Source organism: Spermophilus citellus (genome assembly GCF_964194105.1).
Source record: "Spermophilus citellus genome assembly, chromosome: 17".
NCBI classification, from domain to species: domain Eukaryota; kingdom Metazoa; phylum Chordata; class Mammalia; order Rodentia; family Sciuridae; genus Spermophilus; species Spermophilus citellus.
The window spans coordinates 13,363,317-13,480,269 of NC_138199.1; the positions used below are offsets into that span (position 1 = coordinate 13,363,317).

The 116,953-nt window shown below is 45.5% G+C and overlaps 6 protein-coding genes across 16 annotated transcripts in view; all 6 read left to right on the top strand.

The window, feature by feature from the left end:
- The window catches only part of CTC1 (CST telomere replication complex component 1), a 19,554-nt gene extending 700 nt beyond the window's left edge, over window positions 1–18,854 (top strand). Inside the window, exons 2-23 of one of the 5 annotated variants that reach the window (XR_014019386.1) lie at window positions 730–893; window positions 2,979–3,210; window positions 3,345–3,556; window positions 3,889–4,045; window positions 8,113–8,391; window positions 8,495–8,623; window positions 9,183–9,415; window positions 9,528–9,705; window positions 9,801–10,001; window positions 11,490–11,616; window positions 12,369–12,483; window positions 12,840–13,158; window positions 13,239–13,328; window positions 13,568–13,752; window positions 15,531–15,583; window positions 15,712–15,886; window positions 16,199–16,276; window positions 17,084–17,228; window positions 17,320–17,384; window positions 17,689–17,750; window positions 17,855–17,981; window positions 18,121–18,142. Coding sequence is in view for 4 of the 5 variants with exons in the window: in XM_081271677.1 (XP_081127803.1) it covers window positions 730–893; window positions 2,979–3,210; window positions 3,345–3,556; window positions 3,889–4,045; window positions 8,113–8,391; window positions 8,495–8,623; window positions 9,183–9,415; window positions 9,528–9,705; window positions 9,801–10,001; window positions 11,490–11,616; window positions 12,369–12,483; window positions 12,840–13,158; window positions 13,239–13,328; window positions 13,568–13,752; window positions 15,531–15,583; window positions 15,712–15,886; window positions 16,199–16,276; window positions 17,084–17,228; window positions 17,320–17,384; window positions 17,585–17,750; window positions 17,855–17,981; window positions 18,121–18,257 (3,567 nt within the window). In the remaining variant the exon portion in view is untranslated. Of the gene's footprint in view, window positions 1–729; window positions 894–2,978; window positions 3,211–3,344; window positions 3,557–3,888; window positions 4,046–8,112; window positions 8,392–8,494; window positions 8,624–9,182; window positions 9,416–9,527; window positions 9,706–9,800; window positions 10,002–11,489; window positions 11,617–12,368; window positions 12,484–12,839; window positions 13,159–13,238; window positions 13,329–13,567; window positions 13,753–15,530; window positions 15,584–15,711; window positions 15,887–16,198; window positions 16,277–17,083; window positions 17,229–17,319; window positions 17,385–17,584; window positions 17,751–17,854; window positions 17,982–18,120 lie in introns of all 5 variants that reach the window. The other 4 variants (XM_081271677.1, XM_081271679.1, XM_081271678.1 and 1 more) reach the window with 4 other exon arrangements.
- A 16,356-nt stretch (window positions 18,855–35,210) lies between these two features.
- AURKB (aurora kinase B) lies at window positions 35,211–41,437 on the top strand. Of its 2 annotated transcripts, none has more exons than XM_081272787.1 (9): window positions 35,211–35,279; window positions 35,590–35,658; window positions 37,824–37,926; window positions 38,032–38,083; window positions 38,271–38,462; window positions 38,663–38,801; window positions 38,903–39,051; window positions 39,804–39,978; window positions 40,136–41,437. In XM_081272787.1, exons 2-9 carry the CDS (start codon window positions 35,611–35,613, stop codon window positions 40,307–40,309), a joined length of 1,032 nt encoding a protein of 343 aa, XP_081128913.1. In that variant the 5' UTR covers window positions 35,211–35,279; window positions 35,590–35,610; the 3' UTR covers window positions 40,310–41,437. The 2 variants fall into 2 exon arrangements, with proteins under 2 accessions (XP_081128913.1, XP_081128912.1); XM_081272786.1 differs by having other exon boundaries at window positions 35,254–35,279; window positions 35,566–35,658.
- Window positions 41,438–55,246: 13,809 nt separating this feature from the next.
- BORCS6 (BLOC-1 related complex subunit 6) lies at window positions 55,247–57,498 on the top strand. Its single transcript, XM_081270384.1, has one exon. The coding sequence runs from the start codon at window positions 55,716–55,718 to the stop codon at window positions 56,790–56,792; it is 1,077 nt and encodes a 358-aa protein (XP_081126510.1). The 5' UTR covers window positions 55,247–55,715; the 3' UTR covers window positions 56,793–57,498.
- Window positions 57,499–68,964: 11,466 nt separating this feature from the next.
- TMEM107 (transmembrane protein 107) lies at window positions 68,965–76,235 on the top strand. Its single transcript, XM_081271072.1, has 5 exons — window positions 68,965–69,185; window positions 69,349–69,416; window positions 69,516–69,616; window positions 70,385–70,481; window positions 70,706–76,235. Exons 1-5 carry the CDS (start codon window positions 69,099–69,101, stop codon window positions 70,773–70,775), a joined length of 423 nt encoding a protein of 140 aa, XP_081127198.1. The 5' UTR covers window positions 68,965–69,098; the 3' UTR covers window positions 70,776–76,235.
- A 10,083-nt stretch (window positions 76,236–86,318) lies between these two features.
- On the top strand, window positions 86,319–88,881 carry VAMP2 (vesicle associated membrane protein 2). The gene is made up of 5 exons (XM_081269978.1): window positions 86,319–86,676; window positions 87,192–87,312; window positions 87,781–87,939; window positions 88,019–88,070; window positions 88,690–88,881. Coding segments are annotated over exons 1-5 (351 nt in total). The 5' UTR covers window positions 86,319–86,674; the 3' UTR covers window positions 88,707–88,881.
- A 5,180-nt stretch (window positions 88,882–94,061) lies between these two features.
- Window positions 94,062–109,179, top strand: PER1 (period circadian regulator 1). 6 transcript variants are annotated; one of them, XM_081270385.1, is made up of 24 exons: window positions 96,473–96,646; window positions 97,843–98,141; window positions 99,581–99,994; window positions 100,117–100,215; window positions 100,310–100,464; window positions 100,559–100,680; window positions 100,769–100,970; window positions 101,122–101,173; window positions 101,303–101,445; window positions 101,831–101,909; window positions 101,986–102,092; window positions 102,267–102,420; window positions 102,529–102,637; window positions 102,725–102,856; window positions 103,091–103,196; window positions 103,295–103,466; window positions 103,555–103,685; window positions 103,921–104,100; window positions 104,737–104,979; window positions 105,870–106,480; window positions 106,902–107,088; window positions 107,277–107,466; window positions 107,779–107,929; window positions 108,300–109,179. In XM_081270385.1, exons 3-24 carry the CDS (start codon window positions 99,720–99,722, stop codon window positions 108,588–108,590), a joined length of 3,891 nt encoding a protein of 1,296 aa, XP_081126511.1. In that variant the 5' UTR covers window positions 96,473–96,646; window positions 97,843–98,141; window positions 99,581–99,719; the 3' UTR covers window positions 108,591–109,179. The 6 variants fall into 6 exon arrangements, with proteins under 6 accessions (XP_081126512.1, XP_081126515.1, XP_081126513.1 ...); XM_081270386.1 differs by lacking the exons at window positions 96,473–96,646; window positions 97,843–98,141 and adding an exon at window positions 94,062–94,184; XM_081270389.1 differs by lacking the exons at window positions 96,473–96,646; window positions 97,843–98,141 and adding an exon at window positions 94,214–94,481.
- Window positions 109,180–116,953: the final 7,774 nt, after the last annotated feature.

A 116,953-nucleotide genomic window follows, 5' to 3' on the forward strand; every position in this document is an offset into this window, starting at 1 on the left:
AGAGAGTTGGAAAGCTGTGGTTGAAATGCACTGAAAGAGGATGGTGGCCCCAAGGATGGCAGCAGTGTTGAAGGTTCCAGAGGTGAAGACAGGATAAAAAAGATAATAAAGAGAATCTAAAGGACTGATCTTGTTTAGGGAAAGGAAAGACTTAAGGAGTGCATTCTGGTTTCGGATAAAACAATATTTTTTGTTTGTTCTGTATGCTAAGTTAGTGAACAGAGCATTAAAGAGTGCTAGAGGAGCTAGGCTAAGTGATGCATGTCTGTAATCCCAAGGACTGGGAAGACTGAGGCAGGAGGATCCCAAGTTTGAGGCCAGTATATTTTTGTGTGTATTTAGCTTTTAGTAACTCAAATCCACACAACAGGAAAAAGAAATGATTAAAAATTATATTCTGCTTATGTCTTTTTTTGTTTATTGTCCACTATCAGGAGGCATATTTTTATGTATTATAGGATAGTATGTCCTTTCCTTTTGTTTTTGTTTTTTTCTTCAGTGCTAGGGATAGAATATCTAGGGCCTTGCACAGACTAGACAAGTGCTCTACCAGGGAACTACATTCCTGCCCTGAACTAAGACTTAAGGCTTCAAGTTCTAAATAACTATACTTTTGATCTTCATTTCTTATGCCCTCTGGATTTTTTCCCCCTATTCCTTTATTCCCAAAAGATTCCTTGGGGCCAGAATAGTCATTAAAATGTTATAATCAGATTTACTTTTCCTCAGGAGCAAGCCTGGCTTGAAGCTGCCCAGACCTTCATCCAAGAGAGCCTTTGTCCAACTGGCAAGGGACCTAATGTCCAGTTCACTCAGTCAGTGATTGACTGTGTGAAGACTGTTTGGTTGTCCCAGGGGAAGAACCAAGGTTTTACACTGCCCCTCAGCTACAGGTATGAAAGTGGAGGTTGGCAGGAAGAATGAATTTGGGATTAAAAAAGAATTACCTATAGTTATAAAGAGGGGACGTGAGAAGAGTGAGTGGAGAACACAGTGGTCTAAATACAACCTCTTCTGTAGAAGTTTCCTATTCTCCATCTAACATTCCTTTTCCTAAAATTCTCCTAAATTGGCTTAAGTCAAGTTTACGGAAAAGGAGAGGAAGAAAGAAGTGGGAAAAATAGAAAATTTGGAAAAAGAGCTCTCAAAGTGGGGAGAGAAGCTGGTATTCTTTTCATTTTGTGTATTTGGAAACTTAGATACAAAGAGATGTTGACTTTATGAAATATTATTGTTTTTAAGACCTGAAGTTAGGTCTTCTGAGCTTTTTTAAAAATTAATTTGGGTTTTCTACTACACTACCATTTCATAAACTGTACGAGACAATGTTAATAAAATACCACAAGAAAAGAATTTCATGGCCAAATAAATTAAGAGGTTCTGAATATAATAACATTCTCTGGGAGAGTCACAGGGCTTATTAATATATCCAGGGCTCTGAAAAATTCTGCAGAAAGAAACTTTTTTACCTCCTCATAGAAATGACCATTATCTTGGAGACAGGTTCTGTTATCCACATCTATAATCCTAGCTATTTGTGAGGCTGAGTCAGGAGGATCACATGTTTGAGGTCAGCCTTGACAACTTAGCAAGGATATCTTGACAACAAGCAATTATATCTCAAAACAAATACAACAACAAAAACAAACCCCTTGGGGCTAGGATTGTGGCTCAGCGATAGATGGCTTGGCTAGCACATTCAAGGCCCTAGGTCTGATCCTCAGCACCACACAAAAATAAATAAATAAAATAAAGGTATTATGTCCAACCACAACTGAAAAATAAATATTAAAAAAAAAACTGTCTTAAACATGAGGTATATTAGTCCCATGAATATGTTTACATTTTTACTACACATACATCTATCCCTAAGTAGTCTATTTTTTTTTTTAATTTTAACATTTATTTTTTAGTTTTCGGCGGACACAACATCTTTGTATGTGGTACTGAGGATCGAACCCGGGTCGCGTGCATGCCAGGCAAGCGCACTACCGCTTGAGCCACATCCCCAGCCCTTTTTTTTTTTTTTTTTTTTAGGTACTGGGGATTGAACTCAGGGGCTCTTGACCCCGAGCCACATCCCCAGACCTGTTTTGTATTTTATTTAGAGACAGGGTCTCACTGAGATGCTTAGTGCCTCACCATTGCTGAGGTGATCTTCCTGTATCAGCCTTCCAAGCTGCTGGGATTACAGGTGTGCACCACTGCATCTGGCCATCTCCAGCCCTTTATATTTTTTATTTTGAGATTTTTGAGACAGGATCTCACTAAGTTGCTTAGGTCCTTGCTAAGTTGCTAAGACTGACCTTGAACTTGTGATCATGTACCTCAACCTTCCAAGTTGCTGGGATTACAGGTATATGTGTACCATTGCACCCAGCTTTTTTTTTTTTTTTTTTTTTGGTGCTAGGGATTGACCCCCAGGCTTTATACTTGCTAAATACATGCTGTACCACTGAGCTATACCCCCATTGATAATTTAACTATTATTTGTATCATATCCAGTACCCACCATCTCAGACTCAGCTTCCCAGCTGGTCTCTAGTACTGTGATATTCCATACTATGCAGGAAACTTGGCTGGGGCCATTGGAGTTCTCTATGGAGCTAAGAGCTGAGATGCTTTCAGGGGAGCTATTTGTGATATCTGTAAAGTATTCTCCACACACACTCATTTCTTCAGGGCCCCCTCCCCCACTTTCCTACTTCATGTTCTCCCTGGCACCATATTGTTCAAAATATTCAGTGCAGACTTTCTTCTTGCATTCCCTGGATCTTTTCCAGTCACTGGACCCAGACCTCATCCTCATTTTTTCTTAGACCTTCCCCCTCCCAATGTTTCCTTTTCACTCAAGCAAATAAACTCATGTCTAGTCATATTCCCTTTCAGTCCTTCCTTTCTCTTGGGGATAAGTCAGGGTTGAGGGTATCCTAGACTTAAACTCGTTTTGCAAAACCTCTGCTTTCTTCACTCTCCAGCTTTGTCTCAGTACAGAACCTCAGGACCTATCAGCATCTCCCATGCTGCAGCCATCTGTCCTGGAGCAGCATTGCATACCAGACATGGGCCCCAGAGGCTAGGCCAAATGGGGTCCCTCTTCCTCGGGAGCGACTGTTACTTGTAGGAACATTAACAGACCTATCAGAGGAACAAGGATGCAGGAATGGAAGCCTCTACGTGAGAGATAACACTGGTAGCCTGGGCTGTGAGGTAAGCAGAAAGGGAAGGTCAGATACTTCAGATCCAAATTGGAATGGTGCCTAGGCAGCAAGGTAGCTAATATATAGAAGAGGTGGATTGGATACTAGGGTCCGGGTTAACCTGTGCTCTTGGTTTTTTCCTAGCTCATTGACCTGGACCTTTCTTGGTTGGGCCATCTCTTCCTGTTCCCCAGTTGGAGTTACCTCCCTCCTGCCAGGTGGAATTCCTCAAAGGAAGGGCACTTGGAGCTCTGGGAAGCTCCTGTACCAGTATTTCCTTTGACTATCAGTCCTGGCCCTCTCACACCCATCCCTGTCTTGTACCCACAGATTGCATCCTGTCTGCTCAGGCATAGGTAAGTCTTCCCCTGTAGAGAAAGAAAAAATATTGTAAAGCTTGGAGGATGATGGTGATTCATTGAAGAGAGGGAAATAATAGTTTTGATAATCATATAAATGGAATGTTCCTAATCAAGGGAACAATGGAGGCTTAAAATATTAAGACTGTTAGTAGGAGGATTCTTCAAAGGCAAGCAGAATTTGAAGGATTTTAGAATAATACTTTGGGCTTTGGACGTTTTACCTTTTACCAGATTGTTCCTTACAATGAAGGAAGACATTTGTATAAAGGGAAAAAGAAAAGTTGGGGAGGGCGGACCTTCATTCTTTCCTTTCTCTTCCTTCTTAGAAGCAAGCTCAGAGGTGAGAAGCAAAATCTGGCCGGGAAGCTGATTCGATTGAGTGCTCTGGTGAAAAGTAAAAAGAAAGCATACTTTATCCTCTCTCTTGGTGAATTATCCCCAACTGTTAGCCAAGCCATCAGCCATGTGTCCATTATCGTCCAGGTGAGGATTAGGATCCATTCAGGGGCCTTTCAGTATGGAAGGTGTTCTAATAGAAATAACATTGTAGCAGGAACCAGAAAGGAAAGGAGGACAGCGGGGGAGACTTGTTTTCTGGAACAGTACCATAGAAGGAAGATTCTAGATAGTGTTGTTGTCTGTAAGCAGGTAGGGAATAGATTTTGCTGCTGTGCAGTTCATTTGAGTGGGTAGCCTTTTCATTGTATTTGACATTTTTAAAAATTGCCAGGGGCTGTTATTATATTTCCACAGTAGAGTATAGGTAACTATACTCTAACATACCTAGCATGTGTAAGGCCCTGGGTCCATTCCCATACTAAGAAAAAAAAAATTCCCATGAAAAACCCAAAAAATTACCCAAATCACTTATTTTTCTCCTGCTTTAGGATGACCAAACAAAATTCAGCGCTGGGAATCAAACCCAGGGGTTGGTGCATATGAGGCAAACACTTTATCACTGAGCTATACCCCTTAGCTCCTGAAGCAATAAGTTTTGGGGGAGGGTTGGAGGGGTACTGGAGATTGAACTCAAGGATTTTACCACTGAGCTACATCCCCAGCCCTTTATATTTTGAGACAGGGTCTCACTAAGTTGCTTAGGACCTTGCTGAGTTGCTGAGGCTGGCCTTGAACTTGTGACCCTCCTATCTCAGCCTCCTGAGGTGCCGGGATGACAGATGTGTGCCATCATGCCCAGCAAGCAATAAGTTTTAAGTAAGTCTAGCAGTATTTCAAGATGAGATGTGATGTCCAGGGTCTGATTGGTGAGATTCAGCTGGGTTTTAGTTTTTTTGTTTTGTTTTGTTTTGTTTTTGGTACAAGGGATTGAACTCAGGGGTACTCTACTACTGAGCCACATCCCCAGCCCTATTTTGTATTTTATTTAGAGACAGGGTATGTACCACTGAGGTACATCCCCAGTCCTTTATTTTGATTTGTTTTGAGACAGGGTCTCACTAAGTTGCCAGGCTGGCCTTGAACTTGCTTAGTGTCTTGCCATTGCTGAGGCTGGCTTTGAACTCATGATCCTCCTGCCTCAGCCTCCCAAACCGCTAGGATTACTTACAGGCCGGTGTCACCCTGCCACCCTGCCCAGCTTTTTTTTTTTTTTTTTTTAAATATATGTATTTTTTTTAGTTGTAGATGGACACAATACTTTTTTTAATTTATTTGTCTTTATGTGGTGCTGAAGAACAAACCCAGTGCCTCACACATGTGAGATAAGCGCTCTAGCACTAAGCCACAACCCCAACCCCTCAGCTGGGTTTTGAGTAGAATGGAGTTCTGTGAAGTTGAGCAAGATGATTGTGAAGTTCAAGTGTCGTGAGTGTGTTTTGAAGCCTCTGAGAATGGCAGCAGTGCTTTTCTGTCTGTGGGAGGAGCATGCCCTAGAAGATCATTATATTCATGAGCAGTTTTATCCATAAAACGCCCTGAGGAAAAAGTTTTTTCAATTTCTTTAGCAGTTGCCTTTCTCTAGTTCATATTATGCCCTGCATGGCATTTCTGGACTTTTTTCATTGTGGCGCTCCTGTTTTTTTCCTCTTATAACCCCAAGAACATTCCCTTTTCTCACTTCACCTGTGTTTTCACTGCCCCCAAATTGTGCCTTGTACATTCAGAATTGTGAGCATTTTTTGTTGTTGCCTCCTCGTTCAAGTGCTAGTCTCTTCCTTTTACACTTATAAAAACCATGGGTAGACCATTCCATGTCTGAAATCCAAACTACTCCAACATCAGATTATAAGTGGAATATTCCATACCTGACCTTATGTGATGGGTTGAAGTTAGAACACAGGTGCACTAAAACTATCAGATAAAATTACCTTTATTCTATATGTATGAGGTATATGTACAACATAAGTGAATTTAAAGTTTAGACTTGGGTTCCATCCCCAAGACATTTTGTATATGAATATGCAGATATTCCAGAATCTTAAAAAAAAAATCCAAAATTTGAAACACTTATGGTCACAGGTATTTCAGATAAGGGTTACTCAGCTATATTATTCTTCAGGGCCCAGTTTAATTCATCTTCGTTCAATAGGCTTCCCTGGTCATTCAGTCCATCCTGATAATCTATCCCCCACCCCTCACCCGGACTTTTTCTCCCCTTATGGTGTTAGGGGTTGAACCCAGAGTTACTTTACCATGGAGGTACATCCCCAGTCCTTTTTTTTTTTTTTTTTTTTTTTTTTAAGAGAATTATTTATTTATTTAAGAGAGAGTGAGAGAGGAGAGAGAGAGAATTTTTAATATTTATTTCTTAGTTCTCGGCGGACACAACATCTTTGTTGGTATGTGGTGTTGAGGATCGAACCCGGGCCGCACGCATGCCAGACGAGCGCGCTACCGCTTGAGCCACATTCCCAGCCCCATCCCCAGTCCTTTATTTTGATTTGTTTTGACTAAGGGTCTCACTAAGTTCTGCCAGGTTGGCCTTGAACTTGCTTTCCTCCTGTCTCAGACTCCTGAGTAGCTGGGATTATAGGCAGTGCCACCGTGCCTGGCTTTTCCAAATGCATATTGAAACCCTATCAAGGGCTGGGGATGTGGCTCAAGCGGTGGCGTGCTCGCCTGGCATGCGTGTGGCCCGGGTTCGATCCTCAGCACCACATACAAAGATGTTGTGTCCTCCAAAAAATAAAAAATAAATATTAAAAAAAAGAAACCCTATCAAATGTGTTATTTTCAATACTTGGTAATATACAGCTTTATTATTACTTTATTATTACTCTGTCTGTGTTTACCAGAGGTTTGAAATATGGTTGATAAAAGGGAATTGTTTATTGTACTTTCCTAGACCTCTATCCCAATACTAGATACGTATATACCTAACACATATTGTTAACATAAATGAAATATTATGAGGTGGAAGAGGGGAAATGCTAAGAAGGGTGTATGTTTATCATTAGAGTATTTATGTAACCCACTTTCATATATAATGCAGACATTAATGTATTGCTAAAAATTAACATGTTGATCTAATGGTTAAAAAAGGAATAGTTATTTCTAATTAAATTATGTGTATTCATTCTGAAGCAAATGTGAGGTGGAAACTATATTGAAAACAAAATGTGTTTCCACATAGAGAAACACTGGAGGGCTGGGGTTATGGCTCAGTGGTAGAGCACTTGCCTAGCATGTGTAAGGTACTGGGTTTGATTCTCAGCACTGCATATAAATAAGTGAATAAAATAAAAGTTGATCAACATCTAAAAAAATTAAAAAAAAAAACACTGTGGATATGATTAAAACAAATACTAGTATATTATATTTATGACTAAAATATTATGATAGGCATTGGCATAAATGATGTGCTTTTCTTGAAAATGTTTTCTTTTATTCTTAATAAAGTACTGATAAGGGTTGGGGATGTGGCTCAAGCGGTAGCGCGCTCGCCTGGCATGCATGTGGCCTGGGTTTGATCCTTAGCACCACATACAAACAAAGATGTTGTGTCCACTGAAAACTGAAAAATAAATATTGAAATTCTCAAAAAAATAAATAAATAAAGTACTGATAAAAACAAAGTATAATATATTATCAACTATGTGGTATTTACATTTCTGGAAAACTCAGTATGTAATAAAAATTAAAAACTTCCTTATAAATAAACAAAAAAACAAACAAATAAATAAAAGGGGCTGGGGATGCAGCTCAGTGTTAGGGTACCCCTGGGTTCAATTATTAGTACCTAAAACAAACAAAAGGCATTATATGTTAATGTCAGCACACATATATTTAGGAAACCTGTTTTTGAAAAAAAAATTTTTTTTAAATAGAGTATTTATGTATTCTAAAGGAAGTTTTAGGGATGATTTGTATCTTGTGGAAGGAATTAGGAAATATTTGGCCTCTCCTATGAGACAGGAGAGATCCTAAAAGTTCTGTGGCTTAAGATTTAATTGGTAAACAGGGAAAATTAAGAGAGAAGTCTCAAGAGAAACAGGTCTTTGAGGTTAAATTATAATAGGAAGGGACTGACAAAAGGATGGTGCTGTAGGGAGCATCTCATGTGCCATGTTACCTACCTCTCTGTAAGCCAGATCCCTGCCCAGCTGGTGTGGCACCGTGCTCTTTGGCCTGGTAAGGCCTATGTACTGACACAACTGCGAGTATCCAGGATCCCTGGTTACCATTACTGTGTTTGGATGACCAGTTCCTCCTCCCACCTGATGCTGCTGGAACCAGGACGTGTACAAGAGCTGGAGCTGGAAGGACCCTTCTTGGAGGCTGATTCCAAATCACATCCCACATCCAGCAACTTCCAGGACAAGAAGGGACCAAAAGGTCTTATGCGGGATTCTAGACTCTTAAACTATATGGTAAGCCTGAGGAAGAGATAGATCCTACAGCTTGTGGGACAGGAAATGTGGTTATACAAGAGTAAGCAGATGGTGACCAACTGGACTTCTGGACTCTTTGCAGGGAACAGTCACTGGTGTGTTGAATGAGCCTGCTGGCCTCTATGAACTGGATGGGCAGCTAGGGCTCTGCCTTGCATATCAGCAGTTCCATGCCCTCAGGCGGGTGATGCGACCAGGGGTCCGCCTGGAGGTAAGTGAGAGATCAGGGCTGATTGCAAAGAGACCCTCCCAGTAACTTTTCTTACCTTGATAAGCTAGTTTTTGCAGCTGGATGAGAAATTCCGTTGCAAGAACATACAAATAACAAGTATTCGAGGGAATGCTTTTCTTAAAAAATGATTTGGACAAGAGCTTAGAAAGAAAAGGAGTAATCTTAAGTTCTGGGAGGAGGGGTTGGGGTCAAAGCAGCTTCTTCACAGAAGGCCTTCTGATTAGGGGAAGAGATGGCTAAAGCACAGGTCTAGGACCAGGTGCCTAGGAAGAAGACAGAGCCACACCTATCCAGCCAGGGGTTACCTGGTCCTCAGACAGAGCAAAGGCTTACTAAAGCATATGGGAGATGATGCCGACTTAGGGAAATGGGTTGTGATGGTAGGAGAGGTGTGAAGTCTGAAAGGAAATAGTAGCCAACATAGGGGAAGTCGTGTTCCTTTCTCCTGAAACCTAGGTAGCAGAGACTAGTTACCTTGCCTGGGGTCACTGAATTCAGTCTTCACTTTTTGCTTTTTCACTTTTTCATTTTCTTGCAGCTCCAGGATGTTCACCTCCTCCAGTCGGTGGGTGGAGGGACAACAAGACCAGTGCTAGCATCCTGCCTCCGTGGAGCTATCCTGCTTCGGGGTTTTTCCTGTCAGAAGCCTGGAAGACAGTCATCCCGCCAAGCTCATGGGGCTTCCCTGTATGAGCAGTTGGTGTGGGAATGGCAGTTAGGTCTTCCCCTCTACCTGTGGGCTGTCAAGGCCCTGGAGGAGCTGGCCTGCAAGTGAGAAGGATGAGGGTATGGGTTCGGGAGTAGGACACTTTCTCTGGAAGGGAAACAGGAACCTGGAACAGGGTCTTTGAGGGAAGTGACTGTGCTTCTTTCCCTGGTCAAGGCTATGTCCGCACTTGTTGAGACACAAGCAGTTCCTGCAGCATTCCTCTCCTGGAAATCCCAGTCTGGGATTACAACTCCTGGCTCCCACCCTGGATGCTCTAGCTCCATCCAGCAGATTCATTCGGAATGCACATACAGAGATCCTTGAAGAGCCACATCACTGTCCCCTCCAGAAAGTATGAGGATGCAGGGAAAGGTGGGCGGCAGAACCAATGCACTGAAGGACCCCAGGGCATAGAGGACACAATTTGATTTCTCTTCTCCTTGACAGTATGCTCGGCTGCAGATTCCCTACTCTTTCCCAGCTCTGGACACTCTGGAAAAGGAAGGACGGTGTAGGGCTTGGGCCTCCTTTGACCCAAAGGTACTTCTGCCTCTCCCAGAGGCTGCCCACCTGTCCACATGCCAACTCAATAACCGCCTGGCCTGGTCCTGGCTCTGTCTGCTGCCTTCTGCCTTCCACCCAGCCAAGGTAAGAGGCTCTAAAGGCTTAAGGAACTTCCTCTTTTTGCCATCCTTATTGCCCCGCCCTAGTCCAGGTCACTGTCACTTTTTGTAGACTATAGTCTTCTAGCTGCCCCATCTGTTCTTGGCCCCCACCAACTTATCTTCCCTGTGACAATTCAAAAGAGTGAGGTAAGCCAGGCACAGTGGCACACACCTGTAATCCAAGCAGCTCAGGAGGCTGAGGCAGGAGGATCAAGACTTCAAAGCCAGCCCCAGCAACTTAGCAAGGCCTTAAGCAACTCAGTGATATCCTGTCTCAAAATAAAATATAAAAAAAGTGCTGGGGGTCTGGGGTTGTACTTAGTGGTATAGCGCTTGCCCCGCATGTGTGAGGCACTGGGTTCGATTCTCAGCACCATGTATGAACAAATAAATAAAGGTCCATCAATAACTAATAAAATATCTTTAAAAAAAATGCTGGGGGGCTGGGGGTGTGGCTCAAGCGGTAGCGCGCTCACCTGGCATGCGTGCGGCCCGGGTTCGATCCTCAGCACCACATACCAACAAAGATGTTGTGTCCGCCGAGAACTAAAAAATAAATATTAAAAATTCTCTCTCTCTCTCTCTCTCTCTCTCTCTCTCTCTCTCCTCTCTCTCTCACTCTCTCTTTAAAAAAAAAATGCTGGGGATGTGGCTTCGTAGTTAAGTGCCCCTGGGTTTAATCCCTATGACCAAAAAAATATAAATAAATAGGGCTAGGGATATGGCTTAGTGGTTGAGTGCCCCTACTTTCAACCCCTGGTACAAAAAAAAAGGGAAGAGTGAGGTAAAAATGTAACTTAGAGCTGGTATGATGACACATGGCTGAACAGTTGGGAGGTTCAGCAGGAGTATCACAGGTTTGAGGCCAGCTTGGTCAACATAATGAGATCCTGTCTCAAAATAAAAAGGAGCTATGGATAAAGCTCAGTGATGGGGCACTTGCCTAGCATGCATGAGGCTCTGGGTTCACTCCCTAGTACTAAAAAAGAAGAAGAAATTTAACATGGACTATGGGATTATCTTGCTTAAATCCTTTTCTGGTTCTCCTAGTATTCATAAAGTAAAACCAAACTTGTCGGGCTGGGGATGTGGCTCAAGCGGTAGCGCACTTGCCTGGCATGCGTGCGGCCCGGGTTCGATCCTCAGCACCACATACAAACAAAGATGTTGTGTCCGCCGAAAACTAAAAAATAAATATTAAAATTAAAAAAAAAAAAAAAAACTTGTCCCAAGAGGTCCTGCATGGTCTCTTAACTCTAACCCCTATTTATTCCTACTAAATGTGTGACTGCGGTATATTGTGGTATTTTTTCATGTCTGTCTTCTTTGAGTATAGATGCTTCGTGGTCAGAGACCATGTGCTTTTTGTTCAATTTATAGTGCTACCATTTAACACAGTGCCTGGCACATAGTGAATGTTCAATATTGGTTTAATTAAGTTTTTAATATGTTGGCCTTCCTCTTCCTGCAGGCTTTAGTCGGGGTTCTGGTGGCTTCATCTCATAAAGGTTGTCTGCAACTTCGGGACCAAAGTGGTTCCCTCTCCTGCCTGCTCCTGGCCAAGCACTCACAACCCCTCACTGACCCACAGCTTGTAGGTATGAAGCTCAGAGTTAAAAAGATGGTGGTATAGGGTAGAGGTTCTCATAATCAAGGGTGCCAGGAGGAAGCTTTTGCAGGAGTTTGCTAGAGATCTGAAGTAACATGACAATTAACAACTTTGGTTAGAGGCCAGGCACAGTGGTACATGACTGTAATCCCAGCCACTTGGGAGTCTGAGGTAAGAGGATTACAAGTTTGAAGACAGTCTGGGCAACTTGGTGAGAGCCTGTTTTGAAATAAAAAGGACTGTGAATGTAGCTCAGTGGTAGAATGCCCCTGGGTTCCATCCCTACCACCACAAAAACAAAACAAAAAAATAATAGTTTTGGGGTGAAGTTTGGGAGACTGATATGGCAAGTAGAAAAAAAGGAGCCAGGGAACCCCTAGCCAGAACTACAATTCCCAACATTTATTTCTGCCTCCATGGCTCCTAGCACACACCAGAATTACAATTCTTTTTTATAATATTCTTAATTTGGAAAAATAATGGTTTTATTTGGCTTACTGGAAATACATACAGGGAAACCCTAGAGAAGAAAATTTGTTTGGCATTTTCAAGATTTGTGTAAAAGTACAATCAAAGCCTTTTCAACTGGAAGGCCAGGGACAGGATTGTACATGCAGATGGGATGGTTTCTCCCTGGAGGTATCACCCCTCTAGGGAGTTGAGGGCTGGTGGTCACTTGTGGACCTTCACAAGTTAGGGGAGCAGTTCTCTTTTCTTGCAAAAATAGAGACTTTCTTCTAGGCTGCCTAATACGGACAGAGAAGTTCCAGTTGGTGGTAGAAAGGGACGTCAGAAGCAACTTCCCTTCCTGGAAGGAGCTAGGCATGACTGGTTTCATCCAGAAACAACAGTCCAGGTGGGCTTCTTGGGTTAGTGACTGTCCTCTTAAGTCTGAGAGGAAGGAAGGGTCTGGTGCAGGTTGGGGAATATTGAGGCCGAAAACACCCAATGGCTGGGCATAATGGCACAGACCTGTAATTCCAAGACTTGGGAGGCAGAGGCAGGAAGATTGCAAGTTTCAGAACAGCCTCAGCAACTTAGCGAGGTCCTAAGCAACTTAGCAAAACTCTGACTCAAATTTTAAAAAAGGGTTGGGGGACAGTGGGAATATAGCTCAGTGGTAAAGCACTCCTAGGGTCAATTCTCAGTACCATTTAAAAAAAAAAGAAAAACATCCAATGCATACATCACTATTTCTCTCTGTCCCAACAGAGTCTACGTCCAGTTCTTTCTGGAGGATGCCCTGATCCTTCCTGTGCCCAGATCCTTTCATCACTCCTCAGCACCTCCTCAGACAGAGTCTACCGGCGTAGAGGGACCCCACATAGGACAGAGCCGACTATTCTTGCTGTCCCACAAAGAGGCCCTCATGAAGCGGAATTTTTGTGCCTCCTCAGGAGCCACCTCAGCGTTGCCCAAGCCCACCCTCAGTTTCCATGTATCAGGTTGTTGGCTTGGGGGCACCCAGAGGAAGGAGGGGACTGGTTGGGGCCCGCCTGAGCCCCTGACAGATGAGAGCAAGGATCAGAAGGTAAACTGGCCTTTAGGACTTAACTTTCCCTACCCTGAGCTCTAGGCTGGGACTCAGCACCCTGCTGTCCTTCCTCACAGGTTCTTCTCATCTTCCTTGGCTCTTCGGTCCGCTGGTTTGAGTTTTTGCACCCAGGGCAGGTTTACCGATTTGTGGCTCCTGGCCCTGCTGTGAGTGCCCTATTTCATCTTACCCTTCCCTAGAAAGTTGTGTTTGGGTTGGAGTTAAAAGGGTATACTAGTCCTTCCAGCTCTCCTAGAAGAAGGCTGGGTTTAGATGACCTAGAAGGCATCTCTACGTTGAGATCCTTTCCTTCACCAGGCTCTAGAAAGAAAGCAACATTGGAAGCTTTTGTGAACCATCTCTTGCCCAGCACATACTCAGAGGCAGTCTTCCCATTTCCTGGCAGACACCAAAGTTGTTCGAGGTGGAAGGGTCATCCTGCACATCTCGGCGTCCTCTGGAATTGGCTGGCTGTGTGTCCTGCCTCACCGTCCAGGATGAGTGGACCCTGGAGCTTGAGAGCTCTCCAGATGTTCTGGGAATACCCAAAGCATTGCCTGAATCCTCGCTGACCAACTTGCTTAGTGCCAAGTAAATGTCCACCAGCCCCTTCAGTTAATTTGACCATGCTCCATGTTTATTGGGTTTGGTAAATAGTGTGTTCTCTTTTTCAACCTAGAATTCCTGAGCTTAAGTGGTCCTCCTGCCTGATCCTCCTAAGTATCTGGGATTGCAGGTGTACCATCACACCCAACTAACATGTTTTATTTCTTTTCTTTTTTGGTATCAGAAATTGAACTCAGCAGCACTTAACTACTTTTTATTTATTTATTTTGAGATAGGATCTTGCTAAGTTTCTTAGGGCCTTGCTAAATTGCTAAGGCTGGCTTTGAACTTGTGATCCTTTTGCCTCCCTAGCTGCTGGATTACAGGCATGTATCACCATGTGGGGCAACATGTTTCTTTAATGTGATTTATGTGGTAGAGGGGTAATGTCAGTGCAACAGGGAAATTGTGTTTCATACTGAGTTTTTCCCCAAGTGCATCAGATTTGGAATTGATCATAAGCCAGGTATTCTTACACTTAAGGAAAAGCTTTAGCAATATGAAAAACCTCCAAAAGTATAAGGAAAAGTGCTGAAAATACAGAGAAGGACCTTCATTTAGTGCAAGAAGTGGCCAGCTGATGGCTGCAGGAAAAACAGTAATCCTGGTATAAGCTTTGTGGGGCAATTGCAAGTACAAATGAAAAAGCTGTGGAGAAATTTCTCCCTGTATTAAAAAAATCCCATTGTGTTGTCTGTAATTTTTGTGAATTAATCTATTAGAAGTGAATGTTTAAAGACAGTAGAATGAACCAGATGTAACTTTCCTATGTTCGTATACCACCTGTGAAACTCCACATCATGGAGATCCATAATTAGAATGGGGTCCTGATTAGAATAAATTATACTCCATATATGTATAATGTCATATATGTCTAAAAACAACAACCACAAAACACCCCCAAAAACAAAAATAAGAAGTGAATGTTTTGAGCTGGGCATAGTGGCACATACCTGTAACCTCCAATGGCTCAGGAGACTAAGGCAGGAGGCCCTAAGCAACTTGGCGAGACCCTGTCTCAAAAAATAAAAAGGACTGGGGATGTGGCTCAATGGTTAAGTGCCCTTGTGTTCAGTCTTGTTCTATATGTTCTATACCTCCCGCCCCCAAAAAAGAAGTGAATTTTTTGAGATGAGGATGAAGCTCAGTAGTAGAACATTTGCCTAACAAGCTCTGGGATCAATCCCTGGTACCACACCAAAAAAAGAATGTTTCCAAGGACCTATATTTTTAGGGAGGGGGCCTGAACCCCAAGGCTCAAATGACAGACTGAGATTCTAGATGGAAATACAAGTGGTGATAGAAGGAAAAGTCTTTGGTAAAGCCTGTGCTTCCAAAGTTATGTCAGTTTCTTTCTTTTAATTAAAAAAAATTTTTTTTTCCCATTACTGGGATTTGAACCCACGGGTCCTCTACTATTGAACTATGTCCCCAGTCTTTTTAAATTTTCATACAGGGTCTTGCTGAATTTCCTAGGCTGGCTTGGAACTTGTGATCCTCTTGCCTCAACTTCCTAAGTAACTTGGATTACAGGGGTGCGGTCATCACAGAGTTGTACAGGATTTGAATGCACTGCCACAACCCTGTTTTTCCCACACATCTTGTTTTAGTGAAGAGTTTGGCAGAGCTCAAGATATTCTAGGGATCTTATTTGTAATATTTCAGCTGATACTGTCGCTCCTTTTTCTGTTCTTTGGACTGACCCTTTTATGTCCTATATGGTCTTGTACCTCTGTTCCTAGCGTATTTCTTTTACCTTCCAGCCTCACTGATTCCTTGGTGTCTTTCTCAGCTGCGATTTTGTCACGGATAATGTGTGAGTCACTTCAGCCCCTTTGCATGCAAAGCCTGGTAATGACTGGTCCTTCAGGAGCAAAGTATGATAAAATGATGGGACCTTGTGCCCTGACAGATCCCACTAGCCACCCTCCCCTTCTTCTGTAGGGAACACTGAGGATGTAAGAAGGTGTGTGAAGCTAACTGTATCTATAGAGACTGTTGACTCTGAATTCCCCCCTCGCCTGGACATATATATTGAAGACCCACACTTGCCTCCCCCACTAGGACTTCTTCCAGGAGCTCGAGTATACTTTTATCAACTGGAGAAAAGGGTTTCCAGGTGAAAATCTGTGTTGTGTGGTCACATCTCCTCTCCTACTTAGGTGCTTCTCTTGAACACTTAACCTCCACAAACTATGCATAAGGACAGCTTCTCTTTGCCATTTCTTTCAGTGTTAGTCTGTTGTAAATGCCCTCCACCTTCTTGAGATATTGCAGACCAGTCCTTCTCTTATTCCTCTTGCTTTGATAGAGCTGGATCCAGGGTACATCCCTGGGAGTTGGGGAGTAGCCAACTTATAAGTTGTGATGCATGAATCCCAGCTCCCATCCTATTCTGATTACTTTCTCCTCACCCTCTCTATTCTTGCAGATCCCACAATGTTTATTGTTGCTTCCGGTCATCCACTTATGTGCAGGTCCTGAGTTTTCCCCCGGAGACCATAGTCAGGTCAGTATCTAGGTCCTGACTCTTAAACTTCATGACCTCACACCCACATCCCACTCATGTCTCTGGCTCTGGAACTTCTGCCATTATCACAGTCTTCTCTCATTATAGTATGACTGTTGAGTCAGAAGGATTCCTTATATCCCAAATAAAGAATGTCCAATACCTGTCATTTTACCTAGAAAGATTTAACATTCTAGACTTTGGAAGGATTTTCAGTCTAAAATGTAAATATCTCTTTCTTGGCTAACATCTTATGTTCAAGACTGATAAATAATTGGTGACTGTTGGAGATGAGGAATCAAAATTGGGATGGGGGGGGGCATAAGGTTTCCAGGAGAACATGGAACCCACAACTATCTCCATCCCCATGGCTGCTAATTTCTGCCTGTTTTTTTTTTTTCTTTTTATCTCTCTTTTTTTCCCCCCTGGATTGAACTCAGGGTGCTATACAACTGAGCTATATCTCTTTTTATGTTTTATTATTTGACAGGGTCTTGCTTTAAGTTGCTCAAGTTTATCTTGAACTTTTGATCTTTCTGCCTCAGCCTCTATCTTGCTGGGATTAAAGGCACATTCTACCATGTCTAGTTCCTTCTGCCTGTTTCTTTCTTTTTTTTTTTTTTTTGAGAGAGAGAGAGAGAGAATTTTATTATTTATTTTTTAGTTCTCGGCGGACACAACATCTTTGTATGTGGTGCTGAGGATCGAACCCGGGCCGCACGCATGCCAGGCGAGCGCGCTACAGCTTGAGCCACATCCCCAGCCCTCTGCCTGTTTCTTGATCCATCTCTTTCTCTGTTTCCATAGTGCTCCATTGCCTCACATCTACCTGGCTGAACTTCGGCAGAGTAGCTGGGGCCCATTCCAGGCCACTGCCTCTTGCCATGTTGTTTCTGTTGTCAGCCTCCAGCTCCGGTGGGTGTGTGCTCATTGTACCAGTGTCTGCCCCCAGGTATGGAGGGGAACAGGTTGAGCTGGGTGTGCAATGTCAGAGGGATGTGATGGGACAAAGAGGACTTTTCTAACCACTTTTTTCATCCCAGGGAAAGTGCCTTCGTCAGGGTCCCACTTGCTTCACTCAGACATCTATAAGCCAAGCCAGCATCAGGTGAGCACCTATCACACTGTTTTACTCCCTTGTTAAACAGCTTCATCTGAGTTAGCATAATTTCTAGCTCATGGGAATTGTTTAATAAATATTTTTAGAATGAATGAGGGTACACCTAGCTAAAGATTGGGAATGATGGGGAGGGAGGTGTGTTGGATCCAGGAGATTGACCACTTGGGAGTTTTTTATTTCTCCTCCAGGCTTCTGGTAGAGGATGGGACTGCTGAAGCTATGGTGACCTGTACAGATTATCATGTGGCAGCAGCACTAGGGTTGTGTGCTAATGAGTGGTCCTCCCTCCTAGAATTTGTCCGAAAGCCAGGGAGAGTAGTCTTGCAATTTATGGAACCTGGAGCCCAACTAGAGGTGAGATGTGACTGGAAGGTAGGGGCTCAGATACCCAGCTTCCTGGGACTTTGGTAAAAGGTTGGGAGCTTGAGTTCTGACTAACCCGGAGTTTCCTTTTCTAGTCTTCAGCTAAGACTGAGGATCCTTTGACACTCTACCTCCACACACTTTGTACCAGCCCCTCTGTCCTCCGCCCCATTGTGCTTTCTTTTGAGCTTGAGAGGAAACCCTCTAATATTACTCCATTAGGTAAGGGTGGTGCAGATAAATGGGTCCCAGGGAGGAGGCATAAAGAGTCAATAGGGAGTTTTTGGAGTTGGGGAGAAGAGTGGTGAGTGGATACTAAACCACATGTGTGGTGTTTGTTTTTCTTCTCTTCCAATCTCAGAACCTCCTCGGCTACAGCGGTTCCAATGTGGAGAGCCTCTCCTGACTCGGGTGAATCCTAGGCTCCGACTGGCCTGTCTTTCTATCCAGGAGTCAGAGTACCCCATCTCTTTGGGGACTTTTGCTTCCTCTTGTTAACCTGAACAACAAGGATCATCAGAAAATTCTTCCTTAGGGAAGGATTCAGGTCTTTTTCCCCCTGGAGTGGTTGTGGCCACTCCCCACATCCTTGGATTCACCAGCTGCTACCCCACTGTAATTTCTTTTATTCTGGTGCCAGCCTGTCTCAGGAACATTGTGGGAACAGCAAATCCTGCACTGTTGATATTTCCTTTGCTTGGGAGTCAAGGCATCTGCACTCACAGGTGGACCTAAGCATTTTGATCTTCCTTTGTGGCAGGAACTAGAGGAACAGAAAAGGCTTGCTCCTTGTGAGGATGTTGTGACAGGTTCTTTGACCTGCAATAAAGCACTCTGGGGACATTTCTCATTTAGGTTCATCTCTAAAGTCTCAATCTCTCTGACTCCCTGGTGGCTAGCACCTTTGTTCATCATTTCAACCCCTTGTTTACACTATTGTGGAAAGCGATTTGTAGAAGAGCTTCTGGTCCAGCAGACTGATACCAAAGTCAGATCCCACAGGGAGTAAATTGAGGAGTGGAGGGCAGTTGGGAGAATATGGCTATGGTGCTCTCAGCAAGGCTGGGCCTGGGGAAAAGTGAAGTATGAGAGCCTAGAGACACTGGGAAGTACAACATGGGTGTGGGGGAGGGAAGCAACAAGCACTAGGAGGAGCATGTGAAGTCTCTGGATTCCTCCACTGTCAAGACTCCACACAAAGGGTCAGCACGGTGGGTTTCCCCAGGGCCTCGGTATATCTTTTGACCCAAGAGGAGATCAGGAACATCCAAACCAACGGATAGAATTATGATCCGCACGTGTTTTGTTGTTCTCTCATTTCGGCTGAGAGCTGCTTGCTTCTAGGTGGAGAGGTAGGGCAAAGCCCCTTTACAGCACTTAAAGAGCATTTCTTCTTGGCTGTTAGATAGGCTTCAGTCGGCATTGGGGTATCTTAATTTGACTCGCCAAAGTTGTAGTTTCCATGATTTGACTGGGTTCGCTCCTTCCCTATCAGAATACCAGAAGTGGAGAAGCGGGGAGCAAACAGGGCATGTCTGGCCGGTTAGCTCAGTTGGTTAGAGCGTGGTGCTAATAACGCCAAGGTCGCGGGTTCGATCCCCGTACGGGCCATAGTTTTCTGGTTTTCTTCAATCTTCGGCCCTGAAATACTCCTGCCCCACCTTGGAGCTTTTTGATCACCGAACGTTACACCTACTGTTTCTCAAAACAACTTCCTACAGCTCTCCAGGAACTGGAAAGAAACCCACACAGGCATCTTCGCGTCCTCTTCCGGGAGGCACAGTCATCGGAGGCTGTTGGGAGAATGAAGAAGATCTCCAAAAAGGCGGGGCCGGAAGGCAAAGGCTGACTCCAATTCTGTTTGATTCTGTCGTTTTCGCGGTCCTGTCTCAGGCCTAATAGGCTTGGAACAAAAACAGTAACAGAGCATAGTGCTTGTGACGTGGGGGAACTAAGAAAGGCACAGAAAGAACTTTACATACGTGTGTAGTCGTGGCCGAGTGGTTAAGGCGATGGACTAGAAATCCATTGGGGTCTCCCCGCGCAGGTTCGAATCCTGCCGACTACGTGTAGTTTTTGTTCTTGATCCAGAGACCCTGACCCTCTAATCCAATCGGCACTCTCCAAATACCATTATCTCAGAATTCTAGAATATGAGAAGCGCCCCAACTGCTCACTTCTTGCTATGTTTGAAAGTATTTCCCTGCCCTTTCCGGAATCAGGTGGAAGTAATCTGTCCCCAAAGTCCAGTTGATTTCCATTGAGTTTGCATAAGGTGTATAGACGCGAATGCTATATTCCTGTAGTGCCTGTTAGGGAAAAGCAACAGTATCCCTGGCGCCGTGGCTTAGTTGGTTAAAGCGCCTGTCTAGTAAACAGGAGATCCTGGGTTCGAATCCCAGCGGTGCCTTTATTCAGTTGGGTGGGAGGGTTTCAGGTTTTGTCTGTTTTGTGACTTCATGAGGAGACCTTAAAGGACTATTTTTCTATCAGAGAACTCAAGGGTTTCAGAGCATCCCGGTGCCTGGTGGGCCGCTGCTCCCATGCTGGCCCTCTCACCTGTTGGCAATCCGGCGCAGCCCGCCAGTCTTTTGCCTCGCGGGTGCTACAGCCCAGTGGCGGGGTGGGCTAGCCCGGCAGCTCCCCTACCATCCAAATTGCTTCTACTATAGGAGGTCTCCTAGAATTTGAGCCACTTGGTTTTGTTTGGTACTAAATTATATTTCCTTTGTCTTGAGGCCTCATTATTTTATATGTATTTTATGTATTGTAAAATATACATATTTAAAATACATATATTTAAAATGTGGTGCGACTTGTAGGTAACTGGGCCTTTCACGTGTAGTTACCTCTATCGCTAGCTCTCCACAAGCAGAAAGTCTGGGTCCACTAGCAAGATTTCCTTTGGCCCGGAGCTATCTGGTTTCCTAAAAGAAGTCCTCCAAGAACTGGAACTATGAGGAGTGACAGAGGCCCACTTTACCTTTTGACTTGTTTTTTTCTTTTCCTCTTTTCCTCTCCCACTCCCTAACTTAGAATCCATCTCAAGGGAATAGATTACCTTGAGTTATCAGTTCTCCACAGGAAGGAGATGTCACCAGAAGAACTAGGAAGTGACTATCTCCCAAATTAACTAGTGTATCCTAACACAAACACACCATCAGGGTGACCCAGGACCCCAACAGTTCTGGAATGTAGCCTTTGAAGAGCTTTTTAAAAGGCTGTCTGTTTTCTTTCCCTGATGGGCAGAATCATTGCCTCAGGGACTGGATGGAGTCCCCTGTGTTTCTCTGTTGCTAGCAAAGCAATAAAATTTCTTTTTCTTTTTTCTCAAAACTGTGTGTTCATTATTAAATTGGCATGAATTGGCCTTGTAACAAGGAAAGGAAGTAGAAAAGAGTGCCTTGCCAGTGCAGTTTCCAGGGAACCTGGTATGGACAGCAGGACACACTCCTGGAGCCCTGAGGCAGGGCTGGTGAAGGTAGGAGTGAAGGGTGGCAGGACCCAGAGAAGGCAGACCTGTGGTGAGTCCGAAGGCCCAGCACATTTCCTTGGCCCAGGATCTGTTGTGAGATACTGAGTAAAAATGTTGACCTGGAAGAATTGCTGTCTCCACCTCAAGCAAGATATCCAGACCACATTTGTATGCAACACTGGCAAACACTGTGTAAACACATGCATAAAGCAGACCCTTTTCTCAGAGCTCTTGAGAAGACAGCAATCACAACATAAAGTGCTAAGGGCAGGGACAGTGAAGCCAGATTTGAGGATAGATAGTTAGTGTAGTTAGGTAAATCGGGTCTAATATTGAGTAAGATAAAGAAAATGGAGCACATTATTGAGAATGGAGTCCAGGAAACCAGAGCAGCACTTGCTGGAAATTGAAATGTTAATGTCCCCAAGGCCAGGAATCCATCCTAAGGAACTGTTAATAAAGCAGCTCACAGCAAAGAAAAAGTGATAATCAAAAACCACCCCAGGCCCTTCCTGCCCAGATTACTCCTTCAGCCCACCTATTTCCCACCTTTTGACCTTCCCACCTGCATTCTATCACTGCAAGATAAAGGGAAACAAAAGACATGAATGTGGGAAAGCCAAAAGAAGACCTTAGCTATAAAAAAGGGAAGACCTCCCGCTTCCCTGGATTCCACCTCTCGGTCCTCTTCTTCTTCCGGGAGAAGTCTTTTCTGCTGTCCTTTAATAAAGCTTCTACTTTCCACTCTTCACTTGCCTTCGGGGAAACAAGGACTCCTCACCCGTAAACAGCGGAAATAACAGGGTGTTCTCAGAATAGGGGAGAAAAGTGGCATCTCCTCCAGTCTGAGGGTAGAGGATAGTCAGGGGAGGTTTTCTGGAGGAAGTGAGCCAAGTCTTATGACCAAGTAGAAACTTTCCATTACATAGTTACAGCAAAACAGGCAGTGTTGTGAGACTTGGGAATACAGCAGGAAGCAAAGAGAGGAGACCTGCCCTGCTGGAGTTTATGGGACTGGGATGACACAAAAAAACAATATATTTCACTAAATTATATAATATGCTACATAAATGTTACAATCAGAGCATGTGGGGTGGTGGGGGGGGCAGGTGTTGCTTACAGAAATGTCCAAAGCTTGCAAGGGCAGTTGTAGAGATGACTTCAAGACATTTAGGATTTTGAATAATAGGCTTTAGTAACTGACAGGATGTGGAATCTGAAAAGGAAAAACTTCAGGAGGATACCGGCATCCTCCTGGGAAGCACTGGGGTCAGGAGCTTTGAGCTCCTCAAATATCTTCTCTTTCAAAAAAACTGTGACTGCCTGAAGTTAAATCTTAGAATTGGATCTTAATTGGATCTTTCAGTGTAAATTTCTGACTTCTGTTAAAATGTGAAATATAAAAAGAAAAAAGTAAACTGCTTCCAATTGAAACAATGACCAGTTGTTTACGCCTTACTCTTTGGATTCTGAAAGTGGAGTCCTTTCCACTATTGAAACTGAAGTTTTGAGATGAGATTAGATTCATGGCTTTGCCAATTTCCTCTGGGTTCTTGTCTCACAAATTTTGAAGAATAAAATTCACAGACAGGGCTGGGATTATAGCTCAGTGGTAGAGACCATGCCTAGCACCTGTGAGGCACTAGGTTTGATCCTCGGCACCACATAAAAATAAATAAATCAAATAAAGGAATTGTGTCTATATACAACTAAAAAACAAACAAACAAAAAATTCACGGACAATCACTAAGGGCCTAGTAAACACAGTTGGATATATTTGAAGAGAGAAGAGATAGAACCCCTGCCATATGGTAGGGGGCTTGAGAGCAGTAAAGCCCATTTTGGTGTGCCAGCTTAGGAGTTTAAATATGGTTCAGGGTAGAGCATGGAGCAAAATGTATGTAAAATAGGCATTGAAAAAAAATCAAGGCTATATCATTTTTCTTTCTATCCAGATTCACCCCCATCTTCCTTCCTATAACTTCCACCTGAGTTCACTCCCAACTCCGGTTTTTCTAGCTCTGAGACAAAAGAGTTGGCTGGAGGTGTACCCACAGTGGAGCCTCAGAGTCTTTTACATTTGAAATAGGCATTGATGGTGCTCATTAAGGTGTTTACTCATTAGCCTGGGAGTGTGGTTCCTGTGTATGAATAAAACTGACCTTCGACATTCTTATTCACTATGGTATGCATTTTTCTAGGAGGAGTGAATCACAACTTTTACTATTGGTCTTGAAGGATTTTGGTCTCTTCCTTGCGGAGATTCAGTGCCTGAGGTCAGGAGAGGGAAGGAAGACTGGAGAATTTAGGTAGGAAGCCCGGGAGCCCAGCGAAGAAAGACCAGAATGGGAAAGTGATTGGGGAAAGGAGGCACCAAGATCACTGGGAGAACCTCGAGAACCATCTTAAAGATTTGCAACTCTAATGGGAAAGATTAAGCTGCCTGAGAAAAAAAAAAAAAAAAAAAAAACAAACCAAGACCTGAACCCTTCTTTGAAGTCCTCCCCACCAAAGGGTCTGTGGGTTGTTATTAAGGGCGTGGCCCCACAAATCACAGGACTGGCTATGGAACAGGCAATGGATGCTATCAGGTTGGTGCAGGGCCGCTGAAGGTCAAAGTCAGGCCTAGGGGATTCCCTGGGACAGGCACTGAGCTGAAGGAAGGCCCAAGAAGCTGGACTGTAACTGACCCCGGTTGATCTGGTTGAAACTCGGAAGGAGCAGTGGTAAGTGCACCAAGAAATTAGAGGCTCACTGGGCAGCCCAAGGGACACTTCCAGGCCTCAAAGCTGGGCTTCCTGGCCTTGGGCTACACTTGTGGGGTACTTGTCTTAGAGCTCTTTACCTTCTAGAAGTCTTAGGTGACAGACAGAGCCATTGCTAGATCAGAGGTTAAGGGGTAACCTGATCCTACAGGCTGAAAGCCCTAGGATTAGTATTGGCAAGGGTGTCCAGGGAAGTTTTGGTTTGGTTACAAGACCTGGTATCTCAACCCACTCTGGAGGTTGGAAAGCCAGACCCGCCAACCACACCAGCTCTTATGAAACCTCTAACGTCAGTCTTCTTGGCCCCAGGAATCATTGTCTTTGTCACCTGGGCCCTGTCACCCGTGTAGGGACACAGTGGGCTATTGACGAGTCTAGGCCGGGGCATGTCCTGCCGACCACCCCAGTAAGTTACACCAAACGCAGGAAAGACGAGAGGGGCTGGCTGGTGTTCACTTAGGTACTTTAGTACTCAATAACTGCCCCAAACCCATCCCGAAACCAGGCTTGTCCCCCAAAGTTCTACAATGGGGAGGTGGGCCCGAGGACTGCGGCTGCGGGAGGAGGCGGGAAGGATGGGGGATGGTCCTCAAATATCTTCTCTTTCAAAAAAAACTGTTGGTGACCACCAGGAGCTGGAACCGATGTTCCAGGCAGAACTTGAAAGCAACTTCAGGTCGATGCCGAGCCCACTCCCTCCCACTTCCTCGACGCTATTTCCTGGGAGGAGTCGGAGCTCTTGGGCCAGCAGTCAAGAGATTTCTTAAACCCTTGTCCTAGAGTACTGCTTTGGGGAGAATGATTCCTAGCAGCACGCCTGCGTGTCTCAGCCATGGATGATGTCCTCGGGGCCGCAGCAAGTGTGATACGACCTCTAAGGGCGGTCGCGGGCAGCGTAGTACGTCGGCTCGTTGGTCTAGGGGTATGATTCTCGCTTCGGGTGCGAGAGGTCCCGGGTTCAAATCCCGGACGAGCCCTGTCTTTGGCTTTTTGCTTGACCCTTAGTGGCTCGGTAAACTGAACTGGAAAATGATCCGTGTCGACTGCTCTGTGCAGTGAGTTCTTTTGTTCTGAGTGGACATCCGGTGGCTGGCTTCCCGTTTCTCATCTTGTTGCCTTACCTCGTCCACTAGAGCCATCTTTCAATTTGAATGATGCTTATTAACCTCCAGTTGTGAATGACAGATTGAAGGAAATGGGAGCAATTCAGGGTGTGCTTGGACAGTCAGGTTCTCTTTTTCGGTAACTCCTGCTTGTTTCCGCCTTTATAAAGACTCGAAAGACTCGTGTTCAATTGAGGTCTAAACTGAAAAGGCAAACCTCCAAAACCCTTCCATGAACATGCTAAGCGCCTTCGAGATCCCACATCAAGGATACGGAAAGGGTTTTGCGTAGCTCACTCCTCGTTAGTATAGTGGTGAGTATCCCCGCCTGTCACGCGGGAGACCGGGGTTCGATTCCCCGACGGGGAGAAGCTGTCCATTTTTGTGTTCTACTTTTCTATCCATGAAATCCCACTCATTTGGTAAAAATACGTCTGTGCCCTGAGAATAAGTCCCAAAGAAAAAGAGGAAGATCATTCTGACTCCGGAGCGAACGTTTTAAGTGCCAACTTGCATTTTACTTAAGTAACTTGCAATTTAAACGTATAGCTACATTTGCCATTATTCTCCCTACTCAATATGTGCATTAGGTGAATTCATTGATGAGAACTTAGCAAACACAGATGGGCAAACAGCATAAAACAGCTCACGTAATACTAGGTCAGACAGGAACCCCGGAACTTGCTTCCTACTTATCCAAATGGGCATCTCCAGTCATAGCTTGTAGCTGAGCTGAGCAGCTTAGTTTCCCAGCCTCGGCGAGCCGCGCCGCAGTGTCCCAGATGCCGAGGCTAGGTTTGGTTCCCTTTGACCTCCCTGCGTCTGTATCTGTGGGTTCTTATCGCGATCCGCAGTCTCCAGTCCCTAGCCGCACGGTAAGTAGGGTCTTCGAACGAGCAGGGAATTGCGGCCAGAGTCCCAGGCCGAGGAGAGTGTGCCTCAAGGCCAACCCTAAACACCAGGGTGATACCCTGGGGAGCAAGGGGGTGAAATACTAATAAATAAATTAAAAAAAAAAGTTGCGTTAGCCGGGAATCGAACCCGGGTCAACTGCTTGGAAGGCAGCTATGCTCACCACTATACCACCAACGCAGATGCTAGCATCGTGTTTTAGGGGTTCTTTAAGGTCTAATCGAGCCACCTAAAAGCCTCATTCAGAGCTAGAAACGGTAGTTTGCGCAGCATTTGTGTGCTGGGCGCGCACCTAAGGGACACTCGATTCTGGTCACTGCTGATGAGCGCCTTTACCCGCGTGACAATGTGGAATTATGCCCAATCTGAATTACAGATAAGGAAACCAAAGCCCAGAGAAGCTAATTAAAGCGGCTCTGTGAGTCAGCGGCAGAGCCAGGATTAAGTGTAAGATTTCTTCAGGAGGCGAGGACTGCCCTGATACTGTAATGACATGATTTCAGAAAAAAAAATTCCCAAACACATTGATATCGCTTCTCTATTGAGTGAATTCAATGTGTCCCAAGGTTAAAGAATTGGACCTTAAGCCAAACTCACTTGAACACAATTTGTCTCTTTTCATCAGAATGAGTTTGATTGCCTTGCGCGTGCGCGCTCATTTTGACCCTTCCCCTCTCCCGGAGGCTGAAAGAACAGCACAGATTAAAATCTCAGAGGCGGAGTTTAAGGATGAAGTTCCGCCTTTCGTTGCTGACGATAAATCTGTTCACGATACCGGTCCGGCGCCGGGTTCTGGGAGGCCTCGTGGCGCAACGGTAGCGCGTCTGACTCCAGATCAGAAGGTTGCGTGTTCAAATCACGTCGGGGTCAGTCAGTACTTTTCCAAATTAAGGAACATTATCCCTAATCTTTATATTAAATGAAAAAATAAAAACATAGTCTTTTCTGTAATACTGTTTCCTAAAATGCATGAATGTCTCCTAAAAACAAATTTGGGCACTATAATTTCATTTTTACTGTTCTCATCAAATCGGCCAACTAAAATAGTCATAATTTCATAGACATTTTAGGTATCCTAACAGAAATTGTTCACTAACAGTTTCCACTCCTTGTTCAGAAAATGTATTTGTGGCAATAAATGCTCTTTTTTGGAAAGAGTGTAGAAATAACCAAATCGTTTTTAAAGTAATGATAGTGATTTGTGGTCACTATGCTACCCCATTATTTTCATTTGTGGCAAGTTAACTTTTATTTGCCAGTGATGTCCCTGATCCTGTACTCCATTGTTGTCGCTCATCATCGTAGTAGAAATATGACTCTACAGACTTTATCATTTTAATGAGTATCTAAAATTTGATGACAATTCTGTAAATTATTAAGCAATTCTTCTAAATTTGGATACTTGAGTTATTATTTATTTGCAGTTTTTGTTTCTTCATTTTTTAAATATGTTGCCAGGAACATCATTGTGCTTTGTTTTTATTTTGTCTCTACTGAATTAGTTCTGTGACACCAATTCCTGGAAACTCCAGCTGAAGGTTCTCCTTCGCTACACTTCTAACTGTCCTGCCGGCTGACTGTCATGTACGACCGACCTTTCTTTTTCTCTTTTTCACTAACTTAAAATGTTTTCCATCGTCTCTGGTTTACTTGAGGATAGAACACAAAAATGTTAAACACAAATATTGCTTTTCTCCAGACTTAGCAGTCACTAGAAACCGGGAAACACGTGCATTTTTGCTGCTTTTGGTGTATTGAAAATAATACACAGAAATCCAAGCCTGCCACCTCCCCTCCTCACCTTCCCGCGGAGACTTTTTATTTGCCACTGGGAAATAACTTGACATATTTTTCCTCGAATAAATATTCCTTTCTTAATGTGACAGATTTGAGTTGCTGGTGATGTATCTGGGCCATCTCACCACTGTCCACAAGGCTGTCGCCACCTAGTAGAACCTGTGCTGTGCTCTTCTCTCTCTGGCCCCTGCTTTCTGTCACTGTGTCACTCCGGAGAACAGGGAAACTGTTGACCACCCCTTGTTGCAGAACTGAAGACTTGCTTGATGACTTAGCAGGGCCACGCCCTGCAGAGGAACTCTGGTGACTTAAGGTTTGAAGCTAGCCGCAGCACAGTTGTGCTCCCCTCTCTGGATGCCCAAACCTAGGTGCTCACCTGTAATCCCAGAAACTCAAGAGGCTGAAGCAGGAGGATCACGAGTTCAAAGCCAGCCTCAGCAAAGGCGAGGCATTAAGCAACTCAGTGAGACCCTGACTCTAAATAAAATACAAAAAAAGGGATGGGGATGTACCTCAATGGTTAAGTGCTCCTGCGTTCAATCCCTGGTATCAACAAATGAATAAATACGCAAGATTTATTAGTCCTTGTTGCTGTAACTGGTCACCTGGAGGTAATCAATATTTGTAACCACTGTTCTTTTCCCACTATCTTTTCCCTTTGCCTCCAGCAAACACTAAAGTTAGTTGTAGGGTTTTGTTTGTTTGTAGGGACAGGGTCTCCCAGTATTGCCCAGGCTGGCCTCAAATAAGATCGTCCTGCCTTAGTTGCTGGGATTACAAACTTGGGCCAATGTGTCAGGCTGGTGGGACACAATTCCACCCCATAGCAAGTGTAGTGGAAAATGCAGGAGAAATATACATAGGCCTAATTCTTGACATTTTAAACTGGGGCGCCACCTGTAGTTCTTTTATCTCATTTAAAAACAAACAAACAAAAACAAATCAGCCCTTGTGGTCCGGTGGCACACTCCTGCAATCCCATCTGCTTGGAAGACCAAGGCAGGAGTATTGCAAGTTCAAAGCCAGCCTCAGAAACTTAGCAGGATCTAAGCAACTCTTGTCTACACAGACAGACCCTGTCTCTTAAAAAAAAAAAACAAACAAAATAGGGCTGGGGATGTGGCTCAGTGGTTGAGTTCCTCTGAGTTCAATCCCTGGTATCACCACCCCCTTGCAAAATCAAAGACTACTTTCAGGGATTATATCTATAATTAATTACTAGCAAAGTTTATCTGAAGTATAGAGCAACAAAAACCACGAGGAGAGATGCAGGTTCCTTACTGACAATGAAGTGGGCTCTTGAAAAGACCACATTTTGCCATGGATGAGGATTCTTTTTTCCCCTTCAGGAGAATGAGAAGAGAATGCAGTCTAGGGAGTGGGGCAGAATACAGCAAAACCTTAAGATTTGACTAATCCAGTAGTAGTTACATAGGTGCTTTTAGAGTTTTATTTTACCAGGTGGGGCAGGGCATACCTGTAACCCCAGTGGCTTTGGGGGCTAAGACAGGGGAATCTTCGCAAGTTCAAAGCCAGCCTCAGCAATTTAGTAAGGCCCTAAGCAACTCAGTGAGACCCTGTCTCTACATAAAATAGAAACAAGGGCTGGGGATGTGGTTCAGTGTTTATGCACTCCTGGGTTCAATACCTGGTATCCCCAAAAGAGAGTTTTTAGTTTTGTTTTGCTTTTGAACTCAATGGCGTTTAACCACTCAGTGACAACCCCAGCCCTTTTTATGCCTTAGCTTGAGCCAGGGTCTCACTAACTTGCTTAAGGCCTCACTAAATTGGTGAGACTGGCTTTGAACTCACAGTCCTCCTGCCTCAGACTCCCAAGTTGCTGGAATTACAGGCATGCACCACCATCCCTGGTTTAAAGAGTATTCTTGATAGTTTAAGTTTCCTGGAATTTAATACCTAAATGACCTAGGCATGTAATACATTTTGTGTGTTCTTTTCTCCTATTTTTTTAAGATAGTTCATAATTTAATACCAAAATATATTTAACATAAAATTTATCATTTTAATCAAGACTAAAACAATAATGTTGAATGAAAGAAGACACAGAATATATGTCTGATTCATTTGCATAAAGTACAAAGCAAACAAAACTGGCATATGGATTTAGAAGTCAGGTTATGATTGTTGCAGTAATTCACTTGCAGGTCAGCATGGGAAAAGAAAGAAAAAGAAGAAGCAGAGCAAGCGAAGCAGCAGCAGAAAAAAAGTCCTTTATTGTGTACAAGCAATCTTTTTATAGTATTGTGAACAAAGAAGGCAGCCTTCCAACATCAATAAATCAGGTCTTTCAGCCAATTAAACATAGCACACAGAAGTTTTACTTTCTAATCAGAAGTGACCCGCTTCTCATGGCTAATCTACTCTCGGCCTGGAGTATGCTGAGCTCTGCTCTTTGTTTAGAACAGATAAAAAAATTTTCTCAGCGCCCTCCAAGCCCACTTGGCAGAACATCCCATTTGTAGGCAAGTTCTCCCAAGGTCAGCAGATACCTCGTTTTCAAGCATGTCTGTTGTTACCTATCTAAACCTTGAAGGAGCCTCTCGTTTGCGAGCAGACTCTCCCAGGGACAGCAAACATCTCATTTTCAAGCATGTCCGCTGTTGCCTTTCTATATCTCGACAGAATATCCTGTTTGCAGGCAAACTCCATCAAGGACAGTAATAATAACGCAGTCACATCTGATTCTCTACATATGATTACTTTTTTTTTCAGTACTTGATATTGATTCAGGGGTTTTCTACCACAGAGCTACATCCCCAGCCCTTTTTATTTTATTTTGAGACAGGGTCTCCCTAATTTGCTGAGGCTGGCCAATTAGGATCGTCTGTCCTGCCTTAGCCTCCAGAATTGCTAGGATTCCAGGTGTGCACCACTACACCCAGATAGAATATGGTTGTTTTTGGGAAAAGTGGGTGGTGGGAAGGAAAGGAGAATGAGTGGGCCTTCTGGGGCTTTCATTTGTTTATTTGGGTGTTGATTACATAGGTTTGTTCAGTTTGTGAAAATAAATCCAGCTCTCCATTTCCTGTATGAAGGATACAGTAAAAAGTTAAAAAGTTTCGGGTGTAGTATAGAGGCTTGCTGTTCAGTCACCTGGGAAGGGATACCTTCTGGCTGATTGGTTCATCCTGGGATGATGCATAAATGTCCTATGGTCTGGACCTGGACATGGTCTCAGTTCTCAGTCGTGGTGGCTAGAACTTGTTTGTTCAGGCCTATGGTTTTCACCAAAGACAAACACCTGGGCTATGATAGCCAAGAGCAAACTAAGATAGTGATGCCCTTTGATGTAGGGATGCTCAAGTGAATCTGGATAGGACAAGGATACCCACTTAATTCCACAGCTTTGCCTCAGCTTTATCTTGAAAAGGAAAACTTAGTGGAAAGACCTAAGAGCATCGACAGACTTCCTCAGCAAGAACCTTCCAAAACCTTCTGAGCCTATCTTTAATCTCTGGCAGGGGTTTGTTGGTTGATGATGAAAATTCATATCTTCACATTTTTATTGGAATATTATCAGAAATAAAAGAAACTTGCCAGGCACAGTGGTGCATGCCTGTAATATCAGAGGTTTGGGAGGCTGAGGAAGGAGGATTGTAAGTTCAAAGCCAGTCTCAGCAATTTAGGGAAGCCAGCAATTTAGTGAGACACTGTCTCAAAATAAAAAGAGCTATGATGTGGGGATGTGGTTCAGTGGTTAAACGCCCCTGGGTTCAATCCCTGGAAAAGGAAGGAAGGAAGGGAGGGAGGGAGGGAGGGAGGAAGGGGAACTGAACTGCCAGATCACATGAGCCTGGCCAACATAGAGAGATCCTGTTTCTTAATAAATAAATGAAAGAAACTGACATCCTGGCTTTCCAAACATTGTAGTAATCTAGACATCCTGCCCTGTCCTTTGGAACATAAAACAGTGCTGACCCTTCCTAGTCATGTGAAAGATCAGCCCCTGACAGAAGAACAATGACATCCCCCCTCATCACAACCTTTCATTGCGTCTTGGACAGTAGAATCCACCCCACATCTAACATGATCCAAGAGATGAAAAATCAAGAGAAAAAACAAAAGTTACACCAAGAGGAAATTGCTACTTTATATCATCAGAAACTGGTGAAGTTTTTTGTTTGTTTTGTTTTGTTTTTGTTTTTGTTTTTAAGAACAAAATGGTAACATATTTGCAGGAGAATGGATTTCAAGTGTTCCTGACCAAGGAGAACAGAACACAATTTTAAACAGAATTGTATTTATTGCTGTGGTGATAGATAGGTATATATTCCAAGTGTGGTCCACAGACTGGTGCTACTTTTTTCTTTTTTTCCTCATCCAGGACAAGTGTAGAATTTAAAGTAAGCATTTAGAAACTCTTATAGCATCTGTCAGAGCACTTTTTTATACGTCCTTTTTTTATATGGGCTTGTGAATTTTTTGGGGGGGGGGTGTGCAAGGATTGAGCCCAGGGCCTTATGCATGTAAGACAAGCAGTCTACCAACTGAGCCATATCCCCAGAGTGGGCTTGTAATTTTTATGTTGACTTGTGAGAAATTGAAAATAATCAAGACTGGTCCTTCTCCACAAATCATTTGAGAAGCACTGAGGTAGATAACAGGTTTTATTCATTAATTTGGGCAGACAGGTGGGAAATTGATTTATGAAAAGACGCAAATCTCAATCCTATGCTGGCCCACAAACATTCCTGAAAGGCCCCAAATTGTTCTAATATAATGTGCAGGTAGAAATTTAAAGATTCCAGGGGATAGAGATACTGTATTGGATCTATCAGGCATAATCCACTTCTGTAATCTGTCCCCTGACAGGTTTAAGAAATGTCTTCCTAAAGTAGGTCATGAGGAATACAGTATACTCCAAGTAATAGAACTTTTGTAAAAAATGCTTCCTTAGCTGGTCTCTTTATGCCTAATGAGTTGGTAAAAGAGTTGCAATAAAAATAGAGTCCCTGATCTTGGGAAGTGAGGTTGAGATGACCCTAAGTAAAAAGAGTGTGTACCTTCAGTATCGAAATGGTGTTTCACAAATGGAGTATGATGGCCTTGATTATCAACTCTTTGGAAATGTCTCATCATACACAGATCTCTGACTTTTCAAATTAATCTTGGGCTCCCTAGAACAAACCTGTAGGCCATTGAGGCATACACTTATTTCTACCAGCTTCCTCTTGCTTTTGTAACCGAAAGCTTGATCCTTGTCCTCAGTGCCAATTCCTGCCAATTTAATAATGAGGACAGAGAAAAGGGAAAAGAAGTTTTATTGCTTTGCAAGCAAAAGAGAAACACAGGGGATTCTTGTCCCTGAGGCTGTGATTCTGCCCATCAGGGAAACAGAGGGCTTTTAAAGAAGCTCTTCAAAGGCTGCATTCCAAGTGTGCCCTGACAGGGGGTCCCAGGTGCACTCTGAAGGTGTGTTGAAATTCACTTCTTAGATCCTCTGGCAGATATCTTATTCCTGTGGTGGATGAGTTCAAGGACAATTAATTAGGGGAAGAAAAGAAAACACTTTCTCCCTAATCTTGTTAGGGATAGGGAGAAGAACACGTCTTTTTAAAAAGAAACCTCAGAGCAAAGAGGGCTATATTCAAATGGTAAAGTGGACCACTGTTACACTTTCACCCTAGCAGCTGGGAGAGATGCTGACTTTACCAGCCTCCTTCGCAGCAGTCTTGTGACACAATTCTCACCAACAAGGAACCTATTGAGTGCTTCTCAAAATCTGCTTTTCATAATAAAAGGAACAACCAGGCATGGTGGCACAGGCCAGGCAGGAGGTTGGCAAGTTCAAGGCCAACCTCAGCAATTCAGCTACACCCTAAGCAATTTCGTGAAACATTGTCCCAAAATAAGAAATAGAAGGGCTGGGGTTGTGGCTCAGTGGTAGAGAGCTTGCCTAGCATGTGCGAGGCACTGGGTTCAAGTCTCAGCACTATATATATAAATAAAGGTCTATCAATAATTAATAAAAAATATCTCTAAGAAATAGAGCTGGAGATGTAGATCTGTGATAAAGTGCCCCTGGGTTCAATTTCCAGTACCTAAATAAATAAATAAAAATAAGGAAAAGACCCTATCTTGCAAATAAGGGAAGTGTTAAGAGAATTCTTGAGTACAAAAAAGGCCAATCCAGGTCTCTAACCTTGTTCAGATTACAGACACACAGTACAACTACACTACACAGAATGGGGAGGCAGGTGGTTCCTCCAGGAGAGGAAAAAAAAGGGAAGGCTGCTAGATAGGGCATACACTATAACACTAGGTATTGTTTCATAGAAGGCCCTGTTTTGTTTTTTTTCTTTTTGTAGCCGAGATTGAACCCAAGGGCCTGTACCACTGAACCATATCCTCAGCCCTTTTTATTTTGAGACAGGATCTCAATAAATTGCTTAGGGCCTCACTAAATGCTGAGACTGGCCTTGAGCTTGCAATCCTCCTACCTCACCCTCCAAAGTCACTGGGATTACAGTTATGCACCACCCAGCCAGAGCTAATATGTTTTAATTTAACCCATGAATGAAATTTGAGGGTGAGAAAAGGGTAGGGAGCTGAGGGGAAGAAAAAAAAAAAGCGAGGCAAGAAGCAATGAAAATGAAAATAAACCCAAGCAACGTGCCAGGTATCTGAGGACCAACAGAGAAAGATCCACTGGTGGAAAATTCCTCCTAGGAACATAAAGGACTTATTAGATCAAAATAGTAAATCCATAAGAATAAATAACACACAAAGGGACAGTGTAACAGAGAGCCCAGAAATAGTCAAGAACAATTGATACTCAAACAACCATAGGTTCTGCACCCAAAACTCAACCAATTGTGGATCCAAAAGAAAAAAAAAATCTATACTGAATATGTACAGACTTTTTGCATCATTATTCCCTAACCAATATAGTATTACAACTGTTGACACAGCATTTATATCGTATTAGGTATTTTAAGTAATCTAGAGATGATTTAACCTAGACTTCAGAATGTGTAGGTTCTATGAAAATAAGACGCCATTTGTGTGTGTGTGTGTGTGTGTGTGTGTGTAGGGTGTCCAGGAACCAATCACCCACAAATAACTAGAGACGACTGAATACACGATGATTTTTATTATTAAGGGCAGCATTTCAAACTGTTGGGAACAGGGTAGTTTGTTTTAACCAATGGCGTTGGCATAATTGGCTCTCTCCATCTGATAGAAAACAAAGACTCTAGTTCCTACAGAAAGGTAAATCCCGGTATTTAAAATTTTTTAAATGAAAGAAAACGTCTGGGGAAACTTTGCTAAGCTCTAACCCAGCGCGCGGTAGCTCGCTCATTGGCTGCTCACGCCTACGTCACAGGACGGATGTAGCCAATGGGGCCGGAGCGGGAGATTTGAAAGTGCCTCGGCAAAGCTGCGACCAGGCAGATTCAGTAGTTTTTGCGGACGACGGGGACAGTAGCTGTGCCACGGGCTCCGGGTGAGCTGCTTTCCTTTCGCGGGCCCTGAGCTGGGAGAGGGCAGGTGATGAGGCAGATCAGGCGGTCCGTTGGTGGGCCCGCGCGCACTCCGCCAGGCTGCTGAGCGTTCAAGGATAGAGAGAGGGTCCGGAAAGTGGGTGGGACAGAGAGCAGGGCGGGGGCGCTGAGAGCGGAGCCCAGAAGCCTAAAGGCAGACCTCCCTTCCCCCAGCCCAGGCTAGCATTTCCGGTTAGATGGTCCGACCTCTCTCTTTTCCTCTCTCACTCTTTTCTCTGCTTTTCACAGCTCTGTTTTCCCTTCTCCACCCAGCTCTCCTCCTACTTTCTAAGGATGGCCCAGAAGGAGAATGCCTACCCCTGGCCTTACGGCCGGCAGACGGTAAGGCCCTTTCCACCTTTCCAGCCACTTCCCCACCCCCCATTCACACTCCGGGCTAGGAGAGTTCCTACTTGGAGAGTTCAAGTCCTGCAGAGGGCGATCCTCTAAGCCCTTTTCTTCCCTGTTGAGCTCCTACCTATGAGCCCCAAGAGTTTGCTGCATGCAGGAACTGATCTGGTCATTTGCAGCCAAATGTTGTCAACTTCAATAGTGACTCTCTCACCCCTTGAGGATTTTTGTAGAGCCGAGCCTACTTGTCACAGGAAAATTATATCTGGGCCTGAACAGGCAAGGTTTGGTCTGCGGGCCATGATTCCCCGTCCTCATCCAGAAAAAATAAACTGGGCAGAGAATTGACTCTGGAGGAACAGATATAATTATTGTTTAAAATGTCCAGTCTAAAAATAATACTTTGGAATTTATTTTCAATAATTGGGATTGAACCCATGGCCTCAGTGTATGCTAGGAAAGCACTCTATCACTGAACTACTTCCCCAGCCCTTGAATTTGCTTTAATGACAGGTATGAAGTAAGGATCCAAATAGATTTATTTTCCAGTTATCCAAATATCTTTCATTGAAGAGTCTGCCCTCTGATTTTATTTTTTTGTTTGTTTGTTTTTTGATACCAAAAATGAAACATAAGAGGACTTTATACCACTGAGCTACTTCCCCAGCCCTTTTTATTTTTTGTTATATATGACAGCAGAATGCATTTCAATTTATAGTACACAATTTTTCATGTCTTTGGTTGTACGCAAAGTAGAGTCACATCATTTGTGACTCCATACATGTACTTAGGGTAATTCCCCCTGTCCCTTTAATTTTGAGATAAACGGAGTCTTACTAACTTGCTGGGGTTGGCCTTGAACTTGTGATCCTATAGGTATAGCCTTCTAAGTCACTGGGATTAGAGGTGTGCGTACAGCCAAATCCTGCTTACCCTTTGATTTGAAATGTCATATATTATTTCCATGTAGATGTGAAAATAGTCTATTTCTGGACTATATTGTGTATAGTATAGATTGACAAATAACCAACTATCAGCTTTGTTATTTGTCAATCTATACTAATATCACTGGGAACAGACTTTTAGAGGCACTGGGGGCTTTCTTCTCTTGGCTGAAGAAGGAAAGAGTCCTGCACAGGCTTTGCTCCCTGGTGTTGGAACTTGGCATCCTAGAGAGTCCGTGTGTTCCCTTGCCACCTGCTTATTCCCTCATGGAATACAAAGTCAGGCTCACAAGAGTGGAGTCTGAAAGAGAAACCATTGTCACTTTTGCCTTGGTCATTCCCAAAATAAAGTGTGTCTCTGACAAGTTAAAAGTGAAGAAGTGGTCCAAGGCCATCGGAATAGACCATGGTGTCTCTAAAGCCTATTGTAGAGAATTACATACTGATGTTTGCTGCAACATTCAAGTCTTCAAGGATCTTATTCAAGCCTTAATGGTCTGAGCTTTTTAAAGGACTTTGAGAAAGCCTCTGTGTTAAATTCATTGAATTGTGGATGTTCATTGACCCAGCCCTCTGCTGGATTGGAGGCTGGGTGAATGCGTGTGTTGATACAGACAGGACTATACAGGTTGGACAGTTTTGTGCTTCAGAAAGTAATGTGGACCAAAACCAAAAAGGTGAAATGTTTGATGTTAATCTTAGATTGTTTATTAGTAATTATTTATTTTTAGTTAGTTTTCAATCAATATTTATATGTGGTGCTGAGAATCAAACCCAGTGCCTTACACATGCTAGGCAAGTGCTCTACCACTGTGCTATGAGTCCAGTGCTTTAGTAACCCATTTTTTTTTTTTTTTAAAGAGAGAGTGAGAGAGGAGAGAGAGAGAATTTTTAATATTTATTTTTTAGTTCTCGGCAGACACAACATCTTTGTTGGTATGTGGTGCTGAGGCTCGAACCCGGGCCGCACGCATGCCAGGCGAGTGCGCTACTGCTTGAGCCACATCCCCAGCCCAGTAACCCATTTTAATGTGCAGCAATAAATAGAATCTTGAAACTACGGAGCCAGATTGTAGTTATCAGTCTTTTTCTTTGAACTAGGGTGGAAGGGTGGGTGGCTCTTTAGCAAGTAGATGAAATGCTGCTTGCAGCACATTCCAGCCTGGTCTCCAGGACAAAGGCACCCTCAGAGCTACCCCTGCTCCTTCTCAGTCTCAATCGGGCCTGAACACCCTACCCCAGAGGGTCCTCCGGAAGGAGCCTGCCACCCCATCTGCACTTGTCCTCATGAGTCGCCCCAACGGCCTGCCCACAGGTAACTGGGAAAAGGGGAAGAAGAGTGACCCCAGGGGTTAGATCTGGGAGGGTTTAGGGATGAGAATATGAAAAGAGGGCCTCAACTTACCTGCTCTCTCCTTAGCTGCCCATGGCCAGAAGGTCGGAGAAAATAGCATTGGCGTACACAACTCCAGGTAAGTTCTCAAGCCTGGGGGTGGAGGGTGGGATGAGATAGTGAAGAGGCAGGAAATGGGGGAAGTAAAACCTAAAGGCTGGAGGTGTAGTGATGAAGAGAATGGGGTTGAGGGAGGGAGGGAAAGCATACACCTTAGAGGGTAGACAAGTGAGCACTGAGCTGCCTGCCCCCCCACTTTCTAATAGACAGCCCCTCACAATCAACGACTTTGAGATTGGGCGTCCTCTGGGCAAAGGCAAATTTGGAAATGTGTACTTGGCTCGAGAGAAGAAAAGTCATTTCATTGTGGCACTCAAGGTCCTCTTCAAGTCCCAGATCGAGAAGGAAGGTGTGGAACACCAGCTGCGCAGGGAGATCGAGATCCAGGCCCATCTGCAGTATGTTCCCACCTCGGAACCTAACCCCATTTGTGCCCTTACCCCAGATTGCTGTCTCTTAGCTGTGACCAGTGAGCCCCCTTTAGTTCTCAGTGTGGGCCAGCTATCCCAGCTCCCCCTATCTACTCCTATCCCTGGACCATGTGTGACCCTAGTTCAACCCATTGGGTCCTGCCTTCTTACCGGTTCTCTTCTTGCAGGCATCCCAACATCTTGCGGCTCTACAACTATTTTTATGATCGGAGGAGGATCTACTTGATTCTGGAGTATGCCCCCCGGGGAGAGCTCTACAAGGAGCTACAGAAGTGCCGCACTTTTGATGAGCAACGAACAGCCACGGTCGGGGCGGGTGGGCACCTGGGACTTCAGCCAGGGGTTTGGAGGCTGGGGATATGTGGCTTATAGCTGGAGGCCTAACTGCCTGTTGTTGACCCTCTCAGATCATGGAGGAGTTGGCGGATGCTCTGATATACTGCCATGGGAAAAAGGTGATTCACAGAGATATAAAGCCAGAAAATCTGCTTTTAGGGCTCCAAGGTGAGCTGAAGATTGCGGACTTTGGCTGGTCGGTGCACGCTCCCTCTCTGAGGTATGATGGCTGGGGCAAGGGTTGGGGGAGCCCTGCATAAGGCTGCAGCATTCTACATAAAACCCCTTCAAATCTTATTACCCAGATGTTGGGATTTGTCCTCACATAACAGACTCAGACAGTTTGGTTGTCCCTGTGACAAAGGTTTTCTACTTGATATATTGGGACCCTTTTGCCATATCACTGAGAAAACTCTCAAACATGTTTTAGGGCCTTACAAATACTATGAGCTACATTTCCAGTCCTTTTTATTTTTTATTTTGAGGTAGAATCTCACTCAATTGCTCAGGACCTTGCTAAATTGTCAAGTCTGGCCTTGAATTTCCCATCCTCCTACCTTAGCCTCCTGAGTCAGTGGGATTGCAGTCCTGCGCCACCATGCCTGACTATCCATTGTCATTGTTCCTGGTTTCATGGTATTGCATAGTAGAGATGTAACCTCAGTTATTTAAGCAGAACATTCTTGGTGGGCATTAGAGATGTCTCCAATTTTTCTTTAATTGCAAGATAAGTATTGCTTTTATGTCCAATTATTTTATTAGGATACATCTCTTAGTGTGGCAATGAGGGGCAGTGGGTAGGCCAACCTATGGTGCTTTGGTTTATTTCATCACCCAGCTCTACCCAGTGTTGCTATCTGGTTTGACTGGAACACTCTCCTGGTGCATCTGGGTGACAGTTGGTACCCAGCCATCAGGGAGAGGAAAGTCTGTCTGACCTGAGACTCATGCCCGCTTTCTTCATCCCCCCAGGAGGAAGACAATGTGTGGTACCCTGGACTACCTGCCCCCAGAGATGATTGAGGGGCGCACACACAATGAGAAGGTAGATCTCTGGTGCATCGGGATACTCTGCTATGAGCTGCTGGTGGGGAACCCACCCTTCGAGAGTGCCTCACACAATGAGACCTATCGGAGGATCGTCAAGGTAAGAGGGCTGCCTGGGGCTCTGTCAGCTTCAGAGGCTGGGACTGACAGTAGACAGAATGGATGTGCTCGGCCCTGCGCAAGTCTCTGAATAGAGTAGGTAATCAAGGAAAGTAACCATGGTGACAAATGCCATCTTTCTTTCTCCACACTTGCAGGTGGACCTGAAGTTCCCTCCTTCTATGCCCGCAGGGGCCCAGGACCTCATCTGCAAGCTGCTCAAACATAACCCCTCTGAAAGGCTGCCCCTGGCCCAGGTCTCAGCTCACCCTTGGGTCCGGGCCCATTCGCGGAGGGTGCTGCCTCCCTCTGCCCCTCGTTCTGTCCCCTGATCATCTCTGTCATTTACTTGGTTGTATCTGTTTGTATGTCTGTGTATGTTCAGGGGGAGGAAGGAGTCCTAGCCTGTACCCTTATCTGTCTTCTACCTCCTTTTTATTTAATAAAGGCTGGAGCTTTTTTGTACTGATGAATGTAGAGGTTCTGGGTGGAGGCTTTGCTGTGGAGGAAGCTGTCCCTTAGGGCAAGGAGGGAGCACCTATCCTGGGTGGTAGGGAGTGACACTGCATCATTATCTCTGGTAACTTCCCTCCCTCCCAGCTCCCAGCCACCCCCACACACCCACTTCTTGGCCCTACTTTGATTCGAAGAACATGGGGGTAATTAGGGGACCTTAGCTCCCCACTGCTACACTTGATCTCTACCTGCCTTTTCCTGACTTGTAGTGTTTTCCTCTCCTGGCTCATTCATTGCCAACTTAGGAGTGAACTGAGTATGTCTGTAACCTATTATTTGTCAGTTTTTGTTTGTTTTACTGTGCTGGCTATGTCTCGTATAGGAATGAATAGAAGCAATATACGTTTTTTGTTTGTTGACAGTGCTGGGGATGAAAACCAGGGACTTGAGCCTCCTAGGCAAGTCCTCTACCACTGAGCTAGTCCTTGCCATAGGGTTTTGTTTGTTTTGTTTTTGTTTTTTTTGAGACAAGGTCTGGCTCTGCTGTCCAAGCTGGCCTTAAACTCCTGGGCTCAGGCAATCCTCTGCTCCAGCCTCCTAAGTAGCTGGGACTTATAGGGCTTAACTCTGCCCAGTTATTTTTTTAGGTTTTTAATAGACAATCCTTCATCAGGAAGGAAGGTCTAGTCTACTCTAGTTCACTAGTGATCTTTTCTTTAAAGCAGATTTTCTATATCATGAGTCAGAGTTGACTTTTTCCCTCTTTTTATTGATGCATTATAATTATATATAACAGAGGGATTTGTTATAATATATAAATACGTACACACAATAAAACAGTATAATTTTAATCAATTTTATTCCCCAATATCGCCTCTTTCCCACCTCTCCCTCCCCCTGATCCCCTTATTCTTTTCTCCTAATCTCCCTTCCATTTTTTTTTAAATTTGTTCTAATTAGTTCTATATAACAGTAGAATGCATTTTGACACATTGTACACAAATGGAGCACGGCTTCTCATTCCTCGGGCTATACAGGGTGCAGAGTCACACCAGTAGTGTAATACCTGTATATAGGGTATAATGTCTGTCTTATTCTGCCATCCTTTCCATCCCCACGGCCCTACCCCTCCCCACACTTACCTCTGCACAATCCAAAATTCTTTCTTTCTTCCTTATCCCGCCCCTAGAGTTGAGTTTCATCAAATGCTTTCTCTGCATATATTGATTATTTGCTTTTTTTGACCCATGTGATGAATGCCTCAATAAATTTTCTTATTTTTATTTTATCCTAATTATGCATGCTATCTTGGATGATTCCTAGGGCTGCTATTATAAATGACTTAAACTTGATGGTTTAAAGCAATAAAAATTTATTCTCTCACAGTTCTGGAAGCCCTTGGCCTGAAATCAAGATGTCAGGGGTATCCTGCTCTCTCTGAAGGCTCTAGAGAGAATCTTTCTTTGCCACTTTCAGCATCAGATGATTCCAGCATTTCTTTATAACTCTGGTCTCTGTCTCCATCTTCACATGGCCTTCCCTCTCCTCTTCTCTCTCTCTCCTCTGTGCCTTTTTTAAAAATTGTATTTAGGGCTGGGGATGTGGCTCAAGCGGTAGCGCGCTCGCCTGGCATCCGTGCGGCCCGGGTTCGATCCTCAGCACCACATACAAAACAAAGATGTTGTGTCTGCTGATAACTAAAAAAATAAATATTAAAATTCTCCAAAAAAATAAATAAATAAATATTATATTTAGTTGTAAATGGACACAGTGCTTTTATTTATTCTTTATGTAATGCTGAGGATTGAACCCAGTGCCTCCCATGTGCTAGGCAACAGCTCTGCCACTGAACCACAATGCCAGCCCCTCTTCTGTGCCTTTTAAGAAGACAAGTCATTTGACTTAGGGCTTTCCCAGATAATCCAAGGTGATTTCACCTTAAGACCTTTAATTATATCTCCTGAGACCCGTTTTCCCCTCAAAATGTCACATTTATAAATTCTTGGGATTAGGATGTAGACATGTGTTTATGGGAACACTATGTAATCCATTATACATGCTAATAGATTAGAACAAATGAATGATATGCCAAAGATTCTCTTATTTTTAAGAAATTTTCCCGGGCTGGGGTTGTGGCTCAGTCGTAGAGCGCTCACCTAGCACGCGTAAGGCCCTGGGTTCAATCTTCAGCACCACATATAAATTAAAAAAAAAAGATCCATTTACAACTAAAAATACTAATAAATAAATAAATAAACAAAATAAAGGTATTGTCTCAACTACAACTAAAAAAAAATATGAAAAGAAATCTTCCTATTTCCATCTCAGAGACTGGTAATTTCAAGTCTTTTCACTATTTTGCTTTGCTTTTGGCATTTACTATAAGCAGATGCTTCTCAATTTACTGGGGTTAGTTACATCCTGATAGACTCATCAGAAGTCAAAAAAAATTGTAAGCTGAAAAATGCCTTTAATTGTAACCTATATGAAACATCAATAGTGTGCCCAGCCACTTTAACTGAGAAAACTTACTTTAGCCTACAGTTCAGCAAAATCCTCTGACACAGACCTATTTTATAACAAAGTGTTAAATAATCCATAATTTGCTGAATACTGAAAGTGAAAAATATTTATATTGGAACACTTTGGCACCATCAAAAAATTGGAAGTCAGGCCATTGTGAGACATCTGTATTTCTAAATCACATGCTTCTGTTGTTTCTTAAGTTTTCACTTTTAGACATTACCTATTATTTTCTCATTATAAAATTTTGGGGTTGGAGGAAGAGCTCAGTGGTAAGCTAAGCACAGGCCTTGGGCTGAATCCCCATCGTTGGGAAATAAAAAAAGATTTTATTCTTTCATCCCACTACCACCATCCATGTGTACATTTTCTGTCACAACAGCCTTCTGATGTAGTTACATCGTAATTTTGGTTAGATTTATTCATTTGACAATAGTTACTGAGTACATTCTATGTTCTAGGCACTATTCTAGAGGCTAAGAGTGAAACAATGGATAAAAGAAGAAATTGGGGACAGAGCTCAGTGGTAGAGTGCTGGTCTAGCATGCTCCAGACCCTGGGTTCAATCCTCAGAAATGCAAAAACTAATAATAATCCTTTGCTCACAAAGCTTACATATTTAAAGGGCAAATGCCCAGTGTTTATATCATCACTAAGAAGTTAACAGGCTGACACAAGCAGCATTATATTGTTGACCATCCCTGAAAGTCAGTTATCTGGTTATCATTTGGTCAGTAAATATATTACTAATCTATCTACAAAAATCTCCCCCAGTCTAAGCACCTAAAGCTATACATATTCATCAAAATATTCCCTAGAGGTGGGCACCTGTAATCCCAGGAGTTTGGGAACCTGAGGCAGGAGGATCGCCAGTTCAAAGCCATCAGCAATTTAACAAGGCCCTCAGCAACTCAGTGAGAACCTTCTTGTCTCTATATTAAATACAAAATAGGGCTGGGGGTCTGGCTCAGTAGTCAAGTGCTCCTGGGTTCAACTCCTGGTACCCCAAAAAAGCAAAATATTTCACTGTACCACACAGGCCTAAAATATAGTGTATTTTGTTATTATTCAGTTCTCAATATTCTTTGCTGACTATTGCCAGTTCCACTGATTCTGGAATGTTTGAAAGGTGTTTTAAATATTCTAGACACAGGAGACTAACCCACCCCCCACCCCCCCTGCTTTGTGCTCTATTCCCATTTTCCTTTACCCTCTCTACCAAGTCCCTTTAGCAGATGCCCTGTTCTTGCTACTCCTCATCTCCATGTACCCTGGGACCTCCTTCTCCAAAGCTTGGATTTCAGCCCAGGATTGTCTCATTATTATTTTTTTTAATTTACATAAATTAAACAAGTGGATTCTCTTATGGGTGCTATGAATAAGATAAAATTCCACTTTTCCAAATATCCTAATATCAGAAACATAATATCAATCGGTTTGGTAACATCTTTCTAGCCCTCTTTCTTTGTATTTATATTCATACCTATATACTTCCAGAAGACAGCATATTTTTAAAGGTTTTATTCATTTTATCATATCACCCAAAAACTTTCATACAGAGATGACTGCAAATTAAGACAGCATATTTTTAGCACATGGGGACTTCTTTTATGTAAGTTGCATTGCACTGTATGTAATTTTTGTCACTTGCTTTTTGCCAATTTTATCTTAGAAGGTCTTGACAGTTTGGGTACATGTACTTTTTTTTTTTAACATTTACTTTTTAGTTTTCAGGGGATACAATATCTTTGTTTGTATATGGTGCTGAGGATCAAAACTGCGTCGCAGGCATGCCAGGCAAGCGTGCTACTGCTTGAGCCACCTCCCCAGCCCTGTACTTTGTTTTTAAAAATTGCTACACTACAGTACTTAATGTGGATATTCCTAGGTTTTTAAGTTGTAAACTTGGAGTCCCTCCCCAAACTCCCAAGGTCTGGGGAACCTAGGGTCACTCTATCAATGAAGTAACTACATCCCTAATCCTTTTTTAAATTTTGAGACAGACTATCTCTAAATTGCCCTGGCTGGCTTTGGTGATCCTCCCACCTCAGGCTCCCAAATAGCTAGGATTACAAATAAGCACCACCTCACCCAAGCTATTCTAGGTTTTCTTTTTTTAAAGAAGCTACTCTATTGATGACATGTAGATTTTTTTCTTGTTTTTTTTTTTTTTTTTTGGTGGGGGGGGTTTTACTGAACTCAGGGGCACTTGACCACTGAGCCACATCCCAAGCCCTATTTTGTATTTTATTTAGAGACAGGGTCTCACTGAGTTGCTTAGTGCACTTTTGCTGAGGCTGGCTTTGAACTCATGATCTTCCTGCCTCAGCCTCCTGAGCTGCTGGAATTACAGGTCTGTGCTATCATGCCTAGCTATATAGATTATTTTCAAAGCTTTGCCCTCTGGCCAGTGTCTGTTGCTTGTACCTATGTAAGGACTTCTTTAGGGCACAACTAGAGAAAGGCATGGCAATTCTAGGTTGTAGGCTACCCGCAGAGCTAAGTACTCAGTAGATATTGCCAAATTGCCATCTAAAGTGGGACAGCTTGCACTCCCATCAGCAGTAATGGAGGGTACCCATTTTCCTACACCGGTAGCACTAATACTCCTACAAACTTCCCCATTTCGGGAGGGTGGCTTTTCACTCCTCAAGATCCCAGAGCTCCTCGCAGGCCCCGTTCTTATGAGTACCCTTTACACTCCAGAAACAGCAGGAACAGACAGGGTTTTTTCCTATTCTAATCACCAGCTCTCAAGAGTGTTATTGCCTCCTAATTCTCACCTTTGTCAGGAAACCCCTACAGGTGTGCTCTGAACCCAGACCTCACTATTTGATAGTTTCATTCCAGCAATTGTCCCCTTTCTCTTTTCAACCATTAATCTATCCTTCCTTCCTTCCTTCCTTCCTTCCTTCCTTCCTTCCTTCCTTCCTTCTTTCTTTCTTTCTTTCTTTCTTTCTTTCTTTCTTTCTTTCTTTCTTGATGATTCTTATCACCATATAAACATCTGGTATCAAAAGAATAGGGACAGGGCTGGGGATGTGGCTCAAGCGGTAGCGCGCTCGCCTGGCATGCGTGCGGCCCGGGTTCGATCCTCAGCACCACATACAAACAAAGATGTTGTGCAGAGAACTAAAAAATAAATATTAAAAAAATTATTTCTCTCTCTCTCTCCTCTCTCTCTTTAAAAAAAAAAAAAAAAAAAAGAATAGGGACAGGGGATGTAGCTCAGTGGTAGGAGCACTTACCTAGTTAGCATGTGTGAAAACCAGGGTTCAATCCCCAACAGAGCAGGAGAAAGTTTGTTTGACCTTCACATCCTCCAATATCTTTGATTTTCTGGGCTCTGCTCACAGCATAATGGTCTACATTGACTTCTTTACCACTCATTCACCATGGCCTATGTCCATCCCCTCATTCCCAAACCTCTACCCATCAGTAACCAACATTGCTCCAGCCAAATCTGATGGGCCCTTTCAGACTCCACCTCCCAGCCATATTCAACATGAATGACGTTCTCTTCTAGAAATACCCTGTTCCTCACCCTCTGCTTCCAGGGTATTGCTCTAAATCCCTTGAGCTGGGTCCTCTTCTGAGCCCTGATGTTCCACTGGGTTGTTTTTTGTTCCCCAGCTATACTTATTAATCTCATTTCATGGCATGGCTTTCAGTACAACTTCCACATTTTTATATCTCACCTTGACCTCCCTACCCTGCTGGATATTGACATTTTGGCATCTCCACTTAATGTGTCTGATGGGCTTCACAAAGATGGCATGTATGTGGGGCTGGGGTAGTAGCTCAGTGGTAGAGTGCTTGCCTAGCACGTGTGAGGCACTGGGTTCAATCCTCAGCACCACATACAAATAAATAGATAAAATAAAGGCATTGTGTCCATCTACAACTAAAAAAAAAAAAAAAAAAAAAAAAGTTGGCGTGTATAAAATAGTACTCTTAACAGTTTCTGTGGTACACAAAAATCCCAGCAACTCAGGAGGCTGAGACAGGAGGATCACAAGTTGGAGACCAGCCTCAGCAACTTAGTGGGACATTGTCTCAAAAAAAAGTGGGGCTGGGCATGGTGGCTCATGCTTGTCATCCCAGTGGCTCGGGAGGCTGGGGAGGCTGAAGCAACTCAGTGAGACCCTGTCTCTAAATGAAATACAAAATAGGGCTGGGGGTGTGGCTTATTGGTTGAGTCAGTGTCCCTGAGCTCGATTTCCGGCACCCTCCCCAAAAGGGGGGTTTGTAGTTTTGATTCATCATTCCCTTCCTCCAAAATATCACATCTTTCCCCTAGTAGTCAATAGCACCATTACTCATCCAGTTGCTCAGATCAAAAACCTTGGATTCATCCCTAATTTCTCTTTTTCTTTTTGCGGTGCTGGGGATCAAATCCACAGCCTCATATATGAAAGTCAAATGCTGTTCTACTGAGCCATGTTCCCCAGCGCCATCTTGTTTCTCTTTTGTGTTTCCCTACTCCACCTTCCAGATCTTTCCACTGCTAGTCAAATCTACCAAGTCTTGGCTCCACTTTCTTTGGATCAAACCCAGATATACTCTACCACTGAACTATATCCCCAGCTCTTTTTATTCTGTTTTTTTGTTTTGTTTTGTTTTGGTACTGGGGTTTGGGAATTGAACCCAGAGGCACTTAACCACTGAGCCCCATCCCCAGTCCTTTTTATTTTTATTTTGAGACAGGGTCTCACTAAGTTGCTGGGGGGCCTTGCTAAGGTGCTGAGGCTAGTCTCAAACTTTCCCTCCTCCTGCCTCAGCCTTCCAAGTTGCTGGGATTACAGGCATGGACCACCATGCCCACCTTTTTATTCTTTGAGATGGTCTTACATTATCACCCAGGCTGGTCTTGAACTAGCAATTCCCTGGCTTCCTCTTCCCAAGTATCCGGGAAAACAGGTATGTGCCACATCACCTGCTCCAGCCCCACTTTAATTATGCACAAACCCCATCGTTCTCATGCTGGTTCAAGTCACTGTCCTTTCTCTCTTGAGGATGGCAACAGTCTCCTAACTGTTCTCCCTCCTTCTGTTCCTGTCACTTCAAGTTTGTTAATTGCAAAGTCCAAGTCAGAGCATGCCATTCCCCTAATTATAATCCTCCTTGGGGACTGGGGATGTAGCTGAGTGGTAGTGCACCTGCTTAGCATGCACAAGGTCCAGCATCCCTCCAGCATCCTTCCCCCTCCTCTCCAAAAATAAATAAGCTCTCCTTTGGTTTTTCAGTGTACTTAGAATAAAACTCACACTCCACATAGTTGGCAAGGTCTCCTAAGAGGGGTTTTCAACCCTGGCTGCACATTAGAACTCCCAGACCTCACCCAAAGAAATTCAGATTTAATTGTCTGGGTTGAGGCTGGGGCACCTTCTCACGTGATTTCAAGTAAGCCCTTCTTCTATAAGACACCTACCTCGCCCTTCTCTACCATTCCAAGCTGGCTTTGAACTACTCTTCTTTTTCTAACTGCTGAAACCCTGACTTCCTTCCTGCTTTTTGAACATACCCAACTCATTTCCACTCAGGGTTTTTCTATACATTCTTCCCACTATCTAGAATATTGCTTTCTGTCTTAGAATAATGGGAAGAATGGATGATCTGAGCCAAGACCTTTATCAGAGACCTGTGCTTGTTCCCTTGGAGACTTTCCTAAGAGCCTTCACCTCCTCACCCACAAGAATTCCAAGTATCTAGAGCAGGAGCCACCCACTAATGTGATGCAGAAACATGAAATAATTCCACAGCCCACACACTCCCTTGCATTCCACCCCACATCCCACTCAACTACATTCCATCTCAAACAACACAACAGAGTTTGTTGGGGTGTGGGGAAAAAACTGTCCTCATTGACATTTTTTCTGAGAAAGGATATCAAAATGCTGAGTCCAGCTGACTGGGGCATTCATTTATTCACCTTGGTTTGTTTTGCCCTGCTGGGGATTGAACCCAGGGCCTCACACATGCTGGGCAAGTACTCTACCACTGAATGTTACCATCAGCTCCTTTTTAAATTTCTCATTTTGAGGCAGGGTCTGGCTAAATTGCCCAGGCTAGTCTCAAGCAAAGTGCATCTGTGGGGTAGATAGGGACTCTGGCTTTTGATGTATTCCTGCCTTAGCCTCCAGATCCTCGGAGATTACAGGTGTGCACAACCACACTTGGCTTTGTTACAGTCTGTTAAGAAAGAGATCTGACAATGTAAAACATAATACTCTCTGACCTAGCAATCCTACTTGTAGAATTTACCCTGAAAAAATAAAAGCACAGATTCATAAATATAAACCACTTTGTTGTAATTTTGTTGGCAGTAATGAAGACTGGAAATCATCTGATTGTCTATGAAGTGAGGATAGTTGAACAAACTGGGAAATAACACCCTATGAAATATAAATTTGAGGGCAGCCTGAGCAATTTAGCAAGACAGTCTCTCAAAATTTAAAAATTAAGTTTTAAATTAAATTTAATTGTTCTTAATCCAAATCTCTATCTACTGACTTGAAGATATATCCATGATGTATTTGGCAAGAAATGCTAGTTGTAGAGTAGAGAGCACTATTTTTATTTATTTATTTATTGGTACTAGGGATTTAACCCAGAGCTGCTTTACACTGAGCTATATCCTCAGTCCTTTTATTTTATTTTATTTTATTTATTTTGAGACAGGTTCTCACTAAGTTGCTAAAGATCTCACTAATTTGCTGAGGCTGGCCTTGAACTTGGTCCACAATGTGGACCTGAGCTATGTGAACTTGCAATCCTCCTGTCTCAGCCTCAGGTACTGGGATTATAGGTGTGAGCCACGGTGCCTAGCTACAGTACCATTTTTAGAACAAACAAGGGAATTTTATATTTGTGCGTAAATGGGAGGGGGTGTCCATGGAAGAATATACATCAGACTGTTAACTCACTCAGGCACAGACAGGCAGTAGTTCATCCATCCAGTTATTCTCTGTTTCTTTTGGTCTGGTGTCCACCTCTCCTCCCATCCTGGCAGCTGAGCTCAGTGACTTATTTTTGTATTTTATTTAGAGACAGGGTCTTAGTGAGTTTGTTTAGTGCCTTCCTTTTTGCGGAAGCTGGCTTTGAACTCGCGATTCTCCTGTGTCAGCCTCCTGAGCTGCTGGGATTACAGGCTGTCAAAGTGTGGCAGTTCTTGGCCTTCACCTGTTGCCTGGTGATGATGAACAGTGCCAGGAGTAGACCATCTTCCCAGCCCCTGTTGTCACCTCTGTTAACAAACCTAACACCGTTAAGGAAGCTTGGGTTTTTGGACCCAGAGTTGTAGAAATGAACACCAGAACCTGAAAGAATTTAAGCATAGGCAAGGATTTATTAGGGACTTTTGGTTGAGTCAGAAGGAAGGCAGCACACGAGGGACAGGAATCCCAGGCTGACTCAAGCAAAGTGCATCTGTGGGGTAGATAGGGACTCTGGCTTTTGCTATATTCCATATAGATGGGTCCTTGGTTAAGCCTACACTCTTCATCCTTTTTTATGGGTCCCATGTCACATTACCATTTTAAGTCTCCACTTTAGGAGTATACTAATAAAGGTAACTGTGGGTTACTTTAGTAGCTATTCTCTGCATGAATTTGTTTCTCACCTCATTGTCTTTATCATCTGAGAAATTCTCATATTATTTTCTACTTTGTCTAGATTTAGCTGACATTTCTGATGTTCAAATAAGCTCATCTCGAACCCAAGGTTGCTTAACCACTGAGCCACATCCCCAGCCTTTCTTTCTTTCTTTTTTTTAAATCAAACAACAACTCTTTTTTAAAATATTTTATTTCTATGTGGTGCTGAGGATCGAACCCAGTATCTCATGCATGCTAGGTGAGCACTCTATCACTGAGCCACAACCCCAGCCCAAATATATATATATATATATATATATATATATATTTTTTTTTTTTTGTACTGGAGATTGAACCCAGGGCCTTGTGCATGCAAGGCAAGCACTCTACCATCTGAGCTATGTCCCCAGCCCCCTTCCTTTTTTTTTTTTTTTTTTTAAGACAGGGTCTCATTGAGTCTGTGTCAGCCTCCCAAGATGCTGGGATTACAGGCGAGTGCCACCACACCTGGCTTATTTTTTACTTTGAGACCGTGTCTAAATTGCTTAGGGCTTCACTAGTTGGCTGGCCTCAAACTAGTGATCTTCCTGATTCAACCTCCTGAGCCACTGGGATTACAGGAACGTGCCACTACATCCAGCTTGATTTTTTTTTTAGTAGTTTTTTTATAATTATTTTTTTTTTTTTTGTATATCTCAACTGATTATGTAAAAGAACAAATCTAATAGAAGAGCTGTGCTGATTTTACAGATTGTTTTTTAATGGTATGGCATGAAACAAAATTGGGTGGTCTTAAATTAACTGATGCACCTACTGACCTCTAATACCCCTGCTAAATTGTTCAGGCTGGCCTCAAATTTATGATCCCCCTGCCTCAGCTTCCCAAGTAATTGGGATTATAAGAATGAGCCACCTCACCTGGTGTGACTACAGTTTTAAATAGGTGGCCAGAGGAGGCCTCATTGAAAAGTTACATCTGAAAAAGGGCCTGAAGGAGCCAGGCACAGGGCACAGGCCTGTTATCCCAGCAGCTGGGTAGGCTGAAGCAGGAGGATCGTGAGTTCAAAGCCACACTCAGCAATGGCCAGGCACTAAGCCACACTCAGCAATGGCCAGGCACTAAGCAACTCAGTGAGACTCTGTCTCTAAATAAAATACAAAATAGGGCCGGGGATGTGGCTCAGTGGCCGAGTGCCCCTGAGTTCAATCCCCAGTATGGAAAAAAAAAAAAAAGGGCCTGAAGGAAGTAAGGGAAGGAAGACTATTCAGGTTGAAAATTTTTCTTGGCATTAAAATAAATAAATAAGGCAAAGCCCCATAACAAATAAGATAATTACACACAAAAGGACCAAGTGTACAAAAGAGAAAGGGGCAGCCATGTCACTTGATGTACAAGTCTAAGAACTCCGAAAACAAAACAAAACAAAAGGTTAAAGCTGGCGAAATCCTTGCAGTGGAAAGACAGAGGCAGAACACCAAATGTTTGTATGTCTCCAGAGCAGAACAGAAAGGAATAGATGAGACCACAGACCTCACAGGCCATGGTGAGGACTTGGGTTTTAATTAAGGAAACAGAGGCATTTTAAGGTTGTGAGCAGAGTAGTGATATTATTATTATTATTATTAATTTTATTGTGATGTTGGGAATCAAGCCCAGGGCCTCATGAATGCCAGGCAAGTACTTTACCCCTGAACCATATTCCCAGTCTACATTATTTATAGTTTAAAAGATCTCTCTGGCACTCTATTGAGAATAGACTGTAGAGAGGTGAGGGTAAAGGAGACCACTGGCGGGGCTGGGGATGTGGCTCAAGCAGTAGCGCGCTGGCCTGGCATGCGTGCAGCCCGGCTTCGATCCTCAGCACCACATACAAACAACGATGTTGTGTCCGCCGAAAACTAGAAATAAATATTAAAAATTCTATCTCTCTCTCTCTCTCCTTCTCTCTCTTTAAAAAAAAAAAAAAAAAGGAGACCACTGGCGAAGCTACTTCAATAATCTAGGCAAGAAATGAGGTGAAGCAAATGAGAAGGAAACAGTGTCTATGTATTTTAGAGTAGAACCAAGCATTGGACATGAATTGTGATGAAAAGAGAAGAACCAAGAGCAACCCCAAGGCTTTTGAAAGATGGAGTTGCCATTTGCTGCAAAAAGAAATCATTGTATGGCCAGGTGTGGTGGCACAGGCCTATAATTCCAGAGACTCAGGCTGAGATAGGAGGATCATGAGTTCAAAGCCAGCCTCAGCAAAGGTGAGGCAATAAACAGTGAGACCCTATCTCTAATATAAAATACAAAATAGGGCTCAGTAGTTAAGTGCCCTGATTTCAATCCTCAGTACCATAAAAAAAAAAGAAAGAAAATAAAAAAGAAAGAAAGAAAGAAAGAAATCCTTGGGAAGGAATGAGGATTTGGTGGGATGGAAGTGGTGAAGGAACCAGATCATAGGAAGGATAAAGGTGGGGCTGGTCTCAGGCAGGCACAGGAATTCAAGTGCTTCCAAGATACATGCCTCTCCATCTTTTGTCTCTGGTTCTGGTTGTCACTTATCAGCCTCATTCTTTCCTGCAGTCTTCTCTTTCAGAGCTTCTACCTGGCGTGGAAGAGGTCCTGGGTTCTATCCCTTAGTGTAGAGGTGCAGGGGAGCACTGGGGAGGACTTTTACTGGTCATGCCTATGTTCTGTTCCCTTCTCTGAGACAATTTGCAGGTAGAAGTATTAAGTACTCTGATAAGCTTTGGGTCATGTGCCTATCCCTGGGCACAATGAAGGAGGCTGTCACCTCATTAATCCTCATAGAGTGAGGATTAAAAAACTACACTTACACATTGGTTAACTGAGCACTTACCCACTAAAACCTTCAAGATGCATCTAAAACATGTTCACTTGCACAATTGTACTGTATCACACTAGGCTGAGCCATCATTTTCTTATATTTGTAACCTTCTTTTTACTACCCTACCTGTCCCCGTTAGTCCCCTTGTAAACATTTCATGCACCAGCCAATAATTCCCAAAAATGAATCCATCACATCATTCCCTTTCTGTGCTCAGCATCTCATTGTCAAGGGAGGTACTACTATCTTCTAAGGAATATACACCTAGCCCAAATATATATATAGCCTTTTTAAGACTAGAGGGAGGGTTTTTATCAAGCAGCAGGTAAATAGAAGACAAAGACAACTGGTGATTGTGAGTTCTTCAGGCCTAGTGAAACAGTGAGCTACTCTCATCAGAGTTGGCTGCCTAAGATGCTGGCGAGACCTGAGGGTGAGTACTGGGAAGTTCTGGCACTTGCACTTCTGAATGCAGGTGTGACACTGCCTCAGTCTATCTCTGTGTCCATGATCAGATGACATCTTTGTACTTGGATCCAGAACTGATTTTTATGATGACAAGCTTTGGCATGGTTTACAATTCCTTGGATTGTGTAAAGAGAAATGAACCACAACACAGGCTTGTAAGATACAGCCTCTTATAGGAAGACCTCAAGAAAACAACGAAAGGTGGGCTATAGAGGTAGGAAGAATAGTAGAATGAACTGGACATTATGACCCTATGTGCATTTATGACTAAAGACCAGTGTGATTCTACATCATGTACAACCAGAAGAATGAGAAGTTATACTCCATTTATGTATGACTTGTCAAAGTGCATTCTACTGTCATGTTATCTAATTAGAACAAATAAAGAAAATAATGAAAGGAATACAAGAACAGAATGAAGAAATTCAGGGGACTGCAAACTGCAAAGGGCAATGTTGATGCTGTCAAAAAAAGCAGGAGTAAAGATTCTATAGTGACATTATCTGAGGAGATTGTGTGAAATTTTCTCAAAAGGATTAGTAAACCATAAAAAATATTTTTTTTTGAAAAAAGGAACATTCATATCCATTATCAGCTAAGGAGTGTTAGTGAGATGTTTTTAATAAACACCAATGTCTCAGGGTCTTGGTTATATTTTCCAATGTCTGCTGTACCATTGCACTTGAAAGAAATCTCTGTTTCCTAACAGGAACTTCGGGGCCCCTCCCTGCATGAGGTAGCCTCTGCCTGTTTCTTCAGTTTGTGGTTCTAAATCCTCCCCCTCCCCCTTGATCTCCCTTGATCTTTTTTTTTTTTTTTTCCCGGCCCAACTGTCTCCTGCCCACCCCATCCCCAGTTCCTTGAATATGTCAATCTTTTTTTTTTTTTTTTCCCTGAGATTTAGCACAACTCTCCCTTTTGCCAGGAAGGTGGTAGCTCTTTGCGTTTCTTTTCAAATGTCTTCTCATCAAAGAGGTCTTGCTTAACTCCTTATCTAAACTAGTGCCTGTCCAGTCATCACAACCCTACCCTTTATATCCTAAAAAAGTACCTAGGGAGGGGTTTGGACGTGTATGTGTAGCTCAGTGACAGAACATGCTTATCATGCACAAGGCTCTGGATTTGATCTCCGCACCAACAAAGCAAAATAAGTGCTTATCAGAATTTGTGATATTCTCGTTTGAATTTTACCTTGGGACAAAATCACACATCATCGTCCAGTGGGAGAGACAGAAAACACAGGAATGCCAAAAGTACGGGAAAGCCCATGGGCCCCTGAATCGCTGTCCACAATGAGTTGCTCTGGGCAGTTCATCAGCTAGGTCTGTCAACCCAGGACAATAGAACCAATTATTCATACTCTGCTGAGAATTCTGGTTGTATTTTTCTTGGTCAGGTGGGTACGATTCAATCCCTAGGATCCAAGCAGGATATACTATTTCCATTCCAAGGGTCTCGGGGAACCCCGAGTCTGGTCCTTAGTTGGTGAGTTTGCTAAGCAATAATTATAAACGGGACAATTATGGGCGGAAAGAGAGCTGCACTCCTTCAGGGCTCCGGTATTTCGGAACCTTTATCTTGAAGACCTGCCCCTTCAACTTTCTGAAAGGGCGGGGCAACGAGAGCAGCTGTCACCTCCTTCCCTACACCCGGCTGGCTCTCATGTGTGTTCAGATGTTCAATAACAGCTCTTCTTCCGGGACTTCCTGGTCACCACAACCAATCAAAGTGTTCTTCCTGTCCAACCATTGTCAGTTTGGGGCCAATCGGCGCGGCTCTACCAACGCCCCTTAAAGGCGCCGCGGCTGCCTCCTGAGCCCCGGCGGACCAATTCCTCTGTTCCGGCCCCCACCCGCAGTATGGAGTCGTCTCGGGGGCGGCCCGGGTCGGAGGCGGACCTTCTAGCTCTAGCGGAACAGCAGGCCGCGATTTTCTGCGGTGGGCCGGGTGGAACGCCCTCTAAGCCACCCTCAGGCCTGAGGGTGTCTGGGGAGGAAGAGGCCAAGAACGTTGGGGGCGCGAGCCGCCAACCCAGGTCGTCCCCGAAGACTTCGAGCAGCAGCATAGTCCGCCGGCTGGAACCGGAGGCTTGGAAAAACGAGCCCGGCCCCCGAGCAACGCGGTCTGGGAGCCGGAGCCGCCGCGGGGAGCCAGGTTCCGAGTACGACCCGAACCTGTCTTCCCGACACAAGGATCCTAAGCCGTCGGAGGACAAGCCTGCATCCGAGAGGATCGACCGTCGAGGGAGCCCTGGAGGCGTCGAAATGAATGTGGAACAGCCGCAGCAGGAAGAGGAAGACATTGACGAGGAGGCGGCAGCGGCCGGCAGGGCTAGCCGCTCGTTCTCCAGCCGCCTTCAGGACAGCCGCAGTCTGGACGGGCTCAGTGGGGCGTGCGGAGGCGCGGGGTCCGCAGGGGGTGCGGAGTCCGGCGCCGGCGGCGGACGCCGTGCCACTATTTCCAGTCCCCTGGAGCTCGAGGGCACTGTGAGCCGCCACGGAGACCTCACTCACTTTGTCGCCAACAACCTGCAACTCAAGATCCGTCTGAGCGGCGTCGCTCCGCCCCTTCCCCCTGCTCCAGTGCGTCCCTGCCTAGCACCTGCACCCACTCCTACCATCCCGCCCATCGACCCTGACGTGCTGCGGGATCTGGAACGGCTGAGTCGCGATCTGGGCAGCCGGGTGGACCGCCTGCTTCGCGGGCTGGGTGGTGCGGTGCAGGAGCTGACAGCGCTGAGCGTGGGCTGCATTCAGACCTACCGCGATGCGGTGGACTCCTTAGGCGAAGCCGTGGACATGAGTATTAAGGGCATGTACACCCTGCTGGCGCGTTGCGAGGAGCTGGAGAGGGCTCTGCAGCCGGTTCAGGGGCTGGCGCGCCAAGTCCGAGACATCCGACGCACTCTGGAGGTGTTGGAGGCCCTGTGCAAGTGACCTGGAGAGATGAAGAGGCGGGGCCTAGTCCTGGCAGGGCCCAGCTGGATCCTAAGGACTCTTCCAGGAGCCTTGGTGGGAACTGCCCGCTGTGGGAAGACCTGGGTGTTGGAGGTTCTTCCAAATGCGTTTAGCTGGCCCGTGCCCTCTCGAAGGGTCTTAGGGAGGTGTATATGGGGGAAGTTCTCCTGGTGGAATGGGATGTTGCCTTGCTTCTATTCAGTTGGCCATCTGTAGCTACCCTGTTCTTTCCAACTCTCCTCCCTAGCTAGAACACCAAGCCTGGGAACCCAGAGTCTTAGTCTCGGTTTGAGAGTGGGAACATGATTCCCATACAAGATCACAAAAAGGGAACAGAGGAGACCCAGCCCCATTGTGGCCATCCTGACTCTGGTGGCCACATCTCAGGTTTCAGGGGCTTTGGGAGCTTGAGTGGCCCCTGGCCACACACCATGCAGGCAAGAATGGATACCTGCAGATGTTTAACCAGCTGCTTCTGCCCTTTGGTTCCCTACAAAACCACTTCCCCAGCCAGAACTGGGGTGGTGTGAAGAGGAATACATTGCATGGTGGAGGGTGAAGTGGGAGGTGTCTCACTGCTCTCAGGGTTCAGGTCCAATTGTTGCTGGTATTGAAGTCCACCTGTTGTGGAATGTTCTGATCCATTTTGGCTTTCTGAGTTTTTGTGGAATTAAAGTGCTGCTGCTGCTAAGGCTGAGGCTGCATCTCTGTGGGGTGGCATGATTCCATTATCCAAAGGAATGGGAATATGAGGGTCATGGAGCTACCCTTGGAGTGGGGGCTGAGAGTGGGGTGTGGGTCCCAGATTGGATGGGAAAGGATATGGGGGTTCCTGCTGTAGGCAGCAGATCTGCGGGAAAATGTGAAACAGATAATCACACACAGCGGGCCAGAGAATGCAAGCAAGATTCTCTTGAAGAGGGGAAGCAAATTATCTTCTTAGGTCTTAATGGACAGACAGGGGCTGGCTGCTGGACATCTTGCCTGTGGAGTAACATGGGGAATACTTGACAGCCCTATTCCTGACCATTTGCCATACTCTGCTGATGGTGTCCAAATGTAATTATTTGAGACAATTTTGTCCCAATTCTTGTCAGTCTTCTGTTTACAGAACACAAACTAAGGTCGCCGTACACATTATAGGGATGAAATTTAGGTATCACAGAAAGAACTCACTTTCTCTGTATGTTCAAATTATCCATAATGAACTAAACTAGAGTAGGTTTTGGGTATGAAATAGTCCCTGGTTGACGATATCGCTTTCCTTGTTTACCATTTCCCTCTTAGAAAATATTAAGCACAGTGATTTCCTTCCTGGCAAAAGTTTCCCAGCCTGGCCCGTACGGGGATCGAACCCGCGACCTTGGCGTTATTAGCACCACGCTCTAACCAACTGAGCTAACCGGCCACTTGATGAACTTTTTAGAAAGTGAAGTTACATGAGAGTTATTACTGATCATTTGTTCTAGGAAACTCTTTCAGGATGCAAAAAAGTTGACCAGCTGAGCACTTAGACACGTTAACAGCCAAACTGCAATACTGACAAACACAGGTGATACGACTACTGAAGCACCAGCTTCAGGATCAGGCATAAATGTGATAGGCACGAGGAGGAGCCCCAAAATAGGATTTGCCTGGTAGCGCCTAGGAGATTCCGCGAAGAGGCTCAATGAATGTAGAGGAAATGAATACAGAGAGGTGGTCCATAAGGGACCGTAACTCTTGCAAGGTCTGATATTTGTTTTAAAATACAAGAAACCACGGAGGCACCGCTGGGATTCGAACCCAGGATCTCCTGTTTACTAGACAGGCGCTTTAACCAACTAAGCCACGGCGCCAGCCGAAGGTGCACATAGCCTTACTTTCCTGGCCAGGTCAGTTCTGTACCAGGTAAATATAAGGGTTTAATAATTTTTATAGTGCAGAAAATAGTAGTACAGAAGTTTCTCTAGGGAGAGAAAGAATGCAGGGGTGGTGCTGAAACATTGAATCTAGGCCAATGAAAGGAGTTAAGAGAAATTCTTACCTACAGATTACAAAATGAGATGCAGACCTTGATAATCGCGAACCGACGAGGATGGGATTCGAACCCACGCGTGCAGAGCACAATGGATTAGCAGTCCATCGCCTTAACCACTCGGCCACCTCGTCTGTGTAGAAGATCACTGTCTTCTTCTCCCTGGGAACTGAACTCTCCTGTTCTTACTCCTGCAGCTAGATTATGGTTGTGTTACAAAGAGAACACATTTACAGGAATCCTGCCCATCCCTACCAACAGATTTCACAAAGACCCAGCCATACCCTCAGGTACGCGAGTGCTCACCTCTCTTCCTTCTAGGCTGAGTAGTCGAGAGCTGAAACTGTCTCCGGGAGCCCCCCTGTCACAGAATTTTCTGGATCGACTGCAAAAAAAAATCCCAGCGAAATCACAAGGGTCCTTGGACGGGTTGTCCACGGAATTTCTCATCAGAAGCCTTCCCCTTCCTGCTCCTTTAAGAGGCGTTTCTTCTCCGAGTACTGTAATTGGATCAAAATTGAAAGTAGGACTAAACCAAAGCAACTTTAGAAAAGCAACTGACCCCGACGTGATTTGAACACGCAACCTTCTGATCTGGAGTCAGACGCGCTACCGTTGCGCCACGAGGCCGGTCGGCCACAACGCTGGACAGGTCCCTTCATGACCATTGTACAGCTGGGTAGCCGGCAAATGGAGATTGATACACCGGAGTCGAAAAGTTTTACTGTGTTTCTGAAAACCCTTAGACTGGAACAAAAAGCTTCTTGAGCAGAACCGCGCCGGCAGCACCCAACAGAGCAATAGACTCGGCCTCAAGACCGAGTCCAAGGTGAAGATTTCCGAGCTCATCAAATGGGATATCAGAGCTCACAGTCCAACGGGGACCGAACTAAGTAGAACAAATTAAAGATGAGCCGAGATGGAGCCGTGCCAGAAAAGGTGGGCGATCAGTTCCTTCAGCAAGACTCAGATTCCCCATTAACAGTGTTTGGAGGCTTCCAAAATACCAAGCCCAGTCCACGGGTTCAGAGATTTTAACTTAACTCATCCAGAAAAGAACCATGGTATTTAATACTTTTGCAAAAATTGGTGCCCAAAATGTTTGAGACATAGTTTATAATGAGAAGATCTTAAGTGTATATTTTGATAAATTCACCCATGCAACTCGCAATCCTTTTAAAATTGAGGGCATTTCCGTCAGTGCAGAAGGTTATCCCATAAATGTTTCTTCTCAGTGGATCCTCAACCCTCCTTCCCAAGGAACCACTGTTCCGGTTTCCATCACCATAAACATTTGTATTTTTTAAAGCTCCCCAAGTGAGACAGGGCTGAGAACTTCTAAAGAGGGATGTCCCAAACTGGAAGAGACCCCATTTGCTTCCTGAAGGAAGAGTTCAACAGGCCAAATGGGGAAGGAGGTCATACTGTATCTCACCTCTGCCCTTCTGACCCTCATTCCTGCACAGCAGCTCTCTAAAAAATTATCAAGGACACAGAGGTGTCAACGCCCATAGATGCTTCCCCAGCCTGGCCTTACCTGATTTCCAACTACTTCTCTAAGAGCACACTTCTTTGATTGTCTTGGCACTGGGCTGTTGGTCTTGACCTCCCCAACCAGTCTCTCTTTTTCTGTTCTTAAGTCCTTGTTTTTGTCAGGGTTTAGTCTTCTGTCCTCATGCTACAAATGTTTCCTGGCTTTTGCTGTCACCTCTATGTTCAGGGCTCCTGAATCCCACCCCACCTCTGGATCCAAATGTCTAGTGCCTACTGGATACCTCCAGTTGATTGTGTCATCTCGCCTTCTCAGTCCTTCTGCACTTCCTCTGAGTGGCCAATATGAGGCAGAAAAACTCATCTTTGACTCTTCCTTCTCCCACATATCCCATTTCTAGTCACCAAGTCCTGCCATTTCCTTAGTAATTCTCTTGTCAGTCCCCATTTCCCATTCCCATTGTCCCCTTGGCCAGTCTTGCTGGCTTATAGTTACACACTCCTCTCTGACTACTTTGCCTCCAGAATAGTCAAAGATTATTATCTTTTTAAAATGCAAACATGGGGGTTGGGGTTGTAGCTTAGTGGTAAAGTGCTTGCCTAGCCCGTGTGTGGCACTGGATTCCAGCCTTAGCACGACATAAAAATAAATAAAATAAAGGCAATTTGTCCCATCTATAACTTATAATTTTTTTTAATGCAAACATGGTTCCCTCTCTCATTGGCTTAAAATCAGTCTCAGCTGGGGAGGTGGCACATGCTTGTAATCCCAACAATTTGGGAGGCTACAGCAGGGATCATTGCAAGTTCAAAAACAGCCTGAACAATTTAGAAACGCCCTAAACAATTTAGTGAGACCCTATCTAAAAATAAAAAAGGGCTGTAATTGTGGCTCAGTGGTTAAGTCTTCCTGGGTTCAATCCCAGGTACAAAAAAAAAAAAAAATTAAAATTAAAATTAAAAAAATAAATCAGAGTATCATCACCTTTGGGATTAAGTCTTACTTAAGTCTTACTTTCTTGTGTGGACCCACAGGGTCAAGCAACAGAGTGCTACTGTTTGGGCTCTGGAACCTGGATGTCAGGGCTTATACACAGGCTTTACTACTTGTAGCTGTGTAGTTTGTGCTGCTTTTTTAGCCTCCCTGTGTCTATCTAGAAAGTGGTAAGATTCAAATATATTGCTACTAGTCTATTTGCTACTCAGTATTCAGATCCTGGCTGGTAATAATCCTTCAATTATTATTGTTAGGAGTAGTAGTAATATCTAATCTTTGCTTGATTTTTCAGCCACACATCCCTCACCTTCCATATTACAACTATACTGAAAAAAAAAAAAATATATATATATATATATATTTTTTTTTTTTTTAAGTTGTCAATGGGCTTTTTTTTTTCTTTTTACGTGTGGAACCCCAGTGCATCACACATGCGAGGCAGGCGCTCTACCACTGAGGTACAGCCCCAGCCCAAGCAATTAACTTTTGTAGGTTGATCTTACATTCACTGACTTTTGTATTCATTTATTTATTCCAGGAGCTTTTTGATAGGTTCTTTTGAATTTTTCACATGGACAATAAAAGTAAACCATAAAAGTTAAAAGTGGAGCTAGAGTTGTAGCTCAGTGGTAGAGCACATGCCCAGCACATGTGAGACACTGGGCTCCATCCTAGCAACACATAAAAACAAATAAATTGGGCTGGAGTTGTGGCTCAGTGGTAATGCAGTCCTCTGGCATGTGTGAGGCCCTGGGTTTGATCCTCAGCACCACATAAAAATAAATAAATAAAATAAAGGTATTGTGGCCAACTATAACTAAAAAATAAAATTAAAAAAAAAAGTAACACAGAACCACTGAATCCAATGATATAAAAAGGTTTGTGGGTTTACTATCAGAACAATTATTTAAAGCAGTTGTTTTGATTGTTCATCCCTGTTAAAATAGACTTTAAGGATAAGACAAATCAAAAAATAACAACAGCTCTGTGACATACTCCTGTAATCCCAGTAACTGGGGAGGCTGAGGCCGAGGATCAAAGTTCAAAGCCAGCCTCAGCAACTGTGAGGCTCTAAGCAATTCAGTGAGACCCTGTCTCTAAATAAAATACAAAATAGGGCTGGGATGTGGCTCAGTGGTTGAGTGTCCCTGAGTTCAATCCCTAGTCAAAAAAAAAAAAAAAAAGAAAGAAAGAAAGAAAAAAGAAAAGAAAGAATTGTAAGTATGAACTCAAGATGTGTTTTTCTCTCTAAAAAAGGATAAAAAAAGTATTTATTAATGTTGTTTTAAAAAAAGGACCTAGAGACAACAAAGAGCACCCCTACTGAAAATGCTATTTCCTGTCCCTGAAATGAATCATTCCAGATGTGGGAAAGGTAAAGGGCTATAGATAGAATGTCTTGTCATACCAGATAGCAAGGAAACTATTGAACATGGTACTGTCAAGACAATAATTCAGGGACCTGCAACAGAGGACATTTTCAAGAAACTAAGAAACAAAGCAAAACAAAAAAGGCAAACAACTCAGTTTAAAAATGGTCAGAGAGGTGGGGGTGAATTGGGGTTGGAGTTGTGGCTAAGTAGTAGAGCACTCTAGGGCTCGCCCAGGCACATAAAAATAAAGGTATTGTGTACAACTACAACTAAAAAATAAATGATTTTTAAAAAATGGTCAGAGGACTTGAATACACATTCCTCCAAAACCAACAACAACAAAAACCCCACAAATGACCAATAAGCACATGCAAAGATGTTCAACATCATCCATCACTAGTGAAATGAAAATTAAAACCACACTGTACAATATAACCAGGACCTGGTGGTTTAGGCCTTTAATCCCAGCTACTTGGGAGGCTGAGGCAGGCGATAGAAAGTTCAATGTCAGCCTCAGCAATTTATCCAGACCCTGTCTCAAAATAAAAAACTAAGAACCTCTGGAGGTAGACTCAGTGATACAGCATCCCTGGGCTCAATTCCCAGTACAGTAAAAAAAAAAAAAAAAACCACAATGTGCTGGTTTACAGATGGTGCACTTCTGTAATCCCAGCTCCTGGGGAAACTGAGGCAGGAGGATTGTGAGTTTGAAGGTTCAATTTAATGAGACCCTGTCTTTAAAGAAAATAAAAAGAACTGGGAATGAAGCTCAGCACTAGAGCATTAGCATGCAAGAGAATTTTCAATCCCAGTACTGCAAAAAAAAAAAAAAAAAAAAAAAAAATATATATATATATATATATATATATATATATATATAGGGGCTGGGGCTGGGGCTCAGTGGTAGAGCACTTGCCTGGCACCTGTAAGGCACTGGGTTCTATCTTCAGCAACACATAAAAAATAAATAAATAGATAGATAGATAAATAAATAAATAAACTCGCAATGTTAGCACTTCACACCCACTAGGATGGCTAGAATTTAAGAAGGAAAGGAAGAAGAAAAAAGAAAGAAGGTAAGTCTTAATAAATATGTGGAGAAACTTAAACTTTCACATATTGCTGGTGGAAATGTAAAATGGTACAATCACTGTGGAAAACAATTTGCCAGTCACTCAAAAAGTTAAACAGAGTTGCCATGTGACCTAGAAATTCTACCCTGATGTTTATTCCTCAAAGAACTAAAAACAGGTACTCAACTACCTGCACATGATCACAGTAGCACTATTCACAGTAGCCTAAAGGCAGAAACAAATCCAACATCCAACTGATGAATGGCTTAAATAAATAAAGTGTGATCACATGCATGCATAGAATGTTATTCAGCCATCAAGAGGAATGAAATACTGACACACTATGTGTACGAATCTTAAAAACAACACACTGGGTGGTGTGCAGGGGCTCATGCCTGCAAGCCCAGCTACTCCTATAGTCCCAGAGACTCCAGAGGCTAAGGCAGGAGGATCACAAGTTTGAGGACAGCCTGGGCAATTTAGTGAGATCCTGTCTCAAGATAAAAAAATAAAAAGGGGTGGGGGGGGAATTAAGGAATTTTGGATTGTGCAGAGGGGAGTGAGGGGAGGGAAGCAGGCTATGGAGATGGGCTATGGAGATGGGAAGGAGAGAGCAATGACGGACGTGATTACCCTATATACACATATGACTACACTGATTCCCCCTACTTCACTATAATTTCTTAGCTCCAATCTGGTCTAAGCCTCAACCTGTCCTTTCTAGACAATTCTGGGTGTTTCTCATTCATCTTCTGCTTCAAATCTTAAAATCTATTCTCCACTGGGTATGGTGGTGCATGTCTGTAATCCCAGCAACTCAGGAGGCTGAGACAGGAGGATCCCGAGTCCAAAGCCAGTCTCAGCAAAAGCAAGGCCCTAAGCAACTCAGTGAGACCCACGCTCTAAATAAAATTCAAAAATAGAGCTGGGGATGTGGCTCAGTGGTCTAGTGTTTCTGAGTTCAGATACCCAAAATAAAATAAAATAAAAAAGAAATAAATAATTAAATAAAAATTAAAATTAAAAGGAGCTGGGATGTAGCTCAGTGTTTCAGAACCCCTGGGTTTTGTTCCTCTTTCATCACTAGGCTTCAGAAACTATGGTTTCCTTTCTGTTCAACAAACACACTTGGCTCATTCCCACCACCCTTGCACTTGTTCTTCTCTCTGACTAAAATGCTCTTTCCCCAGATATTCACATGGCTGGCTCTCTTCATTTTATTCAGGGACCTTGGAAAATCTTGCAAAAGCAAGTCCAAGATTTTCTTCACTCTTGCCCTATGACATAGCTTCCTTCCTTTGATAAGCTGTGACCAGGGGAGCTCAGCCTGGGTTTTTGATTCCTAGGAGAAAATGCATATACGTTTCTGACAAAAGGAAGAAAAACATAAACTCTTCAGTTTTTTAATCTTTTTTATATCCTAAGAAACTTTGCATATTTGCTATACTGTTAATTTCTGTGTTGGAAGATAAGAGACATGCATGGCTCATTGTAAATTAGATGTATCAGTGTCACTCATTTTAGGAGTCAAATGTAAAAGAGAAAAGCAGTTTTGTCAACTGTACATGATGGTTTTGATGTCTTTCCTGAGATGGGGGTGATTTGAAATGATTTTTAGAACTTTGAATGAGTTCCACAGTCAAGAAGAGAAATTTCTTCACACACTAAAGTTGAAGAACCTGTGTGGGTAATATTCGATTTTCACAGTTTTTATTTTATAGGATTAAAGATAATTTTGGTGATCACACTGCCTCCATTATAAGGGAAAGCTTGTGCTGCCTTCTAAAGAGGTGGCTTTATATGAAAATCTCTTTAAATAATTTAAATATACAGGAATTTGGGGTAAGTTCAATGGAAGAGCACTTGCTTTGCATGCTTGAGGCCCTGGATTTTACCCTCAGTATTGCAAGGAAAAAAAGTTTCAATATTCAAGAGTTGAAAATATAGGGGCCCTTGGGGCTGGGGATGTGGCTCAAGCGGTAGCGCGCTCGCCTGGCATGCCTGAGGCCCGGGCTCGATCCTCAGCACCACATACCAACAAAGATGTTGTGTCTGCTGAAAAACTGAAAAATAAATATTAAAAAATTCTCTCTCTCACTCTCTCTTTAAAAAGAAAATATAGGGGCCCTCAATGCTAGAAATTATTGCTTCTGTTTTATAATGTTATTTCGTGTCTCAATAATGATACTACATAAGACTTAGAAGGGAGGCTGAGATGTACCTCAATGTTAGGTTACATCATGTGCAAGGCCCTAGATTTAATCCTCAACATCAAAGGGGGAAAAAAGAATAAAACATTTTTAAATTTTATTTTAAATTTATGTATTTATGTATTTATTTATAGTACTGGGGATTGAACCCAGGATTGCTCTGCCACTGAGCTACATTTATTATTTTTTTAGACAAAGTCTCACTAAGTTGTCCAGGCTAGCCCCACACTTGGAATGCCCTGCCACAGCCTTCTGAGTTGCTGAGATTACATTTGTGAGCCACTGCACCCAACCTCAATTTTTTAGAAAAGTAATTCAATTTACAGAAAAACTGCAAAAATAATACAAATATTTTCTTCACTCTTGCCCTATGACACAGCCTCCTTCCTTTGATAAACTGTGACCAGGGGAGCTCACTCAGACCATGTCTTTTTCATCATTGTCTTTCCATCTCATTATATTTTTTTCTGAGCCATTTGAGAGTAATTTTTTCTGAGCCCATTTGCTCCTTAAGTACTTTAGTGTTTATGTTCTAAAGCCAGTGCAATAATCAAAAATCAGGAAACTGGAACTGAGGGAGCTCAGTGATACCGTACTTGCCTAGCAAGGATACAAGAGGTACTGGGTTTGATCCTCAGCAACACAAAACAAATAAGTTGAGGAAAGTAACACTAATGCAATACTATCTTGTAAGCTACAAACCTTATTGAAAAATTGTCAATTGTTCCAATAGTGTCCTTTATAATAAAAGAAAAAAGGTTTTTTTTTCCCCTAATTTAGGATTTCATGTTAAAGTTGTGATGTCAAATTTGACATTTCTTTTTAGCTCCTCAGTCTTTTCATTCATGACCTTGACCAAAAGGCTTTGATCTTTTTTCTTGGGGTACTGGGGGTTGAACTCAGGGGCACTCAATCACTGAGCCACATCCCCTCTTTTTGTATTTTATTTAGAGACAGGGTCTCTATGAGTTGCTTAGCGCCTCACTGCTGCTGAGACTTGGCTTTGAACTTGTGACCCTCCTGCCTCAGTCTCCTGAATTGCTGGGATTACAGGCCTATGTGTCCAGCAAAAGCTTTGATTTTTTTCACCCTTATTATTTCTTTGGGGTCTTGAGAGTCAGAAACACATTTCTTCTCATTTTTGGCCTGATTCCCTAAAACACAGTTTAAGGACAAATCTCCATTTTCAAAGAACCTTGCTTGGATCATATTATTCTAATATTTTTCCTTTTTTTAAAGAGAGAGAGAGAGAGAGAGAGAGAGAGAGAGAGAATTTTTTTAATATTTATTTTTTAGTTCTCGGCAGACACAACATCTTTGTTGGTATGTGGTGCTGAGGATCGAACCCGGGCCGCACGCATGCCAGGCGAGCGCGCTACCACTTGAGCCACATCCCCAGCCCTCTAATATTTTTCTTTAACATTTTATTTATAGCACCTTTTACCTTGTGGGTTTGCTATTTGCATACATGTTTGTGGTTTACCTCCCTGCCTAGAATATAAACTAAAGGAAAGTAGGAACTTTTGTCTTGTTTGCCAATGAACTTCAAGAGCCCAGCACAGTGCCTGGCACTTATTAGATAGTCAATAAATATTTGTTGAATAAATGAATCAGAATGTCTCTTGGGTTTGTCATTTAGTCTGGCTTAAAGGCACTGAAAGGGAGTGGGGAGGTGAGCGATTGTTCTCCCGAGAAATAGGCTCAGAGGTCCCTTAAGGATGAGACTCTAATGTGAACAAAGAACGTGGTGTGTCCCAATCCACGACTAAAACACCCAGGTCACCCCAGGTGAACTAGGCTTCACGAAATAATCACACAAAGATAGAAAAGTACCTTTTTCTTTGGGTCCTGTGATGGCTCCTCTGACCTTAGGGGTCCATGGAAAGAGCAAGAGGAGCGGGTGCTGAACACTTAATGGGGAAGAAGCCATTCAAATGAGGCAGGGGGTAGGATTACAAGGGAACTGGTGAGTGTAGCTCAACCCCTCTGGGTGCCGCCTACTCCTTGGGCCACGCTTTGTTATCCCTGCGAGGGAAAAGACCCCAGTCATGGCACTACCGCGGCAGAATACAGTGATCTTTCAGATGCCCCTGGTGCATCAGGATTTAAAGATGCCTGAGTTTGGAGTGGCTCCCCACAGTGGTGAGAACTTTCCAATCCGCAGGGATTCCCCTTGAGGCCCCAAGGTTACTCTGGTCGTCCTTAATAAGAGGTTCTTGGACTGTAGCTGGGCAACGCCGGGCATCCAGCACCTCCAAGCGACAATGAAATCCGAGTTGGGTCTGAAGTAGACTTCTATTCCCTTCCTCCACTCCCCCCACTCCCTTTTTGGTCCTGGTGATCCTCTCCGCTCCCGAAATTCGAACCTCATTCATACTCTAAATCCAGGATATTGGCTGTCTCCTGCATCTCAGCAAAAATCCCTCCTCAAACTAAGCCAAGTTATCTGGGTGAAAGCAGAGCCTTCTTTAAGGAAGGCTCAGGTCTGGGGTCATTGACAACGAAGAGCTCCATGATAACAGATGACTACCGGACAATCTAGGGACACCAGACTCCCCACGTTGAGTTTCCTTGCTTTCTCGGGCCCAGGGCATTGGAAAGCCAAAGGGATGCAGATGAGGGAAGGGGAGAGTATCCATATTTTGGCATGGTGGTAACCCAAGCCGGCGTGGAGGTGCAGCGGTCTCGGGCAACTCTTAGGCGAAGGGTAGTCCTGGGCTGGGTAAGGAGACCGCACGGGTATCAGGATAGGCCGGCCAGGTGTTCCCGGGCGAGGTAAGGGCGGGTCTCCATTTGCCGGCCCTAAGAGGACAAATCTGGTGATGCGGCGCTTGCTACAGCGTCCACTCTTAGCCGCGGACTGCAAAACCGACGCCGGAGGGCAGCTGTAGCTGCGAACCACTGACATCCTGGTTCCCCTCCGCAGCGCGTGAGTTTACTCCTCTCGCGAGATTTTCGGAGAAAGGGGCGTGGCGCCGGCCTACGCAGTTACCAAGACAACTGGGTGGCGCTAGAGCGCGCGGGATGTAGGCGTAAGCCGAGATTTTGCCCGCTAGCAGAGACTCTAGGAGTGATCTTCTTTGTACTCCCATCCTCTGAGGCCGTGCCCCTGTCCCCAAAGGCCATGGGTCGGATCTCGGGGCTCGTGCCCTCTCGCTTCCTGACACTTCTGGCGCATCTAGTGGTCGTCATCACCTTATTCTGGTCCCGGGTAAGACACACAGCTGCCCTCCCTCCTTTCGCCCCCTTTCCCATCTCCGAGTTGCCTCACCCCAGTCCTGCCTCACCCCTTTGGGGCCTTGCCCCTTTGTATCCTTCCATTCCCCGCAGTCCACCCATCATTCATTTCTCTTCCTTTCTTCCCTGCTTCCCAGGACAGCAACATCCAAGCTTGCCTGCCTCTCAGTTTCACTCCTGAGGAATATGAGAAGCAAGACATTCAGTGAGCTCTTGGGGCCGGGTGGTTTGACCCGAGTTGGTGGGAATGAAAGGGTCTTGAAGAAGTCCAGAAGTTCTGAGCCAATCCCTTTTCTCTTTGCAGGCTGGTGATAGCACTGTCTGTCACCCTGGCCCTCTTTGCAGTGGAGCTGGCCGGTTTCTTCTCAGGAGTTTCCATGTTCAACAGCACTCAGGGTCTCATCTGTATCCTTTCTGCCTTCGCGATTTCCTTCATCTAACAAGTCCTTTCTAGCACAATGGTCCAAGCCAGCAAAAAGAATCCAGTTGAAATTTTCTAAGGCAGTGCAGGGGATTTAATACAATTTTCAAACATTTGTTGGGGCTGGGGTTGTGGGTCAGAGGTAGAGCACTCCCCTAGCGTGCGTGAGGCATTGGGTTCGATCTTCAGCACCACATAAAAATAAAATAAAGATATTGTGTCCACCTATAACTAAAAAATAAATTATCAAAAAAATTTGTTAAGCCCTGTTATGCACTGGGCACTGAAGATTCCCACATGGAAGGAGGCAGACACACAGACATGCATCTGTAAGAGTGATAAACAATTCCAAAGGAGGGTGTAAAGATATAAAGCCAAGGAATTGAGGCACATGGATTAGGGAAGCTCTTACTTTTGAAATGTGGACCAGGAGGATGGTGGCTCTGGAGGGTGATGCCAGCAGAGTGTGGACTGGGGTGGGTAGAGAACCTACCTACCTTACCTCACCTAAAGGGTCCAGGCTGATCCCTAGGTGTGCAATGGTGGCCATATCTGGCCAAACTCAGCTCTGGCCTCTAGTCATATGACTGTCCTAAAACTCAGAGACAGGGCTGCTGACTGTGGTCCTTGCAATACGATGAGGAAAAAGAGAGATTAACTCCGGTTCAGGTGCCAGCCTCACTGACAGCCATTTCGGGTCCATCATTGCCTGTGGATCCAAAGACTTTCCTTGACTCTGGTGCATTTCCAAGCTATTGGGGCTCACTGTAGTGCATCTGTGGCTCTATCCTTCTTCATATTCGAGCGCTGGGAGTGTACCACATACTGGTACATTTTTGTATTCTGCAGGTGTGATAGCATTCAATATTTGGGGAATGGGGGAAGAAGAAGGATTACCCCCAATCTGAAGGTTTCCCCTATATAGGGCTTTCCTCATGTATGATATACCATATCCACTCAACATCTTGTAGTCTTTTGAAATTGCATCCCTCATTCTCATCCCACTTCCTTAGACCCAGGGGGTGGAGTTTCTGGTTTGAAGGGACCCTGAACTCATTTCTTACCTTCCACAGTGCCCTCCCAGCTATCACTGAAGTGGCTTTATTCGTCGCTGTCCTTGGTCTAAAAAAGAAACCTTTCTGATCACCTTCATGACGGGAAAGAAAGTAAGGACGAAGGATGGAGGAGCGAGAAGCTGCTAACCGTTCCTGGAAGAAGGAAAGCATAGGCTTCAGTTTCTTCTCCCTCTCCTCTCAAACTATTTCTGGTAAAGGATGGCAGTGGGATAATTATCTCCCGAATACGAGATTAGCGTTTTCCTTAGTGCCTTGTAATAAAATATATTTTATAGTAAGAGCAAGACTTATGCAATTTGCAGGAGACAATTGGGGTAGTTAAACTGCTGGAGAAAAGAAAGGCTGTGTTTCAGTCTTACAGACGGTAAGATAACCAGTATCGCTTCTACTTTGATTTTTACGGTAGATGTCAGGCGGAAGGAAGTGGGCGGGGATATGTAAATAATAATACGCTCAGAGCTCGGTACGCGTATGTGAGCAGAGCATTATGGGAGCAATTAATTTCTCCCTTTTTGGTGCGGAAGGAAAAAATTTACTTTAAAAGATTTTCGAATAAATTCAGCGTTAGCATTAAAAGACCCTTAAGTAGCTGAGTTGATCAGGTTAGCTTGTTGTATACTCACCGTAGTTTACAGCGGAATGTATTCTACTGAGTACGGACAAGGCAACGGTACTTCGTATCGTCAGGTGGGATAATCCTTACCTGTTCCTCCTTTTGGAGGGCAGATAGAACATGATGATTGGAGTTCGCATGATTCGTGATTAACGTCTCTGCGTAATCAGGACTTGCAACACCCTGATTGCTCCTTTCTGATTCTTCCTGACGATCTGATACCTTTTAATTTGCAGTGACTGAGAGTAAGCGTGGGTGTAAGTCTCATTTTCGAGTGTAGATGTTGAGTGGGTTGGGCTGCTTTCTTATATTTTATGGTCATGTGCTAGGGAATTTGCTGTATTTTTTTACTGTGATGTTTATCACTTTTTCTATAAAGTTTCAGTCATACTTATTGTTGTAAGTGGTATGTTGTCAACCTTCAACATTAGAGGACTACTTGCTCAGGATGAAAGCCCGTTAGAAGTTGGAATAACCACTCACAAACCTAGTGAAATCCTTATTAAGTCTGTAGTCTGATGAGAACACTCACTCCTTCATGCCTTTGCTGATAATAACATAGAAACACACAAATAAGTCAAATGTTCTGTCATGTCACAAAATGAATATTCTTAAATTCACTGTAGGTTGGGAAGGTTCTCTGTACACCTTTCAGTCCTGAATGGCAGAGACCGCACCATTAAAAAAAAAAAAAGCAAAACTCATACAAGGAGATACTCTCTAATGATGCCTTACATACACATAACTTTTCTGTCTATCCTTATAGCAGGCCTTCATTCTTAGCATTCATTAAATACTTACTTATTGAGCTCTTACTATATGCAAAGTGATGCAACTAGGACTAAGGGAATAGATGTGAAAAAGACCCATACTCAGCTTTGACCATTACAAATCTTATGGCTAATACAGAAAAGAAACAATTTCTAGTTCACCCAGAGTAATTAATTCTACAAATTGTGAAAGTCCTACAAAAGACAATTAAAGGTGCTATGGAGTAGAGATTAATTTGCCCAAGGTGTGGCAAAAAAGATTGCTTCTTAAACTCCTGGAGCTTAGCAGGAGCAAAGAGGGGAAGCCAGGAAGATGTGCCTTGCTGGCCATGGTTAATGCCTTGGTAGGAAAGGTCTATTTCATCCCCTTACAGTCAGGCTGCCTCTGTTGTCCCCCAGTGGAGTGTTCCTACTGACTTAGGAAAGCTGATTATCAGCTTACCATTATTAAAGGTCATGTAAACTTACAATTAAATAACCTATAGTTAGTCTGAAGCATAACTCAGTGGAAGAGTGCATACTCAGAGACCTTGAGGCCCTGGGTTCAACCCCTGGCATCAAAAATTTTTTTTAAATAAGTAAAAAAAGTAATATAAAAAGAGGCAATAAGTACCAAGTGCTTTCTGCCTTGGTGATTTTATTGTTATACATTCCTGTGATTATTTCTGTTTATTGTATCTGTATGGTAGAAATAATATATAGTGATGTTCTAGCATGCATCTGTTCCCAACTAATTTATTGACTTTTAGCTGGTTTGAAATAGACATTAGCAGGAATTTTTACACTATGGAAACTGGCAAATGCTACAAATCAGGCTGTTTTATTTGTCTACATTTAAGAAAGTGATACAGAAAATGTTAATGGGGATTAAATTTAAAAGTGTTAAGTCTGCAATTGTTACATTGTGAATAGCACAATCCAGATATTCTTAGGATGTAAGGTGGGTGGTATGGCCACACCTGTCACCCTAGCAGTTTGGGAGATTGAGGCAGGAGGATTGCAAATTCAAGCCAGCCTTGGGCAACTTAGTGAGACCCTGTCTCAAAAAAAAAAAAAAATAATAATAATAATAATAATGGTGTGGGTGAGTGGCTGGGAAGGTAGCTTAGTGGTAGAGCACCCCTGTCTAATCCCTAGTACTGCAAATATTCATAGGATTTGAAAACTATTATCTGATTTAACAAAGAAGTCACTTCAGTCATTGACAAACCAGTGGGGTTTCAACATGTATCTTTATTTTATGTTGGAACTATATTTGTAGTTAGGCTACAATTCCATTTATAAAATCACAAATACAGGAATGGAATTTATAGTAAATAATATCATATATTTTACTATTATCTATAAATTTTGTGCTATAATACAGTAAAATTTATTTAAAAAACTTGTCCATATACATAAATGCATATTTTAAAAAACAAACAAAAATGCATACTCTTTGGGGGTAGAGTTGGTTTTTGAGCATTTACCAGACCATACCTGTTCTGCCATCCCAACAGACTGCTTAGCATCAATGACTTCCTTGTTTGGGAAATGACCCAGGATCACTTCTTGGGCTTCAGTTTGACCTCTTTTCAAAATGTAGTATGTTGACTGCTCCCTTCTTCTTTTTTGGTACCAGGGATTGAACCCAGGGGTGCTTAACCACTGAACCACATCTCTAGCCCCCCTCCCTTTAATACCTTCATTTGTTTATTTATTTATTTTTATGTGGTGCTGAGGATCAAACCCAGTGCCTCATACATGCAAGGCTACCACTGAGCTATAACCCCAAACCCCAGCCCTTTTTATTGATTGTTTTGAGATAAGATCTCACTAAAATGCTTAGGAACTACCCAAGTTGTTAAGACTGGCTTTGAACTTGCAATCCTCCTGCCTCAGCCTCCCAAACTATTGGGATTATAGGCATGCACCACCATGCCAGCCTCCTAGCACCTAACTTCTTACCAGGCAGTAGGGGTGTAGTGTGGTGTACTACTGACAGCTACCAAAGGGACCAAAGTGTCTCAGCTCAGTTCACCGAAGTATTTCATGGGATTGTTAAGAGATTAATTGAGATAATCCAGGGGTTAGGCTGGAGTGTTAGTAGGGTGTTGGACCTCTGATAACTGGTAGGTGCCTGTTCCCTAAGTTGACTTAGATTCTGAGACTTTCCCATCATGGTGGATATCTATTATTTTTGCCTGTTCAGTATCCATCCTTTTTACTGGTAATAGCACCTTTCTTTTCCTTTGGGAGGCCTTCCCCCATTCTTAGTCCTTAGGGTTAGTAAGAGGCTGACAGCCACTCCCTCCCATCCCTCTCTCTGCTTCAGGGGTGGCCTTGAGGTCCAAGCCTGGCCAATAAAAGCATTCCATTTTTCTAGCCACAGCTTTTGGTTCAGACATAAAGCCTGATAAACCAGGACTTTTAATTTAATTTAATTTTTTCTATCTGTCAGTACTGGGTGTTAAACCTAGGGGAACTCTATCACTGAGCCACATCCTCAACCATTTTTACTTTTTATTTTTGAGACAGGGTCTCACTAAATTGCCCAGCTGGCCTCAAACTTGCAATCTTCCTTGCCTAAACTCCTGAGTTTCTGAGATTACAGATGTGTGCCACCATACCCAGCAAACCAGGAAAAGAGAAGCCTGGTCTCTGAGAAATAAAAGCCTGCTGTAAAATACAATGACTAATGCAGTGTAGTACTGTTGCATAATTAGATAGGCCAATGGAACACACCAGAGAGTTCAGAAATAGGCCTAAATACATAGAATTCAGTGGATGATAAAGACATCATTTTAAAACAAGTAGGGAACTTTTATATATACTCAGAAGAATTGAAAGCAGGGACTTGAACAGATTATTTGCACAAATATGTTTATAGCAACGTTATTATAAGACTTCAAAGCAGAAGCAATCCAAGTGTTCATCAATGGAGGAATAGATCAACAAAATGTGGTATGTACCTACAGTGGGATATTATTCAGCTTTAAAAGGAAGGAAATTCTATGGGATACAGGGGGTGGAGAGAGGGTAGACAATGAGTACAGGAATAGATAGACAGCAGCAATAACTTATTTATTTATTTATTTTTGGTACCAGGGATTGAACTCAGAGACACTCAACCACTAAGCCACATCCCCAGACCCCTTTTGTATTTTATTTAGAGAGAGGGTCTCACTGAATTGCTTAGGGCCTCACTAAATTGCTTAGGCTGGGTTTGAACTTGTGATCCTCCTGCTTCAGCTGCTGGAATTATATGCATGTGCTGCCACACCCAGCCATGAGCAATAATTTCTAATGTTCCATAGCACAGTAGGATAATTGTGGTGAGCAACAATGCATTGACTTTCTTTCTTTCTTCTTTTATAATATTTTTAGTTGCAGGTGGACATAATAACTGTATTTTATTTATGTGGTGCCAAGAATCAAACCCAGTGCCTCACACTTGCTAGGCAAGTGCTCTACCACTGAGCCACAACCCAGCCCTGCACTGACTTTCAAAACAGCTACTAGAGAGAATTTGGAATGTTCCCAACACAGACAGTAGAGCTGGGCACAGTGACACACGCCTGTAATCCCAGAGGCTCTGGAGGCTGAGGCAGGAGGATTAAAAGTTCAAAGCCAACCTCAGCAATTTAGCGAAACTGCTAAACAACTCAGTGAGACCTGTCTCCAAATAAAATACAGAAAAGGACTAGGGGTATTGCTCAGTGGTTAAATGCCCTTAGGTTCAATATCCAGTACCAAAAAACAAAATATCTAAAGCAATAGATATGCCAGTTACACTGATCTGCTTATTACACATTGTAAGCATGTATTATAATGTCATCCTGGATCCCATAAATATGTATAATTACTATGTGTCAATTAAAAATAAAAATATATTTTTTTAAAAAGGACCAGATGTAGTGGTGCATGCCTGCAATCCCAAGGATTTAGAAGGCTGAGGCAGGAGAACTGCAAGATCGAGACCATCCTCAGCAATTTAGCAAGGTCCTAAGCAACTTACAGAGACAGTCTCAAAAAAAAAAAAACCAAAAACAAACAAACAAATGAAAAAAAAAAAAAAAAACTCAGTGCCTCTGAGTTTAATCCCCAGTAACTGCCCACCTCTGCAAAAAAAAAAAAAAAAAAAGGGAATTCTGATATATGCTACAGCGTAGGTGAACCTTGAGGACATTATGCTAAGTGAAATAAGCCAGTCACAAAAAGACAAATATTGGGCTGGGGATGTGGCTCAAGCGGTAGCGCGCTGGACTGGCATGCGTTTGGCCCAGGTTCGATCCTCAGCACCACATACAAACAAAGATGTTGTGTCTGCCGAGAACTAAAAAATAAATATTAAAAATTCTCTCTCTCTCTCTCTCCCCTCTCTCATCTCTCTTTAAAAAAAAAAAAACAAAAAGACAAATATTGTATGATCCCACTAGCATGAGGTACCTAGAGTAGTCAAATTCATAGAAAAAGAATGGTGAATAGGGGAGATAAATAGTGTATAGAGTTTCAATTTTGCAAGATGAAAAGAGTTTTGGAGATTACACAAGAATATTAACATACGTATTACTGAGCTGTGCACTTAAAAATGGTTAAGATGGTGAATGTTTTGTATTTTTACCACAATTTAAAAAGAGATCATTTAAAAATAAGTCAGTGGGGAAAAAAGGATCAGTCAATGAAAGTTATTAGAACAACTGAATAGCCATCAGTTAGGGAATAATAAGGATCAATACCTTGCACCAGTATTATTTATAGATCAAAGATTGCGGTATGGGGTTAGGTTTGCAGCTCAGCAGTGAAGGATTTGCCTTGCATGTATGAGACACTGATTTCGATTCCTAGCACTATGTAAAAGATAAATAAAACAATAAAAGGTATTGTGTGTGTGCATGTGTGTGTATAAAGATTGCAGTGTGAAAAATAAAAAGCAATCCAGATGCTTAAAATCCCAGTGACTCAGTGACTGGAGGCTGAGGCAGGAAGGTTACAATTCAGGGAGGCCCTAAGCAGTTTAGCAAGACGCTGTCTCAAAACAAACAAACAAACAAACAAACAAACAAAAAAAAAAAAAAAAAAAAAAAAAACCCTGGGGGTGGTGGTGGGGTTCTGGCTCAGAAGTAGAGCATTCTCCTAGCAAGCGTGGGACCCTAGGTTCAATCCTCAGCACCACATAAAAATAAATAAATAAAATAAAGGTATTTTGTTCAACTACAACTAAAAATAAATATTAAAAAAAAAAAAAGCTGGGGCTATAGCTCAGTGGACAAGCACCTCTGGGTTCAATCCCCTGCCCCACCCCCGAAAAAAAAAAGTAAATGGTACTCAGAGAAACCTTAGAATTTTTTTTTTTTTTTTTTAGAGAGAGTGAGAGAGGAGAGAGAGAGAATTTTTTAATATTTATTTTTTAGTTCTCGGCCGACACAACATCTTTGTTGGTATGTGGTGCTGAGGATCGAACCTGGGCCGCAGGCATGCCAGGCGAGCGCGCTACAGCTTGAGCCACATCCCCAGCCCCAGAGTTTTTAATCTTATTTTGGATAATTTTAGACCTATAAAAAAGTTGCAAAAATAGTGCAACATGTAACTTCTTCACTCAGTTCCCCAAATGTTAACATCTTTCATAACTGTGATTTATTGGTGGAAACCAAGAAATTTGCCTTGATACCACACTATTAAATAATCTACAATTTTTATTTGGATTTTTCTATTTTTTTTTTCCATTAATGCTCTTTTTCTGGTTTCAGATCTAATCCTGAATCTCATTGCATTAGTTGTCATTTCAGATTATATTTTCCCAGTCTGAGACTGTTCCTCAGTCTGTGTGTGTATGTATGATTTCTTGAACATATTTGAAGAAAAATGGTAAGTTATTTCTCCTTCTCCTTCAGAAACCGTCCCTCCATTTGGATTTGTTCAATGCTTTTTCATGAGTATACTGAGATTATGCATTTGGATTTGTTGTGTGCTTTCTCATGAGTAGAAATGGGGTTATGCATTTTTTGGCAAAAATACATAGAAGTAATGTGCCCTCCAAGAGAATTTTTAAAAATAAATTTGGGATGGGGAAGATATTTTTATATATGATAACAAAACACAAAGTCTGGGCTGGGGATTTAGCTTAGTTGGTAGAGAGCCTGCCTCACATGTACAAGGCCCTGGGTTCAATCCCCAGCACTGCAAATAAAGAAACCACAGAGGGGCTGGGGTGATGGCTCAGAGTACTCGCCTAGCATGCATGAGGCACTGGGTTCGATCCTCGGCACCACATAAAAACAAACTAATGTATCCACCCAAGACAAAAGATACATAAATAAATATTAAAAAAAAAAGAAACTACAGAATCCATAAAAGGAAAATACTGGTATATTTAAAAGTATATTAAAAGTGTGGAAAGTTGGGGTTGTGGCTCAGTAGTAGAGTGCTTGCCTAGCATGTATGAGGTACTTGGTTTAACTTTCAGCATCACATATAAATAAATGAATAAAATAAAGGTCCATCAACATTTAAAAATATTTTTTTTAAAGAAATGTGGGATCTGGGTACAGTGGGGCATGCCTTTAATCTCAGTGACTGGGGAGCCTCTGAGGCAGGGGGATCCTAAGTTTGAGGTTTGTCTTAACAAATTAGTGAGTCCTTAAGCAACTTGTTAAAACCCTGTATCAAAAAAAGTTAAAATAAATATAGAAGACTGGAGATATGGCTCAGTGGTTCAGCCCCCCTGGGTTCAATCCCCAGTACCAAAATTAATTTTAATTAATTAATTAATTAGTTGGGGACTGTGAGTGTAGCTCAGTGATAAAAGTATGAACTTAGCATGCATAAAGCCCTGTGATCAATTCTCAGGAAGGAATATATATATATATATATATATATATATATATATATATATATATATATGAAAAGCCTGAACAATCCAATAAAAATGTACAAAAATTTTCACAGACATTTCACAGATAAGAAAATACAAAGAGGGGCTGAAGTTGTGACTCAATGGTAGAGCACTTGCCTAGCTCGCATGAGGTGCTGGTTTTGATCCTCAGCACCATATAAAAATAAATAAATAAATAAATAAATAAAAATCGTGTCCATCTACATTAATATTAAAAAAGAAAAGAAAATACAAAGAGCAAGGTGTAGTGTCGCACACACCTGTAATCCCAGCAGCTTGGGAGGCTCAGGCAGGAGTATCACAAGTTCAAAGCCAGCCTCAACAATTTAAGCAACTCACTGAGACTGTCTCTAAATAATACACAAAAGTGGGTAGGGGATGTGGCTTAGTGAATGCCCCTGAGTTCAGTCCCTGGTACCCCCTCCCCTCGAAAAAAAGAAAATACAAAGAACTGTCACACATGAAAAGATGCCTTACATTCACAATATGAGAAATACAAGTCATGTCTAATTTTGTGTGTGTGTGTGTGTGTGTGTGTGTGTGTATGACCTAAAAGTTTCATAGGTAAACAGGCCTCACCTGTTTGTTGGTGGAACTAAAAATTGGTAACACATTCATAGAGAGCAATTTGGCAAAGTCCATCAAAATCAAATCAGTCAAAATTACTAACACCCATATCTTTTGACTTAGGATTTTCATGTCTAGGAATTAACCCAACATTTTCACAGGGGTGAAATGGAAATGTGTAGATTAATCTTTGCCTTCACTTGTATTGGCAAAAGGTTAGAAACATCCTAAATGAGTGTCTACAGGAGATTTGTTGAATTATGATACATCCATGCCATGGAATACTATGCATCCAGAAACTAATTTGTGCACTGTGATGTAAAACTCTCCAAGATATATTAAGTAATAAAAGCAAGGTGCAGGGCTGGGGTTGTGGTTCAGTGGCAGTGCACTTGCTTAGCATGCGTGAGGCACTGGGTTCGATCCTCAGCACCACATAAAAATAAACAATTAAAATAAAGGCATTTTGTCCTTCTACAACTACACACACACACACACACACACACACACACACACAAAGGTGCAGCTGAGAGTGAGGGCTACCTGGGCAGATTAGCCAGATCCTGTCTCAAAATCAAATGATCAAATGTTAGCTGGGAATGGTGGCTCACACCTGTAATCCCAGTGGCTCAGGAAGCTGAAGCAGAAGGGTCACAATTTCCAGGCCAGCCTCAGCAATTTAGTGAGGCCCTGAGTTAGTGAGAGCCTGTCTCAAAATGAAGCAGAAGGATGGAAAGTTCAAAGCTAGCCTCAGCAATTTAAAAAGGCCCTAAGCAAATTAGTGAGACCCTGTCTCAAAATAAAAAATAAAATGGGCTGGTAAAGTGCCCCTGGGTTCCATCCCCAGTACAAAAACAAAAACAAAAATCAAATGTTAAAAGGGATTGGGGATGTAGCATATAGCTCAGTGGTAGAGCATTTGCCTAGCATGTCTGAAGTCCTGGTTTCAATCTTCAGTACAGAAAAACAAAGTATTGTAGGGACAGATGAGGCAAGACACTGAAGACAGCAGGAAATAGTTTTATTTGGCTGCAGCCAGGCTCAGAGGGCCACAGCTTTTACTGTAATCAATCAATCCCCTGAACTCCAAGTTCAGGTAGTTTCAGAATTTTATACCTAGAATGTAAGGGGAGGGGCTCAGAAGTTCACAGTCTGCAGAAGTGCACATAAAAGAAGCTTTCTTTCACTGTTCTGGGCAAGTTAACCCTTCAAGGACAGCACCTGAGAAGGGGAGAGCTTTTTCTCCCCTTTCTTTCCTCCCCCTGCCAGCTGTTACCATGGAGCCCAACTGGTAACTTCTCTTATCTTAGAAACATAGACATTTCTGTGAACATCTCATGCTCAAGGCCAGAGGCCTTGTTTATATATCTCTACAATCTACTATACTGGATAAACGTTTGTGAAAAACTTCTAAGGGGGTGTCCAGCACCTGGAGTGGCGGTTTCTTCAGGCTAGTGGCCAAATAAAATAGGGCAACATGAAAATAGGAAGTTTATCTACATTGAACTCTTTTGTAGAGACTCTTTCACTGACAGTCCTAAAATCAGCCATGGTGAACATTTCTGAAGAAGCCCAGTTAAGATTTTTGTGGAGGAGGGGGTACCACTACAAAAAAGCAAGGTACAAGGAGTCAGCTGACATTAGTATTAAAAGGTGGAAGCTAGGGCTTGGGGCTATGGCTCAGTGGTAGAGCGCTTGCCTAGCACACGTGAAGCACTGGGTTTGGTCTTTAGTACCACATAAAAATAAATAAATAAATAAATAAATAAATAAATAAATAAATAAATAAATAAAATAAAAGTATTGTGTCCATCTATAACTAATAATACTTTTCACGTTTTGAAAAAGTGGAAATTATAAATATGATTGTATATACCAAGAACCTTTTTGGTTGGGCACAGTGGTGCACACCTGTAATCCTAGTAACTTGGGAAACATCACAAACTCAAGGCCAGTTTCAGCAACTAGAGACCCTGTCTTAAACAAAACCAGGGGCTGGGGTGTAGCTCAGTTGGTAGAGTGCTTGTCTTAGAAACATAAGACTCTGGGTTCAATCCCTAGCACTAAAAAACACAAAACAACAGTGAAATTCCTGGAAGGAGGCACAAGCAATGAGAGAACTGGTTGTTGTGAGGAAAAAGATGTTGCTGGGATACAGGAAAAGAACTATATGTTTTGAACTATATGCCTTTTTTTTTTTTTTTTGGTGGTGGTGGATTGGAACCCAGGGCCTCCAGCATGTTAGGCAAGTGTTCTACCAGTGAGCTGCATCCCCCAACCCCCTATATGCTCTTTTGAACTTTTGAACATAACTTGTTTTTCTTTTAAAAAAATATACAAACAAGCTGCAACATTTTTATCAAATGTGAGACTGCAGCTGCTTATGTTGCCTATCTAGAAATGAAGCTAAGTCACAGGAAAGCAGAGCTCAGGAACAGAGAAACATCTTTGATGACATCATTCCAGTACCCAGATCCTACTGTTTCTAGTTATGTGAGCAGCCACCACCAGATTCTACTCTTTCCTTCCTTCCTTCCTCCCTCCCTCCCACCCACCCATCCACCCTCTCTTCCTTCCTTCCTTTTTCTTTTCCCATTTTGGGGCTGAGGATGGAACTCAGGGTCTTGTGCATGCTAGGCAAACAGTCTACTATTGAACTACACCCCTAGCCCCAGATTCCACTTTTTATTATTTTTAAGTGCAAAAAGAAAAAAAAAAATTGGTACCAGAGATTGAATGCAGGGGGTGCTTAATCACTGAGCCACATCCCTAGTCTTTTTTATTTTTTTAGCGGGTACTGGGGATTGAACTCAGGGGCACTCAACCACAGAGCCATATCCCCAGCCCTACTTTTTTTTTTTTTTTTTTTTGTACTAGGGATTGAACCCAGGGGTGCTTAACCACTGAGCCACATTCCCAGCCCTTTTTTGTATTTTACTTTAGAGTCAGGCTGAGGCTAGCTTTGAACTCAGGATCCTCCTGCCTTAGCCTCCCAAGCTGCTGGGATTATAGGTGTGCACCACCATGCCCAGCTCAGATTCTACTTTTAGTTTTAACAATGTTTGAGTCATGATCATTAAGTCCATCACAACAAGGGCCACACAGTTGTTACTGGCACTTATCTGATACTTGTGCAGGGAGAACCACACAGATTAATATAATTCCATTTTATGTGTGTATGTTATGATTTAATACAAAGATTAAACCTATAATTGGAAAATTAAACAAAACAAAACAAACAAACAAAAACCCTAAGGTACAAATCAATGTGCATAGTCTGTTAGCATTTTTATTTATTATTGTTATTATTTTGGTATTGGGGATTAAATTCAGGGGCATTCAACCATTGGATCACATCCAGTTCCAGAGGCAGGGTCTCACTGAGTTGCTTAGCACCTCGATAAGTTGCTGAGGCTGGCTTTGAACTCATGATCCTCCTACCTCAGCCTCTCAAACTGCTGGAATTTACAGGCACCACTGTGCCCAGTTTACCATTTGTATTTATAAAAAGAGGAACCCCTGCCTGTAATCCCAGCAACTCAGGAGGCTGAGACAGGAAGATGGAAAGTTCAAAGTTAGCCTCTAGCCTCAGCAATTTAGAGAGGCCCTTAAAATATCAAATAGAAAGCCTGGGAATGTAGCTTGGTGGTAAAAGGTCCCTGTGTTTAATCCTCAGTCCAAAATAAATAAATAAATGAAGATTAATAGATAAATAAAATAAATAAAGAGGGGGGGGGAAGAAGTATCTAGGTATATACTGTGTCTGCAACAACTATCCCCTGAGGATTTACACACCTTTAGACAGCAGCTGTTTAGGGTGGGCCTGGGATGGCTCAGATCTTCTGATGGTTCACTACCTTCTTTGTATCTTTTGGATTGTTCAATATGGTTGAGTTACTTATTTTAAAAAACTGATATTGAAATTTTTAAATATAATTATCAGAGAGAAGATATTGCAATCTGGATTGAGCAAAATAGATAAATGAACAAAAAGCTTTTATTTAGTTTTTCAAAAACAAGGACATCCAAAATCTTCTAGAAAGTAAAACAAAAGGATGTGGTGGCCAAGGGAACTTCACTGTTATGCCTAATGTCACATTATCTGTGTGATGAAAAACGAATCCACTCTGGCTTCCATCCCCAGTACCCAGGGCTTAAGGTAGAATTGAGGGCTCCTGGCAATTCACCTAAAGCATCTGACACAGGAGCCTTTGGAGCTTCCCTCCCCTCCTGGAGCTGGGAGCTTGACAAGGTGTCCCCTGGAAACCATCAGGGCCAGAGGGCACCTTAGAGGTTACAGGATTTCTGCTGATCTCAGACGGCTCGCCTCCCAGCCTGGGTCCCAACCACAATTCATCTGTTCTTAATTAAAAGACCTTTGTTGTACAAGCTGCGTGGAGGGACACAAGAGGTCCCTGAAATTAATTACTAGTTTGGTCAGGTTTGACTCACGAGGATAGAGAAGTTTATGAGTAAGTGTGGCAATGGCACAGCCCCCTTCCATCTCAACTTCGAAACCAGCAGTTATTTCAAGAGGGAAAAACGGGGGACTGGGGTTGTGGCTCAGTGGTAGAGCACACATCTAAGTGAGTGTGAGGCACTGGGTTCGATCCTCAGTACCACATATGAATAAATAAAAAATAAAGGTATTGTGTCCACCTACAACTAAAAAAAATATTTTTAAAAAAAGAGGGAAAAACGGTGCGATCTCCTTAGAAATGAACAAGAACGTCAGGCCCCCAGCCCACATCCTTAGAAGGATCCTTAGGGGCGTGGCCTAGAAATCCAGCCTTCAATCCCCCAGTAGGGAAATGTGGAACCCACCATGTCAGTTTTGCAAATACTTTATTTATTTATTTTGATAATCGACTCCCTCTTTCGTGGGTCTCCATTCTAACTGCTTGCAGAAAACATTCTCTTACTCATTTCCAGGTGAATTCGGTCATCCTACCTCATTCCTCCCGCCGCCCACCACCTATCTAATTTTGGAGTTTCTTGGCACCAGAGCCTAGGTCGGGTGTGTTGGGGAGGGGTTGTGCAGTGAGTCCTCACTCTGAGGTCAGTCCTCCTGGGTTCCCCATCTCCATGGCTCATATGTGCTCTCATTTCTACTCTGCTGCTGCTGCTCCCCCCCCCATCCACATTGCAAAAGCAATGTATTAGCTTTCTAAGCCACAAACAATGGGCTCTCCCCAAATTTATGTGGGCTTCTGTCTTCCACATCCCCTGTACTTGGCCAGGGAAAATGGGGATCACCCCATTTCCTTGAACTAGTATTCAACATTATGCCAGGTCCTGCACTAGGCTGTCCCCAGCTAGTGCAGGGTGTTGGGGAGGGTAGAGGGCTCTGCCTGTTTGTACCTACCTCCTCCTAACTCTCTCTGTCTTATACCCACACTTTGAAGCTTTTGAACTTGAAAGTCTAGAATTTGGCATCTTTATTCTCTGACTAGAAAGGAAAGTGGTCTCAGGGACAAGAAAAAAAAAGCCATTTTTTTACAGCAAGATCTGAGACCCCATGGAAGATGCTCCTTTCTTTCTTTCACATAAGCTGAGACAGCCCAAAATTATGTCAGTGTAAAAGGACCACGGACATGGCTGCTCCTGGGAGGTGGAAGGAGCAGACAGCATTTTAGATTTGGCTGAGCCCCAGCACCCAGCACATACACTAGCTGCTCACTCACCTCCCCCAGACAGCTGGGAAATGACACCTCTGGTGACAGAACCAGTCCCTGGGCTTCTGCTGGGAGGGGGTGGGGCACTGCAGTGGAAGAAGATCACAGATTCTGAAGCCCTGGAAAGCCTGGGTGGGGGAGGGAAGAAGCCAGCTCCTGTTTGGCTCAGAGATGAAGGCCACCAATCTTCCTCCCCAAGCCTCCAGGGATGTAGTGAGTACCCCCCAACGCAGGGACACTAGGCCTCCTCCAAAATGCCTCCTTCACCCTGGCTTTGACCCACCAGTAACTCACTGGTTCAATCTTCTTTGAGAAGCTGGATGGGAGTGTGTACAGCTGCTGGGTCAGTTTAGAGGACCCAGATGGATGTCAGGGATGGACCAGGCCTGAAATAATCTCTTCCCATTACCCAGGTCAAATCATTGAACAAAGTTGATGTCTACACACGTAGTTGCTCCAGAGAGAGGATGTCCAAGGTCACATCTGTGATTGGAATCCCCATGTAAAGTAGGCTGTATAATCAGAGTACTGCAGGTGTTGCCCTTGCCCTCTCCTGCCTGGAGAGTCTGGGAAAGAACTAGGTGTTGGCTAGCCTGCAACCACTATGTGAAGCAGCCCTACTGGGCAGTCTCTGCCCTCCTCTCTGGATTCTTTAGCTTGCTGTCCTCAGTCACGTTTGCTCCAGCTTTGCTTACAGAACACCCTGGGTCTGAACTTTAACTTTGAGGATCCGCAGCTTTCACGGGCCTGCAGGCTCTCCTAGGACTTGGTTGGGGATAGGGTTTTAGTTCATACCCCTTAGTGGCCGAGTATCCCATATCTCCCTTGAGACATCTACTTGTCCTATGATGGGGTAGGATCAACTCCCACCACTCCAGTCTACCCAAGCAACAGGGTCCCAGCTACACTCATTTCCGGGCCACCTGCACTGGCCCTTTCTTATTTCCCATCCTCAGCCCATTCCAGGTGCTTGAAGTTGGTTACCAGGTGTTGGGAGACTTTGTGCTGTGAAGGATGCATGCAGACTGGTTTACTGGATTCGCAGATAAGGGACGAAGTAGTTTAGGTGGAGGAGTGGGACCCATGGTATGTGAGGAGTGTGGTATGCCATACATAAGACACAGGTGGCAGAGGGCTTGGGAACGGTTGACCCAGTGGTTAGACGAGGTGTGACGGTGGGTTTAGGGGAGCCGCAACAATCACCTGGGGGCTCTCGCGGGCGCTGAGGCAGGTGCGGGAGCCCCAGCAACACAAGACCCCCGCCCGCCGCGCCCTGCTCCGCCCCGCCCCCGCTCCCGACGTGTCTCCTGCCTAGCCCCGCCCCCTCCCGCAGTGCCCGGATGCGGGTGACGCGCGGCCGCCATCTTCCCGTCCCGGGCAGCCAGCGCCAGTCCGAGCCAGCGCGAGCCGCTGCCGCTGCTGCTGCCATCACTGCCGCTGCCAAGTCCTCCGCCCGCTGCCCCCACCATGTGAGTCGGCCGCCCGCCGCCCGCACTGTGCTGCCCGTGCCGGCCGCTGCCTTTGGAAACCGGCCGCGGGGAGTGCCGGGGTCCCACCCGCACCCTCCGCGCCCGGGGGCCCGGCTGGCTCCGTGACTGCGCGCGGGCGGCCGGGGAGACAAGCGTCCCCGGCAGGCCCGCGCGGGCGATGGCCGCGGGAGGCAGCGGATCCCGCGTCCTCCCGCCCTGCCCCACCCCTGTCACCACGGCCTTCAGTCATTTCTGGTGGACCCCGGACTGTGACCGTGAGGTCGCCCTCATGTGACGGGCAGGGAAACTGAGGCCCGGAAGGGGGAGGGGGGCTCGTTCAAGGTCACGCAGCTCTTCCGCGGCAGGGCGGGATAGAGACCGGTGATCCCATCGGGTGGCCTTCCTTCCGAAAAGGAGGACTGGAGGGACGATCCGTGGACAGGTGGATGGGCGGAGCCCTGACCGTGGTGCTAGCGGCCTCAGGCCCTGGGTCTTAATCCGTTCCTGCTCCTCAGGTCGGCTACTGCTGCCACCGCCCCCCCTGCGGCTCCAGCTGGGGAGGGTGGACCCCCTGCGCCCCCTCCAAACCTCACCAGTAACAGGAGACTGCAGCAGACCCAAGCCCAGGTGGATGAGGTGAGTGTGGGGGACGGGTGTCAAAGACAGTGGGTGAGACTGGGATTGGCAAACAGTTGTGGAGGACCAATGGTTTGAAAGCGATGACAGTCTATGGCCTGTGGTTTTTGAGTCAAAGACATGCCATGCCCCATCCCTATCTCCCTGTCAGCACACACTTGGAAGGGTGCTAGCCTGGGGTGTGCCTGCCTGGGCAGGTGTGCTCTGATGATGGATAGCCTGCTTGAGGCTCCATAGATATAGGGTGTTGCTTTGACAGCTGAGATGTCTGGCTACCAGCACACCCCTGATGTATGCTCCTTGCATGTCCCCAGGTGTGCTAGGCATGTTCTGTGTGTGTCCTTGGCATGTTAGCCTGGCAGCATCGGGGTGCATGTACCATGTGTGGCACAGTGGGCACATGTTCGAGGAATGCCCTCGTTCAGGCGGGACTTGGCACACTCCCTGCCTCGTGGACCCCTCCCCCAGGTGGTGGACATTATGAGGGTGAATGTGGACAAGGTCCTGGAGCGGGACCAGAAGCTATCGGAACTGGATGACCGTGCAGATGCACTCCAGGCAGGGGCCTCCCAGTTTGAAACAAGTGCAGCCAAGCTCAAGCGCAAATACTGGTGGAAAAACCTCAAGGTAAACGAGGGGCAGGTAGGAGGACTGGGTATATGGGGGTATCATGGTTTATCTTACTGACATCCCTTCTTACCCCCAGATGATGATAATCTTGGGAGTGATTTGCGCCATCATCCTCATCATCATCATCGGTGAGTGGGGCAGGAGTGGCCAGGGCCCTTTCTCTGGAGAGATTTCCCCTGTGGATTCTGGGTTTTGAAGGTCATTAACCTAGTTTTGACTTTTCAACAAAAGACATATGTAGCTGCTAATTGCAGTTCTGGTTCATCTAGAGCTGAAAACCTTTTGTGTTGTTTAGCCTTCACTTTGCCTGGATATGGGCAATTTCTATTATGATTTTGAAAATAGGAAATCTGGTGGGTCCCCAGTATTCTATTGAGGACCCTTTGGGCCTAAGAGCCCAGTCTGGGAACTCTAGAACTGGGGAGAAGGAGATGGGAAAGGCCCAGAGACTTAAGATATGACCAGGAAGCCAGCTACCCCACTGTTTGAGAGCTTGTAATTTCAAAGGCCCACAGAATTAGGGGTCTTTGATTCTAAGACCATGCTGTAGAGTTAAAGGGACTTTGGAACCCACCATCCAGAGCTTTTGCTTTATAGATGGAGATACTGAGGCCAAGAGAGGGGAAGGGACACCAAGCAGCTGGGGAGTGGAGTGGGGAGGATTGGAACAGGGCCAGGCCTGACACACTGCTTTCTTTCTCTTTCTCCCCTCTCCCTCTTCCTCCTCCTCTTACCCTCTCTCCACAGTTTACTTCAGCACTTAAATCCCCGAGGAGTCTGCCCTGCCTAGAGAAGGGCCTCTCCCCCACCCCCAGCTGTTCCTTCACCTCTCAGCCATATCTTTCAGCACCCTTCCCCTGGATCCGTGTGTGTGTGTCCGTGTGTGTGCCCCCTTGTAAATAGCCAGCTGTTATTTATACATATATAATATTATATATATTTGGTCTGTTTGTAGTTTTATTACTAGAAGATTTTTCCGGTTGTCCTTAACACCCCTTCCTGAGGTTCCCATCTCCTCTCTCTTCCTCTTCCCTTTCCCTCTCTTCCTGAACGGTCCCAAGTCCCTACATTTGCATCTGCTATGCAATATTCCCTCTCTCCTTCTCCTTCCCTTGGATTTAACTGACCCACTCCCCTCACCAGTCCCCCATGCAACACCCCAAAAGATAAAAAAGTACCTGTCCAATCCTCCCTAGGTGCATCTTTGCACCCTTTGGGAGGTTCTGAGACTGGCCCTACTTGGTCCTAAGAATCCCAAGGTCTTCTGGGAGCTTCCAGCATGTTACTTAGCATATCATTTGCATACTGACATCTCTTTAGGTTTCCTTCTTCCATTTTTCTCTTCTCTCAACCTGTGTTTCTTTTTTACTGAGGAGTTAGTCCCCATTGGTCCTAGTATCACACTTTCATTTGCACGACATTACATGCAGGTGGTGGGGAGTCTGGGCTTTTGGGGAACCAGGCGGCCCTGGTCCCCAGTATTGCCCCCTCCTAGCCCTTCTAGTCCAGTTTGCCTTCCCTATCCTAATTTTCCAATCCTCTTGTACCCTCCTCTCCCTCCCCCCAGCTGGTGTGTAAGTGTCTTGGAGTTCAGTGTGTTATGATGGACCAATAACTCTGCCACTTGGGGTCTCTCCCTACATTCCTGCTCCCCAATTTTCACGTGGGGCATGCAACTGACATTCCCAGGGGTCTCCCTCCTTCCCATCTGCCTGATCTGCCTCCTCCTCCCACCAGGAGAGTTGGGGGTTGGCAACAATCTGATCTCTTTTGGGAGGAGTGGCTACCAGTGTGTGTGTGGGGGGTCATCACTGCCTTGGGGAGGAGTGGGACAGGGCAGAGAATCCCCCCAATTCCTGCCTGAAATCTCTGGCCTCACCCCTGCTGGAGGTTGGACTGAAACCTTCCTCCCCTGTTTGGGGGGTGTTGCCCCCATCACTGCCCAGCTCCTCTGACTGCCCCCCTGTATTCAGGGTGGGGGTATTAGTCACTGCCAATGTGTGTATGGGACTTGCTGGATGATGGGGAATCCTTGCCCTTTTCTGGTGCTGTTGAGCCCCAGAGAGAGCTATCCCCTCATTGGGTGAAGTGATAGAGGATGGGTCTAATGTCTTTTTAAATGGCACAATTTTAGGGGTCTGAGGGTGCAGTCCCTTAGCCTGCCACTGGAGGGGGCCCCCAAACTCCCCATGCCCCCACCACCACTCCAGGTTTTCTGTGTGGAGGGGGAGCAGGGAGATCTAAATTGTGGTGTGAAAGGGTAGGAGAGATGCTGGGGGTGGGGGTGCTGTGTTCTAGACCCCCCATATTATCCCAGTGTCCCCTGCCTTCCCTCTTCCCCCATCCCGTGCCCCCAATTCTGTGGCGCATCCAGATTGTGAAAATGTACAATAAATGTGTAATGAGTAACCAGGTAGTGTCTGTATTTTTGTGTGTGTGTGTGTGTGTGTGTTGTTGTTTTTTTTTTTTTTTTTTCTCTCTCTGCTAAGGATTGAACCTAGGGCCTAGCACATGCTAGGCAAGTGCTCCAGTACTGAGCTGCATCTCCAGCCCTTTTTATTTTATTTCCAGACAGTCTGGGTAAATCGCCCAGGCTGGCTTTGAATTTAAGGTCCCCTGTTGCAGATTCCGCAGATTCCCACAGACTCCGGAGTTACTGGGATTAATCCTTTGTTAACAAGTGAGAAGGATGTTGGATCTACAGGTATAACTGGAGGTTGGGAAGCAGCTGGGCTTTGCAGGAGGCCCTAATCTTTAGCAATGCAAATTGTGATTCCTCAGGTGGCCAACAGAGGGGCATCAGGAATTGGTAACGGCTGCTTAACTTTTAAGTTCTGGGGTTCCCAGCTTAACCCTTCCCTTGCCTGGGGCGTGCTTTTGATGTTGGACTCCTTTGCCCCCTCCTAGATGTACTCTGTAGTTGCTCCCAGTGGTATTCACTCCTAGGTCTGGAGTAGATGGTCATGTCGTGAATCATCTCTTTCCCCTTTGTGCTCAGCAGTATACCAGTGTCAAAGGGATTAATAAATACTTGATTTTGTTTGGTACTAGATATTGAACCCAGGGGTGCTTTACCACAGAGCTGCATTTCAGCCTTTTTTATATTTTGCAGGGACAAGGGATTAAACCCAGGGGTACTTAACCACCGAGTAACTCCAGCCCTTTTTCTTATTTTGACACAGGTTCTTGCTAAGTTGCTTAGGGCCTAAATTGCAAGGCTGGCCTTGAACTTTCAGTCCTCCTGCTGTAACCTGAGTTGCTGGGATTACAGACATGCCAGTGCTCCCTGCTTTAGTTTTTTGAAACAGGGTCTAAATTGCTTAGGACCTCACTAAATTGGTGAGGCTAGTCTCGAACTTCGGATCTACTGCCTGAGCCTCCTAATGCTAAATACCTGTTGAATCAGCTCAGGAAGACCCAGATTTATGACACACAGCAAACTGTAGTATTGACATAGTACATATACATAGTATTGACATACTACATACAATAGATGATGTATAGCTCTTGAGCAATATCCCCAGCTCTTTTTTATTTTGAGATATGTTGTTATTTCTTTTTTTTTAATATATGTTTTTTAGTTATACATGGACACAATATCTTTATTTTGTTTATTTATTTTTATGTGGTGCTGAGGCTCGAACCCAGTACCTCACATGTGAGGGTCAAGCACTCTGCCACTGAGCCACACTCCAGCCCCTGTTGTCGATAAATTTCTGAGGCTGGCTTTAAACGATTCTCCTACCTCCTTAGCTGGGATTATAGGCATGGGCCACCATATCTGGCTCATGGATGCTTTTAAAGCCTCATGATCTACTGGCTGAGCTAGCTGGCCATCTTTAGAGCTGCTTTCAAAAACAGATTTTTAGAAGACACAAATTGGTGTGAATATACTTTATATACAACCAGAGATATGAAAAATTGTGCTGTATATGTGTAATAAGAATTGTAATGCATTCTGTCATTTATTTAAAAAAAACAATAAAAATAGATTTTTAGGCCCCTTCTCTAGAGATTTTCATTATGTGTTTTCTTTTAATAATTTGTTTTTTAATTTTTTATTTGTTGATGGACCTTTATTTTTGTTTATTTGTATGCGGTGCTGAAAATCGAACCCAGTGCCTCAGGCATGCTAGGCAAGTGCGCTACCGCTGAGCCACAACCCCAGCCCCTAGTTGGTTTTTTTTTTTTTTTTTTTTTTTTAAGAGTGAGTGAGAAAGGAGAGAGAGAGAGAGAGAATTTTTAATATTTATTTTTTAGTTCTCGGCGGACACAACATCTTTGTTGGTATGTGGCTGAGGATCAAACCCGGGCCGCACGCATGCCAGGCGAGCGCTTTAGCCACATCCCCAGCCCCCCCTAGGTGGTTTTTTTAAAAAAAATGTATATATTTTTTTCCTGTACTGGGGAATGAACCCAGGGATGCTTAACCAGTGAGCCATGTCCCCAGCCCTATTATATTTTTTAATTTAGAGATAAGAGTCTCACTGAGTTGCTAAGTGCCTCGCTAATCTGCTGAGGCTGGCTTTGAACTCGTGATCCTCCTGCTTCAATTTCCCAAATTGTTGGGATTACAAGTGTGTACCACTGTGCTTGTTTGATAAGGTGGTTCTAAGAGGCTCAGGTAATTCTTGTAACTAGGTATACAGTCTACCTAAACTTCCACCTTACAATATGCTAAGATTTTGTGTATGTTAAAAGCATCTCCTTTGACCCAGTCATCCCATTCCTTGGTATATGCCCAAAGAAGTTTAAATCAGCATACTACAGTGAAGCAGCCACATCCATGTTTATAGCAGCTCAACGCACAATAGCTATGCTTTGGAACCAACCTAGGTGCCCTTCAAAAGATGAACGGATAAGAAAATGTATATATACACAATAGAATATTACTCAGCCATAAAGAAGAATGAAATTATGTATTTGCCAATAAATGGTTGGAACCAGAGACTATCATGTTAAGTGAAATAAGCCAATCCCTCCCCCCAAAAAGCTGAATGTTCTCTCTTGATATGTGGTTTCTAACATACAATGGTGCGGTAGGGTGGAGAATAGAAGTTCATTGGATTAGACAAAAGAGAATGAAGGCAAGAGAGGGAAAATGGGAATAGGAAAAACAATAGAAGTAATCAGACATAACTTTCTTAGGTTCATATATGAATACACAACCAGTGAGACTTCATATAATGTGCAACTACAAGAATGAGATTCTAATTACAATAAGTTATACTGCACGTATGTATGTCAAAACACACTCTACTGTCATATATATAAAGAACAACAAAAGTCCTCCTGAATCCCTTGTAGATTTGTTTCCCTGGGCCGTAGAATATTTTTTCTTTGTGGTTTCAGGGGCCTGACTTCAAATTTTAGCTCTACTGTTGGCTATCCTATTACTTCGTACAGATTATGTAACCTCTGAATCAGTCTTCTTTGTGAGGAAGTGGGTAGCAAGTGTGTCGGCCTCCTTGGTGTTTTTGAGAAGCGCTTGGCCTGGTTCACAGAAAATAATCAAGAGACATCTGTAATGTTATTCGTTATTACCATGATGCGGCGGTGAGATCTAAAGACCGCTTCATCCTAGGGCTCGCGTCTTCCAATTTTGGGTAGTACCAGGGACATAGAGCCGCAGCTAAGCCCCAGTCACGCCAGGGCCTCTGTACAAACTGTCCCCACCTACGCCATCACCGCTTACATCTGCGCCTGCGTGCAGGTCACGCTCGATGCGCCTGCGCACACAGTCTTGGGTAAATGTCGTCAAGGAAAATCCCCAGCTTCTGGGTAAACAAGTTGCCGCGTGAGATCTCCAGCACGTGTCACCTACATCTCCACGACCTCAGCCTATGAGAAAGTTTGGAGGGCCGGACTGGCGTTTGCGTCAACCGATATGGGTAGGTCGCGGGTTATTGTTACAGCCAATAGAAATTCCGGAAACGGATGGAGGTGCGGCTTCCGGTCAGTCTCCCAATCAACGCACAGAGGCTGTCCCTCCCGCACGTGGATCTATCACTACCGGTTGTCACGCTGACCAATGGGAAGACGACGGCGGCTGAAAATTCCAATGGAGGCTTTGCGAGGGCGGGGCGGCTGCACGCGGCGCGGGGCATGGGTCGGTGTCTCTGAGCCAATAAGATGGGGAGGGCGTGGCATCCCTGGCGGTGGGCGGGCCTGGTGAAGCCTGTGTAATCGCTATCTTACGTCCCACTGGTGAAGAAATTTGGATTCTGCGTGCGCTTCGAGCGGTGAGTACCCCGGGGGTGGAGAGAAATGAGGAACGGGCTATGTGTGTTTTTCCGGAATGGTGTGTTCCGTCAGAAGGGGTATAGTGGAGTGGAGGGATCTTGCAAATGCATGACTGTCGCTCTGGGAGGTTTGATGGTTGTGGACAATAGAGACCGCGAACTCGGCTTAGGACATGGGTGGGAGTTACTAACATCAGTTCCCTCCACCACCCTAGGGTACCTAGACTCGACTGTCAGGGAAGGGTGCCCAGAAGCTCTCAGCGACTCGATGGAAAGGAAGCCCCTGTTCCGGGGGAGGTATGGGGTTGGTACCCCTGAGAATTGATGGGGAATGTTCCAGTGCATGACTGCGGTTTGGATAGGTGCCTTCAGCATTTGAAAGAGGCAGAGAAGAGGTTTTGAGGCTGGAGGGAGGTCCTGATAGGGCGGATGGGAGGGTACCCAAGGGCTGGACTGGGATTTGAGAAAGGGTGCTGTGCTGATTAGTGTGACCTAGAGCCAGTCTCATCATGCTGTGGTTGTCTTTCTCATGTGTCAAGGGGAGAATTTGGGTCTAGGAGCCATCCCTGGGAACAGGGGTGGGGCAGCAATTGTTGGCTTATGAGAGGAGGACAAAATAGGGGTTTGTGCAGATTGGCTGTGCGTGCACAGATCCTCCTGAGCCGCCTGAAGTGGGGAGGCACCAAGAGCTTGCTCTAGTTAGTGTCTGTACAAATAACAAGGCCTATGGTAATGTGGCCTGGAGTGGAAAAATGAGGAAGTGAGGTTCCTAGGAAACCTTTGAGGGGGGACTACTGGCTTGATCTCAGCATGGGAAAATGGGATACAAAAAGTGTGTGGGGAGTGTAAACAATGTTTGGCGATTGAACCTAAGGGGAAGAAGGGGTTAGATGGAATCTGTGTTCCAGGAACCAAACTTAGCTGGATATTTGAGAGGCCCAGGTTTATCATTTTTTGCTGGAATGCAGCTTAGAGGTTGAATAACACCTCACAGGTTCAGAGGGTAAGAAGTCAGAAAGACCAGCCATCATTTAGAGCTCAGACTTGAACCCTGAGCTCCATTTGTTAAGAGGCTGAGACCATGTTATAAGGCAGAAAATTAGATAAGTTTAATAAATTTTTAGTGGTCCCTCCATAAAATGGAGGTAATAATGCCTATTTTTTTACAAGACTTTAATTAAAAAAAAACTCAACAAAAATATATAACCAAGCATTTTATATAATGCATAATACCTATTTCACAGGGTTTTTTGGGGGGGATTAAATGAGATTAGTGCATGTATAGTGCTCAATACAAGGCCTGGGTCATTTTTTTTTTAATGTAGCTTAAAAAATGGCTGTAGGGTGACAAAACAACTGTGACAGGGTGAGAGATTTATGTGAATGTTGTGACTGGGAGTTATTCTCACATTCTCATGTTTTTCTGCAAGTTTTGATGACTCCCCATTTCCCTTCTTCCTGGTTCTTCTGGTCTTCAGGCACCAGCCCAAATTTCTTCATTCCTCCCTGTCCTTCTTCCAAGATCCAGGCCCCAGACTGGGCTACTTGCTGTGTCCCAGTTTGATTTCCTCATCCTAGACCCATTCACCTCCTTGCCCCTCCTCCCTCTCCTTTTCCCCGCCCCTACCCTGCTGCCATAGTAACAAGAGATTCGGGCTCCGAAGGGGGCCTCTGGGAGGGAGCAAAGGTGCGTCTTCTCTCGCAGAACTTGGGACTCCACTTCTCCGCCCTGGCTCTTTGGTACTGGGCCAGCAGCAGTGTGTAGTTTGGGAGAGAGGGAAAGCCAGTGCCAGGAGCCGTTAGGAGCGAGCTGAGGGGCCGGCAGATGCGAGTTCCAAAAGGAGAGCCAGGCGTGGGGGCGGGGAAGGGGGACCCCCTCCTCCTAAAGCTCTCTCCAGGAATCCCTGGCTTTGGGACAGGACCGCTGTCGTTGGGTTGGGGGAGGCGTCCAGGCTGAGTGTATGTCCTGGGCCAACAGCCAAGAGAACACGATGTTCCCAAGTGCGCTAGCCGCCGCCCTCTTGGGCTGGCCGCCTCCCAAACCGCTGCCTTTCCAGCCTCCCTGCCCCACATTCCCCGGCTGCTTCGCCCCGCCCCCTTCCTCCGCTTTGACGTCACCGCTGTCTCCCGCCCCCTCTTCTCCATTGACGGCAGCAGAGCCTGGTTGCTGTGGGGACCGCGAGGCAGGACAACCGGGGCCTTGGGAGCAGGTGGGGGCTGCTGGAGCGCTGGATCCTTTCGTCTATGCAAAATACAGATGTGGAGGTGGAGGTGGGCGAGCAAGAACTGCCTGGGTCAGGGGAGATCATACCTAAATCCCTGAAGAGAGCTGGAGAGGGAGAAAATCGTTTTCATAGAAGAGGATCTGAAAATGAGACAAGGGCAGGGACACAGTAGGGGCGGGTATGTTGGGGGGAGGCAGGACCATTTTCAAGAAGAGGAGGCTGAGAATCCAGGATCCTGTATCCTTTGTTTTCTGTGTTTTCCTGTCTTGGTTTTTCTGGGTTATTTTATAACAGCCCTGTGTCCCAGCTTTCCCTCTAGAGGCCTTGCCCTCACCCCTCAATGGGAAACACCATTGTTAAGAAAAGCTTAGGCCACGTGACAGGGAGGGGTGTGCATCTATAGCTGATTATGTCAGCAGTTGCGTGGGGGCCTCTTCACTTGCTACCCACGTTTCCAGGGAGTCCTAAGAGGGACTACTCATCACAGTGCTGGATGGAGGGGCTGTGTAAGAACAGCTTTCCTGGACTCAGACTGGCATTTTATTGCCCCAATGAAGTCCCTGTTCTCTTTTTTAGCACTCAGTACTCTGCTCTTCTTAAAAAAAAAAAAAAAAGTAGCTCCACTTCTCAGGTTCCTTCACCACCTCCCACATTTATATCCTTAGAAACAAAAATTATCATATTTATTGATCACCTACCATGTGTCAAATCCTTTCCTGGGTGATGGAGGATACAGCAATTGAGATGGATGAGATCCCTGTTAGGCTCCTGTATCTTGGCTTTCTCTTTTTCAAGTAGTGGGGATATGAATTGATTGCCACCCCACCTTTCTCTGTCGAGGGCTCTAGCTATTCTCTTTTAACCTCTACTCCCCCTTCATCTCTCTGTTGCCCTGGCTTTCTGGCCCCCCACTTTGGGGGCAGCCCTAAATGTGGGTGGCTGTATCCTCTGAAGAAGCACTAGTCACCATGTAGGCTGCCTGGAGACCTTTTCTCTGATTGGTTATGAAAACACCTGCCATTGTTTCCATTCACAACTCCTATTGGCTCTGGCTGCCCCTAGCGTTGTCGGCATCCTCCCTCCACCCACTCATCCCCCAGTCACACGTGGACCCTCAATTGACCTCCTCCCAGGATTTGGATTGTCAGAGGAAGGGGTTGGTTCATTCTGTATGGTGACAAGATTGAGGAGGAGAACCCAGGAAAGGCCAAGCGAGGTTTCTCTCTTCCCTTCCTCTCAGGGTCCAGCCAGCTCATCTAGCTTCATCTAGGTCCCAGGGTCTACATTCTCACCTCGGGGCAGGCCAAGATGTTTTGCTGGTTAATCCAGCAAAAGTAGACATCTCTTGAGTACTTACTGTGGCTTGGAGGCATTTTCCCTGAAGAGGGACAGCTTACTTCCTCTTATTTCCTTCCTTTATTCACTGTGCAAAGAGTCCTGCATCCATTGGCTGGGCCGTGTCTGGGGCCCTTCAGCCCAGCTCCAGCACCCAGGTCCACGTGCGCCGGTGTGTGTGACACAGCCCTGACCTCAGTGGGGGCCAGTAGCCAATCAGGGGCCGGGAAGAGATCCCCAGCCAATCGGGGGCGGGGCCGACAGCTCTGCGGGCAGGGGGCCAATGAGGGGCAGTGCCTGGTATTATGCAACCCGCCTCCTAGCCTCGCGGAGGTTCTACTCCGCAGAGGGCTGAAACAGCAGCGGGCAGGCAGCTGGAAGGCGCTCGCACCGCCAGGTAGGAATCTCCGTCGTCGCCACCCTGGCCAGTCTCTGTTCTCGAGTCAGGCCGCCGCCACTTCCAATCTGATAGGACACTCAACCCGGGCACTCAGCACAACAGCAGTCCGCTCTCCTTGTGGCTGTTCGCTGGGACCTAGGTGCTCCTCTTAACCCTGCACCGGGTGTCCACACTCCTGATCCTTTCATATTATCTCCACCTTTGCTCCCCGGTCCCAGCCACCCCGACCCCACAACAGAACCTCAGTGGGCATGTCCCATGTCTCCTTTCTTATCATACAGGGCTCCCCAGGTTTGCCTTGGCCCCAGGACCTCTTCAGGCTTTTGGAGCTCCTTGCCCTCCCCCTTCCAGTCCCTGGCCTCGAGCCGGCCGTGATGTCAGCCCGCTTCAGGCTGGAACATCCCGTTCCCGGTGCTAGTTCCTGCTGTTAGCCAAAGCCTTCCCTTTTCTTCTGGCGCTCAGAAAATGCTCGGGATAGGGGTGTGGTTGGACGGGGAGCAGAGGAAGAACTATCTGTTGGCTGTTTAGTGTCCCCTGCTCCAGGCTTGGAATGCGGGGAGGGGGAGGGGCGGTTGGAAAAGTAGGGAACTGAGGGGAGAGGATTCCTGGGTCCTTGATAATGGCAGGTGCCGGCTTCAGTCCGGCGGTCCGGAGGGGGGTCAGGAGCCAGAGAAAGAAAGGATGTACCGTAGTGACCATAGTGACTGGGATTCAGGCGCTAGCCAGGTTGGTGGGCTTTTTCGCGAAGGGGCGGAGGCGGTTGTGTTTGATTCTAGGGAGGCCTGCACCAGCCCCTGGAATCTCTCTAGGCCATTTCTGTTCATCAGGCTATCCGGGGACTTGGGTTATTTTAGGGTGGGCGACCCCCGGCTGTGACCGCCAGTGGGTTGTTCCCTCACTTCTGCTGGGGGATATGGGGGAGGGTCGCCCCTCCCTCGCTCCCTTGGTCCCTCCAGCAACCGCTGAGCTCAGCGGCTGACGTCGGTTTCCCTGGCGACCGAGGCGGCGGAAGCGCGTGGTGGGGCCGCGCACTTCGTTGCGCATGTGCAGCGGGAGTAGTGCTGCCCCCGGATAAAATTAGCCCGGAAGCCTAAATTTAGGAGGTGTTCGGCTCATTTTCTGGCTCTGCGGTCTTGGAGTCCCAGACCGACTTGGAACTTGATGGGAACTTGGGAATGGGAAAGGTCCAGGTATTGGTCCATAGCCATAGGTCTAGTCGACTGCCCAGGCTCTGTTTACCCACGCCATAATGGCTAGGGAAGTGGAGCGTAGTCTTGACTCTTTCCACCTGTAGCACCCGTATGGGGATAGGAAACAGAAATATCTTGGCGCCCCCATTGGGAGCCCCAGGCAGGGGAGGGTCACATAATGTCAGAATTCTATGATGTCAATAGTTCAGCTTTCTCCAAACCTTCCTTGCTGTTCTCCCCCTTCAGGTACTGGCTGTGAACGAACTTCTCAAACTTCAGAAACACTTCTTCCACCTCACTCACAAGCCAGGCCTCAAGGCCACCTTGTTCAACCGTTGTGGCCTCTGCACCTTCCCTGTTCTCCTGTCCTTCCCATGGCCCAGACATGAGTGATCCCCTAGAAGAGGCTGATGGAGGAAGGGACCCCAGGCCTGGCGAATCCTTTCGTCCTGGGGGAGTCCCATCCCCTGGACCCCCGCAGCACCGGCCTTGCCCAGGCCCCAATCTGGCTGATGACACTGATGCCAATAGCAATGGCTCAAGTGGCAATGAGTCCAATGGGCATGAATCCAGGGGTGCATCTCAACGGAGTTCACATAGCTCCTCCTCTGGCAATGGCAAGGACTCGGCCCTTCTGGAGACCACTGAGAGCAGCAAGAGGTATGTATGTATTTTTGTGTGCTGCAAAATCTGGGAGTATTTTGTGAATGAACTGAGGTAGGTAATAGGCTTCATGCTGCTAGTCACCTGCCCCTCATTTTGGGCTGTTGCTTCTCCTCCAGCACAAACTCTCAGAGCCCATCCCCACCCAGCAGTTCCATTGCCTACAGCCTCCTGAGTGCCAGCTCAGAGCAGGACAACCCATCTACCAGTGGCTGCAGGTTTGTGGGGGTGAAGGCTGGGGGAGAGATCTGGAGGCCTGGGCCACACTCTTGGACTAATGTCTTTCCCACTCCTTTCCCATGGGCCCTGCAGCAGTGAACAGTCAGCTCGGGCAAGGACTCAGAAGGAACTCATGACTGCACTTCGGGAGCTTAAGCTTCGACTGCCACCAGAGCGTCGGGGCAAAGGCCGTTCTGGGACCCTGGCCACACTACAGTATGCACTGGCTTGTGTCAAGCAGGTGCAGGGTGAGTGATGTTTCTTAGGAGGAAATGCCAGGGCTTAGGTTATTGTGGGGGATCAGTCTTCTTACTGAACCACACATGTGCTCTCACCTTGCAGCCAACCAGGAATACTACCAGCAGTGGAGCCTGGAGGAGGGTGAGCCATGTGCCATGGACATGTCCACTTACACCCTGGAGGAGCTGGAGCATATCACATCTGAGTATACACTTCGCAACCAGGTCTGTAGTAGTCTGGCTCCTCTATCCAATGCACTCCCATCCCGCTCCCACAGCTCCTAATCCGTTCTTATTCTCACCCTCCTGCTAGGATACCTTCTCGGTGGCTGTCTCCTTCCTGACAGGCCGAATTGTATACATTTCGGAGCAGGCAGGAGTTCTGCTGCGTTGCAAGCGGGATGTATTTCGGGGTGCCCGCTTCTCAGAGCTCCTGGCTCCCCAGGATGTGGGTGTCTTCTATGGCTCCACGGCCCCATCTCGTCTACCCACTTGGGGCACTGGGGCCTCTGCAGGTGAGGTGCCCATGTGCTTGTGGGGAGGGATGAGCAGCCCCAGGATGCTTTTGCTGGGAGGGTCAGGGGACCCAAGCTTTCCCATGATGGGTTCTTCTTAGCCCAGGTAAGAGATAGGAAATGTGCTCAGTGCTATTCTCATCTGTCCCAGGTTCAGGCGTCAAGGATTTTACCCAGGAGAAGTCTGTTTTCTGCCGTATCAGGTAGGTGGGGCAAGTAGTAGTAGGCCTCTCTTTCTTAATCTTCCCCATATCTTTGCTGTGTGGGCCATGACTTTGAGGGGCCAGTGACTTTCCATTGCAAGTCCCTAATACTTTTCTCTACTTTGCTAGAGGAGGTCCTGACAGAGATCCAGGGCCTCGGTATCAACCATTCCGCCTAACTCCATATGTGACCAAGATCCGGGTCTCAGATGGGGCCCCTGCACAGCCGTGCTGCTTGCTCATTGCAGAACGCATCCACTCGGGTTATGAAGGTAGGTGGGCCAGGTCCCTAGCCTGGTGGGGAGTAGGAGGAAGGGTTTTTCTCTAGGCTGTGGGTAGGATACAGGATGTAGGACTGGGAGGCACCAGCCAGGTCTTTAGAAATTTGGAACAGAAGGTGGTGTTATTAGGAGAGGGGTTGACTCTTTTTTGGGTGTTGGGTTGGATAAGGGCTTTGAGCTGGGGCAGAGTGAAGAAGCTTTGGTGGTTTTCAGTGTTATTACTAGTACAAGGCACAAGAATGGCCCAGAGCCTTTTAATGGGCCATAGCCCCTGGAGCTGACTGCCAGGAGGCCATCCTGGCCCCAGGTAGAGAGGAGGGCTGAGGAGCTGGACCATTTTGGATGAAGCCCAACTGCAACACATTCTGTGCCACAGCTCCCCGTATCCCCCCTGACAAGAGGATTTTCACCACGCGTCACACACCAAGCTGCCTCTTCCAGGATGTGGATGAAAGGTAGGGTCAGTACCTGGATGGAAGGGTGTGGCTAGGTCTGAGGTCATAGCTATTCTGACACCTCTTCCCATTGCAGGGCTGCTCCGCTGCTAGGCTACCTACCCCAGGACCTCCTGGGGGCCCCAGTGCTTTTGTTCCTGCATCCCGAGGACAGACCACTCATGCTGGCCATCCATAAGAAGAGTAAGTTTCTCTCAGCTTGTTCTCCTCTCCTGGCTATCTCTTGGGCTTTTTCACTGCTCTCATGGTGGTATCTCATGGGTGCCTTGGTCTCTTGGATCTCCAGTGGGGTGGCCCATTACCTTGCTCATCTTTCCCTCCCACTAACCACCCCACCTCATTTGTCACTCCCATTAGTCCTACAGCTGGCAGGCCAACCCTTTGACCACTCCCCTATTCGCTTCTGTGCCCGTAATGGGGAGTACGTCACCATGGACACCAGCTGGGCTGGCTTCGTGCACCCCTGGAGCCGTAAGGTGGCCTTTGTGTTGGGCCGCCACAAAGTACGCACGTGAGTGGGTCATTGAGATAACTTTGGGGCTGGGGAAGTGTGGGAGGAGGCAGGGCTGAAGACTGGACTGGGGACACACGACTGGACTCAACTTTCTGAATTCCGCAGGGGACCCCTGAATGAGGATGTGTTCACTCCTCCGGCTCCCAGTCCAACTCTGTCCCTGGACTCTGATATCCAGGAGCTCTCAGAGCAGATCCATCGGCTACTGTTGCAGGTAAGAGCTGAAGAGAGGGGCTTGAGAGGCATGAAGAGGGTGGGAAGCAGACCATAGATATCTAACCTGTCCTTCTCTCTGCCATAGCCTGTGCACAGCTCCAGCCCCACAGGACTCTGTGGAGTTGGCCCCTTGATGTCCCCAGGCCCTCTCCACAGCCCTGGCTCTTCCAGTGATAGCAACGGCGGTGATGCTGAGGGGCCTGGACCACCTGTTCCAGTGAGTGACCCTCTCCAGTTCACCTAATTGCCTGATCTCCTGTCCTTGGAGTCAGCATTGCCGTACCCAGAGCTTTCCCTTATGCCCCACTCCCTCTTGCTAGCTTCCTTTCTTTGTCTGTTCCTGTCCAGGCCTCATGCTTTTTCACTGACACCTTTTTTTATTTTATTTCATCCTTGGTTTTTGGCACTAGGTAGGTACCCTAGTATACCCACTGCTCTGCTGTGCCCACAGGTGACTTTCCAGCAGATCTGTAAGGATGTGCATCTGGTGAAGCACCAGGGGCAGCAGCTTTTCATTGAGTCCCGGGCCCGGCCTCCACCCCAGCCTCGCCTCCCTGGTGAGTTGGTGATACTGTGGGTAGGGGTGAGGAGTGAGACCTGAGGATCCCCTCTCCCTCACCACAGACCCGTTTACCTTTTTCTCTCCTTGTGCCAGCTACAGGCACATTCAAGACCAAGGCCCTTCCTTGCCAGTCCCCAGACCCAGAGCTGGAGGCAGCCCCTGCTCTGACCCAGACTCCACCACCCTTGGTCCCTGAGGAGGCTGAGAGGAAAGAAGCCTCCAGCTGTTCCTACCAGCAGATCAACTGCCTGGACAGCATCCTCAGGTAAGGCCTGTCTGGCACCTTCCCCCTCAGCCCTTGGTCTGCCCCACCCCAGGCCTTGCCCTGATGTCCCTGCTGCATCCATCCGCAGGTACCTGGAAAGCTGCAACATCCCCAGCACAACCAAGCGTAAATGCGCTTCCTCCTCCTCCTATACTGCCTCCTCAGCCTCTGATGATGACAAGCAGAGGACAGGTCCAGTCCCCATAGGGGCCAAGAAAGGTAATGACCCAGTACATGCCCAGCTCCCATTGCCCTGTCCTGGCCCAGAGGTCCTGGGTCTCTACACTTCTGCCTTGGGGGCCCCCACCTCGCTCTGCCCTGCCCTGCCCTCTTTCTTTGCCTCCTGATCTTCAAACTCCTCCCTATTGTCCCTCTGTCTCCCTCCTCCCTGGGAACCCCTCTTCTGACCTCCCAGTGGGGTGGGGGTGGTAACCAGTGCCATCTCTCTGCACAGATCCATCATCAGCAGTGCTGTCTGGGGAGGGGGCCGCTCCACGGAAGGAGCCAGTGGTGGGAAGCACCTTGAGCCCGCTCACCCTGGCCAATAAGGCGGAGAGCGTGGTGTCCGTGACCAGTCAGTGTAGCTTCAGCTCCACCATCGTCCATGTGGGAGACAAGAAGCCCCCGGAGTCGGGTATGGGCGTGGAGTGAGGGGGGCATTGCCTGGGCTCCACTTGATCCCCCAGCCAGAGTTCCTTCTTACCTTCCTTTTCCCTGCCCTTCTCCCTCCATCCCCAGTGGAGAGAAGAAGGCCTCCCTCTTAGCTTGGGGCTACTGCTGCTTATTTTCCACCAGCCCCTGCTACTTGCCCCTCCCTTATTCTGCTTTCTTTTTTTACTGTCAGTTGAAATAAAAATATGGAATGTGGAAGGGGGTTTAGCCCCAGGGTACTGACCACAGAGGTCTGAGGCAAGGAATGTTGAAGTTCCCTAAAGGGCCTTTAAGTATTGACTTTAAAAATGTATGAAGAAAGGGCAAGGGGTGGGTTTCATTTCCAACAAGCTGTGATGATGTCATCCCTAGGGGTTCCTGGCACAGTAGTGGCCACTGGAAGGGATTGAGTATCTCTCTGTCCTGGAACAACTTTGCATGGAGAGGTTGGCCTTTGGCTAGCCCTCAGCCGAGAGGTGGCCAGGAGATGCACATGGGCCCAGGCTTGGCTAGGGTAGAAGGCCGGGGTGGGTGGGGTCATTGCACAGGGAGGGTGTGATGTGGATGTGTTGCCCCCTGAGATGGTTCTGATGTCCCTTCTCCATCTCACTTTCCTTAGACATCATCATGATGGAGGAACTGCCTGGCCTAGCTCCAGGCCCAACCCCCAGCCCGGCCCCCAGCCCCACAGTAGCCCCTGACCCAGCCCCAGATGCCTACCGCCCAGTGGGTCTGACCAAGGCCGTGCTGTCCCTGCACACACAGAAGGAAGAGCAAGCCTTCCTCAACCGCTTCCGAGACCTTGGCAGGCTGCGTGGACTTGACAACTCTTCCACGGCCCCCTCGGCCCCTGGCGAGCGAGGTAGTCACCTGGGGCTTCCCTGAGCTGCCCTCTGCCCAGACTAGGGCCGGACGGTTGCATGGTGGGCATTGAGGGAGATGTGCCTGCTCCAGGGACCCAGGCTGGTGCTGCCTTCACCACCAGGGCCCTGTCTAGGGACAGGCCCCTCGCTAGCCTCTCCCCCTTAGGCTGGGGTTCCGGGCTGCAGCCAGAGGAGGGCAACCTGGGGGGCTGGCACTGAGACAGGAGGGCAGAGGTGCTCTGTTCCAGGTAAGCTACTTTAGGCCTAACCTGGGGGCAGGGGCAGGAAGTATACTCACCTAGGTCTCAGATGTTGCTGATCAAGAGATCTGCGTAGACTCTGGGCCAACTCCCAGTAGGGTTGGAGCTTCAAGGGCAGATGAAGGGCAGCCCCTCCAGGGGCCTGAGGGAGGTCCTGTGCAGATGGATACAGGACTGAGGGCTCAGTCCTGGGGTTTCCCACCCATCTCTTCACTCCACTGCAAGCCAGACAGCACAGCCTCGACTGGCAGGAGGAGGACCTAGGCTGGCAATGCCTGCGGGATTTTGGCAAATGGACTGGAGCTGCCTTCCTTTTTCGTCTGTGGACCTACTCTGCCTCCTCCCATCTGCCAGTGTGCCTCTGTCCTTTGCACATCCCCATCTTGACCCCTCATGTAACCTTGCCTTTCCCTGGCTCCTTTCTCAATAAACCCCCCTCTCCCTGGCTCCTGTGATTCTTCCCTGAAGGTGCCCCTACCTCCTGAGTCCCTTCTGTTCTGTCATGCCTGAGAAGCTCTTTCTGGGGCCTTTCTCTGCCCTCTCCCTGGTCAATGTGTCAGGGCAGTGGGAGTGGCAGGGGCACTAACTGCCAGGCTGAGGCCCTCACTAACCCTAGTCTTTCCCCACAGGCTGCCACCATGGCCCAGCACCCCCCAGCCGCCGACACCACTGCCGATCCAAAGCCAAGCGCTCACGCCACCACCAGACCCCACGGGCTGAAGCCCCCTGCTATGTCTCCCACCCCTCACCTGTGCCCCCCTCTGGCCCCTGGCCCCCTCCTCCAGCCACCACTCCCTTCCCAGCAGTGGTCCAGCCTTACCCACTCCCAGTATTCTCCCCACGGGAAAGTCCCCAGCCTATTCCTCCTGCTCCCACATCTGTGCCCTCTGCCACTTTCCCTACCCCCTTAGTAACTCCGATGGTGGCCTTGGTGCTCCCTAACTATCTGTTCCCGACTACATCTAGCTATCCCTTTGGGGTACCTCAGACACCAGCTGAGGGGCCTCCCACCCCTGCCTCCCACTCACCCTCCCCATCCCTGCCCCCACTTCCTCCCAGTCCCCCACGCCGCCCAGACTCCCCACTGTTCAACTCAAGATGCAGTTCCCCGCTCCAGCTCAATCTGCTGCAACTTGAGGAGCCCCCCCGTCCTGAGGGGGGCACTGTTGCAGGGGGTCCTGGGAGCAGTGCTGGGCTCCCACTTCCTAGTGAGGAGGCCGCTGAGCCTGAAGCCAGATTGGTGAGCTTTCATCCCATATGCCCTGCTACCAGTCCCCGACCCTTAGCCCTTGCCCCTCTTCCCCCTGGTGCTACTTCCTGCCCTAGTGGGCTGGTGTCTCGGCTTCTTGGAGATGGGAGACGGGGCAGGAAATCCTAGCTGAATTTCTGAATGAGGCAGAAATGGGCTGCCACCCCCATGAAGGGACAGTCTTGTCTCTCTGACAGGTGGTGAGGACATCTCAATAAGTGCTGAAAGGGCATTTGCCACTTGGAAAGGGTCTGGTGTCACACCCCTACTCTTTGTTAGCTTTCCTGTCTCAGTTTGGCCCTGTGTCATGGAATGGGGAGCAGAACTCTTGGTTGGATGTTCCTCCTCTGGGCCCTCCAGTAGAAGCAGTTGAAGGGAAGCCCAGGTGCTAATCCCTTAACCCCTCCTTCAGGTGGAGGCAACTGAATCCTCCAATCAGGATGCACTCTCTGGCTCCAGTGATCTGTTGGAACTGCTACTGCAAGAGGACTCGCGTTCTGGTACAGGCTCTGCAGCCTCAGGCTCCCTTGGCTCTGGCTTGGGCTCTGGATCAGGTTCAGGCTCCCATGAGGGTGGCAGCACCTCAGCCAGCATCACCCGTGAGTGCCCACCTTCCAACACCTCTGGGATTAGGACAGTAACTGGGGAGTTGGTAAACCAGGTCTCATTTAGGCTGAGCTTGCCAAGGACAGTGGGCTGAGTGTGTGACCTTTGAGGGTGGTATGATGAGGCCCTGGGTTGGACATGCTGACTAGACTGGCTCCACTGGCCTGCCCCTACCCCATAGGCAGCAGTCAGAGCAGCCACACGAGCAAGTACTTTGGCAGCATTGACTCTTCGGAAGCTGAAGCTGGAGCTGCTCAGGCCAGGGCTGAGCCTGGGGACCAGGTCATTAAGTATGTGCTCCAGGATCCCATCTGGCTGCTTATGGCCAATGCTGACCAACGTGTTATGATGACTTACCAGGTGCCCTCCAGGTGAGTTTCAGAGGCCACTTCAGCCTCCCTCTCAGAGGTAGTATAGGGAGACTGGCTTTCCTTCATTGCCCAGAAAACTTGGGGTTCCCTTTCCTGGAATGGCTCCGACCTGGATGTTCCCATACTACCCTCAGTCCCTTGGAGCCTTACCGTAGTTCTTTCAACCTGAGAGCAGGTTGACTGAACTTGGAAGGTACCTGTGGTTCAGGAGAGGAGCAGAAGACCGTGGGTGGGGGCTTTGGTAGAGGAAAAACATCAACTGGTTCTGGCCTGGATCCCAGCGTCTGCCTTCTGAAACCTTTCCTTGTGCAGGGACATGGCATCTGTGCTAAAGCAGGACCGAGAGCGGCTCCGAGCCATGCAGAAGCAGCAGCCGCGGTTCTCGGAGGACCAGCGGCGGGAACTGGGTGCTGTGCACTCCTGGGTCCGCAAGGGACAGTTGCCTCGGGCCCTTGATGTGATGGTGAGAGAAAAAAAATGAGCTCATGTTCCAGGGATAGAGGCTAAGGGCTATCCTTAGTGTCCTTGGATCGTTGATTCTGAAGGATGTTAATCCCACTAAATTTGCTGCCAAGTTATATGGTATTAGACCACATGAGCTTTTGCAGAACCTTTCTGAACCCCTCCCATGCTAACGTACATTGTAACTGTCCCATGGGAAGTCTGGGTGGAGCGCAAAAGGCATTTTCCAAGCTTGTTGGATCCCAGGTGCATCCCAGGACTGGTTTCTTGGGAGCACATTTTGGGAAGTACCACAGGGTTGAGTGGGAAATTGGGCTGTTGATTAGCAGTGAAGACTCTGCCTAACTCACTTATCCCTTTCTCCTTCCAAGGCCTGTGTGGACTGTGGTAGCAGCTCCCAAGACCCTGGCCACTCTGATGACCCACTTTTCTCGGAGCTGGATGGACTGGGGCTGGAGCCCATGGAGGAGGGTGGAGGCGAGGGTGGCAGCAGTGGTGGTGGTGGTGATGGTGATGGTGGCATTGGTGAGGGTGGCGAGGAGGCCCAGGCCCAAGTTGAGGCCAAGGTCTCAAGCTCTCAGGACTCTGCCATGGAGGAGGAGGAACAAGGTGGGAGCTCGTCCAGTCCAGCCTTATGTGCAGCAGAAAATGGCACCAGCTAAACTCCATTTTGGGGCCACTTCCTGGAGTCCATGCAAGGCATCCATCTTCAATGTTACAATTCTCAGAACTCAGATGTGGCTGGACCAACCAATAGAAAACTGCCCCAGCTTCTCCCACCTTAGGGAGTGGGACCCCCATCACCAGCCTGGGATCCAAAGGCTGCCTCTGGCTTCTTAGTGAACAGAGGGTGGAACTTTTCAGTCCAGCCAAGAGGAGGGTCCCCTCCCACCCCTGGTGGAGGCCCTTCTTCCGGATAAGGTTGCTGACCCGCTGCTGAAATGGGCTCGTCAAATCCCAGCTGAGCCTGAGTCCCAGTCCCGAGGTTTGGGGCTGCACTTATTTATTGGGGGAGACAGCTCTCTCCCACCTCCTCCCTAAGTGGGGGGAGGGGAGCCTGGGGCCCAAGGAGGACCCAGGGGTTTGAACCCCTAGCTGCTCCAGGGTGGGGGAGGTTGGTGGACCATGGAGTCCCTGGTGCTGCCCCTCAGGTGGGACCCAGGCGTTCTCAGCTCTACCCTCTACCAATGGCATTTGTGTTTTTGATATTGTGTCTGTTATTATTTTTTTAATACAAAAAGAAAACAAAAACCCAGGACTTTGTGAAATGAAGTTTGGGGTTTAGGTGAGGGGAGGAATGGCTCTGCTTCCAGGAGGGTTGTAGTGAGGGTGGCCACTTCCATCTCACGCCACTGAATGAACCTGTTCCTCTCTCCTGCACATACCTTCATTTGAAAGGCCCTACTGAGACAGCTAAATCTGCACCTAACTCAGAACTCTCCACTCACCTCTACCATTACTTCCGCTGGGTTTGTCCTGGGAGGGGGGGAGAGAGAGAGGTAAAAGGACCTGGGCAAGCTTCAACCATGGGTCACGGTGTTAGGGGCAGGAGGAATCCCTCTTAACCCCGCAGTGTCCTGAGGCAGTAGAGTTTAACTTTTAGTATCTTGGTCATCACACAGGAGATTAGATAACTAAGGCACATGGAGTAAGGTACCCATTCAAGGAGGGTGGAGCGGGGCTCAACCTGAAAAAGAAATCACTGGAATTCCATTAAAGTTGGGAGTGGTTTACCACGTGCTGGAGCCCACTAACACCTGATCTATCGCGAGGCACGACCTACACTTCGGCGGCGCCGTGGCTTAGCTGGTTAAAGCGCCTGTCTAGTAAACAGGAGATCCTGGGTTCGAATCCCAGCGGTGCCTGACTTAGTGAGTGTATGGTATATTATTGCTGCGATGAGAATGAATAACCCTGGTCTTGCAAACACCTTTCTGTCGCACCCTGTCAAGAGATTCTTCTTCTTACTAAGTCAATACCTCTTTGGGATTCTGTTCCCGTGCACTTTTAGCGTATATTTGGAGGCTAAAACACACTTTGCCTTCGAAATCCATAATCCCGTGGCCCTCTCGTCCCATTATCTTCCCCCAAGGACGTGGGGCACAACTCTGACTTGGGCTTGTTTTGTTGAGGACATAACTGTGGCTGCAGGAGGGGAGGCAGGTCAAGGGAAGCTACCGCTGCAACCCCTATGCTAACTTGGTCAAGGCGGGAATCTGCTCCTCAGCCTGGGCGCACGCGCGCAGTCATCTCCAGCCAGAGGGACGGGGCGGGCAGAAGGCGGGCACGTTGATAGGCAGCTATAGTTGCGCAGGCCCGAGGCCGCACGCGGCTGTGATGGCCGAGTGGTTAAGGCGTTGGACTCGAAATCCAATGGGGTCTCCCCGCGCAGGTTCGAATCCTGCTCACAGCGTTGGTAGTTTTGGCAGTGGGTATAGCCTCCTCTAAAGGAGGTAACTAGTTTTCTAGGCCTTTCCTTTCCTTGAAGAAACTTCCCAAAGTCTTGAGAAGATCACAGGTAATCAGCCCCGGACCAGCCTGCCAGCGCCCTCTTCCGAGGCTCAGCCTCCTACCGACCCGCAAAAGCCTTTTTATGGACTATTTCGATTCATAATTCAATTTTCGATTTCTTGCTGCTACTAAGCAATTAGATTACATTTCCCTAATCCGTTCAGCCTCCCTCTGATCTATACGACTATTTCATTTCTTCTCTCACTACAGCCACGATTCTCTTCATCTCTCTTCGGCTTTACCTCCCGTGTCACTGAGAAAATAAAGCATTCTGAACAATTTCCCACCGACATCCTCAACCCCGCTACTTACCTACCCACCTGCCTAAGCCTGACCACAGACTTCCTTTCCCTCTCGGACCTGTAGAAGAATCCTTCCACTGAACTATGGAACCTCTAGACCTATTAGATTTCCCATCCTCTTGGGCCCACTCAAGAACATTGTTTTTTTCCTATACCATCAAATTTCCCTCTCTCCTGGATTTTCCTACCAGACATTGTAATTTCTCTCATTCAGAACAAGCAAGACAACAAAAACCATCTACTCCCCCAGAAGTGCTCGTGTTGGAACCTCAGTCCCCAATTTCACATGTTGATTGGAGGTGGGGTCTTTGGGAGGTAATTGGGATTAGAGAAGGTCATGAGATTGGGGTCCCAACAGTGACATTAGTAGCTTTATAAAAAAAAGGAAGAGAACCATCGCGGCCTAGGAGCACACTTGCTCACTTGCTGTCTCACCATATGATGGCCCTCATCAGATTGCCCAGCAGATGCCAATGCCACACTCTTGCACTTCCCAGCCTCCAAAACCATGAGCTAAATAAAACTTTATAAATTATCCAGTCCGTGTTATTGAGGGATAGTAACAGAAAACAGACTCTATCTTGTCGCCACACACTCCTACACCAAGGCTTCCCTGGTTAGTGTTACTTACCAAATGACCATCACATTGCTAAATCCATCCATCTCTAAACTAGTTAGCAACACTTGATACAGATGCCTCTCTCTTTTCTTGGGGTGCTAGGAACTGAAGCCAGTCCTTGCACACACTAGGGGAGTGCTCTACCACTGAGCTATAGCAACAGCCCCAGTCCTCTCTTTTAGTAATACCCTCTTCTCTGGCCTTGTAGGCCGCCACACCCCTCTGACATTCCTTCTTCACTAGCAGCTTGATCACAGCCTCCTTTGCTGGTTTCTCATCATCTGCATCTGTAAATGTTTGGTTCCAAGGCTCAATCTTTCAACTGCATCTTTTCTCTACCTGTACTCACTACCTTGATGATCTCCAGGCCTGTGGCTAAATCATCCCACATTTGCATCTCTAGCTCCAGAACGCTCCCCTGACTTACAGATGCTTCTGTCCCATTGCCCATTTGTCACCTATACTTAGATATCTAGTAGGAACCACAAATTTAAAATGTGTAAATTCTACTCCTGGCCTTCTCCCCAAAAGCTGCTTCATCCGTAGTAGTCTTTCCATTTGAAATTCCAATCCCTCAACTGGTTAGACTAAAATCTCCATAATCATCCCGATTTCTTCTTTTTCTCACACTCCACATTTAATCAGTCTTCAGTTTCTTTTCAAAATGTGTCAAAAATCTGAGTACTTATCACCACATTCACCACTCTGCCCTGGTCCAAATCATTCTCCATTCTCACTTAGATTATTGCAAGATCAGCTAAATTATTTCCTGATTTCCATTCTTATCCCTAGTTACATGATGGTGTGTTTGTAACACATTAGGCAGAGAGGTTGATCCTTATAAAAAATAAATAAGATTCTGTCATTCCTCTCCTAATTTCCCAATGGTGATGTCAATGTGAATTAATGGTTTTAATGTGCACATAGATATAGAAATAAATACACATACACACACAAACACACACACACACACACACATATTCACACGTTCCCTAGCTCTGAACACTGAATGAGTCTAGAAGCAATCATACACCAGTAGCAATGAGCACACCAAGAGCCTCCATCTTAGCTACCAAATACTGTTCTCTACTAAAATGAATTTGGAGAAAAGGTTGATTCCAGCCCTGGGTCTGGAGAATTATAAGATTATTTTGAAACATTTTGTTGCAACAGAAAGCAAAGAAGTGCTCAAAGAATAAATATCAAAAAGATACAGTATCAAGGGGCTACAACAGGCTGGGTCCCACCTGAAATCCCAGGAATTTCAGCAATCCCAGTGACTGGGAAGTTTGAGGCAGGAGAATAACAAGTTCATAGGCCAGCCTGAGCAATTTAGCAAGACTCTTAGCAACTTAAACCCTTTCTCAAAATAAAAAATAAAGTGGTCTGTGGATATAGTTCAGGGGTATAGTGTCCCTGGTTTCAATCTCCAGCACTAAAAAAAGAAAAGAAAAAATGTTAGGGTTCTTTTGTAGAATGGGACTCTTCACAGCTTCTGCCCCTTGTCTGCCTGGGTCTCCTCTCGTAGTTTTTTATTTGTTTTGGTACTGGGGGTTGAAAGCGGGGGCTGCACCAATGAGCTATATCCCTCAGCCCTCTCTCTTTCCCTCCCTCCCCCTTCCTTCCTTCCTTCCTTCCTTCCTTCCTTCCTTCCTTCCTTCCTTCCTTGTACCAAAGATCAAACCCAGTGCCTCACAAATGTAGGCAAGCTCTCTACCACTGAGCTACTGTCCGATCCCTGGTCCTTTTACTTTTCATTTTGAGACAGGGTCTCTCTGAGTTGCCCAGAGTAGCCCAGAATTTACAATTCTCCTTTCTCAGCCTCCAGAGTAACTGGGATCACATGTAAACCCACCACACCCAGCTCTCCTGTTAGTTTTGACTCCTAAGGTAAGTAGAGAGAGACAGGACACCAAAAGTTTGCCTGGTGGGCTTAGAAATCTCTCTGGATTCAGCCCTTGGCTCAGGGCACTAGTCCTTCTACTTCCCAGTCCCTACCCTCCAGACTCTCCTACCCAGGACCCAGGGGGTCCCAGGAAACTAGCCTTCCCTTTGAAGAACTGAAGAGGGAGGAGCAGAGCCCTGAAACCCAGGCTTGAGGAGAAGCACAGTAGGAGAGGGGAAGCTAGATCACTTCACCAGCTGTCTCTGTTCCTTCCCACCCTCTGCTGCCCTATCACATGTGGGACTCCAGCTCTCCTCCCCAAGCCCCAGTGTAGTCCACTGTTGGATGGCAGCCAGGGAAAGACCACTGTGTTTACAGACTTAGGCCCTTGCTAACAGAGCCATTTAAACCCACTTGGAAACATACCCTCCCCAACAGACACTCTCACACACATACACGCTGGGGACAGGAATAGGGGGTATCCTCAGAGGCCATGTCTAGACCTGAGATTACCCAGTCCATTTAACTCATTTCACCCTGCAGCAGCTCTAGGTTTTTAAAGATTTTTTTTTTTTTTTAGTCTTAGATGAACACAATACCTTTAATTATTTATTTTTTATTTTATTTTTTAAAGAGAACGAGAGAGAGAATTTTTAACTTTTATTTTTTAGTTTTCGGCGGACACAACATCCATTGTTTGTATGTGGTGCTGAGGATCGAACCCCAGCTGCACGCTTGCCAGGCAAGCGCACCAGGGCTTGAGACACATCCCCAGCCCTTAATTATTTATTTTTATGTGGTGCTGAGGATGGAACCCAGTGCCTCACATGTCTTGGCAAGTGCTCTACCACTGAGCTACAACCCCAGTTCCAGCTCTAGATTTTGAGGGCCTGAAATTTGCATAATAATAATAATAATAATAATAATAATAATGTATAAAAAGTAGCATTTAGAATAAAAAAGAGCACAACAAGCTACCAATTTAAAAGGCTAATAAATAGCTGGGAAATGGTGTGCTCCTGTCATCCCAGCTACTTGGAAGACTAAGGTGGTAGAATCGCTTGGACCCAAGAGTTAAAGATCTGCCTGGGCAACATACCAAGGCTCAATATCAAAAATAATAATGAGCTGGGTGCAGTGACACATGCTTGTAATTTCAGCAGCTCAGGAGGCTGAGGCAGGAAGATCGAGAATTCAAAGCCATAGGGCCAAGGGGTGGGAGAGGAAGGGAGAGAATGGGGGTTAGAAATGATGGTGGGATGTGATGAACATCATTATCCAAAGTACATGTACGAAGACACAAATTGGTGTGAATATACTTTATATACAACCAGAGGTATGAAAAATTGCTCTATATGTATAATATGAATTATAATGCATTCTGCTGTCATATGTTAAAAAAATAATAAATAAAAAGAATTCAAAGCCAACCTTAGCAATTTAGCAAGGCCCTAAGACCCTCCCTGTCTCAAAATAAATTATAAAAAAGGGCTGGGGATGTGGCTTAGTGGTTAAGCACCCTGGGTTCAATCCCTGGTTATAACAACAACAACAACAACAATAACAACAACAGCAAGGTGTGGTGATGCGTGCCTATAATCTCAGCAACTTGGGAGGCTGAGGTAGGAAGATGGCAAGTTTGAAGACAGCTTGGGCAACTTTGCAAGACCCTGTCTCAAAATAAAAGATAAAAAGGGCTGGGGATGTAGCTTAGGGGTAAATTGTCCCTGGGTATGATGCCCGGTACCACATAAAAAAAAGATAATAAATTAAAAATAAAAGCTGACAAATTATACAAAGATATTTCAAATCTTGCTACTCCTCTAACTATCCAGGAACTTAGAGTGCTAAGAATTCTTTCACATCACATGTACCCACTGGCCCTGCACGCCCACAAGCACAGATGACAGGAATATTCTGGAAGCCATTTCTACACCAGAGGTCTAGGCTAAAATAACAATGTGAGAATAACTACAAATAACAGAAATATAACCCAGGAAACTGCAAATCTGATGTTTTCCCACCTTATCTTCTCCATAACCAGAACTCCAAAATGTACACAACCACTCCAACACAATGGAGAGGATGCAATGGAGGGGCAGCTGGAGTAGAAAAAAGATTGGTCTTTACCACTTGCACTTAAAATATATAATGTTTGCAAAAATTTACAGAAGCCTATGACCTGGTGGACAGCTTGCTGGAGTGCTCCCAGAGTCTGTGTAAGTGAGCAATCCTAGATTTCATTAGTTTCATGGTGAATGGCCTGTGCACTTGAAATTCTTGGTTGTATATTGCAAAGCAGCTGTCACCCTGCTTAGAAAATCTAATCTCCTAAAGGGCTTGGAAGCTTATTTTTCTGCTTTTCAAAATGAGCATTTCATACCTTTTTTTTTTTTTTTCAAACAATCTGTAGCACTTTGGATGCTGATGGGAATAATGCAGACCCCAAGGTTGTGAGTAGACCCAATGGGGGTGGAGAAATCAGCCTGGGTAGCAGGGAAGACCCTCTCCCATAGTGAGGTGGGGGAGACAGAGTGTGGCAAATAGAAGAACAATGGATCCAGTTAGGTTGCCTTTTTTTTTTTTTTTTTTTTTTCCCATTAGGGGTTCTCATGTTGCCCAAGCTGCCCAGGAACTAGAGTACCTGGAACTATAGGCCTGCACAACTACAATCAGCTCAAAATTTTTTTTTTTTTTTTAGTTGTCGTTGGACACAATATCTTTATTTTATTTACTTATTTTTATGTGATGCTGAGGATTGAACCCAGTGCCTCCCAAGAGCTAGGCAAGCACTCTACTATTAAGCCCCAACCCCAGCCCTCAAAAGTGATCTTTTAAACATAAGTCGGAGAATATGCCTGTCCTGATGAAGATTCTCCACTGGCTCCCCATTGCACTTAGACTAAAACCCAAACTCTCTGGGAGCCTCCAAAATTCTGTGTGTTGGGCCATGCCTGACCCTCCCATATTATTTCTGCCACTCCCAAATTCTCTTTCATAGGTTCTTTGGCCCTCTTTCTCTAGCTGCCTGGATCAAAACACTTTCCTATCACAGGGACTTCGTATTTGCTGTTCCTTTTGCCTGGATTCATGGCCGGGTCAAATTATCACCTCTTCATAGAGGCTGTCTCTGACCACCTGTACAGAACTTAGCACCGCACTCTCATTACCAAAAATCGTCCTCCACTCCCCACAACTTTATAACCATCTGAATTATATTTTCTTCCTTCTTGATCATTTTCTCTCTCCTTGTCCCCCACTATAATGCAAGCCTCAGGGGAGCCCAGATCCAGTGGGCTCCCAATGCCCAACATAAGAGGCACTCTATAAATATAGGCTGAGTGAATAAATTATAGCAGCTGCGCTTATAGACATACAAATGCTCAGATTGTTTTACAGTTCCCTCCTGGGGCCACTGTCACAGCTCAGAGCTGAGAAGACAGTATTGCTAGTTACTGACACAATCTAGACAGAGACTCAGACCTCTGCTTAGATGAAATATGCTGAAAGAGACAGGAGACAGAAAGCAGAGAAAAGAAACGGACCGAGAGAGAGAGAGAGACTGAGATAGACAAAGACCGGACCCAGACTCAAAGAACAGGAAACCTGGGCCCACAGAAGCCCCAGTAGCAATGGGAGACACTGTCAGGAGGAGGGACGCGGAGGGAGGCGGCGGAAGGCGCTGGAAGGCGGGACGCGCTGGAATCG

Coding starts and splice junctions, on each gene's coding strand:
- BORCS6 (XM_081270384.1), top strand. CDS start 55,716: ATGGAGTCGTCTCGGGGGCGGCCCGGGTCGGAGGCGGACCTTCTAGCT.
- PER1 (XM_081270386.1), top strand. CDS start 99,720: ATGAGTGATCCCCTAGAAGAGGCTGATGGAGGAAGGGACCCCAGGCCT. Junction 102,421..102,528: donor GGCCGCCACAAAGTACGCAC/GTGAGTGGGTCA, acceptor TGAATTCCGCAG/GGGACCCCTGAATGAGGATG. Junction 104,101..104,736: donor CAAGAAGCCCCCGGAGTCGG/GTATGGGCGTGG, acceptor CACTTTCCTTAG/ACATCATCATGATGGAGGAA.
- AURKB (XM_081272787.1), top strand. CDS start 35,611: ATGGCCCAGAAGGAGAATGCCTACCCCTGGCCTTACGGCCGGCAGACG. Junction 37,927..38,031: donor CCCCAACGGCCTGCCCACAG/GTAACTGGGAAA, acceptor CTCTCTCCTTAG/CTGCCCATGGCCAGAAGGTC. Junction 38,463..38,662: donor GAGATCCAGGCCCATCTGCA/GTATGTTCCCAC, acceptor CTCTTCTTGCAG/GCATCCCAACATCTTGCGGC.
- TMEM107 (XM_081271072.1), top strand. CDS start 69,099: ATGGGTCGGATCTCGGGGCTCGTGCCCTCTCGCTTCCTGACACTTCTG. Junction 69,417..69,515: donor TATGAGAAGCAAGACATTCA/GTGAGCTCTTGG, acceptor TTCTCTTTGCAG/GCTGGTGATAGCACTGTCTG. Junction 69,617..70,384: donor CAGCACTCAGGGTCTCATCT/GTATCCTTTCTG, acceptor TGCATTTCCAAG/CTATTGGGGCTCACTGTAGT.
- VAMP2 (XM_081269978.1), top strand. Junction 87,313..87,780: donor CCCAAGCCCAGGTGGATGAG/GTGAGTGTGGGG, acceptor CCCCTCCCCCAG/GTGGTGGACATTATGAGGGT. Junction 87,940..88,018: donor ACTGGTGGAAAAACCTCAAG/GTAAACGAGGGG, acceptor TCTTACCCCCAG/ATGATGATAATCTTGGGAGT.